The following is a 144,179-nucleotide window of genomic DNA, read 5'->3' on the forward strand; positions in this document are numbered from 1 at the left end:
AGTTGAGGTCTACCTATGATGTAAATTACAGGCGCCTCTCATCTTTTTAAGTGGTGGAACTTGCACTATTGCTGACTGACTAAATACTTTTTTGCCCCACTGTATATATATGGGGGAGTCAAAATGGTTATATATGGGGGAGCCAAGATGGATATATATGAGGGAGCAAGGATGGATATGTATGGGGGAGCAAGGATGCATATATATGGAGGGTCAAGATAGATATATGGGGGGCATGATGGATATATGGGGGAGCCAAGATGGATATATATGGGGGACCAAAATAGATATATGGGGGCTCAGTCACTGGTGATCACTGTATTAACTGTACACTGACACTGTATGCAGAGCTTATGTGTATAATGTCACTAGTGATCACTGTATTACCTGCACACTGACATTATATACAGAGCTCATGTGTATAAAGACACTGGTGATCACTGTATATTACCTGTACGCCGACACTATACAGAGCTCCTGTGTATAATGCCACTGGTGATCGCTGTATTACAAGTACACTGACACTATATACAGATCTCCTGTGTATAATGTCACTGGTTGTATTACCTGTAGACTTACATTATATTCAGAACTCCTGTGTATAATGTCACTGGTGATCACTGTATTACTTATACACTATATACTGAGCTCTTGTGTATAATGTCACTGGTGGTCACTGTATTCCCTGTACACTGACACTATATACAGAGCTCCTGTGTATAATGTCACTGGTGATAACTGTATTACCTGTACACTGACACTATATACTAACAACCTGGGTATAATTTCACTGGTGATCACTGTATTACCTGTACACTATATACTGAGCTCCTGCATATAATGTCACTAGTGGTCACTGTATTACCTGTACACTGACACTATATACAGAGCTCCTGTTTATAATGTCACTGCTGATCACTGTATTACCTGTACACTGACACTATATACAGAGCTCTTGTGTATAATGTCACTGGTGGTAATAACAGTGTTGTTAGTATTGTGGTTTGTATTCATGATCAGTATTGTAGTATTCGGTCACTGTGTGGCGGTATTTAGTCCCTGTATGTTTTATTATTAGGCCACTATGCGGTGGAATATGTAGTCTAGTTATGGTGTAGCGGTATTTCACCTTGTATGTGGTATTATTTAGTCCCTATATGCTGGTAATATGTTGTATTGTTTGGTCACTATGTGGTCTGTTCATGGTGTGGCGTATTTGTTCCTTGTATGTGGTATTATTCGGTCACTAAGTGGTGGTAATATGTGGTCTGGTCATGGTGTGGCAGTATTGGTTCCTTGTTTGTGGTATTATTTGGTCACTATTTGGTCTGATCATGGTGCAGTGGTATTTCTCCCTTGTATGTGGTATTAATGGTCTTGGTATAGTGGATTGTGCTGAGTATTGCGGTCATCTGTTCTCTCTGATATTAATTTGGAGAAGATTCTTTGTTTCCATTAGTGATTAAATACTTGGAACATAGCGGCAGAGATGCACTTACAGGGGTTTTCCTGTAGGACAAAAATAATCACCTCTCCACAGGATAAGTGGGGGTCTGAAGGCTTGGACCCAGTCGTCAGAATGTGGAAGTTTTATCCCCATTACATTGGAATGGCATGTCCGACTTGATCACTGATCCATTCATTCACTCTGTGGCTGTGAGCGCTGCACTTGTTTTTTTTTTTGGAAGCCCCAAAGAGAATGAATGGAGCTGCGGTTAAACATCCCACCTGCTGCTGAATTTTAAAATGGGGATAAGTTTCCTGTCAGGGACAAAACTTCCCCATTCTTCCGATCGGTGCAGTTTCTCATGGTCAGACCTCAGTGATCACCTATCCTGTGGAGCCAGTGGATCGGTGATAACTTGTTTAACCAAAGAACCTTTCATTTAAACTACCGTATTGTACATCCTGGTTATGGTGATCGCACAGTAGATGTGCAGGAGCTGCCTGTGTTTTACAGTTTATGCCTATAATGGGGATAACGACTTACAGATATTTGCATATAGCTGTAGGGTGGGCTTCTAGGATCCATATCCCCTGTGAGCCCCAGACACCCCAGTCCGACCCATGTTCTGTACCAAGCTCCTTGATTCACGGGCCCCATAGCAGTTGCGTCCTCAGCCGCTATGGACGATATGCCCCTGTATGGATGAACTCTTCTACCCTTTAGACAGCTAACATTACTTTTACCTTTGGCTTTGCCCATTGCATGTTGACATATGTGACCATGGCAGCCTATGACTGACTGCCTAGGTGAGGATTTTTTATTTTATCTTGCCCAATTTGAACAATTCTGGCAGAATCTGTATGCATGTATATGAAATCTGAGTGTTTAAGGGGGAATATTTCTTCTTGTGTGGCGTGGAAATCCAGAGTATGGAGATTTTAAGCCTCTTTCTAGAAAAAAAAAGACTGAATCTCTATTATCACCTATTGAATGTAGTAATTGTAAAAATCGATAATAAGCCAATCCAGGCACTCCGTATGCAGACACGTTGCATATTTAAGTTTCCAGTATAGCAGTGCATGGCCTATAAGTCTCCTTACATCAGCTTGGAGTGGAAATTTTACTCCTGTCAGAGACCTCTCACCCAGGCAAATCAGATCTCCTTATTTGCACTAGTGAGGGGCAAGAATGTCTGAAATAGAGTGTCTGGTTTGGCTTTTTATGTTAAGTCATGCGGCAAGGCACATTAAACGGTTGATAATTGACTTTTAAGATTTCTATATCTTATAGATGGCACTAGATTTCACGTCTTTTGTCTCTTCTCTCTGTATAGGCTATTTGTATATGAAATCTGAGGCGTTCAGAAGTATTGTAAGGTCCCATGCAGTTTCTGAACATTATATCTACAGTATATTACGACCGTGTGCATGATTACATTACAGGTAAATATAGTAAAAATTGTATTATGTAGGAAATTAGGCGTAGGTTCATATGTGGCATTTTCAATGTAATCAACCACACGTGATTACATGCTAAAGGGTTGAAAAAATTTCTAAAGAGGACCTGTCACCACAAAAGTGCCAGCTGCTCTACATAAATACCCTATAAGCAGTGTGCCCTTGATAGACACCATAAAAATTAGCACTAAATAAGAAGACCCAAACCTCTGAACCCGTATGGTGGATATAAAAAAACAAACAAAACAACAACAACCAAAAATGGAATATGCAGAAGGACAGCAACAGAAATAAAATAAGAGCGAAACGGGCACTTTTGACCTAATAACAGGTTTACTGTGTACCGGGGCTACTCAGCGATGTGTGTCCCTTTACACTGAAATCGCAGGCTCGTGGGCAATTTATCTGTGATTTGACATTTTTCTTATAGCAAAATCACAGCTTTAAAATAGTTGCGCGAAAGCAACTCACAGACAAGTTGCACTGATGTTTTTGGTCATCATGTAGCCCCAAACACTTGTTCATTGGTAAATGAGACTTATTAAATCCCTTCATGTTTGATTTTAGGATTATGATCAAATAAAATGGCTACAAATAACAGGATGGTGATGAATTAGCGCTGACGTTCTATTTTATTCTTGATCCAGTTTATATATTCCTCAGTTAGTCGAGTATACACAGCTGCTCCGTTTCGCATTCCACAAGGATGTGTCCCAAAAGAAAGGATTCCTCTGAAGATGCCATTACATATCAAGGGACCGCCTGAATCACCCTGTGAAAGAGAAATTTGCACAATGTTCATTGTGATTTTTGTCTCTATGGCATGTCTGTTATAGGTCAAGTTTTCATTTTAGTACTCAGCTAATTTCACAATTCCACAGTCTTCAGGGCTGACATTTCTTTATATTCTTTCCTGCCAGGAAAGTGGTGCAGAGGTTGTGGTTCCAGGTCCAATAAGACCCTCTGCCGCATTGTACAAATGTTGCATGAATATGTTAGCAATCCCCATTTTGGACAGTCCTGACTCCTGAGAACTAGGGAGCAAATAGCATGTGACTCTGTAAAACCGCACCCTAAATTAGGTATTTGATTTGTGTTCCTAAGCTGTCCGATGCAGCAGTGGGTGTGTGTCACGCACAGTGTAGGACAGACTAAGCGCAACACAAAAGGAGAAGGGGGGGTCCAACACTAGGGAAGCGGGCACCCTGTCTGCCCTAAGAGACCCTAAATAGGTTCCTCACCTATCGCTGAGCAGGATACCTAATCCTTGCCAGACCCTAGCGGTAAGCCCTGCTTAGGGAAGCTAGGGGTAAACACTTCTCGAACCCCACTAACACTAAAGAAAACTAAGATAAAGGAAACAAGGGAGACACTTAACTTGAGTAGCCTCAGATAGAAACACCGACACCCTCCAAACTCCAAAGAGGACTCTAGCAGACTGCTACAGCTCCAAGCCTCAACAGGGAAGTGCAAATAGAAAATATCACCCGCAACTCCCAACAGCAAGTTGGGAGTTATAAACACCTAGATCCAGGTGTCACCATTAGAGCCGGGGGAGGTGGCCACTGGGTCCTAGCCTCAGAAGGACCAGGCAGAAGTCTGCAAAGCAAACTGCTGAGACATTCTGAAGACAGATGCAGTGCAACGTTCTGCAGCCTCTGACACATCCGTGACATTGTGGGGCCGAATTCTGAATTTTTCAATGTAGTTGTTGATACGTATTCATGAGAACAGGCAGGATCTGTTTTGCATTTGGATTCCAATTTTTGCACCGAGCTTCCACTCGTGATTTGCATTGAGGGAATTGTTACCTTGACACCCTGCACTGTACAATAATCTATATAACTAATACAAATAAGGTGTCATTGCATTATTATACGAACCTTTATCTGTCACCAGGTAGGGGCAGAGACTCCGATTCCAGTGATCTGTCACTTACTGAGCTGAGTTCTCTTATTTTTCAGCTGTGCATAACGCCGCCCACACCACTGATTGGCAACTTTCTGTGAACACTCTGCATAGGCAGAAAGCTGCCAATCAGTGGTGGGGCGTGGATAAAGAGAGCTCATGAATATGAAGGACTACCTGGCAGCAAATTTACTAGTTATCTAGTGATAATTTCCTGCTGATAAAACTGTTAGTTTATTAATATTACAGCAAGCAGCCCAATGAGTGGTTGCTGGAATCAGCGTCTCTGCCCCTACATTATGCTGCTCACAGGTTAAATGACTAGATGGGAAAAACCTGGTGACAGATTCCTGTGTATTTCTCGACAATTGCGAATGCAGCCCTAGAATACATTTCAGTACAAGTAATAAAATGTAAAACAAATTGCATCATATTAATGCAGATTTTCATGCTGAATTTTTTTAAATCGTAATTTAGTTTGCAGAATTTCTGGGCAGAATTCCTCTGTGTTTGTGACTATGGAGATGACTATGTGGCGTGACCCTGACTACTTATTTGGTGTCTGTCTGTCATTGCTTTCTATTATTGATGGGTAATATTTATATCTTTACACAATTATTTTTTTTACGTATTTTCTTCCATTCCTTTATCTAACAGGGAATACTTGGATTTTGTGGCCAGTTTTCTACTCCTGCCTTACTTTGGATTGCAGACGTACAGGTGTATGTTCCACATGTGGCTCCCCTTTTTGAATGGCATACCTGGACTAGACCTACCTACCCCCTCGCCCTACCTAATCAAATGGAACTTATATGTATATCATTTTTATGTATTTGCAAAATTATGTAATTGCAAAAAACCAAAAACCATATCTCCGAAACTTACAAAACAGGTGTCCTGTCCTTCGGGCCCCACGTTGGTGCACATCATGTTCATGGTCACGGGCACTGCATTTTTCAAATGTCTCTGACATAATTTTCTGTTTAGAATTGTGACATTTACTTCCATGAGACAGTTAGCAAATTTTCTTCCAGTCCATCCCCATCCGGCTGTCTCACAAACTGTCCCTTCTTCAAGATCTTCAAAGGTCTCTGGTAGAGAAATGTTTTGGACAAATTCTCCAAAGTTTGCTGTATTGTTCAACTGCAATAGAGGTTAGTAATTAACAACATCAGCATGACATTCTTTTTTAGGGTGTTTTTACCAGATGAGCAATAGTTGGCCTAAGCGTCTACAAGGAAAAAAATCTCTACATGTTAGTTTTTTTTGGAGTGTTGGATGAGAGGAAATTTTAAAATGCGCCTTAAAGGGAATCTGTCAGCAGGATTTCACCCCCAAACTATTTATTTGTAGATCTGAAGCCTCTGTCACTCCAGCTCATTTTTCCTCTTAGCTCCACCTCCTACAGCTTGACTGATAGCCTCTATACTGTGCAACTTCAGGCAAAGGACTTGTCAGTCAAGTAGGAGAATAGAGTGACTGATATGGCACCCCAGGAGTCCGGTTGCCTCAATGGCATTGCCTCCCTCACAGGGGGAGATATCATGCCTGGAAGCAAGGAGGGGTCCCCTTACCAGGTAACACCAGCATCCAACACAGTTTCCTTACTCCTGACCAGAAGGGGGAGCTCTAACACCTGATTTCAGGGGAGCTTCCCTAAGTTCTGGCCTGGAGGCAGAGTTAGTTAGTCTTAGTCTGAGAGAGTGAGAGGAGAGGAGAGAAGTCTAGGAGAACCTGGGGAGTTGATCTATAAACAAGCTCACCTCAAAGCTGAGCGCTAGAAACTGGACACTGGAGCCCGTGGTTGCGCGGGTACTAAAGTCCCAACAGCTAAATCAGGATGGCAGGAGACTGCAGGTCTCCTGGACCATCTAACACCCTGCGACACAGCAGCACTCCAGAGCCAAGAGCCACCACGAAGGAGCGACACCTGTAATAGGCTCAAGCGGCCTGCCATGCAGGTACTATTTTATATTAACTGCCAGAGAATGAGAGGAACTTGAGCAGAGCTTATAGCAGCAATGGCTTAGCAGGACAGTGCAGTAGGAAGACCTCTGAACCCACCTGGCTAGGTGGATCCTAAATTGCTTCCAGGCTGCCTGAATCTCCATTACCATCTGGTACCCATGCCCTGGACTGCACCTTCAGCCATCAAGTAAAGGTAAAGAAAACTACAGCTTTTGTGTCCTCCAGTCATTTCTCGCATCCTCAGTCCTGCCCCCCAACGTCCACGATCCCCTTACCACAATATCGGTAGCCCTGGGGCCCCGCTCCACCGGTGGGGAGCAGAACCATCCCAGCTGCATCACCATCTGCCCCAGCGGTCTCCTTAAGCAGCGTCAGCCATATCCATTGCCGAACACCACAGGTGGCTTCACGTTAAGTCTCCTATAAACTTTCCCTCATAATTTTTATTGTGCGCCCAGGGCCACATACCGGGTCACTGCTTCCGTGGAAACCCCTTAAAGAACTGTCCGACCCGGGCCCCGAGTACCCCACGGTCCTGGTGGGCTTTGCAACTGAGGCTTCAGACCTGCCATAGTTCTTCAGCCTCATTTGTATATCAATTCAAACACTGATTTCTTAGTAACAGATGAACAGACTGGACATGCAAAGGTATTGTCGGACTTACTGTATCTTTAAAAGGGCTACAGTCCCATATAAGTAGCCTGGTGTGTGAAATCCAGCTGACAAATTTCCTTTCATGGGTTGGACTTCAAAATTCTGTTAACTAAGTACCCTATATTATTTTTAGGCACAATTGCAATTTATTTATTTACTATAGGGTACTTGCCTGTTAAGTTTTTTTCTTAGGTTTCGTCTATTTAGTGATCAGTCTGAACATGCTCCTACATGCTGCATCCACACTAACTTATAATCCAGTTCATCTCTTTAGGTTTTTGCTTCAATTTTTTGGCTCTCTGTGCATATAAAGGTGTGGGCTTCCTTTCCTTTGAGCTGGACATTACATTCATATAGTTCCCCATGGCGGGGTGTCCATTAGCAGGGTCACAGTCCTTCTCAGCCCTTATTCACATTTACGTCAATTGATATATAATATGGTTTTAATGCTAGAGGTTAGGACTGTCCCAAATAGGGTCACCTTGACATGGTGAGATCGCTTTTACCTTTTTTTGATCAAAATTATGTTAACAAAGTATGCTATGTTATTTTCATGCACTATTGTCATTTGTACATTTATTTACTGTACAGTATTTGTTTATATCTTGGGTTTTGTCTGTTTAGTGGCCAGTGTGAACATGCTCCTACACACGCATGCACACCAACATATATACCAGTTCATCTCTTTAGGTTTCTGCTTCAGCTGTCCTCATTGTAGCTTCATTGAAGCACTCCGTGGTAACAGTATCTCATTTAAAGGGGTTTTCCCACAAGCAATGCAAATTTTAGTTAATACTCTTGGAATAAAATAAAGTTCCACAATTGGATGTGTTTAAAAGATGTTCCTGTGCTGAGATTATAGATATATACACATAGAATACATAGATATATAGAAGTCACTGACACACACATATATACATGTATTTATGTTACATAGATCGATACAGTGGGTACGGAAAGTATTCAGACCCCTTTAAATTTTTCACTCTTTGATTCATTGCAGCCATTTGGTAAATTTAAAAAAGTTCATTTTTTTCTCATTAATGTGTACTCTGCACCCCATCTTGACTGAAAAAAACAGAAATGTAGTAATTTTTGCAAATTTATTAAAAAATAAAAACTGAAATATTACATGGTCATAAGTATTCAGACCCTTTGCTCAGTATTGAGTAGAAGCACCTTTTCAGCTAGTACAGTCTTCATGGGAATGATGCAACAAGTTTTTCACACCTGGATTTGGGGATCCTCTATCATTCTTCCTTGCAGATCCTCTCCAGTTCCGTCAGGTTGGATGGTGAACGTTGGTGGACGCCATTTTGGGGTCTCTCAAGAGATGCTCAATTGGGTTCAGGTCAGGGCTCTGGCTGGGCCAGTCAAGAATGGTCACAGAGTAGTTCTGAAGCCACTCTTTTGTTATTTTAGCTGTGTGATTAGGGTCATTGTCTTGTTGGATGGTGAACCTTCAGCCAAGTCTGAGGTCCAGAGCACTCTGGAAGAGGTTTTCATCCAGGATATCTGTGTACTTCGCCGCATTCATGTTTCCTTCAACTGCAACCAGTCGTCCTGTCCCTGCAGCTGAAAACACATAGCATGATGCTGCCACCACCATGTTTCACTGTTGGGACTATATTGGCCAGGTGATGAGCAGTGCCTGGTTTTCTCCACACATACCGCTTAGAATTATCTTACAAAATGTGCTCCTGCTGTGTACTGTGCAATGGCTGTGTCTGACTGTGCAGGAACATGGTCTGATCATACCACATCTCCTGGGAAGGGGAGAAAGCAAAAAAAGTGTACATACATTATTGCACGGGATCACAGCTGATTCCTTTTGTGAGGCAAAACATTTCACTGCCTGTTTTAGCTCAAAGAAAGATTCAGCTGCGACCCCATGCTGTCCTGTCTGTATCCTGTATTTTGCCTGCTCCTGCACTGTCAGACTCAGCCATTATGAGAGTTGACCAGGGTGGTAGTCATGGTGAGGGGCTGTTGTGTTCCCACACCCTGGCACCCCGCAAAGAAAATAGAATGTTCTGTCGTGTGTGTGTTTCAGGTAGTAAATAGTACACTCACTTTAGCCACAGAGTTTCTTTCTGATCCTGCTTCTTTAGTTCTTGATACGGAGTCGGCATAAACGATTCCAGACACAAAGTTCAACCTCAACAATTCAACTTTACTAAGGAACAACGATGTTGGTTCCAGTCTCGAAGACGTTTCTGCTACCCCTGCAGCTCCCGTGCACTTAAGTCCACTAGTTTCAGTCAATCTCCCATCTGGCTTCCTTTGGAAGAAGAAATAGGCACCCATAGTTCTGCCTAATTCAGGCTGTAGGCCCCGGATATCTCCTGACGCATCACTGAACTTGATAGCGACCACCGCACGCTGCTTCTCTGGGGAGGTCCCGTCTCTTCTCCAGCCCCATGTCTTATCTTCTATATCCTGCTGCTATATCCCCAACTCTGATCTTAATCTGGAAGCTCCTACCCTCAGATACACCAAACCACATACTAACTCCTCCCAAGCTGGAAAGTTCCATGTCATGTAGACATAACCTAACCTATTAGAACCATACTACAGTGCCCTCCCCCCACTAAAACTGTAACTCCCCTATTTTAATTATTCTTATGCTGGCACTCTAGTTTCCCAACTCTATTGTGCCCCACTAAACTACACCCAATCCTAGTCTTTACATCTTCCCCTAATCTTATCACAATAACAAAACATACAAAGTAGATGTAAAAACCCATACACAATATAATAACCATATCATTACACATAAACATCATTTACATTACCACGTCTTACCGGCACACACAAGGACATTAGGGGGAGATGCGCATGACAGCTTCTGTCACACCCTTAGGTAACGTTCACACTAGCGTTATGCTAGTGTGCGTCGGGTTAGCGTCGGGCGACGCAGCGGCGACGCACGCGTCATGCGCCCCTATACTTAACATGGGGGACGCATGCGTTTTTGTTAGTTGCGTTGTGCGACACATGCGTCTTTTTTGCCGCAAGCGTCGGACCAAGAAAACGCAACAAGTTGCATTTTTCTTGCGTCCGATTTTCGGCAAAAAACAACGCATGCGTCGCAAAACGCAGCGTTTTTGCGTGCGTTTTGCCGCGTTTTTGCGTGTGTTGTGCGTTGCGTTGCCGGCGCACAACGCTAGTGTGAACGTAGCCTTACAATTGCACAGTACACAGCAGGGACACATTTTTAAGATGATCTCAGCACAGGAACATTTATTTTTAATACATTCAGTTATGAAACTTATTTTTATTCCAAGATCTACTGTTAGGTAGGGGACCAGTTAGGGTGAATCTAGGGCCAAATAGATCTAATAGTAACCCCACTGGTTCAACTTGAGGATACAGACCAGCAACTGACTTTTTAGTTATTTTTTCACTTTGGGTGTTTTTTCTATATTTATTTATTTTTTATTTTTTTTTGGTCTGTCTGTGTTTTCACACATTTTTTTGTTTTTTTTTATCGTTTTAAAAAAATATATACTTAATAAAGAATTTTTTAAGGAATTAGTCTTCTTTGATGAGCCGAATAGGGCATCATACTCAGTAATAAGTGGAAGCTCTGGAAAAGGAACTGGCACCTATAATCCTATCATTCATTTATGGCAAACATTATCAATATTCCATAATAGTTTCATTTTGATCTTGGGATTGGTTCAGCCTGAGAGTTTTCTTTGGACCAGAAGATGTTGTGCATCCTTGATCTTTATGGACTCCAAGGCAGTGTGCCTGATTTTTCAATGCAATATTTAGCATTGTGTTAAGAGCACAATGAAATTATTTTACACGTTTCACTGGTAAAAACAAATCCTTCCTTCACCCCCCCCCATCTAGTTATTTTCTGATTTCGAAAAGCTGCTTGAAAGGGAACCAGTTTGGAGGAATTTCTTCCTATAACTAAAAATATGACTGTATTGGCACTGTTATCTGGAATAAATCTATACCTTTAGTTTAGAAATCCACTACATTGGATTGACTTTACTTGCCGAGTTCTCACATACTGACACTGATCCCAGGCACTGACTTCAGTTGTGCAAGTTTTTGGTGAAGGGTGGCAGATGATGAGACTGGAGTGGCCTGTCAATCAAACGCATGAACCAGGTGCTGAGCAGGGAAGAAGGAAAGAGGGCGGAGAGCAGGAAGTGCTTTGACACACCCCAAAGCACTGGCAGAAAATTTGCTTATGGCATTATTCTACAGATTTCTCAGCAGCGGCAGGGCAGTTTTCTACAAGGTATGGTTTTACTCAGGGTAACAGCACCTATGCAGCCATACCTTTATTTTAATGTGGAAATTCATCCTTATAGGCTCCCATTAATAAAAGAAAAAAAATGCAAATTAGTCTAAATATCACTTCTAATAAAAAATATTGTAAAATTTATACATAAAATCTAAAAAATATTTCTCAGAAACAAGTATTATCATTACTTCCATCAGCAGAATGTCATTCTTCAGAGTATTAATGTCGTAATACGGATGCTTCAATAACTTCACAACATGAAATGTCTGCCTCCCTTCTTCTTTAGCATTTTCATTACTTGAATGGGCTCCAAGAATAATCATAATTTCATCTGCAGGACTGAATATAAAGAAGGAAAAGATGGAATAACAATTTTCGAGACAGTCAAATTTATATGATCCAGAATGTCCACCGTATATAGGTTTGTTCACTTGTTTGTAATTCTTGTTTCTTAAAAGGGTCGTTGAAAAATAAGGTGATCATTGGTCGCTTCAATGCTGAAGTCCTCGGGGATTAGTTCAAATGTGCTAGAGAATTTAAGTGTAAAAAAAACAAAAATGTATTTACCAGCAGCCACAGAGGTAATCTACAGGTGGCAGTCTAACTGGAAGTGCAGCTACAGGGAGAATATTAAGTTATATTCTCCCTGTGTTTGCTTGTTTTCAGTCAATGGTGTGGTGCCAGGGCAATGAACAGTCAACGCTTTTTACTCAGTGAGCGCACTGTAACCACTACTCTTGCTACTTGACTGACATCCTGCTCTGTTTCAACTATGCTATCCGTCAAGGAGCATAGGGAGCAATTGTTGAATGTTTACTGCCCTGGCATCACCCAATGGCTGGAAATGAGCAGATGAAGAGAGAATATAGCATCATTTTCTCCCAGCAGCTGCACAGACATGTTTAAATCTGTTATTACCTGAAAACTATCACTATAGCTTTTTTTTTGCTGACAGGTGCCTTTTAAGTACAATGTTCACTCACTGTACATCTTCCCATCTGGAGAAATAAAAATGTAAGTCATAGGCCGTCTGTGTAATGCATGGATGTATATCTATCTTTTTGCTTAGAACGCCCTGATCAAATATTTAGAAATAGATTTTTCTAAACCAAACAATCCTTGTTTCTTTTAGGTCCAGTATTCTGCGTTGTGCTCTTCTCTGACTCTTATAAAACCAGAAATGTCAATCAAAGAAGTCTCTGATTCCAGGGTTGTCTCACTTACCAATCTGCTTAGTGTAGTTTTTATAAAATTATCATTAGAGGAATACTTAGTCTGCAGCCAGTTAGTCCAACCGTGCCCCCCAAAACTGATTGGCAGCTTTCTGCTTATGCACAGTGAATACAAAAAGTTGCTACTCAGGGGTTATACGGAGCTCAGCATTCAGAGAACTGGTTGATCTACAGCAGATAAAACAGTTTTTAATCAAAATTACAGCACTCAGTAAAGTAAATAAAACTTTGCTGTAATCAGGCTCTCCGATCCCACATCATGCTGCTCTCAGATGGTGTAGCAAAAACTTGCTAATAGATTCCCTTTAACCCCTTCACAACTTTCCATTTTTAAGTTTCCATTTTCAGCTCCCCTTCCTCCCAGAGCCATAACCTTTTTATTTTTCAGTTAATATGGCCATGTGATGGCTTTTTTTTTTTTTTGCGGGACGAGTTGTACTTTTGAACGATATCATTAATTTTACCACATAATGTCCTGGAAAACATAGGAAAAAAATTAAAAGTGTGGTAAAATGGCAAGAAAAGTCCAATTCCACAATTGTTTTCTGTATAGCCACTTTCTGACATCGGACGTACTATCCCGTCGAGGTGGGGTGGTGTCATGATTCCAATGGCAGGGAATCACAAAAGGACAAGCACCAACGAGCTCTAGGGTGATGGAACCCGAGCTGACCGCGACCCTAAACCTGAACACACAAATAACAATAGCCGGGGAACGTGCCTACGTTGATCCTAGACGTCTCGCACCAGCCGAAGATCTAACTTCCCCTATTAGAAGAAACACAGACCTCTCTTGCCTCCAGAGAAATACCCCACAGAAATAGCAGCCCCCCACATATAATGACGGTGAAATGAGAGGAAGGCACATACACAGTATGAAAACAGATTCAGCAAAACGAGGCCCGCTAAAACTAGATAGCAGAGGATACAAAAGTAAACTGCGCGGTCAGCAAAAAACCCTTCAAAAAACCATCCTGTAATTACTTGAACTCATGTTCCAACTCATGGAACATGAGGAGCAATTACAGCCCACTAGAGCAACCAGCAGCAAAGAAACAATTATATGCAAGCTGGACAAGACAAAAATAAAGCAAAACGTGGAACAAGAAAATCAAAAACTTAGCTTGTCCTGAAGATTACTGAAGCCAGAAGCTGAGGTAACAAAACACTCTGATAACCTTGATAGCCGGCGGGGAAATGACAAGAAAGCCCGGTTAAATAGGAAACTCCCAAATCCTAATAGAACAGGTGGACACCAGAGACAGCAGAACACAAATCACCCAGTACCATCAGTAACCACCAGAGGGAGCCCAAAAACAGAACTCACAACAGTACCCCCCCCTTGAGGACGGGGCACCGAACCCTCACGAGAACCACCAGGGCGACCAGGATGAGCCCTATGAAAAGCGCGGACCAAATCATCAGCATGAACATCAGAGGCAACCACCCAAGAATTATCCTCCTGACCATAACCCTTCCACTTGACCAAATATTGGAGTTTCCGTCTGGAAACACGAGAATCCAAGATCTTCTCTACAACATACTCCAATTCTCCCTCCACCAGCACCGAAGCAGGAGGCTCAAGCGAAGGAACAACAGGTACCTCATACCTCCGCAACAACGACCGATGGAACAGATTATGAATAGCAAACGATGCCGGGAGATCCAAACGAAACGACACAGGGTTAAGAATTTCCAAGATCCTATAAGGACCGATGAACCGAGGCTTGAACTTAGGAGAAGAGACCTTCATAGGAACAAAACGAGAAGACAACCACACCAAGTCCTCAACACGAAGTCGAGGACCCACGCGGCGACGGCGATTAGCAAACTGCTGAGCCTTCTCCTGGGACAACTTCAAATTGTCCACCACATGACTCCAAATCCGATGCAACCCATCCACCACCATGTCCACTCCAGGACAATCAGAAGGCTCCACCTGACCAGAGGAAAAACGAGGATGAAACCCCGAATTACAAAAGAAAGGAGAAACCAAGGTAGCAGAACTAGCCCGATTATTAAGGGCAAACTCGGCCAGCGGCAAAAAGGTGACCCAGTCATCCTGATCAGCAGAAACAAAACACCTCAAATAAGTTTCCAAGGTCTGATTAGTTCGCTCCGTCTGGCCATTCGTCTGAGGATGGAATGCAGACGAAAAGGACAAATCAATGCCCATCTTAGCACAGAACGTCCGCCAAAATCTAGACACAAACTGGGATCCCCTGTCAGAAACGATGTTCTCCGGAATCCCATGCAAACGAACCACGTTCTGGAAAAACAGAGGGACCAACTCAGAGGAGGAAGGCAACTTAGGCAAGGGTACAAGATGAACCATTTTAGAAAAGCGGTCACACACAACCCAGATGACAGACATTTTTTTGAGAGACAGGGAGATCCGAAATAAAGTCCATGGAAATGTGCGTCCAAGGCCTCTTCGGGATAGGCAAAGGTGACAACAATCCACTGGCTCGAGAACAGCAAGGCTTAGCCCGAGCACAAACCTCACAAGACTGCACAAAAGAACGCACATCCCTCGACAAGGAAGGCCACCAAAAAGACCTGGCCACCAAGTCTCTAGTACCAAATATTCCAGGATGACCTGCCAACGCAGAAGAATGGACCTCGGAGATGACTCTGCTGGTCCAACTATCCGGAACAAACAGTCTCTCAGGCGGACAACGATCAGGTTTACCCGCCTGAAACTCCTGCAAAGCACGTCGCAAGTCTGGGAAGACGGCCGACAAAATCACCCCATCCCTAAGGATACCAGTGGGCTCAGAATTTCCAGGGGAGTCAGGCACAAAACTCCTAGAAAGAGCATCCGCCTTCACATTCTTTGAACCTGGCAGGTATGAAACCACAAAATTGAAACGAGAGAAAAACAGTGACCAACGAGCCTGTCTAGGATTCAGACGCCTGGCAGACTCAAGGTAAATCAGATTTTTGTGATCAGTCAAGACAACCACACGATGTCTAGCACCCTCCAGCCAATGACGCCACTCCTCAAATGCCCACTTCATGGCCAAAAGTTCCCGATTACCCACATCATAATTCCGCTCAGCGGGCGAACATTTTCTAGAAAAGAACGCACATGGCTTCATCACCGAGCAATCGGAGCTTCTCTGTGACAAAACCGCCCCCGCTCCAATCTCGGAAGCATCAACCTCAACTTGGAAAGGAAGCGAAACATCAGGCTGACGCAACACAGGAGCAGAAGAAAACCGGCGTTTAAGTTCCTGAAAGGCTTCCACAGCCGCAGGAGACCAATCAGCAACATCAGCACCCTTCTTAGTCAAATCCGTCAAAGGCTTAACAACACTAGAAAAATTAATTATAAAACAACGATAGAAATTAGCAAAGCCCAAGAACTTCTGCAGACTCTTAAGAGATGCAGGCTGCGTCCAGTCACAAATAGCCCGAACCTTGACGGGATCCATCTCAATAGTAGAAGGGGAAAAAATATACCCCAAGAAAGAAATCTTCTGGACTCCAAAGAGACACTTTGAGCCCTTTACAAACAAGGAATTAGCCCGCAGGACCTGAAACACCTTCCTGACCTGCTGAACATGAGACTCCCAGTCATCAGAAAAAACCAAAATATCATCCAAATACACAATCATAAATTTATCCAGATATTCACGGAAAATATCGTGCATAAAGGACTGGAAGACTGAAGGAGCATTAGAAAGTCCGAAAGGCATTACCAAATACTCAAAATGGCCCTCAGGCGTATTAAATGCGGTTTTCCACTCATCACCTTGCTTTATTCGTATAAGATTATACGCACCCCGAAGATCAATCTTAGTGAATCATTTAGCCCCCTTAATGCGAGCAAACAAATCAGTCAACAAAGGCAAAGGATACTGATATTTTACGGTAATCTTATTCAAAAGACGATAATCTATACAAGGCCTCAAGGACCCATCTTTTTTGGCCACGAAAAAAAAACCTGCTCCCAAAGGGGACGAAGATGGACGGATATGTCCCTTTTCCAAGGACTCCTTAACATAATCCCGCATAGCAGTATGCTCTGGCACTGACAGATTGAACAAACGACCTTTAGGAAATTTACTACCAGGAATTAAATCTATAGCACAATCGCAATCCCTGTGAGGAGGAAGCGAACTGAGCTTAGGCTCCTCAAAAACATCCCGATAATCAGACAAAAATACAGGAACCTCAGAAGGAGTAGATGAAGCAATAGAAATCGGAGGTGCATCATCATGAACCCCCTGACATCCCCAGCTTAACACAGACATTGTTTTCCAGTCAAGGACTGGATTATGAGTTTGTAACCATGGCAGACCAAGTACTAGAACATCATGTAAATTATACAATACCAGGAAGCGAATCACCTCCTGATGAACGGGAGTCATACGCATGGTCACTTGTGTCCAGTACTGAGGTTTATTCATAGCTAAAGGTGTAGAGTCAATTCCCTTCAAAGGAATAGGGACTTCCAGAGGCTCAAGACTAAACCCACATCGCTTGGCAAATGACCAATCCATAAGACTCAGGGCAGCGCCTGAATCTACATAGGCATCGACGGAAATGGATGATAATGAGCAAATCAGAGTCACAGACAGAATGAACTTAGACTGTAACGTACTAATGGCAACAGACTTATCAACCTTTTTTGTGCGTTTAGAGCATGCAGATATAACATGAGCTGAATCGCCACAATAAAAGCACAACCCATTTTTCCGCCTATAGTTTTGCCGTTCACTTCTAGACTGAACTCTATCACATTGCATTGTCTCAAGTGCCTGTTCAGAAGACACCGCCAAATGGTGCACAGGTTTGCGCTCCCGTAAACGCCGATCAATCTGAATAGCCATAGTCATAGACTCATTCAGACCCGTAGGCGCAGGGAACCCCACCATAACATCTCTAATGGCCTCAGAAAGGCCATCTCTGAACTTTGCAGCCAGGGCGCACTCATTCCACTGAGTAAGCACTGACCATTTCCGAAATTTTTGACAATATATTTCTGCTTCATCTTGCCCCTGAGAGAGAGCTAAAAAAGCTTTTTCAGCCTGAATCTCCTGGTTAGGTTCCTCATAGAGCAAACCCAATGCCAGAAAAAACGCATCCACATTAAGCAACGCAGGATCCCCTGGTGCCAATGCAAATGCCCAATTTTGAGGGTCACCCCGCAGGAAAGATATAATAATCTTAACCTGCTGAGCAGGGTCTCCAGAAGAGCGAGATTTCAAAGAAAGGAACAGCTTGCAATTGTTCCTAAAATTCAGAAAACTAGATCTATCTCCAGCAAAGAACTCTGGAATAGGAATTCTAGGTTCAGACATAGGAGCATGTACAACAAAATCTTGTATATTTTGAACCTTAGCAGCAAGATTATTCAAGCTGGAAGCTAAACTCTGGACGTCCATGATAAACAGCTAAGGTCAGAGCCATTCAAGGATTAAGAGGAGGAAAAAAAAAAAAAATCAGCCAGGCTGCAATTAAGGCTAGGCAGCAACCTCAGAGGAGAGAAAAAAAAAAAAAAAAAAACTTCCTCAGACTACTTTTCCTCCTACTTCAGCCCAAACATTTAGGCCGGCTATACTGTCATGATTCCAATGGCAGGGAATCACAAAAGGACAAGCACCAACGAGCTCTAGGGTGATGGAACCCGAGCTGACCGCGACCCTAAACCTGAACACACAAATAACAATAGCCGGGGAACATGCCTACGTTGATCCTAGACGTCTCGCACCAGCCGAAGATCTAACTTCCCCTATTAGAAGAAACACAGACCTCTCTTGCCTCCAGAGAAATACCCCACAGACATAGCAGCCCCCCACATATAATGACGGTGAAATGAGAGGAAGGCACATACACAGTATGAAAACAGATTCAGCAAAATGAGGCCCGCTAAAACTAGATAGCAGAGGATACAAAAGTAAACTGCGCGGTCAGCAAAAAACCCTTCAAAAAACCATCCTGTAATTACTTGAACTCATGTTCCAACTCATGGAACATGAGGAGCAATTACAGCCCACTAGAGCAACCAGCAGCAAAGAAACAATTATATGCAAGCTGGACAAGACAAAAATAAAGCAAAACGTGGAACAAGAAAATCAAAAACTTAGCTTGTCCTGAAGATTACTGAAGCCAGAAGCTGAGGTAACAAAACACTCTGATAACCTTGATAGCCGGCGGGGAAATGACAAGAAAGCCCGGTTAAATAGGAAACTCCCAAATCCTAATAGAACAGGTGGACACCAGAGACAGCAGATCACAAATCACCCAGTACCATCAGTAACCACCAGAGGGAGCCCAAAAACAGAACTCACAACAGGGTGGGCCCCCATGACCACGGCCGGGATAGTACGTCCAGCGCGATCGGCGGCGCTCACGGGGGAAGCGCCGCCGATCGCGGCCGGGTGTCAGCTGTTTATCGCAGCTGACATCCGGCACTATGTGCCAGGAGCGGTCACGGACCGCTCCCGGCACATTAACCCCTGGCACACCGCGATCAAAGATGATCGCGATGTGCCGGCGGTATAGGGAAGCTTCCTGCAGGGAGGGGGCTCCCTGCGGGCTTCCCTGAGCCCCCCGCAGCAACGCGATGTGATCGCGTTGCTGCGAGGGTCTTACCTCCCTCCCTGCTTGTTCCAGGCCCAGATCCAAGATGGCCGCGGATCCGGGTCCTGCAGGTAGGGAGGTGGCTTCACAGTGCCTGCTCAGAGCAGGCACTGTGAAGGCTGCAGCGCAGCATGTCAGATCAGTGATCTGACAGAGTGCTGTGCACACTGTCAGATCACTGATCTGTGATGTCCCCCCCTGGGACAATGAAAAAAAGTAAAAAAAAAATTTTCAAAATGTGTAAAAAAAAATAAAAAAAATATTCCTAAATAATGAAAAAAAAAAAAAAATATTATTCCCCTAAATACATTTCTTTATCTAAATTAAAAAAAAAACAATAAAAGTACACATATTTAGTATCGCCGCGTCCGTAACGGCCCGACCTATAAAACTGGCCCACTAGTTAACCCCTTCAGTAAACACCGTAAGAAAAAAAAAAAACGAGGCAAAAAACAACGCTTTATTATCATACCGCCGAACAAAAACTGGAATAACACGCGATCAAAAAGACAGATATAAATAACCATGATACCGCTGAAAGCATCATCTTGTCCCGCAAAAAACAAGCCGCCATACAGCATCATCAGCTAAAAAAAAAAAAAGTTATAGTCCTGAGAATAAAGCGATGCAAAAATAATTATTTTTTCTATAAAATAGTTTTTATCGTATAAAAGCGCCAAAACATAAAAAAATGATATAAATGAGGTGTCGCTGTAATCGTACTGACCCGAAGAATAAAACTGATTTATTAATTTTACCAAACGCGGAACGGTATAAACGCCTCCCCCAAAAGAAATTCATGAATAGCTGGCTTTTGGTCATTCTGCCTCACAAAAATCGGAATAAAAAGCGATCAAAAAATGTAACGTGCCCGAAAATGTTACCAATAAAAACGTCAACTCGTCCCGCAAAAAACAAGACCTCACATGACTCTGTGAACCAAAATATGGAAAAATTATAGCTCTCAAAATGTGGTAACGCAAAAAATATTTTTTGCAATAAAAAGCGTCTTTCAGTGTGTGACGGCTGCCAATCATAAAAATCCGCTAAAAAACCCGCTATAAAAGTAAATCAAACCCCCTTTCATCACCCCTTTAGTTAGGGAAAAATTAAAAAAATGTATTTATTTCCATTTTTCCATTAGGGCTAGGGTTAGGGCTAGGGTTAGGGTTAGGGTTAGGGCTAGGGCTAGGGTTAGAGTTTGGGCTAGGGCTAGGGTTAGGGCTAGGGTTAGGGCTGGGGTTAGGGCTAGGGTTAGGGCTAGGGCTAGGGCTAGGGTTAGGGCTAGGGTTAGGGTTAGGGCTAGGGTTAGGGCTAGGGTTAGGGCTAGGGTTAGGGTTAGGGCTAGGGTTAGGGCTAGGGTTAGGGCTAGGGTTAGGGCTACAGTTACGGTTAGGGTTTAGATTACATTTACAGTTGGGAATAGGGTTGGGATTAGGGTTAGGGGTGTGTCAGGGTTAGAGGTGTGGTTAGGGTTACTGTTGGGATTAGGGTTAGGGGTGTGTTTGGATTAGGGTTTCAGTTATAATTGGGGGGTTTCCACTGTTTAGGCACATCAGGGGCTCTCCAAACGTGACATGGCGTCCGATCTCAATTCCTGTCAATTTTGCATTGAAAAGTCAAACGGCGCTCCTTCCCTTCCGAGCTCTCCCATCCGCCCAAACAGTGGTTTACCCCCACATATGGGGTATCAGCGTACTCAGGACAAATTGTACAACAACGTTTGGGGTCCAATTTCTTCTCTTACCCTTGGGAAAATAAAAAATTGGGGGCGGAAAGTTAATTTTTGTGAAAAAATATGATTTTTTATTTTTACGGTTCTACATTATAAACTTCTGTGAAGCACTTGGTGGGTCAAAGTGCTCACCACTCCTCTAGATAAGTTCCTTAGGGGGTCTACTTTCCAAAATGGTGTCACTTGTGGGGGGTTTCAATGTTTAGGCACATCAGGGGCTCTCCAAACGAAACATGGCGTCCCATCTCAATTCCAGTCAATTTCGCATTGAAAAGTCAAATGGCGCTCCTTCGCTTCCGAGCTCTGCCATGCGCCCAAACAGTGGTTTTCTCCCACTTGTGGGGTATTGTCGTACTCAGGACAAATTGTACAACAATGTTTGGGGTCTAATTTCTCCTGTTACCCTTGGTAAAATTAAACAAATTGGAGCTGAATTAAATTTTTTGTGAAAAAAAGTTAAATGTTCATTTTTATTTAAACATTCAAAAAATTCCTGTGAAGCACCAGAAGGGTTAATAAACTTCTTGAATATGGTTTTGAGCACCTTGAGGGGTGTAGTTTTTAGAATGGTGTCACACTTGGGTATTTTCTATCATATAGACCCCTCAAAATGACTTCAAATAAGATGTGGTCCCTAAAAAAAAATGGTGTTGTAGAAATGAGAAATTGCTGGTCAACTTTTAACCCTTATAACTCCCTAACAAAAAAAAATTTGGGTTCCAAAATTGTGCTGATGTAAAGTAGACATGTGGGAAATGTTACTTATTAAGTATTTTGTGTGACATATCTCTGTGATTTAATTGCATAAAAATTCAAAGTTGTAAAATTGCGAAATTTTCATAATTTTCGCCAAATTTCCGTTTTTTTCACAAATAAACGCAGGTACTATCAAAGAATTTTTACCATTGTCATGAAGTACAATATGTCACGAGAAAACAATGTCAGAATCACTGGGATCCGTAGAAGCGTTCCAGAGTTATAACCTCACAAAGGGACAGTGGTCAGAATTGTAAAAATTGGCCCGGTCATTAACGTGCAAACCACCCTTGGGGGTAAAGGGGTTAGCTTTTCACCATGATGACTAAATGCTAAAACTGATTCTGATTCTCCAGGTCATTACGAGTTCATAGATACCAAACATGTCTAGGTTCTTGTTTATTTAAGGGGTGAAAAAAAAAGGTCTCACTTTTCAGGAAATCCGTAGCGTCTCCATTTTTTGTGATCTTGGGCTGGGTGAGAGCTTATTTTTGTATGCGGAGCTGACGGGTTTTTTTAAATATCATTTTGGTGTAAATACGATCTTTTGATCGCCCGTAATTTCATTTTAATACAATGTTGCGGTGACCAAAAAACATAATTCTCTGATTGTGCACTCGCACTGTCCCCGTACCCTGCCCCCACTCTATGCTGTACCTCCTCTTTACTATACTGTACTCCTCTTCTCTATACTGTGCTATACTCTATACTTCTTCATACTCCCCCCTTTCATAAAGTCCCCCATAGGCCGGGGACACACACAACGTATAAAAAAACGGTCAGTTTTTGACGGACGAGAATCGCACAAATGTTACCAAAACAATGATCCGTGTGCAGTGCGAGGATGCGATTTTCTCGCATTAAATGATCTGTGTGACATCCGTGTGACATCCATATGGCATCCGTATGGTGAGATTTTCTCACACACTTGCAAAATGAGCAAATAATGGCTGAGCCTTTCCTGTCACCTGCCCAATGCCTGAGAATTTCTCGCAAGTCACACTGCTGGTCCGTGTGCTGTGCGATTTTTTCTCACCCCCATAGACTTTCATTGGCGATTCTCGGCCGAGAAACGCTGACAATCGCAGCATGCTGCGATTTCACTCGGATCCTGAATACGGCCGAGAAAATATCGGATGATGGGAGCTGCCCCATTGATTAACATTGGGACGAGTGCTATGCGATTTTTTATCGCCTTGCACTCGTCCGTATTACGGTCTAGTGTGACCCCGGCCATACTAACAGTATTTATGTACTTTATCTTGTCCAAGTTGTCTAAGGCCGGGGTCACACTAGACCGTAATACGGACGAGTGCAAGGCGATAAAAAATCGCATAGCACTCGTCCCAATGTTAATCAATGGGGCAGCTCCCATCATCTGATATTTTCTCGGCCGTATTCAGGATCCGAGTGAAATCGCAGCATGCTGCGATTGTCAGCGTTTCTCGGCCGAGAATCGCCAATGAAAGTCTATGGGGGTGAGAAAAAAAATCGCACAGCACACGGACCAGCAGTGTGACTTGCGAGAAATTCTCAGGCATTGGGCAGGTGACAGGAAAGGCTCAGACATTATTTGCTCATTTTGCAAGTGTGTGAGAAAATCTCACCATACGGATGCCATACGGATGTCACACAGATGTCACACGGATCATTTAATGCGAGAAAATCGCATCCTCGCACTGCACACGGATCATTGTTTTGGTAACATTTGTGCGATTCTCGTCCGTCAAAAACTGACCGTTTTTTTATACGTTGTGTGTGTCCCCGGCCTAATGCATGTTTTCCAAGGGTGCTCAAAACTGACTCCCAAACCTAAAATTTGTAATAATTCCTTTTTTTTCTATTAAAAAATTGAAAATGTAAAAAATAAGCATATTTGGTATCATCAAGTCAATAAAAATCTAATTTCTCAAAATTTTTTAAAAAAAGGATAATAAAAATGTAATTAAAATATAATATAAAAAATCAAAATTGGGGTTTTACTTTCTCCTCTCCACAATTTTTTATTGATAAAAATCAAAAAGTAATTTTCTCTAAAAAATGCTACCTAAAAAAAATAGAGCTCGTCCTGCAAAAACAAGCCCTTTATTGAGCTCTATAGATGATTAAAAAAAAACCTTTTGGGTGTTAGGCTATGTTTAGACGACTGTATTTCATGATCTGCGTACAGACTACAATGCCCAGACTGACTGCGGCTCTCATAAGATGTAAGTTTGGGTCAGGTTTAAGTTTTGAATTTTTAAAAGCAGTAAAGTATAAAAAAAAACCCTACACACATTTTGCACTGCAGTATTCATAGTAACCTGCATAATGAAATTACAAGATCATCATTGCACAGCTGCAAAAACATAACTAAAAAAAAGGCACTTTTTTTTTATACCAATAATTCAATATAGATCTTTCCTATCTGCTTTTTCACTGCATTATTTGGTAACGTGAACGGTGTAACTCATACTTACAACTCGTTCCCAAAAACGGTTTTGAAAAAAAAAAAATTATGAATCTTGAAAGAAAAGTAGTAAAAAATGAAAACACAAAAAAAAAGAAAATTGGCCGTAAGAGCAAGGGAGGAAATATTTACAGGATTTTAAGGGTTCCAAATATATGATAATATGGCAATGTAGCCATTCCAGGCATGCTGGATGATTGGAATTTTACTGAGACTCTTAAACCATTTTATCTTTATTAATATATATCTGGACGTGGTATACTCACATTTCACAATGAGCAGCAGTTACCACCCATTTTGAGTCTATCAAAGTTCCTCCGCATATGGATTCTTCTGATCCTTTTCTTATTTTTATGTAAGCCATATAGGGTCTAGAATGTGGAGCAGCAATACGGCCATTTATAATATCTGCACCTGTGTGGGATAAGGAAGACGTGCATTATGGTGGGCATGGATTATAGCAGGAAACCTGTACAGAATTAGGGTATGTGCACACGTCAGGATTTTCTAGCAGAAATTTCCTGACAAAAAACGGATATTTCTGTCAGAAATCCGCATGCGTTTTTTTTCGGTTTTTATGCGTTTTTGACGCTTTTTTTGTGCGTTTTTTCTTGCGTTTTTTCCAAATGCATAGTATAGCGGGAAAAACGCGAAAAATCCACAAAATTAATGAACATGCTGCTTTTTTTACCGCAATGCGTTTTTTTGCAGAAAAAACGCATCATGTGCACAAAAATTGTAGAATGCATTCTAAATGATAGGATGCATATGTAGCCGTTTTATAATGTGTTTTTATCGCGTTTTTATCATGAAAAAACATGAAAAAAACTGAACGTGTGCACATACCCTCAGGGCCATGTCTCTAAAACCAATAGCCCTCTGCATCTGTGATCATGCACTATGGACTGTTCCTGTAAAAGCTTATCCAAATGTGAGATACCGCTAAGTGTGACATAACTGCCTGGAACAACCAAACCTGTTGGACAGTGCTTGTTGGTGTGATACTGCTAAGCTCTGTGCTTACTAGTAATGTAATAAGCTAGTTCAATGCCTCAATTTTGAACTGCATGAACTGCTATGTAACCAGGAAAATTCAAAAATTCACAAAATTATCTTATAATTTTGTATGTATATACCGTACATATATTGTGCCAATATAACTCATTTTTAAATATGCACCATTTTCCATATATCATCCCCTAATGACGCCCCTCCAGTCTTTATATACCCTCTAGTTCCCATGGATCTATCCTGATATACACTGCTCAAAAAAATAAAGGGAACACTTAAACAACAGAATATAACTCTAAGTAAATCAAACTTCTGTGAAATCAAACTGTCCACTTATCAAGCAACACTGTTTGACAATGAATTTCACATGCTGTTGTGCAAATGGAATAGACAACAGATGGAAATTAATGGCAATTATCAAGACACACTCAATAAAGGAGTGGTTCTGCAGGTGGGGACCACAGACCACATCTCAGTACCAATGCTTTCTGGCTGATGTCTTGGTCACTTTTGAATATTGGTTGTGCTTTCACACTCGTGGTAGCATGAGACGTACTCTACAACCCACACAAGTGGCTCAGGTAGTGCAGCTCATCCAGGATGGCACATCAATGCGAGTTGTGGCAAGAAGGTTTGTTGTGTCTGTCAGCGTAGTGTCCAGTGGCTGGAGGCGCTACCAGGAGACAGGCCAGTACACCAGGAAATGTGGACGGGGCCGTAGGAGGGCAACAATCCAGCAGCAGGACCGCTACCTCATTCTTTGTGCAAGGAGGAACAGGAGGAGCACTGCCAGAGCCCCGTAAAATGACCTCCAGATGGCAACAAATGTGGAACGCCCGGCCAGGGCCGTGGGGTACTCGGTACCGGGTCCGGTACTTAAGGGGATGTCACGGTGGCTGCGACACGGTCCATGGCTCAGGGCGCCTAAGTAAAAGGAAAACGTCTTTAAAGGGTTTTTGAATAAAGTTTGTGTTCGTGACTCCAATCTCCACCTGTGGTATTCGGTCAGTGGGGACCGACGCGGCTTAAAGGAGTCCTCTGGGGTGATGTTATGGCAGCTAGGATGGTATAACTTCCCACAGGTGAAGTAGGTCCCCAGGGCTCACGGTATGTAGATGAAGATGGTGAGTGGTGCAGTAAAGAACGGAGGACACAGGTTTGCAGTCTCGTTACCTGGTTTACTGGAGACTTCAGGTATCCACAGTCCAGGGCACCAGATCACAGGACAGGCAGGGTCCGGCCGGCTTGGAAATGAATTCAGATTCCCCTTTACCAGGTGGAGTTAAAAGCCATCCTCATAGTGCGGTAGTATGTAGTCCCTTTCTGCCTATGGCTTCTAGCAAGGTCCTCACAGTTCCTCTCTGTCCTCCATAAAGGTGGAACACAAACCCGTATGACAGGTGGCTTAAGCCTTTTTATATGGTCTCTATCACAACCCGGGCTTTATGCACCACTGTGTCTCCTGGGTATTAGGGCAGACAGGGGATGTGTAATCCAGCTGTCCTGATGGTTTTTGCTGTGCCTCCTAGAGTCCGACACAACCTCGCCCTGCCTGGGGCGCTGCAGGATCAGCCTGTAATTTGATTTTCCACTTTGATTTTGCGTATCGCTCCAAATCCAGGCCTCCATTGGTTACTAAATTTGATTTCCATTGATGATTTTTGTGTGATTTTGTTGTCGGCACATTCAACTTTGTACAGAACAAAGTATTCAATGAGAATATTTCATTCATTCAGATCTAGGATGTGTTATTTGAGTGTTCCCTTTATTTTTTTGAGCAGTGTAGTTCAACTGATCCTGGTCGACCATTAGCAGTGAGTGATTTCTCAGATGGCTTCCAGCAAAGCTCTGCTATGCCTCTACCACTGATATAGAGTGCATTCTATTCTCAAAATACGCTCCATTCTTCTGTGCACTGAATGAACCTGTCAGTAGTCAGTCCAATTTTATTTTTTGCCACCTTCATAAACATAGCTGTATGTGTTGTTGTTTTACATCATTGATTTGTTAGCAAAGATCAACATGCTTGCTTTCTGCACTGCTCTACCTGCACAACAAACAATCGAAAATGTGACACAAATAGTGGTTAATGCCTGCTGCTGACAGATGAGTGATATGAAACTTAAAATGTCCCTTTGTTGATGCATATGGCAAAAGATAATTCTTGGTTATATGCATCAACAGAGCAGCGTTTGCCGTTTTGCATCATTGCTCTGTCGACAGAAGGCAATAAATACAGCTCAACTCAGCTTGTGTCTCTGCTCTGCACTGCTTAGTAATTCTAAGATCAAATGTGCAGGTAAAGCAGAATGGAGTACAGTACAATTGAATTTTGCTGGAAACCAGCTAACAAATGAATGATGTAAAACACACATGCAGTAATCTTTAGTCTGTAGAAGATAAAAATTGGGCTCACAGACTAGTGTACAGGACAATATAATGCATGCAATAGAGTGCATTCTTAAAGTAGGCTAGCTTGTTGATGTGCTTGATAGCTGCAGCTGAGACACAACAGTATAACAGAGCTATGCTGGAATTCTTTGTTATTTTACTCATTAATCAGTCAGCCTAAACCTGTCAGAGGCTATTTGGATATTTATACCATCCTTCAGTGCCATACAACTGCTGTATATCACATGGATACACTGAGACTACTATTTATACATCACAAAGGAGACACCGAGACTGGTGAATACATCACATAGGAGATACTGAGGCTTTTACATGTACAGTGAGTACGGAAAGTATTCAGACCCCTTTAAATTTTTCACTCTTTGTCTCATTGCAGACATTTGGAAAATTCAAAAAAAGTTCATTTTTTTCTCATTAATGTACACATTGCACCACATCTTGACTGAAAAAAATGTAGAAATGTTTGCAAATTTATTAAAAAAGAAAAGCTAAAATATCACATTTAAAGGGGTCAGAATATTTTCTGTACCTACTGTGCATCACATAGAAGACACCAAGATTGCTGTATATACATAACACAGACTAGACTGAGGCTTCTCCTGTGTATATCACATAGAAAACTTTGAGATTGCTATTTATGTGGAAGTCTGTGTAGGAGGAGAACCTGTAATACTTATATATTAGTAGGTGCCTCAATATCATGCCCTTATCTTATTTGTTACAAAACACATAGCAACAAAAGATATGAAAGTTTAGTGGAGTGGTGGATATTTTCTCAGCAGTGATGATGCATGGAACAAGCGGGTGCTCCTGATAAAGGCTTTGGCACCACTAACTCTTTACTGACAACATCTGGGTCTTGGTTAACACAGCTTTGACCCAATATCTGCACAATGGATCATACTAATGGCAGATAGAGAATATTTCAACTACAAACAATACTCACCAACCTAGTGGACATCATGACAGCAACCTGGCAGCAGCATAGCGGGCATAACAAACAGTTCAGCCTGAAAGCCGACAGTCGCATCTATGACACACATTAGAGAGGGATACTCTTTTTCCTCCTGCTCTATGCCTCCAGGAGGTGCTAGTCCATAGAAACTAGTTTCCTAACGGGACTCTTGCTGCAGCTCTTGAAGCCACCTCTCTTCAAATTGTCTCCCACCTGTATGCTATCTGCCGCACACCTTTGTCTCTTAACATGTCTCTGCTGTCTCAGCACTTCAGGCTCCCCAGTGCTACTTCAGGGGTTTCTGATCCGTTATCTTGGCAGATGGCCTCCTCCACTCTCCCCATGCAGCAGTTATTTGACATTTCAACCAATGTCCGCAGAGAGATTCGTACCTGATGGAGCCAAATACCTAAACTCCTCAGAAGGCATCAAGTCCAGAGCTTACAGTGGCATGTAAAGGCTTGGGCACCCCTGGTTAAAATTACTGTTTTTGTGAACAGATAACAAGTTGAAGATTAAATGATCTCTTAAAGGTCTAAAGTTAAATATGACACATTTCCTTTGCATTTAAGGCAAAGCAAAATGTATATGGTAATTTTTCACATTTTAAAAATTACAAAAAGGAGAAAGACCGATACAAATTTGTGTGCTGAGATAACTTTGACCAAGGTTTCAGACCTTAATTAGCCTGATAGGGTTATGGCTTGTTCACTATCATTGTTAGGAAAGGTAAGTTGATGCAAATTTCCCAGCTTTATAAAAGCCCAGCCCAACTTAAAAAGTGTTTTCAAGTTGCTCTTTCCTCAGTTTGAAATGTAATTAAGAAATGGCAATTAGCAGGAACAGTGGAGGTCAAGATAAGCTCTGGAAGATAATAATAATAATTTTTATTTATATAGCGCCAACATATTCCGCAGCGCTTTACAAATTATGGAGGGGACTTGTACAGACAATGTGCTGTTCCATGTATATTCCTCAGTTTCCATGTATGTTGTTATATTTTACTCTGCTGCCACTCAATGGCCTTTTTCTGTATGGCAGCTTGTTTTTCATGTATTTCTTGTGGGCATGTCTTACATCCGGTTCAGGGGTCAAATCTTCTCTTCCTCTGGCAGCCATTTCCAGTTTACTTTCGGTTGTGAGAGGACGTGCTTTTGAACTGGGCTTAGGAAGGCATCAGTCTTTCGACCACTCTCTCATGCTGCTCACACTTGCAGACACATTTGGTGCTACATCTTACTGTACCCTGTCTACCCTGCATTTCTGGAGAAGTTCTGTATTACCAGTTATACGCTGTATGTCCAGATCAACAAAATAAACAAGTCTGGATTACACAATCCCTGGAGTGCATCATCTCTCTGGACGCTGAGCAGCATTGGTCCTGTCTGCCTCATATCGAGGAAATGCGAAGGTACGATTATCTCTCTCACAACTCTTATTAGTCTGCGACACCTTCATTCGCCTCATGTGGGGACAGAACAGTCGAAAGACTGCCTTGAAGCCCGGCCAGAATCACCCTTATATCACTATTCACGTGCCCGCTCTCTGCCCGCTCACATACTGCAGCCCTGCTCTGCTAAGAAATCTCCTGCAGCATCACCTCAGACTGCATTGTACATAAAGACTCTCTGTGTATTATACCACATTGCTGCAGATTGTCGGACCGCAGAACCCCTCAATTCTCCAACAACACCTTGGGAATCTTATCAGGGGGTCGCAACTAAGCTGCACCGCAATTTCCAGCCCCCAATTTAAAGGTTCAGTTTCTTAAAGGGACAGCGCACCTTAAATCAAAATGGCCGAAAAGGACCTTCCACAGTTCCCCAATGCTGAAACAGAGCAAATACAACCTGATACTGTCCATTATGAAGACCAGGAAGCGGAGCCCGCTTCCACAGCAGACCCAGATGCACGACCAGTACATTCCATCAAGCCAACATTAAAGGTCCTCGAGAATTACTGTTCCACAAGGGATGAGTTCAATGACCACTTGGACGACCTATGGGAACGAGTCGCCTCCCTTATGTCAAGCGTCCAACGCCATAAAAATGATGCAGCGGGTTTACAGGACACTATAAGACAGCTAGACGTGGCCCACGGCAGATACAAGAGACTGTCCACAAAGTATGCTGCCTTCCTAAAAGAATCTAAAATCGACGAAGCCCTATCAGAGTTAAGCAAGGCAGATTCCACAGACAGAGAAAGGGACGCCGCCGTGCAAGACGCCAAAGATAAAGCGGAGCTTCGTATCACCCATCTGCAAGAAACTAGATCGCACAGGTCAGCCTCGTCTAAACACTCTGCTCGGTCATACAAATCATCCTGCTCAAGAACTTCAGCCCTCAGCGACAGAATCCTAGAGGCCCGTTTAAATGCAGAGCGGTCCAAACTAAGACGTTCATACACCGAAAAGAAAGCAGAAGCAGAGGCTCGAGCAAAGATTCTTCAAACAGAAGCAGAAGCGAAGAGAGCAGAAGCAGAGGCTCGAGCAAAGATTCTTCAAACAGAAGCAGAAGCGAAGAGAGCAGAAGCAGAGGCTCGAGCAAGGATTCTTCAAACAGAAATGGAGGAAGAAATTGCATTAGCCGAAGTAAAAATACTCGAGCAAGCATTGAAGCAAAACCTCGACCCAATTTGCCTGCCACCACAGGAAGAAGACGACCCAGCTGTTCGTACCAGAGACTACGTGCAGAAACAGATACCTGCAGCGCACACCTTCTCCAGTGACGTTCAACCCAACATTGCGGAAACGTCCAAGTCAGCCCAACCTATGGTGCCAGTATCGCCCACAGCCCCTATAGAGACCCAAGACCGACGCCGTGATGTACCCCCTCAGGAGCAATCATCATCGCAAGACGACCACAAGGCACACTCCAGCCCGCCTCCACAGTTCAAGCAGCAGTCATCGGAATCTCTAGAGGTTAAACCACAGCTCAACCCTGCAGCGACATCGTTCTACCCGGGAACAATTCACCTTTCCACGCCACACAGCTTATACGCCCGAGGGGCACCACAAGCTAATATGGTAACAAGGAGTGAAGGATCAGACATGTCCGAGTTTGCCAGGTTCATGGTGAGCAGGGAGCTAATCAGCACTAGCCTCTCAAAATTCGACGACCGTGCAGAGAACTACAGAGCCTGGAAAGCAACCTTCAAGGCCGCCATTGCTGATCTCAACCTATCCGCGGAGCAGGAGCTCGACCTCATGGTAAAATGGTTGGGTCCTGAATCCACAAACCGTATCAAGAGTCTTAGGACCGTCTATGTGGGGCAAGCTGAAGCAGGTCTCGCTGCGGCCTGGCAGAGACTTGAAAGAACCTACGGCAGCGCTGAAGCCATAGAAAAGTCCCTATTCAAGAGACTGCAGAACGTTCCAAGGATCAACCTTAAGGAAGCCCACAAGCTTCTGGATTTAAGTGACCTGCTTATGGAGCTGGAACTTGCTAAAAGAGACCCTCGTCTGTCTGGACTGTGCTACCTGGACACTGCCCACGGGGTGAACCCGATCATCTCAAAGCTGCCACACAGTCTGCAAGAGAAGTGGGCAGTGTGCGTCTCCAGGTATAAAAGGTCACATGACGTCACCTTTCCTCCGTTCATTCAGTTCTGCAAGTTTATTGACGAACAAGCCCAAATGAGGAACGACCCTAGCCTCGACTTCGTGGAGTCTAACACTGCAGCTCCAGCAACACCTTCATCAAGGTATGAAAGCGTCGCACATAGACGCAAGGACTCAAGGAACAGTGTAAGCGTCAGAAAGACTAACCTGCCATCACCTGCAGTACCTGCCGACAAGCAGTACACTATTCCGTCGAGGGATAAGTCTTTCAATCGTGAGTGTCCCATTCACAAAAAACCACACTCACTGAACAAATGTAGAGGCTTCAGGTCCAAAACCATGCAGGAGCGCAAGAAAATACTCAACGAACTTGGGGTATGTTTCAAGTGCTGCGCTTCATCAGAACACATGGCCAAGGACTGTAAATCTGCCATTAAGTGTGAAGAGTGTCATAGCGACAGACACCCATCAGCCTTGCACCCAGGCTCAGCCACCAGCGATCCAGCAGTTGCAGTTACCTCTGGTCCCGCTACAAACCATGGCGGGGAGCCACAGAATCACGCCAAGTCCACCACAGCTGTGTCCTGCTCATGCTCAGAGGTATGTGGGGAGAATCAAAGTGCTAAATGCTGTGCCAGGATATGCCTAATCAGAGTCTATCCAGAAGGGCAACCAGAGAAGGCTGTAAAAATGTATGCCATCATTGACGATCAGAGCAATCGATCCCTAGCTGGACCTAAGTTCTTTGAAGCCTTTAGAATCAAGGGACCAGCAACGCCCTACACTCTGAATACTTGCTCGGGGCGCATAGAGACTAGCGGCAGAAGAGCACAAGGTTTCATCGCTTATCCTGTCAATGAAGACGTAGAAATACCCCTACCTACGCTAATTGAATGCGATCAAATACCAGACCAAAGGGATGAGATCCCTACCCCGGAAGCTGCTTTCCACCAACCACACTTAAGGCACCTAGCCAGCGTTATCCCACCTTTGGACACAGATGCTGAAATCCTACTTCTGCTCGGCAGAGACAATTTGAGGATACATAAGGTCCGCCAACAGTGTAATGGTCCTGACTACGCCCCCTACGCCCAGAGACTTGACTTGGGGTGGGTAGTCATAGGAAATGTATGCTTGGACCAAACAGGAGTCCACTCCTTTAAGACGTACGTACGCCGAGACGGGCGCACTACCTTCTGCAAACCATGTCCTCATCACTATAAGGTGAAGGAAAAGCTTCCAGATTCCGTAGAGCTGCCTGATGTTATCCCTTCTCCCTATGCAGACGACTTGGGAAAATTGGTGTTTCATACCACTAAGGATGACAACAAAGTAGCCCCATCTATGGAAGACAAGGAATTTGTCAGGATAATGGACAATGAGTTCCTTAAGGACGAAACCAATCACTGGGTTTTCCCCTTACCCTTCCGAGCTACCAGGGTAAGGCTCCCGAACAATCGTGAACAAGCCTTGTCCAGATTTAACTCTCTCCAGCGCACGCTAAGCAATAAACCGGAGATGAAAGAACACATTGTCACCTTTATGGGCAAAATATTCCATAACAACCATGCGGAGCCAGCGTCTCCCTTAAAGGAAAATGAGGAGTGCTGGTACCTACCCTCATTTGGAGTATATCACCCGAAGAAACCTAAACAAATTAGAGTTGTCTTTGATTCAAGCGCCAAACATCAAGGCGTATCTCTCAATGATGTCCTCCTCACAGGTCCTAATCTGACAAACAACTTAGTAGGAGTGTTGATGAGGTTCAGGAAAGAGCCCATTGCCATCACCGCCGACATTGAACAGATGTTCCACTGTTTCATAGTCCGAGAGGACCACGGGAATTTCCTCAGGTTCCTGTGGTACAAGGACAATAACCCCAGCAAAGAGATGGTGGAGTATCGCATGCGGATGCACGTATTCGGGAACAGCCCTTCACCCGCTGTGGCAACATATGGCCTGCGGAGAACCGCACAAGAAGGAGAGTCCGAGTATGGAACAGACGCCAGAGACTTTGTAGAGAAAGACTTCTACGTAGATGATGGACTAAAATCTCTACCTACAGAAGAAGCTGCAATCGACCTACTCAAAAGGACCCAACATATGCTGTACCGAGCTAAGCTTAGACTGCACAAAATTGCTTCAAACAGCCCGGCTGTCATGAGAGCCTTTGAGTCAAGCGACCACGCACCTGGATTCAAGGACATAGACCTGGGACCAGACCGTCCGCCTGTGCAGAGAAGCTTAGGCCTGAGGTGGAACCTGTCAGCCGACACCTTCGGATTCCAAATCAACTGTGCAGACAAACCATTCACTAAACGTGGTGTCCTGTCAGTGGTAAATAGCCTGTATGACCCACTGGGATTCGTAGCACCAATTACCATACAAGGTAAATCCCTTCTGAGACAGCTGTCCGAAACTGTCAAGGACTGGGATACCCCTCTACCTCCTGATAAGGAACCAAAATGGGAAACCTGGAAGTAGTCTTTGTGTGCCTTGGATAAAATCCATATAACGAGATGCTACGCTGGAATCTCACTTGCTGCTAGCACTAGGACGGAACTCCATGTGTTCTCGGATGCATCCACGGAGGCCATTGCAGCTGTTGTCTACCTGAAGGTAACGGGATCTGACAATCAAGATCATGTTGGGTTTGTTTTCGGCAAAGCTAAGTTGGCTCCCAAGCCTGACCACACTATTCCCAGGCTGGAACTCTGTGGGACTGTGCTTGCAGTAGAACTCGCAGACTTTATTCAGCATGAGCTGGACACTCACATAGATGACGTACAATACTACAGTGACAGTAAAGTTGTCTTAGGTTACATCTACAACCAAACAAGGCGCTTCTACGTGTACGTCAGTAACCGCATTGAGAGAATAAGAAGGTCTTCCAAACCTGAACAGTGGCACTATATCCCATCTGAACTTAATCCAGCCGACCATGCCACTAGACCTATGTCTATAAATTCCTTTGCTAACTCTTCTTGGCTTTCAGGTCCAAAGTTTCTGCTGGAACAGAAGGGAAGTGAATGTGTTCAGGAAGTCTTCAGCATCCAGGATCCGGACGATGATCCAGAAGTCCGCTCCGAGGTCAGTGCTCTGGCCACGAACGCTAAACGAACCTCCACCCTCAGTGTCAGTGCTTCAAACGCTTCTCCAATTGGATGAAACTCATTAAGACTATTGCAAGGTTAGTCCACATTGCGAGATCTTATCACAAGCCACATGGAGACAAAGACTGTCATGGTTGGCACGTCTGCCAAAAAATACTACCAATCGAGGACATTCCGGTAGGATAAACTATGAACAGAACACTGCACTTCTATTTGTCCATTGGATTACAGTGGGTCAGAGATAGTTTGGCCTAGTGCGGCTTCTCTGATCCGAAGATGGGTTTTCCATTGGATTATCTCAGGAACTGACTTAATGTCTTGTTTAAAGTTATTATTGCATTACATGCATGTTTGGTTTCATTTTCTAGGTTGTTGGACTTTTTAAGGACATTGATATAGTGAAATCCCTTACGGAATTTCAGACGGGGAGTGTGCTGTTCCATGTATATTCCTCAGTTTCCATGTATGTTGTTATATTTTACTCTGCTGCCACCCAATGGCCTTTTTCTGTATGGCAGCTTGTTTTTCATGTATTTCTTGTGGGCATGTCTTACATCCGGTTCAGGGGTCAAATCTTCTCTTCCTCTGGCAGCCATTTCCAGTTTACTTTCGGTTGTGAGAGGACGTGCTTTTGAACTGGGCTTAGGAAGGCATCAGTCTTTCGACCACTCTCTCATGCTGCTCACACTTGCAGACACATTTGGTGCTAAATCTTACTGTACCCTGTCTACCCTGCATTTCTGGAGAAGTTCTGTATTACCAGTTATACGCTGTATGTCCAGATCAACAAAATAAACAAGTCTGGATTACACAATCCCTGGAGTGCAACATCTCTCTGGACGCTGAGCAGCATTGGTCCTGTCTGCCTCATATCGAGGAAATGCGAAGGTACGATTATCTCTCTCACAACTCTTATTAGTCTGCGACACCTTCATTCGCCTCATGTGGGGACAGAACAGACAATAGACATAACAGCATAACAGAAATCACAGTTCAAAACAGATACCAGGAGGCATGAGGGCCCTGCTCACAAGCTTACAAACTATGAGGAAAAGGGGAGACACGAGAGGTGGATGGTAACAATTGCTTTAGTTATTCGGACCGGCCATAGTGTAAGGCTCGGGTGTTCATGTAAAGCTGCATGAACCAGTTAACTGCCTAAGTATGTAACAGTACAGACACACAGGGCTATTAACTGCATAAAGTGAATGAGAACATAAAGCGAGGAACCTGATTATGTTGTTTGTTTTTTTTTGTTTGTTTTTTTTAAATAGGCCACACAGGGATCGTTAGGTTAACCCCTTAGTGACAGCCAATTTGGTACTTAATGACCAGGCCAATTTTTGCAATTCTGACCACTGTCACTTTATGAGGTTATAACTCTGGAACGCTTCAACGGATCCCGCTGATTTTGAGATTGTTTTTTCGTAACATATTGTACTTCATGTTAGTGGTAACATTTCTTCGATATTACTTGCGATTATTTATGAAAAAAACGGAAATATGGCGAAAATTTTTAAAATTTTGCAATTTTCAAACTTTGTATTTTTATGCCCTTAAATCAGAGAGATATGTCATGAAAAATAGTTAATAAATAACATTTCCCACATGTCTACTTTACATCAGCACAATTTTGGAAACAAAATTTTTTTTTGTTAGGGAGTTATAAGGGTTAAAAGTTCACCAGCAATTTCTCATTTTTACAACACCATTTTTTTTAGGGACCACATCACATTTGAAGTCATTTTGAGGGGTCTATATGATAGAAAATAATGAAGTGTGACACCATTCTAAAAACTACACCCCTCAAGGTTCTCAAAACCACATTCAACAAGTTTATTAACCCTTTACGTGCTTCACAGGAACTGAAACAATGTGGAAGGAAAAAATTAACATTTAACTTTTTTTTGCAAACATCTTAATTCAGAACCATTTTTTTATTTTCACAAGTGTAAAAACAGAAATGTAACCATAAATTTTGTTATGCAATTTCTCCTGAATACGCCAATACCCCATATGTGGGGGTAAACCACTGTTAGGGCGCACCGCAGAACTTAGAAGTGAAGGAGCGCCGTTTGACTTTTTCAATGCAGAATTGGCTGGAATTGAGATCGGACACCATGTCACATTTAGAGAGCCCCTGATGTACCTAAACAGTGGAAACTCCCCACAAGTGACACCATTTTGGAAACTAGACCCCTTAAGGAACTTATCTAGATGTGTGGTGAGCACTTTGAACCCCCAAGTGCTTCACAGAAGTTTATAACGTAGAGCCGTGAAAACAAAAAATCGCTTTTGTTTACACAAAAATGATCTTTTCGCCCACAAATTCTTATTTTCACAAGGGTAACAGGATGTGTGGCGAGCACTTTGAACCCCCATGTGCTTCACAGAAGTTTATAACGTAGAAACGTGAAAAAAAAAAATTGCATTTTTTCTACAAAAATGATCTTTTTGCCCACAAATTTTTATTTTCACAAGGGTAACAGGAGAAATTAGACCACTAAAGTTGTTGTGCAATTTCTCCTGAGTACGTCGATACCCAATATGTGGGGGTAAACCACTGTTTGGGCGCACCGCAGAGCTTGGAAGAGAAAGAGTGCCGTTTTACTTTTTCAATGTAGAATTGGCTGGAATTGAGATCGGACGCCATGTCGCGTTTGGAGAGCCCCTGATGTGCCTAAACAGTAGAAATCCCCCACAAGTGACCCCATTTTGGAAACTAGACCCCCCATGGAACTTATCTAGATGTGTGGTGAGAACCTTGAATGCCCAAGTGCTTCACAGAAGTTTATAATGCAGAGCCGTGAAAATAAAAAAAGATTTTTTAGCCACCAAATTTTTATTTTCACAAGGGTAACAAGAGAAATTGGACCCCAAAAGTTGTTGTCCAATTTGTCCTGAGTATGCTGGTACCCCATATGTGGGGGTAAACCACTGTTTGGGCGCACGGCAGAGCTCGGAAGGAAGGAGCGCCGTTTTGGAATGCAGACTTTGATAGAATGGTCTGCGGGTATTATGTTGCGTTTGCAGAGCCCCTGATGTACCTAACCAGTAGAAACCCTCCACAAGTGACCCCATTTTGGAAACTAGACCCCCCAAGGAACTTATCTAGATGTGTGGTGAGAACTTTGAATGCCCAAGTGCTTCACAGAAGTTTAGAATGCAGAGTCGTGAAAATAAAAAATATTTTTTTTTTCACAAAAAAGATATTGTAGCCCCCAAGGTTTTATTTTCACAAGGGTAACAGGAGAAATTGGACTGCAATAGTTGTTGTCCAATTTATCCCGAGTACGCTGATGCGCCATATGTGGGGGTAAACCACTGTTTGGGTGCACGGCAGAGCTCGGAAGGGAAGGAGCGCCTTTTTGGAATGCAGACTTTGATAGAATGGTCTGTGGGCATTATGTTGCGATTGCAGAGCCCCTGATGTACCTAAATTGTAGTAACCCCCCACAAGTGACCCCATTTTGGAAACTAGACCCCCCAAGGAGCTTATCTAGATGTGTGGTGAGAACTTTGAATGCCCAAGTGCTTCACAGAAGTTTAGAATGCAGAGTCGTGAAAATAAAAAATATTTTTTTTTTCACAAAAAAGATTTTGTAGCCCCCAAGTTTTTATTTTCACAAGGGTAACAAGAGAAATTGGACCCCAGAAGTTGTCCAATTTATCCCGAGTACGCTGATGCCCCATATGTGGGGGTAACCCACTGTTTGGGCGCACGGCAGAGCTCAGAAGGGAGGGAGCACCATTTGACTTTTTGAGCGCAAAATTGGCTGTCGTGTTTGGAGACCCCCTGATGTACCTAAACAGTGGAAACCCCCCAATTCTAGGTCCAACCCTAACCCCAACACACCCCTAACCCTAATCCCAACCTCATCCATAATCCTAATCACTAACCCTAACCTTAATCACAACCCTTACCCCAAAACAACCCTAATGCCAACCCTAACCATAACCCTAATCAAAACCCTAAATCCAACACACCCCTAATCCTAATCTCAACCCTAACCTCAAACCTAACCCTAATCCCAATACACCCCTAATCACAACCCTAACCTTAACCCTAATCCCAAACCTAACCCTAATCCCAAGCGTAACCCTAATGCCAACCCTAACCCTAATACCAACCCTAATCCAAACCCTAACCCTAATCCCAGCTCTAACCCTAACTTTAGCCCCAACCCTAGCCCTAACTTTAGCCCCAACCCTAACCCTAAGGCTACTTTCACACTTGCGTCGTTTGGCATTCCGTCGCAATCCGTCGTTTTGGACAAGAAACGGATCCTGCAAATGTGCCCGCAGGATGCGTTTTTTGCCCATAGACTTGTATTGCCGACGGATCGTGACGGATGGCCACACGTCGCGTCCGTCGTGCACTGGATCAGTTGTGTTTTGGCGGAGCGTCGGCACAAAAAAAGTTCAATGAAACATTTTTTTGTACGTCGCATCCGCCATTTCTGACCGCGCATGCGTGGCCGTAACTCTGCCCCCTCCTCCCCAGGACATAGATTGGGCAGCGGATGTGTTGAAAAACTACAGCTGCTGCCCACGTTGTGCACAATTTTCACAACGTGCGTCGGTATGTCGGGCCGACGCATTGCGACGGCCCCGTACTGACGTAAGTGTGAAAGAAGCCTAACCCTAAGTTTAGCCCCAACCCTAACCCTAAATTTAGCCCCAACCCTAGCCCTAACCCTAGCCCTACCCCTAACCCTACCCCTAACCCTACCCCTAACCCTAACCCTACTCCTAACCCTTCCCCTAACCCTACCCCTAACCCTACCCCTAACCCTAACCCTAACCCTACCCCTAACCCTACCCCTAACCCTACCCCTAACCCTAACCCTACCCCTAACCCTACCCCTAACCCTACCCCTAACCCTAATTTTAGCCCCAACTGCTGTTCTCCTGCCGGCCGGCAGATGGAGACAGATGGCGGGCGCACTGGGCATGCGTCCACCATGTTCTGCTGCCAGCGGCCAGGAGGAGCAGCAAGAGGATCCAGGGACCTAGGTGAGTATGCTAGGGTCCCCGAATCCCCCTATTTCTCTGTCCTCTGATGTGCGATCACATCAGAGGACAGAGAATTACACTTTACTTTTTTTTTTTTTTGCGGTCGCCGGTAAACAGTTAATTACCGGCGATCGCAAAACAGGGGTCGGTAATACCGACCCCGATCGTGCTCTTTGGGGTCTCAGCTACCCCCGGCAGCCGAGACCCCAAAGATTCTCCCGGTGCCGGCCGGCGGGCGCACTGCGCATGCGCCCGCCATTTTGAAGATGGCGGCGCCCACCGGGAGACACGAGGAGCATCGGGGGAGCTAGGTGAGTATTGGGGGGCCACCTGGGACCCCTTTTCTCTGTCCTCCGATGTGCGATCACATCGGAGGACAGAGAAATTAAAAAGAGATCGCTTTTTTTTTTTGCGATCGCCGGTAAACGGTTAATTACCAGCGATCGCAAATGCGGGGTGGGTTAAAAACCCCCCGAATCATGTTCTCTGGGGTCTCGGCTACCCTCGGCAGCCGAGACCCCGGAGAAAATCGGCCTCTGGGGGGCGCTATGGACTTTTTCCACAGCGCCGTTAATTAACGGCGCTGTAGTTTAAGTACCCTTAGCGGCCGCCGTTAAAAGGCGTATCAGCGGTCGCTAAGGGGTTAATGCATTGAGGCAGTAGGCCAGTCTGAACAAATGAGTTTTTAGGGCACGCTTAAAACTGTGGGGATTAGGGATTAATCGTATTAACCTAGGTAGTGCATTCCAAAGAATCGGCGCAGCACGTGTAAAGTCTTGGAGACGGGAGTGGGAGGTTCTGATTATTGAGGATGCTAACCTGAGGTCATTAGCGGAGCGGAGGGCACGGGTAGGGTGGTAGACTGAGACCAGAGAGGAGATGTAGGGTGGTGCTGAGCCATGGAGTGCTTTGTGGATGAGGGTAATAGTTTTGTACTGGATTCTGGAGTGGATGGGTAGCCAGTGTAATGACTGGCACAAGGTAGAGGCATCAGTGTAACGGTTGGTGAGGAATATGATCCTGGCAGCAGCATTCAGGACAGATTGGAGCGGGGAGAGTTTGGTAAGAGGAAGGCCGATTAGTAGAGAGTTACAATAGTCCAGACGAGAATGAATAAGTGAGACAGTAAGAGTTTTTGCAGAGTCGAAAGTAAGAAAAGGGCGAATTCTAGAAATGTTTTTGAGATGCAGATAAGAAGAGCGAGCCAGTGATCGGATGTGGGGGTGAATGAAAGGTCGGAATCAAGGATGACCCCAAGGCAGCGGGCATGTTGCTTTGGAGTAATGGTGGAACCGCACACGGAAATAGCAATGTCAGGCAAAGGTAGGTTAGTAGAGGGAGAGAACACGAGTTCAGTTTTTGACAGGTTTAGTTTCAGATAGAGGGAGGACATGATGTTAGAGACAGCGGTAAGACAATCACTGGTGTTTTCTAAAAAGGTCGGCGTGATAACAGGAGAAGAAGTGTATAATTGGGTGTCGTCAGCATAGAGATGGTACTGGAAACCAAATCTACTGATTGTTTGTCCAATAGGGGCAGTATACAACGAGAAGAGGAGGGGGCCTAGGACTGATCCTTGAGGAACCCAAACAGTAAGGGGAAGGTGAGAGGAGGAGGAACCAGCAAAACATACAGTGAAGGATCGGTCAGAGATAGGAGGAGAACCAAGATAGAACGGTGTCCTTGAGGCCGATGGAGCGGAGCATAGTGAGGAGGAGCTGATGATCCACAGTATCGAATGCTGCAGAGAGATCCAAGAGAATTAGCATGGAGTAGTGACCATTAGATTTAGCTGTTAGTAGGTCATTAGAGACTTTAGTGAGGGCAGTTTCAGTAGAGTGTAAAGAGCGGAAACCAGATTGAAGAGGGTCGAGAAGAGAGTTATCTGAGAGCGGGTAAGACAGGAGTGGACCAGGCGTTCGAGGAGTTTAGAGATGAAGGGAAGATTAGAGACAGGTCTATAATTAGCGGCACAGTTTTGATCGAGGGATGGTTTTTTAAGTAATGGATGTATGATGGCATGCTTAAATGAGGAGGGAAAAATACCGGAAGTGAGGGAAAGGTTAAATATTTTTGTTAGGTGAGAGGTGGCAGCCGGGGAAAGGGACTGGAGGAGATGTGATGGAATGGGGTCACTGGTGCAAGTTGTCGGGCGAGAAGATGCAAGGAGCCTGCTTACTTCTTCTGTAACTGGTTCAAAGTCAGAGAGTGAACTAGATGCAGTGGGGGAGGGAGGACAGTGCATGGTATGAAGAGATTGGGAGATGATTTCCTGTCGAATGTGGTCAATTTTTTCTTTGATGTAATTGGCCAGATCGTCAGCACAGAGATCCGTGGTTGGGGCCTGCTCTCTTGGGTTGAGTAGGGACTGGAACGTGTCAAAGAGACGTTTAGGGTTATTGGACAGGGAGGTGATGAGGGTGTTGAAATAGGTTTGTTTGGAGAGGTGAAGGGCAGAATTGTATGTTTTTAGCATGAACTTATAATGGATGAAATCTTCGGGTAGATTAGATTTTCTCCACAGACGTTCTGCGCACCTGGAGCACCGCTGCAGGAAACGTGTTTGCAGCGTGTGCCACGGTTGTCGCCGGAAGATCAAGCAAAATTTCAATGAGAGCTGCTTGTAGGATTGCTAGAGAGGCAAATCAGAACCCCCTTGACTGCAAAAGAGCTTCAGAAACATTAGCAGACTCTGGAGTTGTGGTACATTGTTCTACTGTTCAGAGACACCAGCACAAATATGGCCTTCATGGAAAAGTCATCAGAAGAAAATCTCTCTTGCATCCTCACCATAAAATTCAGTGTCAACAAGTCATGAATTTTGGAAACAGGTCCTGCGGACCAATGAGGTTAAAGCAGAACTGTTTGGCCATAATGATCAAAGGTATATATGGAGAAAGAAAGACACAGAATTTCAGGAAAAGAACATCTCACCAAGCATTAAGCATGGGGGATAGTTCAATCCTGCTTTGGGGTTGTGCTTCAGCCAATGGCATGAAGAGCATTTCACGGGTAAATTTCAATGAAATTTCAACAAATTCTTGATGCAAACCAATAGATGAAAATACTACCAGAAAATGCTACCTGAAGTGGAAAATAGTATGGTTTCTACAAATGAATAATGATCCTAAACACACGACAAAATCCGCAAAAGACCCTCACAGTCCCTTGATAAGAATATCATTGAAAATCTGTGGCTAGACCTCAAAATAGCAGTGCATGCAAGATGACCCAGAAATTTCACAGAACTGAAAGAATTCTCCAAGGAAGAATGGCTGATCTCCCAAACAAGAGTTAAAAGACTCTTGGCTGGCTACAAAAAAGCGTTTACAAGATGTGACACTTGCAAAAAGGGTGCTACTAGGTACTAACCATGTGGGGTGCCCAAACATTTGAATCAGCCCATTTTCCTTTATGTAATTTTTTAAAATGTAAAAGATAAATATATATATACTAGATGGTGGCCCGGTTCTAAAGCATCGGGTATTCAAGAATATGTATGTAGTTTATTTATGAAGAATTCAGAATAATGCAATGAATACACAGGATTCGGCCGGCCGGGCGCGTCCAATTAGCGAAGCGTGATTCAAATCCTACATCAATTCGCGGCCAGACTGCGCCTATCGCTGATTGTTCGCGGCTGGCTGCTACCAATCAGTGAAGCCAGGGCCAGCTGCAGGTTTTTAAGGGCCCCAGGCGAAAGAGTCTCACAGCCCACATAGCATATAAAACAGCCCATGTAGTATATAGCACAGCCACATAGTGTATAGCACGAGCACATAGTATATAGCACAGCTACATAGTATATAACACAGCCACATAGTATATAGCACAACCACGTAGTATATAGCAGCCACGTAGTATATAGCACAGCCACGTAGTATATAGCACAGGCACATAGTATATAGCACAGTCCACGCAGTATATAACACAGCCACGTAGTATATTGCACAGCCACGTAGTATATAGCACAGCTACGTAGTATATAACAGCCACGTAGTATATAGCACAGCCACATAGTATATTGCAGAGCCACATAGTATATAGCACAGCCCACGCAGTATATAACACAGCCCATGTAGTATATAGCACAAGCCACTTAGTATATAGCACAGCCCACGCAGTATATAACAGCCCACGTAGTATATAGTACAGTATATAGTACAGCCCACGTAGTATATAGTACAGCCCACGTAGTGTATAACACAGCCACATAGTATATAGCACAGCCACGTAGTATATTGCACTGCCATGTAGCATATAGCACAGCCCACGCAGTGTAGAGCACAGCGATGTAGTATATAACACAGCCCACGCAGTATATAACACAGCCCACACAGTATATAACACAGCCCACGCAGTATGTAAGACAGCCCATGTAGTATATAACACAGCCCACGTAGTATATAACACAACCCACGTAGTATATAACACAACTCACGTAGTATATACTGTAGTAATGTGGGCACCATATCCCTCTTAAAAAAAAGGATTAAAATAAAAAATAGTCATATACTCACCTTCTGGCGGATCCAGCCCAGGCCTTTAGCGATGCTCCTCGCGATGCTCCGTTCCCAGTAATGCCTTGCGGCAATAACCCGTGATCATGTAGAGGTCTCGTGAGACCGCTACGTCATCTCCGGTCATTGCTGCAATGCATTCTTGGGACCAGAGCGTCGCGAGGAGCAGGAAAGGCTGGCGCGGACGGCGAGAATATAATGATTTTATATTTTATTATTATTTTTAACATTATATGTTTTACTATTGATGCTGCATCGGCAGCATCAATAGTAAAAAGTTGGTCACACTTACAGGGTTAATGGCAGCGTTAACGGACTGCGTTACACCGCGTTATGCCGCAGTGTAACACTGTCTGTTTAACGGACTGCTAAAACACTATGTGGGCGCCAACTGGAAGGGAGAATGGGGGGCCAATTCACGGCCGGACTGTGCCTGTCGCTGATTGGTCGCGCCCACCGGCCACGACCAATCAGGGACGCGGGATTTCCGCTACAAACAAACAGACAGACAAACAGACGGAAGTGGACCTTAGACAATTATCTAATATATAATTGCCTAGAATACTACTTCCTGCAATTTGTGCCAACTTCCGTGGCTTTGTCCGGAGCTAATGTCCGGAGCTAATGTCCGGAGCTAATGTCCGGAGCTAATGTGCGGAGATAATGTCCGGAGCTAATGTCCGGAGATTAATTGCCTAGAATACTACTTCCTGCAATTTGTGCCAACTTCTGTGGCTTTGTCCGGAGCTAATGTCCGGAGCTAATGTCCGGAGCTAATGTCCGGAGCTAATGTCCAGAGCTAATGTCCGGAGATTAATTGCCTAGAATACTACTTCCTGCAATTTGTGCCAACTTCCGTGGCTTTGTCCGGAGCTAATGTCCGGAGCTAATGTCCGGAGCTAATGTGCGGAGATAATGTCCGGAGCTAATGTCCGGAGCTAAGTGACGTCAACAGTGTCCAGTGTCTGATTGGTTGCCGCCTGCTGCGAGCGACCAATCAGAAACGTGCCGTACTGTGACACACTCCGCCCGCCATTTTGGTGTGATTTTTGAATTTTTACCTCACAGCACGTTTCTACTGCGTGGAGGCGGGCCCAGTGACGTTGCTCTTCAAGCTCCTGCCGAATTTCGTCAAAAAAATGATAATACCATTTACCAAAACTATATATATTTAGTTGTGAAGTGGTTCAGTGACATTTTCACACCAATTTTGAACTTTTGTTTGGTGTTTTCTCCATATACTGCCTATTATTTTTGTTCTTTCTTACTATTATTTATTAATTGTATTATTCTTACATTTGAATAAATAAAGTATATATGGATTCTAGACTCCCGATTCTTTAGAATCGGGCTGCCATCTAGTATATATATATATTTTTTTCCCTAAAATACAAACAAAATGTGTCATCTTTAACTTTAAGCTTTTTAGAGATCATTTCATCTTCTGCTTGCTTAATTGTTCACAATAACAGTAATTTTGACCAGGGGTGCCCAAACTTCCACTGTGTATGGTTGATAAAGAAGATTTTGTTTTATTATAGCCAACTTCATAGTTTCATATTCAAGGATTTTATACTTCTTATTTTTGTAAATGTCATTATCCTCCAACTTTTGGAGCGTTCTTAAAAATGATTGTAGAGAGAGATGTGTGCCTCTCTATTAATAATGGTGTATAACGTGTCCCCATTATCAAGATGGATGTAGGTTCTAGAGGTGGGACCTGCCTCTGTGAGACATTTATGGAATATTCTATCAATATGCCATAAATATACTGTATAAGATGAGACCACCCCATTGAATGATAATTCTTCATGTCTTACCAATAAAAATCCCGACCTTTGGATGCCATACAGAGAGTGAATATCAATTTAGAAAAATTCTAAATGCTTCATAGATCATTGATACCAAATTCATTTTAAAAAAACATAAACAAATTAAAGACTGTCTTTATAATAGAAGACATATTGGTCCTAAAATCACGTTTGATTTTGCTAGATTTGTAAAAGTCAGATCCATCAAAATATAAAATAAATTAATCTGATCGGTAAACAGCATAATGATATAAAAAAAATCAAAACACCAGAATTGCAGTTTTTTTCAACAACACAAAAAAATGTAATAAGAGGCGATCAAAATATCATATCTAACCCAGAATAATATCAATAAAATCGGCGTCTCGGAGCTCAAAAAATTCTCAAAATTTTTTTCATCATTTAAATAACACAAAAATTATGCATGTCTGTAATCTCCCTAGCCATACTGATGTGGAGAATCATATTGCCAGGCCATTTTTAAGGCACAATCAATGGTGTAAATAAAAACAAACAAAAGCAAAACTATTGCGCTTTTTTTGAAACTTCGCCTCACTTGGAATTTTTTTTCCTGCTTTTCAGTACATCACATGATAAAGCGGATAGTGTCATTCAAGAGTCCAATTCGTCCTGCAAAAAAAAATAAGACCTCACACGGCAATGACAAGATAAATATAACGAAAAGTTATGGCTCTTGGAATAAAGGGAGGAAAAAACGGAAGCGCAAAAACTAAAAATCGCCCCATCCTTGAGAGGTTAAATATTATCCAAACCAAACGCACATCCCCTCCATTTTCTTTAGTTGTTTATCAGAATGTCTTTGACATTGGCTTCCATGGTGACACCATGATAGCAGAATCATGTATTGATTTGCTGATAGCTGCAGATGTACAGGATGTCTTCTTGTTGCTCATATGACGAATTTCACTACTAACCGGTTTGCCCTTTATGATAGGCGGTTCCTAATTGAAAAATCATGTCTGAATACTGCCGATGTAGAAATGTTCTTACCTTCAGAGATAAGCAGACAAGCTGCGGAGAGCAGCAGGATCTGGAAAGTTTTCATGACTCTTACAGTATGTGGATGCCTCAGACTGTACATCTTAAATACTCTAAGTTCTGGAAACCGGTATCTAACAATCTACCGCAGATGCACTGATTTAGCAAGAAATGGAAACTCCTCTCGATAGCAATGTGATTTCAACAGCACAAGACGGTTTGTTTTGGACACTTTCCTTTTAATTTTTAGACTTCCAGACTACAGTATAGCTCTTTTTTGTATGACTTTAAAAGTTCATTAACCCCTTTACCCCCAAGGGTGGTTTGCACGTCAATGACCAGGCCAATTTTTACAATTCTGACCACTATCCCTTTATGAGGTTATAACTCCGAAACGCTTCAACGGATCCTGGTGATTCTGACATTGTTTTCTCGTGACATATTGTACTTCATGATAGTGGTAAAATTTCTTTGATAGTACCTGCGTTTATTTGTGAAAAAAACGGAAATTTGGCGAAAATTTTGAAAATTTCGCAATTTTCAAACTTTGAATTTTTATGCAATTAAATCACAGAGATATGTCACACAAAATACTTAATAAGTAACATTTCCCACATGTCTCCTTTACATCAGCATAATTTTGGAACCAATTTTTTTTTTTGTTAGGGAGTTATAAGGGTTAAAAGTTGACCAGCAATTTCTCATTTTTACAACACCATTTTTTTTTAGGGACCACGTCTCATTTGAAGTCATTTTGAGGGGTCTATGTGATAGAAAATGCCCAAGTGTGACACCATTCTAAAAACTGCACCCCTCAAGGTGCTCAAAACCACATTCAAGAAGTTTATTAACCCTTCAGGTGTTTAATAGGAATTTTTGGAATGTTTAAATAAAAATGAACATTTAACTTTTTTACCCAAAAAATTTACTTCAGCTCCAATTTGTTTTATTTTACCAAGGGTAACAGGAGAAATTGGACCCAAAAAGTTGTTGTCCAATTTGTCCTGAGTACGCTGATACCCCATATCTGGCAGTAAACCACTGTTTGGGCGCATGGGAGAGCTCGGAAGGGAAGGAGCGCTATTTGACTTTTCAATGCAAAATTGACAGGAATTGAGATGGGACGCCATGTTGCGTTTGGAGAGCCACTGATGTGCCTAAACATTGAAACCCCCCACAAGTGACACCATTTTGGAAAGTAGACCCCCTAAGGAACTTATCTGGATGTGTGGTGAGCACTTTGACCCACCAAGTGCTTCACAGAAGTTTATAATGCAGAACCGTAAAAATAAAAAATCATATTTTTTCACAAAAATTATATTTTTGCCCCCAATTTTTTATTTTTCCAAGGGTAAGAGAAGAAATTGGACCTCAAAAGTTGTTGTCCAATTTGTCCTGAGTACGCTGATACCCCATATGTGGCAGTAAACCACTGTTTGGGCGCATGGGAGAGCTCGGAAGGGAAGGAGCGCAGTTTGACTTTTCAATGCAAAATTGACAGAAATTTAGATGGGACGCCATGTTGCGTTTGGAGAGCCACTGATGTGCCTAAACATTGAAACCCCCCACAAGTGACACCATTTTGGAAAGTAGACCCCCTAAGGAACTTATCTAGAGGTGTGGTGAGCACTTTGACCCACCAAGTGCTTCACAGAAGTTTATAATGCAGAACCGTAAAAATAAAAAATCATATTTTTTCACAAAAATTATATTTTTGCCCCCAATTTTTTATTTTTCCAAGGGTAAGAGAAGAAATTGGACCTCAAAAGTTGTTGTCCAATTTGTCCTGAGTACGCTGATACCCCATATGTGGCAGTAAACCACTGTTTGGGCGCATGGGAGAGCTCGGAAGGGAAGGAGCGCAGTTTGACTTTTCAATGCAAAATTGACAGAAATTGAGATGGGACGCCATGTTGCGTTTGGAGAGCCACTGATGTGCCTAAACATTGAAACCCCCCACAAGTGACACCATTTTGGAAAGAAGACCCCCTAAGGAACTTATCTAGAGGTGTGGTGAGCACTTTGACCCACCAAGTGCTTCACAGAAGTTTATAATGCAGAACCGTAAAAATAAAAAATCATATTTTTTCACAAAAATTATATTTTTGCCCCCAATTTTTTATTTTTCCAAGGGTAAGAGAAGAAATTGGACCTCAAAAGTTGTTGTACAATTTGTCCTGAGTACGCTGATACCCCATATGTGGGGGTAAACCACTGTTTGGGCGCATGGGAGAGCTCGGAAGGGAAGGAGCGCCGTTTGACTTTTCAATGCAAAATTGACAGGAATTGAGATGGGACGCCATGTTGCGTTTGGAGAGCCACTGATGTGCCTAAACATTGAAACCCCCCACAAGTGACACCATTTTGGAAAGTAGACCCCCTAAGGAACTTATCTGGATGTGTGGTGAGCACTTTGACCCACCAAGGGCTTCACAGAAGTTTATAATGCAGAGCCATAAAAATAAAACAAAATTTTTTTCCCACAAAAATTATTTTTTAGCCCCCAGTTTTGTATTTTCCCTAGGGTAACAGGAGAAATTGGACCCCAAAAGTTGTTGTCCAATTTGTCCTGAGTACGCTGATACCCCATATGTGGGGGGAACCACCGTTTGGGCGCATGGGAGGGCTCGGAAGGGAAGGAGCGCCATTTGGAATGCAGACTTAGATGGAATGGTCTGCAGGCGTCACATTGCGTTTGCAGAGCCCCTAATGTACCTAAACAGTAGAAACCCCCCACAAGTGACACCATTTTGGAAAGTAGACCCCCTAAGGAACTCATCTTGATGTGTTGTGAGAGCTTTGAACCCCCAAGTATTTCACTACAGTTTATAACGCAGAGCCATGCAAATAAAAAATATTTTTTTTTCCACAAAAATTATATTTTAGCCCCCAGTTTTGTATTTTTCCAAGGTTAGCAGGAGAAATTGGACCCTAAATGTTGTTGTCCAATTTGTCCTGAGTACGCTGATACCCGATATGTGGGGGGGAACCACCGTTTGGGCGCATGGGAGGGCTCGGAAGGGAAGGAGCATCATTTGGAATGCAGACTTAGATGGATTGGTCTGCAGGCGTCACATTGCGTTTGCAGAGCCCCTAATGTACCTAAACAGTAGAAACCCCCCACAAGTGACCCCATATTGGAAACTAGACCCCTCAATGAACTTATCTAGATGTGTTGTGAGAACTTTGAACCCCCAAGTGTTTCACTACAGTTTATAACGCAGAGCCGTGAAAATAAAAAATCTTTTTGTTTTCCCACAAAAATTATTTTTTAGCCCCCAGTTTTGTATTTTCCCAAGGGTAACAGGAGAAATTGGTCCACAAAAGTTGTTGTCCAATTTGTCCTGAGTACGCTGATACCCCATATGTTGGGGTAAACCCCTGTTTGGGCACACAGGAGAGCTCGGAAGGGAAGGAGCACTGTTTTACTTTTTCAACGCAGAATTGGCTGGAATTGAGATCGGACGCCATATCGTGTTTGGAGAGCCCCTGATGTGCCGAAACAGTGGAAACCCCCCAATTATAACTGAAACCCTAATCTAAACACACCCCTAACCCTAATTCCAACGGTAACCCTAACCACACCTCTAACCCTGACACACCCCTAACCCTAATCCCAACCCTATTCCCAACTGTAAATGTAATCTAAACCCTAACCCTAACTTTAGCCCCAACCCTAACTGTAGCCCCAACCCTAACCCTAACCCTAGCCCTAACCCTAGCCCTAACCCTAGCCCTAACCCTAACCCTAGCCCTAACCCTAGCCCTAACCCTAGCCCTAACCCTAACCCTAGCCCTAACCCTAGCCCTAACCCTAGCCCTAGCCCTAACCCTAGCCCTAACCCTAGCCCTAACCCTAACCCTAGCCCTAGCCCTAACCCTAGCCCTAACCCTAGCCCTAACCCTAGCCCTAACCCTAGCCCTAGCCCTAACCCTAGCCCTAACCCTAGCCCTAATGGGAAAATGGAAATAAATACATTTTTTTTAATTTTTCCCTAACTAAGGGGGTGATGAAGGGGGGTTTGATTTACTTTTATAGCGAGTTTTTTAGCGGATTTTTATGATTGGCAGCCGTCACACACTGAAAGACCCTTTTTATTGCAAAAAATATTTTTTGCAATACCACATTTTGAGAGCTATAATTTTTCCATATTTTGGTCCACAGAGTCATGTGAGGTCTTGTTTCTTGCGGGACGAGTTGACGTTTTTATTGAAAACATTTTTGGGCACGTGACATTTTTTGATCGCTTTTTATTCCGATTTTTGTGAGGAAGAATGACCAAAAGCCAGCTATTCATGAATTTCTATTGGGGGAGGCGTTTATACCGTTCCGCGTTTGGTAAAATTGATAAATCAGTTTTATTCTTCGGGTCAGTACGATTACAGCGATACCTCATTTATATCATTTTTTTATGGTTTGGCGCTTTTATACGATAAAAACTATTTTACAGAAAAAATAATTATTTTTGCATCGCTTTATTCTCAGGACTATAACTTTTTTATTTTTTTGCTGATGATGCTGTATGGCGGCTCTTTTTTTGCGGGACAATATGACGCTTTCAGCGGTACCATGGTTATTTATATCTGTCCTTTTGATCGCGTGTTATTCCACTTTTTGTTCGGCGGTATGATAATAAAGCGTTGTTTTTTGCCTCGTTTTTTATTTTTTTTTTCTTACGGTGTTTACTGAAGGGGTTAACTAGTGGGACAGTTTTATAGGTCGGGTCGTTACGGACGCGGCGATACTAAATATGTGTACTTTTATTGTTTTTTTTTTTATTTAGATGAAGAAATGTATTTATGGGAATAATATTTTTTTTTTTTTTTCATTATTTTGGAATATTTTTTTTTATTTTTTTTACACATTTGGAAAATTTTTTTTTTACTTTGTCCCAGGGGGGGACATCACAGATCAGTGATCTGACAGTTTGCACAGCACTCTGTCAGATCACTGATCTGACATGCAGCGCTGCAGGCTTCACAGTGCCTGCTCTGAGCAGGCTCTGTGAAGCCACCTCCCTCCCTGCAGGACCCGGATCCGCGGCCATCTTGGATCCGGGGCTGGAGGGAGCAGGGAGGGAGGTGAGACCCTCGCAGCAACGCGATCACATCGCGTTGCTCCGGGGGTCTCAGGGAAGCCCGCAGGGAGCCCCCTCCCTGCGCGGTGCTTCCCTGCACCGCCGGCACATCGCGATCATCTTTGATCGCGGTGTGCCAGGGGTTAATGTGCCGGGGGCGGTCCGTGACCGCTCCTGGCACATAGTGCCGGATGTCAGCTGCGATAAGCAGCTGACACCCGGCCGCGATCGGCCGCGCTCCCCCCGTGAGCGCGGCCGATCGGCTATGACGTACTATCCCGTCCAGGGTCAGATAAGCCCAGGGCACCTCGACGGGATAGTACGTCTAAGGTCACAGAGGGGTTAATGTATAATGGTATGGCTGGTGCACAGTGAATTATGCATGACAATCCCAAGGAGCTAAGACACTATCAGGTCCTTTCTTAAAATATGTCCACCCATTTTCAAGGGTTTTTTGAACGCATCAGAAGACTCAATTCTTGTTGCAGATTTCAGCCTTCAGCAGAGTCATCGGCACTCAGACATTGGGGGAGAATTGTTTTACTTGGGACATACAGCCACCATTATATCCATCATCATTAACATCATTAGCATGCAGCATTACTGTAAGAAAATCCATAAGACAAACTAAACCAGAAAGATCAAACAAAATAGTGTAGAAAACAGCACAGGAGACAAGGTAGTCTCTCCGTAAACAGGTCAGGAGTTAAAGGGAAGGTGCCATCAAAAAAAAATTTTTTTCAGAAATTGTAAAAATGTAAAGAATTAATGATTACATTTTCTTAAAAAATATTATCATTTGTTTATAATTTAGTAAAATATGAAAAATTATTTGAAAAGTTTTGGAATTTCCACTTTTCAACACTAGGGGGAGCAGCTGCTGAAATTTCAGAAAAACCTAGTGTACAACTAGCTCACATTACTGCACTGCAGTAATTATGGGCGGAGTCTGCTGATGTGTGTGATGTCTCCTCTCCTCCCCTTCTGGGTGTTTGCTAAGGGATTAGAGAGGATGATATTCAGGAACCCAGTGAGCAGCCATTTTGTTGGTGACTGCAGAGTATGGCTGCCGTCACACTATCAGTATTTGGTCAGTATTTTACCTCAGTATTTGTAAGCCAAAACCAGGAGTGGAACACATAGAGGAAAAGTATAATAGAAACACGTCACCATTTCTGCATTTATCACCCACTCCTGGTTTTGGCTTATAAATACTGATGTAAAATACTGACCAAATAATGATAGTGTGAAGGCAGCCTTATACTGACAAGTAGACAGTCACCGAGGATGGCAGGCAGCAAGGATTCTGGGAGATATGTGGTGGAGGAAGCAGGGTGACAGCAGCACAGAGTATTTCAGGAGAGCAGTGTGCAGGTCTATGGGGGGGCCCCTGTTTGGTGTGCGGAGCAGCCAGGGATTGTACATAGAGCGCTGTCTTTTATACACATGGATGGACCGTCTGCTCCACAGAAATCCAGGAAACATTTCTGCGGATTGATGGCCTGGTCTGATCCAGACTTTGCATACAGACCCCATTCCCCTCCTCAGATCCTGTCTTCTCCATCCTGTCCTAGCAATGTGTGAAAGCGAGGTGACAGGCGAAGTACGGGGTGACGCTGGGAAGGAAATGTAGCCATATAGTAACGATAAAAATGAGACCCCTCTCTTCAGCCGCCTCACCAGCCTTCCCCTGACTGCACCTAACTGGAGGTCATGCTGCCCCCTCTATTACCCCAGACCCGCGTGCAGGTGCTCAGCCAGAACCACCATAGAATGGGTCCGCTTTCTGAAGATAATACTGCCATAGTGTTCTCACATAATACCGCCATATAGATCACACACAATACTATCAAATAGATCACACAATACTGTCATACAGTTCTCACATAATACCACCATATAGATCACACATAATACCGCCAGTGTTCTCACATACCGCCATATAGATCACACATAATACCGCCAGTGTTCTCACATACCGCAATATAGATCACACATAATACCGCTAGTGTTCTCACATACCGCCATATAGATCACACATAATACCGCCAGTGTTCTCACATACCGCCATATAGATCACACATAATACCGCCAGTGTTCTCACATACCGCCATATAGATCACACATAATACCGCCAGTGTTCTCACATACCGCCATATAGATCACACATAATACCGCCAGTGTTCTCACATACCGCCATATAGATCACACATAATACCGCCAGTGTTCTCACATACCGCCATATAGATCACACATAATACCGCCAGTGTTCTCACATACCGCCATATGGATCACACATAATACCGCCAGTGTTGTCACATACCGCCATATAGATCACACATAATACCGCCAGTGTTCTCACATACCGCCATATAGATCACACATAATACCGCCAGTGTTCTCACATACCGCCATATAGATCACACATAATACCGCCAGTGTTCTCACATACCACCATATGCTTCTCACATAATACCGCCATATAGATCACCCATAATGCCGCCACATAGATCTCACATGTATTGTAAATAAAGAATTGGCCAGAATAAAGTCCTTTATTAATCTTTTTTATACCATACCGAACGCATAATCCTTGACTCCCTCATCTCCCACAACAAAAATAATAAACCACAATGGGGAAAGACACGCAGGGGGGAGAGGAGTGCATAGGAGAGGATTAGATACTGACTGCTGAGCCGTGTATCTAATCCTGTCCTGTGTGATACTGTGCTACGCCGTGTATCTAATCCTATCTTGTGTGATACTGTACACAGGACAGGATTAGCTACACAAGACTAGATTAGCTACACAGGACAGAGGTAGCAGTGGTAGATGGTATATAGAGGCAGGCAGCAGTGGTAGATGGTATATAGAGACAGGCAGCAGTGGTAGATGGTATATAGAGGCAGGCAGCAGTGGTAGATGGTATATAGAGACAGGCAGCAGTGGTAGATGGTATATAGAGGCAGGCAGCAGTGGTAGATGGTATATAGAGGCAGGCAGCAGTGGTAGATGGTATATAGAGGCAGGCAGCAGTGGTAGATGGTATATAGAGGCAGGCAGCAGTGGTAGGTGGTATACAGAGGCAGGTAGCGGTGCTATACAGAGGCAGGTAGCGGTGCTATACAGAGGCAGGCAGCAGTGGTAGATGGTATATAGAGGCAGGCAGCACTGTTAGGTGGTATACAGAGGCAGGTAGCGGTGGTATACAGAGGCAGGCAGCAGTAGTAGATGGTATATAGAGGCAGGCAGCAGTGGTAGGTGGTATACAGAGGCAGGTAGCGGTGGTATACAGAGGCAGGTAGCGGTGGTATATAGAGGCAGGTAGCGGTGGTATACAGAGGCAGGTAGCGGTGGTATGCAGAGGCAGGTAGCGGTGGTATGCAGAGGCAGGTAGCGGTGGTATACAGAGGCAGGTAGCGGTGGTATACAGAGGCAGGTAGCGGTGGTATACAGAGGCAGGTAGCGGTGGTATACAGAGGCAGGTAGCGGTGGTATACAGGGGCTGGTAGCGGTGGTATATAGGGGCAGGTAGCAGTGGTATATAGGGGCAGGTAGCGGTGGTATATAGGGGCAGGTAGCAGTGGTATATAGGGGCAGGTAGCAGTGGTATATAGGAGCAGGTAGCAGTGGTATATAGGAGCAGGTAGCAGTGGTATATAGGGGCAGGTAGCAGTGGTATATAGGAGCAGGTAGCAGTGGTATATAGGGGCAGGTAGCAGTGGTATATAGGGGCAGGTAGCAGTGGTATATAGGAGCAGGTAGCAGTGGTATATAGGAGCAGGTAGCAGTGGTATATAGGGGCAGGTAGCAGTGGTATATAGGGGCAGGTAGCAGTGGTATATAGGAGCAGGTAGCAGTGGTATATAGGAGCAGGTAGCAGTGGTATATAGGGGCAGGTAGCAGTGGTATATAGGAGCAGGTAGCAGTGGTATATAGGAGCAGGTAGCAGTGGTATATAGGGGCAGGTAGCAGTGGTATATAGGAGCAGGTAGCAGTGGTATATAGGAGCAGGTAGCAGTGGTATATAGGGGCAGGTAGCAGTGGTATATAAGGGCTGGTAGCAGTGGTATATAGGGACAGGTAGCAGTGGTATATAAGGGCTGGTAGCAGTGGTATATATGAGCAGGTAGCAGTGGTATATAGGAGCAGGTAGCAGTGGTATATAGGGGCAGGTAGCAGTGGTATATAGGAGCAGGTAGCAGTGGTATATAGGGGCAGGTAGCAGTGGTATATAGGGGCAGGTAGCAGTGGTATATAGGAGCAGGTAGCAGTGGTATATAGGAGCAGGTAGCAGTGGTATATAGGGGCAGGTAGCAGTGGTATATAGGAGCAGTGGTATATAGGAGCAGGTAGCAGTGGTATATAGGGGCAGGTAGCAGTGGTATATAAGGGCTGGTAGCAGTGGTATATAGGGACAGGTAGCAGTGGTATATAAGGGCTGGTAGCAGTGGTATATAGGGGCTGGTAACAGTGGTATATAGGGACAGGTAGCAGTGGTATATAGGAGCAGGTAGCAGTGGTATATAGGAGCAGGTAGCAGTGGTATATAGGGGCAGGTAGCAGTGGTATATAGGAGCAGGTAGCAGTGGTATATAGGTGCAGGTAGCAGTGGTATATAGGAGCAGGTAGCAGTGGTATATAGGGGCAGGTAGCAGTGGTATATAGGAGCAGGTAGCAGTGGTATATAGGGGCAGGTAGCAGTGGTATATAGGAGCAGGTAGCAGTGGTATATAGGGGCAGGTAGCAGTGGTATATAGGGGCAGGTAGCAGTGGTATATAGGAGCAGGTAGCAGTGGTATATAGGGGCAGGTAGCAGTGGTATATAGGGGCAGGTAGCAGTGGTATATAGGAGCAGGTAGCAGTGGTATATAGGAGCAGGTAGCAGTGGTATATAGGGGCAGGTAGCAGTGGTATATAGGAGCAGGTAGCAGTGGTATATAGGAGCAGGTAGCAGTGGTATATAGGGGCAGGTAGCAGTGGTATATAAGGGCAGGTAGCAGTGGTATATAGGGGCAGGTAGCAGTGGTATATAGGAGCAGGTAGCAGTGGTATATAGGAGCAGGTAGCAGTGGTATATAGGGGCAGGTAGCAGTGGTATATAGGGGCAGGTAGCAGTGGTATATAGGAGCAGGTAGCAGTGGTATATAGGGGCAGGTAGCAGTGGTATATAGGAGCAGGTAGCAGTGGTATATAGGAGCAGGTAGCAGTGGTATATAGGGGCAGGTAGCAGTGGTATATAAGGGCTGGTAGCAGTGGTATATAGGGACAGGTAGCAGTGGTATATAAGGGCTGGTAGCAGTGGTATATAGGGGCTGGTAGCAGTGGTATATAGGGACAGGTAGCAGTGGTATATAAGGGCTGGTAGCAGTGGTAGATGCATAAGAAAATAAAAACTCTGTACTTACCTTCAGTCCTCTTCCAGGAAGTGCTGAGTCATGTTCAGGGCAGAGCAGTGTGACGATCTCCCTGCTCTGCTCTGAACAGGTCGGCAGTGATTGCAGCCTGTGCTGTAATACTAAGTACAGGCTGCAATCACAGCTCCTGGCTGCAGATACTCACCCCGGACCTCGCTCCCAGCAGCAGCTTCTCCCTGGCAGCTCCTGCTATCAGGGCTGCCACTAGAAATTTCGGGGCCCCATACTGGCAAAATTTTCGGGGCCCCCTTGAAACTCCGCCCAGGCTCCACCCCAGCCCCGCCTCCAGGCTCCACCCCTCGAACTGTCCGCAGTCCCACCTCTCTTGGAAAATCTCCACTTCTCACCTATCACACATTGACAGTTCCCATCACCAGATCACACATATAGCCGGCAGCTTTTGTTTTGGCCAAAAGATTTTTTAAGCCGCCACCATAACACGGTAGACACTTTTGGCTGGGCCCTACTCTGCTGTAACCTATTAAATATTTGTTAAAATATGCAATACAATTTAGGTATAATTTTATTTATTTTTCAATTTTTAAAATGACCTATAATACTACATACAAGGAACAAATACCACAGCACTATGACCAGACCACATATTACCACCACAGTGATCGAATAATATAAAATACAAGGAACAAATACCGCTACACCATGACCAGACTGCATATTACCACCAATGACTGAATACTACAATACTGATCAGTAATAAAAAAAACCCCCACAATACTATCACCATCAGTGCCATTATACACAGGAGATCTGTACTTAGTATGCAGTGTCTGTGTACAGGTAATACATTGATCACCGGTGACATTGTACACAGGACCTCTGTATATAGTATACAGTGTATAGTGTCAGTGTATAGGTAACACTGACTCACCAGTGACGTCTCTAGGTGAAGTCCTTCATCTTTCATCCAGCACAAACCGCCATCACTTCATCCAGCCAGGACTCGTCTCTGCAGGAAATAACACAGTTATCTCGAGTTCTGCTTGTAGAACACATTACTTAATTTTCCCAGCCTCTACATTACACCACATGAAGAAGGCGACATAGTATCACTCTACACAGTAACAGGACCGACCCCATTTAAAACAGTATACTCAAAAAATAAAATAAATGCATCACTGCAATAATAATATCCCTTAATTAGCCCCTATGGTAATATTCGCCATCCTAGCCCCCGTGTGTCTCATTCCTGGCGTCAGCCATATGTTCTCCCATCCTGCCCCATATGATCTCCCCATCCTGCCCCATCTGTCTCCAATCCTGCCCCATCTGTCTCCATTCTGCCCCATCTGTTTCCAATCCTGCCCCATCTGTGTCCAGCACTCTGCCCCATCTCTGTCCAGCACTCTGCCCCATCTGTGTCCAGCACTCTGCCCCATCTGTGTCCAGCACTCTGCCCCATCTGTGTCCAGCACTCTGCCCCATCTGTGTCCAGCACGCTGCCCCATCTGTGTCCAGCACGCTGCCCCATCTGTTTCCAGCACTCTGCCCCATCTGTGTCCAGCACTCTGCCCCATCTGTTTCCAGCACTCTGCCCCATCTGTTTCCAGCACTCTGCCCCATCTGTTTCCAGCACTCTGCCCCATCTGTGTCCAATCCTGCCCCATCTGTTTCCAGCACTCTGCCCCATCTGTGTCCAATCCTGCCCCATCTGTTTCCAGCACTCTGCCCCATGTTTCCAGCACTCTGCCCCATCTGTGTCCAGCACTCTGCCCCATCTGTGTCCAGCACTCTGCCCCATCTGTGTCCAGCACTCTGCCCCATCTGTTTCCAATCCTGCCCCATCTCTGTCCAGCACTCTGCCCCATCTCTGTCCAGCACTCTGCCCCATCTCTGTCCAGCACTCTGCCCCATCTCTGTCCAGCACTCTGCCCCATCTCTGTCCAGCATTCTTCCCTGGGCCCCCCGGATCTCCGCTCTCAAGGAAAAAAAAAAGTTCTTCTTACCTGGCCGTGCTCCTGCGGCGGGCGAAGTCTCCACGCAGCTGCAGCGTGCACTCGCCGGTGACTGACAATGATGTCAGACGCCGGCGACATGCACGCACACTGCGGCTGACGTCAGATGCCAGCCTCAGATTGGCTGGCGGCTGTTAACTATTGACGTGCGGGCCCGCACCCGCACGTCAATAGCTTTGAACAGCTGCAGCGTCGGCGCTAAGGGCCCGGTTCAGCCTGCGGCTGCCGGTAGGGCCCGGTGAGCAGATGAGACGGGGCCCGATGCGGGCCCCCTCTGCCCACCGGGCCCCATACGCCAGTCACGGCCGTCATGCCCTGATGGCGGCCCTGTAAAATGCTCACATATATACATACAGTATACCAGTATATGACGTCTTCTCACGCATTATAGGTGAGGTGTGTTATTAAAGATAATTCATAAAAATACACACATGCATTGTGTGCTGGCATTAGGGTACTGAGTGCAGCACTCTTCTGCAGACATGGCATCTCTACACTGATAGAACTATAATATATATACATACATACACATATACACACACACACTGTACACTATACATTACGTACAATATATACTACAGATACAAGGATCATATATATATATGGCTGACCTGTTGAAGCGCAAGCACAGCGCGAAACGATCGTCGTCCTGACCCCCCCTGCTCACACGAGCTACGGCTCATTCAACTCCGGCCATGGATTTTTAACAAGTTGTATCTATTAATAAAGTACGAATCACGGTGAAGACTGGTGAGTGCCCTCATTTCTTGTATTGGATCGTATTGAACACTGTTTTTTCTGAGGAGCACCCGAAGTCAGGATTCGTTGGAGTTGTGCTTCTATTTGTCGGATCTGTTGACACAGCCTGTCAGATGTTTTAAGCCATCGAGGATAGTGCCGCTCGGCATGTTGTTTCTCCAGCTCTTGTTGTATTTTGATATATATATATATATACACACACACACTGTACGCTATACATTAACTACACTATATACTGCAGATACACTATTACATATACAAGGATCATCTCCAGTATATCCATACACTTATTTACATACAAGAAAATACATATACTGCACACTATATATTACATACACTACAGGTCCTTCTCAAAAAATTAGCATATAGTGTTAAATTTCATTATTTACCATAATGTAATGATTACAATTAAACTTTCATATATTATAGATTCATTATCCACCAACTGAAATTTGTCAGGTCTTTTATTGTTTTAATACTGATGATTTTGGCATACAACTCCTGATAACCCAAAAAACCTGTCTCAATAAATTAGCATATCAAGAAAAGGTTCTCTAAACGACCTATTACCCTAATCTTCTGAATCAACTAATTAACTCTAAACACATGCAAAAGATACCTGAGGCTTTTATAAACTCCCTGCCTGGTTCATTACTCAAAACCCCCATCATGGGTAAGACTAGCGACCTGACAGATGTCAAGAAGGCCATCATTGACACCCTCAAGCAAGAGGGTAAGACCCAGAAAGAAATTTCTCAACAAATAGGCTGTTCCCAGAGTGCTGTATCAAGGCACCTCAATGGTAAGTCTGTTGGAAGGAAACAATGTGGCAGAAAACGCTGTACAGCGAGAAGAGGAGACCGGACCCTGAGGAAGATTGTGGAGAAGGACCGATTCCAGACCTTGGGGAACCTGAGGAAGCAGTGGACTGAGTCTGGTGTGGAAACATCCAGAGCCACCGTGCACAGGCGTGTGCAGGAAATGGGCTACAGGTGCCGCATTCCCCAGGTAAAGCCACTTTTGAACCATAAACAGCGGCAGAGGCGCCTGACCTGGGCTACAGAGAAGCAGCACTGGACTGTTGCTAAGTGGTCCCAAGTACTTTTTTCTGATGAAAGCAAATTTTGCATGTCATTCGGAAATCAAGGTGCCAGAGTCTGGAGGAAGACTGGGGAGAAGGAAATGCCAAAATGCCTGAAGTCCAGTGTCAAGTACCCACAGTCAGTGATGGTGTGGGGTGCCATGTCAGCTGCTGGTGTTGGTCCACTGTGTTTCATCAAGGGCAGGGTCAATGCAGCTAGCTATCAGGAGATTTTGGAGCACTTCATGCTTCCATCGGCTGAAATGCTTTATGGAGATGAAGATTTCATTTTTCAGCACGACCTGGCACCTGCTCACAGTGCCAAAACCACTGGTAAATGGTTTACTGACCATGGTATTACTGTGCTCAATTGGCCTGCCAACTCTCCTGACCTGAACCCCATAGAGAATCTGTGGGATATTGTGAAGAGAAAGTTGAGAAACGCAAGACCCAACACTCTGGATGAGCTTAAGGCCGCTATTGAAGCATCCTGGGCCTCCATAACATCTCAGCAGTGTCACAGGCTGATTGCCTCCATGCCACGCCGCATTGAAGCAGTCATTTCTGCCAAAGGATTCCCGACCAAGTATTGAGTGCATAACTGAACATTATTATTTGATGGTTTTTTTGTTTGTTATTAAAAAACACTTTTATTTGATTGGATGGGTGAAATATGCTAATTTATTGAGACAGGTTTTTTGGGTTATCAGGAGTTGTATGCCAAAATCATCAGTATTAAAACAATAAAAGACCTGACAAATTTCAGTTGGTGGATAATGAATCTATAATATATGAAAGTTTAATTGTAATCATTACATTATGGTAAATAATGAAATTTAACACTATATGCTAATTTTTTGAGAAGGACCTGTATATACACATAGTATTATATATACTTACCTATGCTGCAGGGCCTTCACCACCTGCACCATTATCCCAGGACAGCAGACAGCCAGGGCAGCAGCCAGTAGGAGCCCGCAGCAGAGCAGGAGACTATAATAAGAGCGGCTGCTTCCTCTTCCAGTGCAGACTCTTGGTCACCCCCTCCCCCGGTCCCGACTGCAAGTGATGAGTACAGGGAGACTTCCTACACAGCAGTTTCCTAGCACTGGTGTTATGGAGGGACAGAAGTGTAGCCTAGTGCCGGCAGCTTGATCCCACAGGAATAGTAGGGTCCCTCCTGCAGCCCAGTGAGAAGCCCTAGTTCTGGAGCCACTAGGAGGCAGCAGCACAGGATTACTGACCTTTCCTGGCTTCAATCTCTTCCTGCAGAGCTCCGGTCACTGCTGCTGTTCTGTTCTGGACTAGGTGAGGGTGAGAGATGATGGAGGCGGAGCCTCTGCTGGAGGCGGCACCGAGCTCTGCACAGAGCAAAAGCCCAGGTCCTTGTGCAGCGTCTGCTGCAGTGAGTGCGGCCACATCAGACAGGAGCGATGATCACCTCATAATGCCTCCAGCCCAGCAGGAAAAGAGGTGGGGCCCAAAGTGTATGAGACATGCTGACTGTCTGTCAGTGTCTGGTCAGTCCGGGCCCTCCCTCCTTGCCTCTCCTCACCGGGCCCCTTACACATGTAATGGCTGTAATGCCCTGATGGCGGCCCTGCCTGCTATGATTGCACACACTGAGCTGTGTGTGCGATGACAGAGGAAAAAAACAAAATGGCCGCGATCTCCTCTCACAGCTGTGACGTAGCAGCCCAGGGGGCGTGCCCAAGTCACAGCTGAGAGGCAGGAGAAGCGGTTGGAGCCCGACCGTTGGCTCCTATGCCCATGGCTGCCGTAAGTGAGGTGTGCAAGTGTCGTGCCCAGACACTTACACCCACACTAATGAAAATGGCGGCCTCCAGTGGCAAAAGTAAAAATGAATAAATAAAAAAGTATTAACCCCTCTGTGACCTTAGACGTACTATCCCGTCGAGGTGCCCTGGGCTTATCTGACCCTGGACGGGATAGTACGTCATAGCCGATCGGCCGCGCTCACGGGGGGAGCGCGGCCGATCGCGGCCGGGTGTCAGCTGCTTATCGCAGCTGACATCCGGCACTATGTGCCAGGAGCGGTCACGGACCGCCCCCGGCACATTAACCCCTGGCACACCGCGATCAAAGATGATCGCGATGTGCCGGCGGTGCAGGGAAGCACCGCGCAGGGAGGGGGCTCCCTGCGGGCTTCCCTGAGCCCCCCGCAGCAACGCGATGTGATCGCGTTGCTGCGAGGGTCTCCTCACCTCCCTCCCTGCTCGAGCCCCGGATCCAAGATGGCCGCGGATCCGGGTCCTGCAGGGAGGGAGGTGGCTTCACAGAGCCTGCTCAGAGCAGGCACTGTGAAGCAGCCTGCACTCCTATCAGATCAGTGATCTGACAGAGTGCTGTGCAAACTGTCAGATCACTGATCTGTGATGTCCCCCCCTGGGACAAAGTAAAAAAAAAATTTTCCAAATGTGTAAAAAAAATAAAAAAAAATATTCCAAAATAATGAAAAAAAAAAAAAATATTATTCCCATAAATACATTTCTTCATCTAAATAAAAAAAAAAAACAATAAAAGTACACATATTTAGTATCGCCACGTCCGTAACGACCCGACCTATAAAACTGTCCCACTAGTTAACCCCTTCAGTAAACACCGTAAGAAAAAAAAAAAAAAACGAGGCAAAAAACAACGCTTTATTATCATACCGCCGAACAAAAAGTGGAATAACACGCGATCAAAAGGACAGATATAAATAACCATGGTACCGCTGAAAGCGTCATATTGTCCCGCAAAAAAAGAGCCGCCATACAGCATCATCAGCAAAAAAATAAAAAAGTTATATAAATGAGGTATCGCTGTAATCGTACTGACCCGAAGAATAAAACTGATTTATCAATTTTACCAAACGCGGAACGGTATAAACGCCTCCCCCAATAGAAATTCATGAATAGCTGGCTTTTGGTCATTCTTCCTCACAAAAATCGGAATAAAAAGCGATCAAAAAATGTCACGTGCCCAAAAATGTTTTCAATAAAAACGTCAACTCGTCCCGCAAAAAACAAGACCTCACATGACTCTGTGGACCAAAATATGGAAAAATTATAGCTCTCAAAATGTGGTATTGCAAAAAATATTTTTTGCAATAAAAAGGGTCTTTCAGTGTGTGACGGCTGCCAATCATAAAAATCCGCTAAAAAACTCGCTATAAAAGTAAATCAAACCCCCCTTCATCACCCCCTTAGTTAGGGAAAAATAAAAAAAATGTATTTATTTCCATTTTCCCATTAGGGCTAGGGTTAGGGCTAGGGTTAGGGCTAGGGCTAGGGTTAGGGCTAGGGTTAGGGCTAGGGTTAGGGCTAGGGCTAGGGTTAGGGCTAGGGTTAGGGCTAGGGCTAGGGTTAGGGTTAGGGCTAGGGTTAGGGCTAGGGTTAGGGCTAGGGCTAGGGTTAGGGCTAGGGTTAGGGCTAGGGTTAGGGTTAGGGCTAGGGTTAGGGCTAGGGTTAGGGCTAGGGTTAGGGTTAGGGTTAGGGCTAGGGTTAGGGCTAGGGTTAGGGCTAGGGTTAGGGCTAGGGTTAGGGTTAGGGTTGGGGCTACAGTTAGGGTTGGGGCTAAAGTTAGGGTTAGGGTTTAGATTACATTTACAGTTGGGAATAGGGTTGGGATTAGGGTTAGGGGTGTGTCAGGGTTAGAGGTGTGGTTAGGGTTACCGTTGGAATTAGGGTTAGGGGTGTGTTTAGATTAGGGTTTCAGTTATAATTGGGGGGTTTCCACTGTTTCGGCACATCAGGGGCTCTCCAAACACGACATGGCGTCCGATCTCAATTCCAGCCAATTCTGCGTTGAAAAAGTAAAACAGTGCTCCTTCCCTTCCGAGCTCTCCTGTGTGCCCAAACAGGGGTTTACCCCAACATATGGGGTATCAGCGTACTCAGGACAAATTGGACAACAACTTTTGTGGACCAATTTCTCCTGTTACCCTTGGGAAAATACAAAACTGGGGGCTAAAAAATAATTTTTGTGGGAAAACAAAAAGATTTTTTATTTTCACGGCTCTGCGTTATAAACTGTAGTGAAACACTTGGGGGTTCAAAGTTCTCACAACACATCTAGATAAGTTCATTGAGGGGTCTAGTTTCCAATATGGGGTCACTTGTGGGGGGTTTCTACTGTTTAGGTACATTAGGGGCTCTGCAAACGCAATGTGACGCCTGCAGACCAATCCATCTAAGTCTGCATTCCAAATGATGCTCCTTCCCTTCCGAGCCCTCCCATGCGCCCAAACGGTGGTTCCCCCCCACATATCGGGTATCAGCGTACTCAGGACAAATTGGACAACAACATTTAGGGTCCAATTTCTCCTGCTAACCTTGGAAAAATACAAAACTGGGGGTTAAAATATAATTTTTGTGGAAAAAAAAATATTTTTTATTTGCATGGCTCTGCGTTATAAACTGTAGTGAAATACTTGGGGGTTCAAAGCTCTCACAACACATCAAGATGAGTTCCTTAGGGGGTCTACTTTCCAAAATGGTGTCACTTGTGGGGGGTTTCTACTGTTTAGGTACATTAGGGGCTCTGCAAACGCAATGTGACGCCTGCAGACCATTCCATCTAAGTCTGCATTCCAAATGGCGCTCCTTCCCTTCCGAACCCTCCCATGCGCCCAAACGGTGGTTCCCCCCCACATATGGGGTATCAGCGTACTCAGGACAAATTGGACAACAACTTTTGGGGTCCAATTTCTCCTGTTACCCTAGGGAAAATACAAAACTGGGGGCTAAAAAATAATTTTTGTGGGAAAACAAAAAGATTTTTTATTTTCACAGCTCTGCGTTATAAACTGTAGTGAAACACTTGGGGGTTCAAAGTTCTCACAACACATCTAGATAAGTTCATTGAGGGGTCTAGTTTCCAATATGGGGTCACTTGTGGGGGGTTTCTACTGTTTAGGTACATTAGGGCCTCTGCAAACGCAATGTGACGCCTGCAGACCAATCCATCTAAGTCTGCATTCCAAATGATGCTCCTTCCCTTCCGAGCCCTCCCATGCGCCCAAACGGTGGTTCCCCCCCACATATCGGGTATCAGCGTACTCAGGACAAATTGGACAACAACATTTAGGGTCCAATTTCTCCTGCTAACCTTGGAAAAATACAAAACTGGGGGCTAAAATATAATTTTTGTGGAAAAAAAAATATTTTTTATTTGCATGGCTCTGCGTTATAAACTGTAGTGAAATACTTGGGGGTTCAAAGCTCTCACAACACATCAAGATGAGTTCCTTAGGGGGTCTACTTTCCAAAATGGTGTCACTTGTGGGGGGTTTCTACTGTTTAGGTACATTAGGGGCTCTGCAAACGCAATGTGACGCCTGCAGACCAATCCATCTAAGTCTGCATTCCAAATGATGCTCCTTCCCTTCCGAGCCCTCCCATGCGCCCAAACGGTGGTTCCCCCCCACATATCGGGTATCAGCGTACTCAGGACAAATTGGACAACAACATTTAGGGTCCAATTTCTCCTGCTAACCTTGGAAAAATACAAAACTGGGGGCTAAAATATAATTTTTGTGGAAAAAAAAATATTTTTTATTTGCATGGCTCTGCGTTATAAACTGTAGTGAAATACTTGGGGGTTCAAAGCTCTCACAACACATCAAGATGAGTTCCTTAGGGGGTCTACTTTCCAAAATGGTGTCACTTGTGGGGGGTTTCTACTGTTTAGGTACATTAGGGGCTCTGCAAACGCAATGTGACGCCTGCAGACCATTCCATCTAAGTCTGCATTCAAAATGGCGCTCCTTCCCTTCCGAACCCTCCCATGCGCCCAAACGGTGGTTCCCCCCCACATATGGGGTATCAGCGTACTCAGGACAAATTGGACAACAACTTTTGGGGTCCAATTTCTCCTGTTACCCTAGGGAAAATACAAAACTGGGGGCTAAAAAATAATTTTTGTGGGAAAACAAAAAGATTTTTTATTTTCACGGCTCTGCGTTATAAACTGTAGTGAAACACTTGGGGGTTCAAAGTTCTCACAACACATCTAGATAAGTTCATTGAGGGGTCTAGTTTCCAATATGGGGTCACTTGTGGGGGGTTTCTACTGTTTAGGTACATTAGGGGCTCTGCAAACGCAATGTGACGCCTGCAGACCAATCCATCTAAGTCTGCATTCCAAATGATGCTCCTTCCCTTCCGAGCCCTCCCATGCGCCCAAACGGTGGTTCCCCCCCACATATCGGGTATCAGCGTACTCAGGACAAATTGGACAACAACATTTAGGGTCCAATTTCTCCTGCTAACCTTGGAAAAATACAAAACTGGGGGCTAAAATATAATTTTTGTGGAAAAAAAAATATTTTTTATTTGCATGGCTCTGCGTTATAAACTGTAGTGAAATACTTGGGGGTTCAAAGCTCTCACAACACATCAAGATGAGTTCCTTAGGGGGTCTACTTTCCAAAATGGTGTCACTTGTGGGGGGTTTCTACTGTTTAGGTACATTAGGGGCTCTGCAAACGCAATGTGACGCCTGCAGACCATTCCATCTAAGTCTGCATTCCAAATGGCGCTCCTTCCCTTCCGAACCCTCCCATGCGCCCAAACGGTGGTTCCCCCCCACATATGGGGTATCAGCGTACTCAGGACAAATTGGACAACAACTTTTGGGGTCCAATTTCTCCTGTTACCCTAGGGAAATACAAAACTGGGGGCTAAAAAATAATTTTTGTGGGAAAAAAATTTTGTTTTATTTTTATGGCTCTGCATTATAAACTTCTGTGAAGCCCTTGGTGGGTCAAAGTGCTCACCACACATCCAGATAAGTTCCTTAGGGGGTCTACTTTCCAGAATGGTGTCACTTGTGGGGGGTTTCAATGTTTAGGCACATCAGTGGCTCTCCAAACGCAACATGGCGTCCCATCTCAATTCCTGTCAATTTTGCATTGAAAAGTCAAATAGCGCTCCTTCCCTTCCGAGCTCTCCCATGCGCCCAAACAGTGGTTTACTGCCAGATATGGGGTATCAGCGTACTCAGGACAAATTGGACAACAACTTTTTGGGTCCAATTTCTCCTGATACCCTTGGTAAAATAAAACAAATTGGAGCTGAAGTAAATTTTTTGTGTAAAAAAGTTAAATGTTCATTTTTATTTAAACATTCCAAAAATTCCTATTAAACACCTGAAGGGTTAATAAACTTCTTGAATGTGGTTTTGAGCACCTTGAGGGGTGAAGTTTTTAGAATGGTGTCACACTTGGGCATTTTCTATCATATAGACCCCTCAAAATGACTTCAAATGAGACGTGGTCCCTAAAAAAAAATGGTGTTGTAAAAATGAGAAATTGCTGGTCAACTTTTAACCCTTATAACTCCCTAACAAAAAAAAAAATTGGTTCCAAAATTATGCTGATGTAAAGGAGACATGTGGGAAATGTTACTTATTAAGTATTTTGTGTGACATATCTCTGTGATTTAATTGCATAAAAATTCAAAGTTTGAAAATTGCGAAATTTTCAAAATTTTCGCCAAATTTCCGTTTTTTTCACAAATAAACGCAGGTACTATCAAAGAAATTTTACCACTATCATGAAGTACAATATGTCACGAGAAAACAATGTCAGAATCACCAGGATCCGTTGAAGCGTTTCGGAGTTATAACCTCATAAAGGGACAGTGGTCAGAATTGTAAAAATTGGCCTGGTCATTAACGTGCAAACCACCCTTGGGGGTAAAGGGGTTAAAGTACTACATTTACTTTTGTATTAAAAATAATTGATTATATAATCAATAATTATTAATACAAAAACTAAAATCACGGCACCCTCCCTTTAAAGATAAGAGCAAAGCGGAAGTGATCAACTTACCTGTTTATTCCACTGATGCGGTAATGCGAGGAATGGGTTTAACAGGAGGATATGATATATCAAATAGAGCAAATACAGTATTAAATATACTGTACAATGCTGTTAACAGCACACTGTGATTGTCATAGCATATTCTCTGTGTTATCTAACAATCTCTGATGCTGATAGTGTCCACAAATATATAATGTATTTTCACAATACTGACCTTTCCTTTTTTATATCCTAGTGGGGGGTCTCTGGCTTTTCCAACTAGGCCACAAATTTTTCTGACAAAGTCAAGCAATACTCTGTGAGCAGTTCTCACACTGACCGGTCTCTGACCCGCCTGCTGTACTATCCAGACTGCACCCTGTACTGTACGTCAGTGCTGGAAGTAACAGTCCAGTTCACTCGTGCCTCCAATACACTGCTATGGATGTTCACTTCTGGGTCATGGTCATTGCTGAATCTTCAGTGCTTGACCTGTGACGGTGGTCTATTGGGCCTGGAAGAACAATGGCTGGGTCCTGGGTCTTGACTGGCTCAGACTGGTTCTTTGACCTTTCCTGGTGCAAATCTGAACCTCAGGTCTTGACTAATGTTGTCTCGTTCATGGATCTTGACCGAGGTCATAAACACACCTGCTGGCACCAAATATTTTCCCGCCTTGCTGCTCTGGCCTTTTATATCAGGGAACAGTGTCATAAAGGCCACATGACCCGGAGCTCCCTCTAAAATTTTCCAGATTCTTTTCGATGATCTTCATGTATATTTCTATCTCTTTATCTTCAAGTAGAAGAAGTCCTTTAAGTCTCAAGACGTTTCTCTCTTCTTCATGAGTCTTGCTCTCTTTATCTACCATGCTGTGTCTTAGCTGTTTTATGAGAACATAGCATAAGCAGGAATTAAAACATAACTTTTAATGTATAACCAAATAAAGAAATATAATAAAAAAACTGCAAATACTAACTGCAGTTTAGAATAAAGGGTGGTAACTCTATTTGTAGCACTGAAGCACCTTATCTCCCATGCAAGCTAGTCCCCTGATGATCCTGCTTGCAAAGAAACGCGTTGGGACCTGGAAATAGGGAGAGTGCAGGGCATTTTATACTTTAAGGGTAGATGTGGACTGTTCTTGTAAGTAGGGTTGAGCGACTTTTCTTTTTATAGGATCGGGTCGGGTTTCACAAAACCCGACTTTTTCAAAAGTCGGGTCGAGTGAAATCGGCCCATCCTATAGAAAAGTGGGGGTCGGGGTTGGCCGAAACACGAAACCCAATGCAGTGCATTGGGTTTCTAATGGTTCCCAGGGTCTGAAGGAGAGGAAACTCTCCTTCAGGCCCTGGGATCCATATTTAAGTGTAAAATAAAGAATCAAAATAAAAAATATTGATATACTTACCCTCGGACGCGCCCTGGTTCTCACCGGCAGCCTTCCTTCCTAAGAAGGAGCGCCTGAAGGACCTTCGATGACGTCGCGGCTTGTGATTGGTCGCTTGAGCGGTCACATGGGCGTCACGCGACCAATCACAAGCCGCGACGTCATCTAAGGTCCTTCAGGCGCTGATTCTTAGGAAGGAAGGCTGCGGGTTAGAACCAGGGCGCGTCCAAGGGTGAGTATATACCTATTAGGAATATACTCACCCTCGGACGCGCCCTCGGACGCTTCCTTCCTAAGAATCAGCACCTGAAGGACCTTAGATGAAGTCACGGCTTGTGATTGGTCGCGTGACCGCCCATGTGACCGCTCACGCGACCAATCACAAGCCGCGACGTCATCGAAGGCCCTTCAGGCGCTCATTCTTAGGAAGGAAGGCTGCCGGTGAGAACCAGGGCGCGTCCAAGGGTGAGTATATCAATATTTTTTTTTTTTTATTCTTTATTTTACACTTAAATATGAATTCCGATACCGATTCCCGATATCTTAAACATATCGGAACTCAGTATCGGAATTCCGATTCCAGATCAGAAGATCGCCGACCTCAAGGCCGACCCCACACAGGGGTCGGGTCGGGTTTCATGAAACCCGACTTTGCCAAAAGTCGGCGACTTCTGAATCTGGCCGACCCGTTTCGCTCAACCCTACTTGTAAGGGCAGGAGCTCGGGGATTGAGATTTATTGATAGCCCCCCAGGGACTGACAGGGAATTGTCTCCTTTTGTTGTGGCTTGAAGGATTTCTCCACCTAAGCGAATTGGGGCTGCATCTTGCCTATCCTCAGCAATTGGTGAGATTGTTCCAATATTTTGTTTGTGTACATATCTTTTCCAATTGATCTTACCCCTCCCTTTATTTTGTGATAACTGCTAATATTAATGCAACCAAGGTTACCTGTTTATCTGTATTGGCTTCTTTGCATTATCACCATATATTCAGGTACCTTGGGTTGATTGATAGGACACTGGACCACTGCCAGCGTCTGCACAAAAATCTTGAATAAGTACTAAATTTTGTACGGCACGTCCCCTGACAGGGTATACCCAGTAGTACTTTTTTATCGATACAATTTTTTTGGGTGACAGTTTATTTAATATATTTCTTTATTTGATTATACATTAAAAGTTATGTTTTAATTCCTGCTTATGCTATGTTCTCAAGATTTTGGTAGGATCATGTGATACATTTAAACTATTATATATTGCTGTTTTTGTGTTGTGTGCTTAGCTGTTTTATCAATTTCTCATTTGCTTTTCAATGCCTTTCAATAGTTCAATGTCTTTATTTTTCATGGTATTCTTTTCTTCCGCATCGACCATTTTCCATTTATTGTTTACCCCTCCTAAAAGCTGACATATATTTTCCCAATATTGCTGACTGTGCGTGTTTTATACAGTAAGGAAAATAAGTATTTCACTCACTGCCTATTTTACAAGTTTTCCCACATACAAAGAATAGAGAGGTCTGTAATTTTTATCGTAGGTACTAGGGATTTGAGATGAGCGAACCTTTTAAGGTTCGATTCAGCTATATTCGCAGCTGCAACCCTCAGCTGTCAGAGTTAGTAAGGCTTGTTATCAAGAATAGATGGGGCCCTACTCTGTTTTCTTAATCATTTAAAATAAATAATTTTAAAACGGCATGGGGTCCCCCACATTTTTTACAACCAGCCAAGCTAAAGCTGGCAGCTGCAGGATGGTATTTTCAGGCTGCTAAGGGGCCATGGATATTGCTGAAAAATAGCAGCCCAATTCTGGTGCTTTGCCTGGCGTTTCCAAGTTGCCCTGAGGTCTCGTTTCTCACACAGCAGTGCCATAAGTGACATGATGAACTCTGGTGAACTTTCTCACTGCAGCTCAGTGCTACACACTGCATGAGTGATTACTTGCTCCAGTCAGTGTGTAGCCGGCTGCCAGATAGAGCAATCACATCAGCTGAAGTGAACCGAATCTTTGCAGGACAAAAGACAAGAGGCTTCAGGGATTAGGTGTAAGTTGAGTATATATATGTTGTTTTTTATTTCTATGTGTATTTATTTATTTCAACTTTTTTTCTTTACTTTGAGCAGAGGTGCCGGTTGATGACCACGCCCATCAGCTGCCACCTGCTCCTGCTGCTATCCGCAATAGCCGGCGTAGGTTGATGGGAGTAGTAGGCTCTCATCAACCGAAGCCTGCTGTGACCTGCGGTACGCTTTTTACCACAAATCACATTTGCAGGGTCATGCTGACATCTGATGGCATGACCCCGCAGGGCTTTGATCGACATTAATGATCTTACAGGTCATAACGTTACCACCGATCAGAGCCACCGTGTGCAGACAGCCTTAGTGAAAACAATCATTTACTGAACTTTTGCCTAATTTTGCCAATTTTGAGGAAAATTTTCTGCAATCCGAATCTGAATGTGCAATGTTCATGACGACTTTGAGATGGGCGTACATTTTCAGAACAAGTTCGCTCATCTCTACTAGGCAAGTCTTTATTGTCCGACCACCACAACCCCTTTTTATACCAGACCAATGCCCTAACCTCATAACTTCCCTCTCCAAAATCATTGATAGAGAGCTTACCCATCTCCTCTCCAAGTCACACCTCACCACTTGTGCACTTGACCCTATCCTATCCCACCTCCTCCCCACCACACTTATCGCATCCCTAACCCATCTCATCAACCTATCACTAAATTTTGGTACCTTCCCCTCTGCTTTCAAACATGCCACAATCATACCTATCCTCAAAAAGCCATCCCTCAACCCGATCCCTATGTCCAGCTATTGCCCCATATTGCTGCTGCCATTTGCTTCCAAACTCTACAACCTACAATCTGGATTCCGTTCCCACTTTTCCACTGAGACTGCCCTGACCAAACTTCTAATGACTTACTTACAGCCAAAGCTAACAGATAATTCTCTATACTCCTCCTTCTAGACCTGTCTTTTGCCTTCGACAGAGTTGACCACCGCCTCCTACTACAGATCCTCTCTTCCTTTGGCATCAAAGAGTTTCCCCTAGCCTTGATCTACTCATACCTTACCAACTGCACATTTAGTGTTTCCTACTCCCACACTACCTCCTCATCTCGCCATCTCTCTGTTGGTGTCCCTCAAGGTTCTGTACTAGGACCCCTTCTCTTCTCCATCTATACCCTTGGCCTGGGACAACTCATAAAGTCCTATGGCTTCCATTACTATCTATATGCTGATGACACTCAGCTGTACCTCTCTGGCCTAGATGTCACCTCTATATTGTCCAGAATCCCAGAGTATCTATCAGTCAAATCCTCCTTTTTCTCCTCTCGCTGCCTCAAGCTCAATGTGTACAAATCTGAACTAATTATCTTGCCTCCATCTCGCATATCTTCCCTACCTGATCTATCTATTACAATAAATGACATCACACTTTCCGCTGTCCAAGAAATCCACTGCCTCGGAGTAACCCTTGACTCTGCCCTGTCCTTCAAACTGCACATCCAAGCTCTCGTCACCTCCAGATTTCATCCTTTTCTCAACCCCTAACTCTACCAAAATGCATGTGCATGCCCTAATCATTTCCCACCTCGACTACTGCAACATCCTCCTCTGTGGCCTACCTTATAACACACTAACACCTCCAGTCCATCCTCAACTCTGCTACCATACTAATAAATCTCTCTTCTCGATATAATGTGCTGGTGCACCATCTTGGGTGTCAGGTCTGAGCCTTCCTACATGAACAGTTTCCTGGAAAGTGGATTGGTCGTCGTGGGCCAGTTGAATGGCAACGAAGGTCTCCTGATCTGTCCCCCTTAGACTTTTATATTTGGTGTCATCTGCAATTGTCTATGCTGTGAAGATATGAGATGTGCAGTATCTGAAACAACGGATACTGGAAGCCCGTGCTAGCATTTCTTCTGCGGTGTTGCTATCAGTGTGTCAAGAGTGGGAGAAAAGGGTTGTATTGACAATCCCACACAATGTGCAGCACTTTGAGCACATTTTATAAGTGGTCATAAACTTGTAAATAACTCATGATAGAATAAAGTTCCGTTAAAACTAAGCACACCATTGTTTTTCTTGTGAAATTCTTAATAAGTTTGATTTGTCAAATGACCCTCTTCCCATTGGAAAAAATAAAGTTGGATCCAAAATGGCCGACTTCAAAATGGCCGCCATGGTCACCACCCATCTTGAAAAGTTTTACCCTTCCCATATACTAATGTGCCACAAACAGGAAGTTGATATCACCAACCATTCCTATTTTATTTATGTGTATCCATATAAAAGGCCCACCCTGTACTAACACTGACCTACAAAGCCATCCATATCCTTTCTCCTTTGTATATTTCCGAACTAATCTCCCAATATCTTCCCTAATCTTCGGTCCTCCCAAGACCTCCTTCTCTCCTCTACACTTATTCGCTCCTCACCCAATCACCTCCAAGACTTCTCCCGAATATCCCCCATCCTCTAAAATTCTGTGCCCCAACACATCCGATTATCCACCACATTTGGATCCTTCAGACAGAACCTTAAAACCCATCTCTTCAAAAAGCTTACAACTTGCAATGACCATGAGGCCACCTCAACACCATCGGAGCTACTGCAACCTCCAACCTACTGTCTACTTCCCCATAATCCTGTAGAATGCAAGCCCACAAGGGCAGGGTCCTCTTCACTCTCTAACAGTCTATTATTGTTAGTTTGTTTACTGTAAGTGATATTTGTATTTTGAAATAACCCCTTCTCATGTACAGCACCATGGAATCAATGGTGCTATATAAATAAATAATAATAATAAGGAATGTGCGAGCACTAAAATACTTGGATGCTTGTTACTCGAACCAAGCAATTCCTAATGCTTGGATACTTGTTTCGAGTTATGAGTATAATGGGAGTCAATGGGAAATCTGAGCATTTTTCCGGCAGACCCTACGAGTAGGTCTGGGAAGCAGTGAAAATGTTGAAGTGGATGGAAAAAGTGCTGAATGGAATGAGAACAGCATGGGAAAAACTCCTGGAAGCAACTCTGATTCCCAGAGTTTACAGGGAAGAAAATTTTAAGAAACATTTTTATCTGTATAATGACTTTTATATAAAGCAACATTTAAAAAGGATTAAATAAACCTTATTTAAGTAAACCAAAATTTAATTTTTATTACAAATTGGAAATTTCAGTGTAATTTATGAAGGAAGCAAGAAGTGCCAAAAATTAGGAACTCAGAGGGACTCAGATTTGCCTTGTATTAGACCTAAAGACTGGACTATCGCTTCATCATACTTATCTAACTATCCCTGTTTTGCCCCTACAAAATTTTATTCAAACCAGGACCCTCATATCATCTGTTTACACACCCTACATTCACTTAATAGCTCTCTGTGTCCGTACATTAATACTTACTTGTTATATTGATTGCTGGACCGTACAATGCAAGCAATTGTTACCATCCACCTTTCGTGTCTCCCCTATTTCCTCATAGATTGTAAGCTTGTGAGCAAGGCCCTCTCTCTTCTTGGTATCTGTTGATTTATGTGATTATTTTTATTCTGTAATGTCTTTTATTGTCTGTACAAGTCCCCTCTAAATTGTAAAGAGCTGCAGATCACGTTGAATAGAATAGAAATAAAATTATTATTATTATAAAGGAGGGCCTCATATACATTCTGTTCAAATTATCATGTAGTGGTACTCCTAGACTCATAAAGTCTATGCACTAAGTGCAAAGCCTGCCAAGGTTTACACGCAGGGTCATGCAAACACCCTTTTAGGAACCAACCGGAGTGCCTCATTCAAGTATTGTAAACAAAGTGTAGTTGTAGTACTTCTACACTTATAAAAGCTCTGCATACCGTTCAAAGCCTGCCAAAAATACAAGAATGGTTTTCCATACACCTTTCATAGCACCAACTGTAGTACCTCATTCAAATATTGAGAAAGTGTAGTTGTGGTACTTCTACACTCATAAAGGCTCTGCGCACAGGGCAAAGCCTGCCAAAAATTACAAGCAGGGTAACCATACACACTTCAAGGCACCAACTGGAGTGCCTCATAAAAAATAAGAAAGTGTACTTGTGGCAGTGCAAAGCCAGACAGAAATTATAAGGGGGGTCATCCATATACCCTTAAACAAAAAAGGCAGCACTCTGTGGTGCTATAGCATGCAAATATGAAATATGAAAATTAAATTGCATTACTGCATTAGAAATATGAAAGAATTGAGAAAGCTTGGCGCAACAATTGGCCAATTCATGTGTACCTGGAAGCCAAGTTAAGGCATTTCTCGTTTCCAGGACATAACAATGCCATTCCTCTCTTAGAATAAAGTGTTCATCTGTATGGGAATATGAATTAATGGAAACGAGAAACACCTTAACGTGGTTTCCAGGTACACATGAAAAAATTGAGAATCCTTAGCGCATAAATTGGCCAATTCATATTTCTTTTTTGAATCAGATATTTTTTATTAAAGTTTTCAGAACATAACAGAATTTTCTCCAAAATACCCCACAATCTTTTCCCAATTCATATTGCAATGCAATTCAATTTTCATATTTCAGATTTGCATGCTATGGCGCCACAGAGTGCTGTCTTTTTTGTTTGAATGTATACGAGTTGGTGACTCTAGGTTAGCATCTGTTCACACTTAGTTTATGTTTGGATGTGACGGTCAGTTTTTTAGAAATTTGTAGTAATTTGCCTTCTGACTGAGCACTCCGCCTTTTAGCCACAGGTGTTTTTAATCACAGCAGGATAACTGCCCCTCCACAGAGATATAGATTTTAGTCTCAGAGAAGATTCATACAGATGAAGACTTTATTCTAAGAGAGGAATGGCATTGTTAGGTCCTGGAAACGAGAAACGCCTTAACGTGGCTTCCAGGTACACATGAATTCGCCAATTTATTTACTAAGCATTCTCAATTTTTTATATTTCTAATGCAGTAATACAATGCAATTTTCATATTTCATATTTGCATGCTATGTTGCCACAAAGTGCTGCCTTTTTTGTTTGAGTGTATATGAGTTGGTGACTCTAGGTTAGCACCTAGGTTAGATAACACTCTCAGAGATCAAGAGCTACCAGCTTTTGTCAAGTTCCTTGCACACCATAAGTTACTCATAAAAGGTCTCTCAAAATTTAAAGTTACGGAGCATGACGAGCTTTCTTCAGGAAAACCACTTCTGGCCTAGAAGTCTCTGCCAGTGAAGACATCGACATTTTTGCTCAAATGGCTAGGAAATGAGTCCACAGAACACGCAAAATGCATCAGAGATGGCAATGTCAACTATCCGAGCAGAGGCTTGAACATGTTATGGGAGAGGCTCGACGAGTACTTTAAAAGCTTGGAGGACTTTCCCAAAAACCTCTAACAAAAGCTTTCACAAGTTAAGAGAATTGAGCCACCAAGTCGCCAAGACTGAAGGAGACCTGCTACCCATAACATCCCTAGACACAGCCAGGACTATGAAACCTATGAAACCTATAGGGCAGAAGATATCTTACAGTTTGCATGAGACGTGGGTCAATCCAGACTCAGATTTCAAAGTGCTAAGGATCAGGAATGATCCCAGCTTCGATTGGTCCAGATCCTGCCAACCCAAGAATAGGTAAGACTTCTTCAGTCCGTAATGTCAGAGGCACACCTATCTATGTGCACAAAACAAATGTGTTTTCTACAGATTTATCATACAAGACCTGCAGTACTACAGAAGCAAAGGATCATTAACTAAAAACGCAAACAGAGAGTGCCCCTACATGAAAGGCCTCACCACTGCAAAAGTGCAGGAGTTTTATGGAAAAATCGCTCTTGAAGAAGAATTTTTCTCAGAGAGAACAACAAATGCTACAGGTGTTGTACATGTCCTTCTCACTAAGGTTAGGTTCACATAGCGTTAATGCAGCCCGTTCAACACATGCGTTAAACGGGCTACATTAACGCAAGTGCCGAAATTCGATTGCACTAGCGCAGATAGAGCTAGCAGATGCTCTATCTGCACTAGCAGTGACCGACCCGGAAACGCTGCAGCCCGCGTCCCAGGGTCTGTCACTCAATGACGGCACATCACTGGGGCACGCCCATTTTTGGCATGTGCTAGCGATGCGCCCGAAATAGAGTTTAATGGCAGTATTAACGGACTGCATTACACCACGTTATGCCGCGGTGTAACACAGTCCGTCTAATGGACTGCATTAAACATAATGTGAACCTGGCCTTAGCTAGAGACAGCAAAGTCAATATTATAGCTCCACACACAGGGCCATCACCACAGACTCCCTTACCTGTAGACTGACCTACAGAGCACAGTAAAGAGGGGAAAGACAGTGCACCTCCTAAAGTATGGCCTGCAATTACTTTCAGTCAACTACTTGTGTTACTACCTTAACATTTCTACTAAGTATTTTCTTCTTTTCTACACAAGATGTCCCTCAATTATTGGCATTTATATTATGCTGATCTCTGTTGAGATATTATGTGATACTAAGGAGTTCCTCTCGCCCACTCTTATATGTGCATGACAATTATTTATACACTTTCTATGCTCCCATGATTGCCATCTGTTTGTCTGTCTTTTGCATTAATTTTAATGATTTTTGCAACTGTATATTCAATAAAATATACTAATTTTAGGAACATTTTTACTCTATATTCTCCTGTTTTTCAATGTTTCTCTGGAGTAGTTTCCTTTCTTTAGGTTATTGATGACGCCAGGGTGTTTTTCACAAGTAAACATGTTACTGTTTTTTTTCTGTTAATTAATGTAGTTGTAGTGAGGCGTGGGCGGTAGCCGGGGGCGATGAACTCATTTTGCCGTAATACACCTCATTTCTACTCTCTAGCTATGTACACTCCTTCTGGAGCGCCCCATGGGACCGTGGAGTACTCGGTACTGGGTATTTCGGTTCACAGGGGGATGTCACGGTGGCTGACCCGGTCCGTGTAAAAGGGAAAGGTCTTTAGAGGGATAAAGTTTGTGTTCGTGACGCCACCTGTGGTATTCGGTCAGGGTGACCGACGTTGCTTTAAGGGGTCCGCTGGGGTGATGTTATGGCAGCTAGAAGGTATACCTTCCCACAGGTGAAGTATGTCCCTAGGGCTTCCCAGTGTGTAGATGGTGGATGGTGAGAGGCGCAGAGAAGAATGAGGACACAAGGTTGCAGTCTCTTTACCTTTACTGAAGACTTCCACAGTTCAGGGCACCAGATCACAGGGCAGGCAGAGTACGGCCAGTTGGGAGGCAAGTCCAGAGTCCCCTTTGTCCAGGTGGAAATCAGTAGCCTTCCCTTGTGCTGCAGTGTTGTAGTTCCTTACTGCCTAAGGCTTCATATAAGGTCCTCAAAGATGTAATGTTTTTCTCTCTGTCCCCCTTATAGGATAGGACAAACCCGTATGACTGGTGGCTTGAGGCTGTTAATAGGGACTCTAGCATGCCCCAGCCTCCATAGGTTGCCATCGTGCCTCCTGGGTGTAAGTGCGGACAGGTAACCTGCAATTAGCTGTCCTGCTGGTCTCTGAAGTAAACATAAAGGTCCTTACTCCCTCGGTGTGCCAGCTACCGGGATTCTGCGCCTCAGAAGGAGGCAGCCTGTGCAGGGCTGGTCCCCTTCTGGTATACTCTCCTTTGCTCTGACTTCCTTTGCACGCTCACTGCAATACAGTTCTGCCTTCTGAATGTCTATTTCCTAGGTGCTGCAGCACTTTAGGCTACAGGGCTCCTATGCTTCCTTTCCCTCTGTCTTCCCTCCAGATCAGGATGTTCTTATAGGGGAGTTCACCTTAAACAGGCTTAGAGCGCCCCCTTTCTGGTCTGGAGTGTGAACATGTTGCATGCGTTGTGTTACCTAACAAAGAGTTCTCCTTTATTGCCTCCAAACGTAGCATCACTCTCCCGGAGAGGAAAGCAATACCACTGCGACGAGCAGGACCCTGGGGCGCTGCACTTCCCTATACTTCTATATATACATATACACACTCTGCCTGCAGGTAAACAAATAAGGCAGCATTGCTGATCCTCCTCCATAGCACAATGCCCATTGTCTGCCTGGCAGATCCTTTCTTGTCATTATTGCCCTGAGCTGGTGTCACTCAGTGATGCAGGAGGAGGCAGTGAAGTGACCATATCCCATCACTGCTGTTGCTGTTGTATTTACAATTTCTTATCCAACTTGACATATAAACAGAGAAGTATTGGAAATCCTGTCGCGACATAAGGGATGGCGATATTGGGAGTTGTGGTAGGAGGCAGAAGGTTAGGCAGGTAACTAGGGGGAATCTAGAAGTCACAGTGTGTAGAGAGGAGGACATTGTACAGCAGGAACATGGGGAGGTCATTGTGCCTGGGGCAAATAGGAGCAAATAATGTATATATAGTAAAGAAAGTCCTATACAGGTCAGAGAGCAGCTGCTCTGCACACAGGTGATGGCATATATGTACAGTATATACAGTATATATACACTCGGGCAGGCCCTTACTGTTGGTAGTCTTGCTTGTAGAAGAGTTTTCGGTCCCGGAAGTAGCAGCTGGTGGTGAGAGGCTGCCTCTGACCACAACTCCCAATATCGCCTGCAAGATAATTTCTCAGCAACAAGGCATCTGATATGAGGCATACGTGTAGGACTGTTTTCAGCATTCTATTATCTGTATGTCCATATTAATTGTTTAGATAGGTGAAATGCGGTGACCGATTCCCTTTAAGTCAAATCACACTTAGAAAGAAATCACTTGCAAGTTCTTTCACACTTAGTATATCAGATTATTTAAAGAGAACCTGTCATGTTAAATAACAATATTTACCTGCAGATATGGGGTTTATCTACAGGATAATAGCATTCTGATACTATGAGTTGCTCACAATGACAGCTCGGCTATCAAGAGGAAATGAACAGACTGGCTCTTTCAGTCATAGGAGTGGCGCTGTTTCAGTCACCACTGTGTGCATAAAGAGCTGCAGCTGTAACTGCGCCCCCAGCACTAAAATGAGATGGGATTTCAGAGAAAATATGCTTTAAAAGGTCGACTTGGGACTAAGTGTCTCAAATGGCTAGTCTGAGGCACGTACCCAGGGGCTTTACCACACCCGGCTCCTCTAGATTAGGCTGGCAAGTCTCTACGTATGTGTATGAATAGGAAGAGACCTGTTAGTCAAGGAGATCTAGGCAGTGAGAAGCCAAAACGGACCAACCTTGGAGTAGTAATATGAGATACGCAGCCTCCAGCCACATAGTGGCAGTGTTAAAGTAAAACCTACCTGGAAGAAATGATGATCTACTGTCAGGTTCCCTTTAACAGGTGTATACAGATCCCCACCCTCATGGCCAATCACTTCTGTGACAGATTCTCTTTCTCATGTTTTCTAGACCACCGCACCTTCACGTGCTAGTAAAATATCCCATTCTAAAAACAAGGTCATAACAATGGAGTTGGGCCTCTTGTGGCACACACAGCAGGTGAAAACAACTTGATAAAAAACATTTTATTTTATTTTGAACATTTACTTTTATTTCTGCTGATGAGATTGCACATTGAGCAAAATGAAAAATGTAAGATGCCGGAAATCACTTTGGATCAGGGTCATTGATTGTACTATGGATCCAGGAGAGGATGCTGTTACTCAGACGAGTGTAGACGTTTGTGGTGTGCGGAGTTCCACATGGCCTGTGCCCAAAAGAATTGATTCCTCTGAAAACTCCTTCACATATTAAGGGACTTCCGGAATCACCCTAAAAGAATCATACAATATATAAGTAAATAATTTTACAAGAGAAAAAAATTATTTTTGGTCTGAAATGTAATTTTTATCCAAGTAAGGCCCCATGCACATTGCCTTATGACTCTTACAATAGAAATCAATGGCCCATTATGTCGCTCTGTATATGGCAAAATCATACAGAATACATGTTTTGCACAAAGCATTGGAACCCCCCACCCTCTATTCTCACTACAAAATCTCCTTTTCGACCTCCTGTCCTTATTAAATTTGCCTTTCCCCCTATATATTCATACATGTATGTGATGCATGGAGTGGAAATAAATGGCATAGATAAAAAAAAAAAAAAAAATACGTGTTTCATATATTTTGCATAGCTAAGACACCTGTTCTCAGGATCATTGGGGCTCCCAGTAATCAGACACCACCATTCCGAATGTTTGGCCTATCTACTGGATATGAAGGGACAACGGGTTTAACCCCTTCACCCCAAAGCCTGTTTTCACCTAAGTGACAGGGCCAATTTTTACAATACTGACCGCTGTCACTTTATGAGGTCATAACTCTGAAACGCTTCAATGTATCTTGGTGATTCTGACAATGTTTTCTCATGACATATTGTACTTCATGAAAGTGGTAAAACTTCTTCGATATGACTTGCATTTATTTGTGAAAAAAACAAAAATTTGTCGGAAATTATGAAATATTAGCAATTTTCAAACTTTTAGTTTTTATGCCCTTAAATTAGAGAGTTATATCACACAATATAGTTAATAAACAACATTTTCCACATGTCTGCTGTACATCAGCACAATTTTGGAAACATAATTTTTTTTGTTAGGGAGTTATAAGGGTTAAAAGTTGACCAGCGATTTCTCATTTCTGCAACAAAATTTGCAAAACCATTTTTTTTACGGACCACCTCACACTTGAAGTGACTTTGAGGGGTCTATATGACAGAAAATGCCCAAAAGTGACACCATTCTAAAAACTGCACCCTTCAAGGTACTCAAAAGCACATTCAAAAAGTTTATTAACCCTTCAGGTGCTTCACAGGAATTTTTTGAATGTTTAAAAAAAATTTAACATTTAACTTTTTTTTCACAAAATTTTTACTTCAGGTCCAATTTGTTTCATTTTACCAAGGGTAACAGGAGAAATTGGACCACAAAAGTCGTTGTACAATTTGTCCTGAGTACGCCGATACCCCATATGTGGGGGTAAACCACTGTTTGGGCACATGGCAGAGCTCGGAAGGGAAGGAGCGCCATTTGACTTTCCAATGCAAGATTTGCTGGAACTGAGATCGGAGCCCATGTCACAATTGGAGAGCCCCTGACGTGCCTAAACAGTGGAAACCCCCACAAGTGACACCATTTTGGAAAGTAGACCCTCTAAGGAACTAATCTAGATGTGTGGTGAGCACTTTGAACCTCCACGTGCTTCACAGAAGTTTATAATGTAGAGCCGTAAAAAAAATTTCTTATTAATTTTCACAAAAAATGATATTTTTGCCCCAAATTTTTTTTCCCAAGGGTAACAGGATAAATTGGACCACAAAAGTTGTTGTGCAATTTGTCCTGAGTACGCCGATACTTCATATATGGGGATAATCCACTGTTTGAGCGCATGGCAGAGCTCGGAAGGGAAGGAGCGCCATTTGACTTTTCAATGCAAAATTGGCTGGAATTCAGATCGGAACCCATGTCGCATTTGGAGAGCCCCTGACGTGCCTTAACAGTGGAAACCCCCCACAAGTGACCCCATTTTGGAAAGAAGACCCCCTAAGGAACTTCTCTAGAGGTGTGCTGAGCACTTTTAACCCCCAATTGTTTCACTAAAGTTTAGAATGTAGCGGTGTGAAAATTAAAAAATCATTTTTTCTTTCCACAAAATGATGTTTTAGCCCGCAATTTTTTTTTTCGCCAAGGGTAACAGGAGAAATTGGACCACAAAAGTTATTGTCCAATTTATCCTGAGTACGCTGATACCCCATATGTTGGGGGGAACCACCGTTTGAGTGCATGGCAGAGCTCGGAAGGGAAGGAGCGCCGTTTGAAATGCATACTTAGATGGATTGGTCTGCAGGTGTCATGTTGCATTTGCAGAGCCCCTGATGTACATAAACAGTAGAAACCCCCCACAAGTGACCCCATATTGGAAATTAGACCCCCCAAGGAACTTATCTAGATGTGTTGTGAGAGCTTTGAACCAACAAGTGTTTCACTATAGTTTATAACGCAGAGCCGTGAAAATAAAAAATATTTTTTTTCCACGAAAATGATATTTTAGCCCCCACGTTTTTATTTTCCCAAGGGTAACAGGACAAATTAGACACTAAAAGTTGTTGTCAAACTTGTCCTGAGAACGCTGATACCCCATATGTTGGGGGGAACCACTGTTTGGGTGCACGGCAGAGCTCGGAAGGGAAGGAGCGCCGTTTGAAATGCAGACTTAGATGGATTGGTCTGCAGGCATCATGTTGCATTTGCAGAGCCCCTGATGTACCTAAACAGTAGAAACCCCCCACAAGTGACCCCATATTGGAAACTAGACCCCCAAGGAACTTATCTAGATGTGTTGTGAGAACTTTGAACCAACAAGTGTTTCACTACAGTTTATAACGCAGAGCCGTGAAAATAAAAAATATATTTTTTTCCACGAAAATGATATTTTAGCCCCCAAGTTTTTTTTTCCCCAAGGGTAACAGGACAAATTGGACCCCAAAAGCTGTTGTCCAACTTGTCCTGAGAACGCTGATACCCCATATGTTGGGGGGAACCACTGTTTGGGCGCACAGGAGAACTCGGAAGGGAAGGAGCAGTGTTTTAGTTTTTCAAAGCAGAATTGGCTGGAATTGAGATCGGACGCCATGTCACGTTTGGAAAGCACCTGATGTGCCGAAACAGTGGAAACCCCCCAATTCTAACTGAAACCCTAATCCAAACACACCCCTAACCCTAATCCCAATGGTAACCCTAACCCTAGCCCCAACCTCAACCCCAACCTTAACCCTAGCCCTAACCCTAGTCCTAACCCTAGCCCTAACCCTAATGGAAAAATGGAAATAAATACATTTTTTTACATTTTATTATTTTTCCCTAACTAAGGGGGTGATGAAGGGGGGTTTGATTTACTTTTATAGCGTTTTTTTGGCGGATTTTTAGGGTTGGCAGCTGTCACACACTAAAAGACGCTTTTTATTGCAAAAAATAGTTTTTGCATCACCACATTTTGAGAGCTATAATTTATCCATATTTTGGCCCACAGAGTCATGTGAGATCTTGTTTTTTGCGGGATGAGTTGACGTTTTTATTGGTACCATTTTCGGGCAGATGACATTTTTTGATCGCTTTTTATTCCGATTTTTATGAGGCGGAATGAACAATAACCAGCAATTCCTAAAATTCTTTTGGGGGGGGGCGTTTATACCGTTCCATGTGTGGTAAAATTGATAAAGCAGCTTTATTCTTCAGGTCAGTACGATTACAGCGATACCTCATTTATATTTTTTTTATGTTTTGGCGCTTTTACACAATAAAAACTATTTTATATAAAAAAATATTTGTTTTTGCATCGCTTTATTCTGAGAGCTATAACTTTTTTATTTTTCTGCTGATGACGCTGTATGGCGGCTTTTTTTTTTGCGGGACAAGATGACATTTTCAGTGGTACCATGGTTATTTATATCCGTCGTTTTGATCGCGTGTTATTCCACTTTTTGTTCGCCTGTATGATAATAAAGCAATGTTTTTTGCCTTGTTTTTTTTTTTTTTTTTTTGCGGTGTTCACTGAAGGGGTTAACTAGTGGGATAGTTTTATAGAGCGGGTCGTTACGGACGCGGTGATACCAAATATGTGTACTTTTTTTTTTTCTTTATTTGGGGATTTTTTAAAATTTTTTTTATACATTCTATTTTTTTTTTTTTTTACTTTCTACCATTGTCCCAGGGTGGGACATCACTGTATTAGATCAGATCGTTGATCTGACAGTGTGCATAGCTCTCAGCAACTCTCAGCAGGCGCCAGCTAGCCAGGTCATTTCATGACCCGGAAGGAGTCCCACGGCCATCTTGGATCCGGGGACTCCTTCCGGATCACCGGAGCAACGCGATCTCATCGCGTTTCTCCGGTGAGAGAGCGCAGGGAGCCCCCGTCCCTGCGCGATCCCCCTCTATGCCACTGTCACTACTGACAGCGGCATCAGAGGGGTTAAATGCCCGCGATTGGCGCTACCGCCGATCGTGGGCATTGCTGCGGGGTGTCAGCTGTCATATACAGCTGACACCCGCACCCGATCACCGCGGCACTCAGCGCGAGACCGCGGTGATCGGTGCGCCGTACTAGTACTGCTGCTGGCACAAATGCAGTGCCGGCAGCGCAGTACTAGTACGGCATATGTCACGAAGGGGTTAAATAAAGAATAATCCACCCATAGGCTTGCCTCCATGGGAGCAGAGGGCTCATTCTACAAAAGTGCTAAGAATTTTGTAGGGGCCCAAGGCCAAATATACCAAGGTGCTATTGTAGCACCCCAGGATTCCAGTGGCCACAGTGGCATTGCCTCCCTCACAGGGGGTGATGTCACGACTGGAAGCAAGGAAGGGTCCCCTTACCAGGTAACACCAGAATCCAACATTTTTCCTACTCCAGGCCAGAAGGGGGAGCTCTAACACTCGGGTTCAGGGGAGCTTCCCTATAAGTTCTGGCCTGGAGGCAGAATTAGTCAGTGAGTAGTCTGAGAGGAGAGGAGGAAAGTTGAAGAGAACCTGGGGAGCGGAGCTGTGACTAAGCTCACCCCAGAACAGAGCGCTGACAAAAGGGACTCCAGAGTCCTTGGCTGTGTGGGTGCTGTACGACCCGACAGGCGAATCTGGAGGGCAGGGAACTGCATGCTCCCTGGCCACACCGAACACCTGGAGGCACCACAGCAAGCCAAGAGCCCGCTGCTTCAGTGAGAGGAACTTGTGCAGAGCTTTAAGCAGCAAGCACCTGAGAAAACAGGGCAGAAGGAAGGCCTCCACACCCACCTGGCTAGGTGGATCCTAAATTGCTTCCAGGCTGCCAGGACCCCCATCATCACCTGCTACCCGTGCCCCAGACTGCACCTTCTAACACCAAGTAAAGGTAAAGAAAACTTCAATCTTTGTGTCCTCCTGTCATTTACGCACCCTCAGTCCTGTACCACATCGTCTACAATCCCTTACCAACTGTACCGGTAGCCCTGGGGCCCCGCTCCACCTGCGGGGAGCAGAACCATCCCAGGTGCATCACCATCGGCCCCAGTGGTCCCCTTAAGTAGCGTCGGACGTCCATTAACAAAAACCACAAGTGGCGTCACAAACTAACTCCCTATAGACTTTATTTCCCCTTCATTTCATTAATTTCATTGGACGTCCAGGGCCACGGACTGGTCACTGCTGCCGTGACAACCCCCTGAAGACCTGTCTGACCCAGCTCGAGTACCCCACAGCCCTAGTGGGCGCTCCATTATGGGCTCTGTAGGGGTTTCAGCACAATGGCTTAGAACCTAGGTTTCTGTGGAGGGTGTTCAGTCTATTAGGGGCTAATGGCTCTGTAGGGAGAGGGTCTTTATTCTATTTAATATGGGCTAATGGCTCTATAGGGGAGGTGCCCCATTTTATTAAAGGCATGGGGTCTATGTGAGGACGGACAAACTCCTTTCTGTTGTTAAAATAGGAAGATGGAGAGAGATGCATGGCTTTGTTGGGGCCAAGCAGAAGATGAGCAGGGGCATCAGGCCTCTTTATTAAATTTTTCCTTCACGCTTGATGGAAGTACCTGCCCCAATGACCTGATGTCTTTCCAGTACTCTAAAATCAATAGTAGATACTATGTGTTGCCCGGACTAGATGATTACTGTGTCCACATAATATCTACCACCATTTGTCCATTTCACTTCCCTAATTCTCAGATTGCAAGATCTCATACACAGAAGATTTATTATGTTTCTATTAATAGAATAGAGTTTTTCCAATATATACCGTACTTTAAAGATCTCTGCTTGCTGATACTTAATAGAGACCTTTATTGTTTGCTTTCAGGCGTTAGTATCCCGAGCCGGATAGATTATATTTTATGTCTTTTACTCACTTATATAGCGCCATCATAGTACCCAGCGCTTTACAGACATTATCATCACTGTCCCCATTGGGACTCACTATGTAAATTCCTTATCAGTACGTCTTTGAGTTGTTTGAGGAAACTGGAGAATCTGGAGGAAACCCACGCAAACACGGGGAGAACATGCAAACTCCTTGCAGTTATTGTCCTTGGTGGGAATCCAGCTCTGCAAAGCAACAGTGCTACAGTGAGCCACCATGAAGTCCATTCTAAAACTCGTCTGATTCTACTGTTCCGAGTCCATAACACCATTTGTATCCAGTGGAAATAAACAGTGAAGGTTCCTTTTAATAGACAATAAGCAGAGGTCTTGGAAAGCACAATTGTAATTACATTGGACAAATCCATATTTTTTTAAGACTCTAACAGAGCATAGCTATGATCGATGGACCCATCCATTGGAAAACTTATCAATATTGTTGTAGATTTTACAGGACACTAGTATCTACCACCGAATGACTTAAAAGAGATCGGAGCAGTGAAACAATGGGTACTGCTGAGTTTTTGTCCTTGGTCTGCCCTGCACCCATCAGGAACCGTCACAATTTTCTATTAAAAACAGAACCTTACCCTGCACGTGTCTTTTTTGTCCGTTCCCACAGAAGTGCATATCATATTATCTGAAATTACATATTTGTGCCTCCAGATCTTCTTGCATTGCTCTCTATCAAAAATAGTGACATTGACCTCTTTCAGTGTGTCCGAAAACTTGTTGTTTTCAGTCTGCCCCCATCCTGCTACTTGGCAAACTGTGCCTGCCTTAACATCTTCATCATTGTCTGGTAGCGGCAAAATATCCACTGCTGGACCAAGCTGTGCATCCCGAGACAGCTGAAAAAAAAGAGTGAAAATCAATTCAATAATAATAATAATAATTATAATCAAAAATCACCAGTAAATTCATGGTAAATTGTATTTAAGAAATGTTCATCTACTCTTTTGATTGATTTCATAGTAACAACATACAAGAGTTTTTCACAAAGGCCCCGATTCATCAAGCAGTTTGCTTGTAAAACTGCATGAAATGTTGGCAAATTTTTGTGCAACTCATAGTTATATAACCATTTTGCAACTTAATATGGTTTTATGCCGATCACAGCCAGCTTCGCAAACTTTTTAAAAACCTCAGACAGAAAGTGGGCAAGGCGGAACATGCCCGACAAATTCATCATTATTTACACCACAAAAGTGGCCTAATTACAACAAAACTGGAGTACATTACTCATTATAGAAGCATAGAAGTTTGGTCGGAGTGGGCACGCCAGACTTTTACGCTCTTTTGATTAAGATAGTGTCACCTAAGTAGCCTATGGTATTTATATATATTACTACAAGTTATTTACTTACTGCAGGGTAGCTACACGTTGTTTGTATACTAGATTTTGTCTGTTAATGACCACAGTGTGAATATGCACCTACCCATTGTACTTATACTACTGGGTGTGCTGCCCATTATTTCGGTTTTGCGTTAGTGTTGGTGGGTTTCTACTCCTACTTTGGGCTATGCATCTTGTATATATGGCTGTCCACTGACAGGTGCAATCAGTGAGGTCTGGGTTCTGCTCTGCCCCCATCCATTTTGAGGTGAGATACTAAAGTTAGGAATAATTCTGATTGGGCACACCTTGTCGTGATGTGATGACTTTTACGCTCTTTTATTTACTTACACCAGGGTTTTTGTGCATTGTTTTTCATCTAGGTTTCGAGCTCAGTCAGAATAGCTAACTCCCAGAAGCCAGCCTCCATAAATTTACCTAACAGCCTCTGCACCTTTCCATTGGGAGCATTACATAGAAATATTCTAGAAGTAATACTTAGCATGCCACCTGTGAAATCAACGTCACAGGGAGGAAGAGTAGTGACCTTGTGCAACTCTAATAGGCTCCAAACAAAAAGGACTTATTGACTAATTTAATAATATAATGGTGACTAATCACTAAATAAGAAGCATCTCACCTGTAGCAGCTTTATATCAAACCGCTTTGCCGACCTGTGGTACTGTTTCGGATAGAAAGATGCAATAACCTCTATCATCTGATTTTCTGTTTCATTTGTTTTTAATGAATGGATCCCAAGAGAAACCTTTGTTTTATTCACTTCCCTGAAAAAAAAACAGACAGTGATTTCTCAATTGCTCATTTTGCTTTTCTATCCAGTAAATTCTTCTCTTTTCTCTGCCCTAAGTAGAAGCAGGAAGTCTCTTTTCCCTGCAAAAATCATTTCCCTCTTCAACTCCTGACCCAGCTGCTCCCTCCTTCCCCTGCCAGAGACTTTTACAGTCACTTATGATGCAGCGCCCCAGAGATCTGGTCGTTGCAGTAACGTCGCTCTGCCACTAAGGGGAGTGATGGTACGTCTGATGGCACTAAAGGAATTCTCCTGACCAGGTATCACCAAGCACACATTTCACTTCACACTCCGGCCACTAGGGGGAGCAAAAGGCTTATTTATTGGGCCACTTCTCACATTGGTAAAACTAGGGGTCGGACAGGAAGTTAGGCAGAACGAAGCCTGGGAGAGTTCCAGGGAGGACCTGTCAGACCTGGGAAATCTGGCAGGTACCTAGCGAAAAGGACAGATGGTTACGGGACCGCGCCTGCACTACCTTGCGGCGGTACCCTAAGAAAGAGACAAGAAAGGAAGGATATTGTGGAGCAGTGTAAACGAGATCAGCACAAAGGAGATCCAGTAGGAGTCGTGCCGAGAGAGAGAGGCAACATCTTACTGAGGCGCATAGTCGGTGGCCGGAGCACCGAAGATGTAACAGTCTCCACGCATTACTTCAAACAGCGGCAGTTAATTACAGGTTGGCTGTCTACCATACAACACCTAAGAAGGACATAGGAGGCAACGTGGGAGAGGGGCGACACTGGGGTTCCAGAATACCTCCAGGCCTACCTGTCCTAAAGGTGCGTCCTAGCCATAACATACCTGGGGGGGACGGAGAAGAGAAAGATCTAAAACGGACGAGAACAGCAGTTGTGAGGACTATCCTGAATGCTCAGCAGGGAAGCACTACAACACACAGGCGCTAGTGGGTAGACACTGATTTTCACCTGCAAAGGGAACTCTGGATGTGCCTTCGGACCGGCCGGTCACGACCGGGTCCAGCCACCGTGACAGCCACAGAACTGAAGGAGAAGAGACCGGTACCGAGTGACTGGTGGCCCTGTGTCTGGGGGCACTCAAATGACTCATGCAGGGAAAATTGACCTCCTGTTTCTACATAGAGCTTAGAAGGATTCAGCTAGTCAGTTATTAATCACGTGATGTCACAGACCTAATGGAAAAGAGAACAATCAGCTGGGTAGAAAGGCAAAATGAGCAATTGTAAGTACACAGTGCTTTATAATATGATGATTGCAATATACTAGGAAGATATAAACTTTGATGTAAGTACTTTTTTCAAGAACATCTGCCTTTAAAGGACATAAACCACCTTCAGTTACAGAAATGGGAATTTATACCTGCCATATAAATTGTGCGCATGCGCTTTTTTCTCTCAGCCAAGAGCATGTGCAGTACTCTAATTACTGTGGGCATAGACATTACTGACTGACTGTGTATGCCAGTTAGGCCATTGCCCAAAATAGGTAGAGTAGTGCACAGGTTCCAGAACTGGAAGACACGGCACATGTGCACGATTTCAGAGCAGATCACTGCACCGGTAAAAATGATACAAGATTGTACAGAGGGGGATAATATATGATTTCATGATTGTAAAGATCTGATAGAAGAATGTCTTATTCTTCACATACATAGATGATGTAGAAGAGATAGATAAATCAACATGTGGATACACACTGTACATAGAGAGAAGGTTTACTTACGTTCTACAGTGAGCTGCGGTTAGCACCCAGTTGGGTTTGATTAGACCTCCGGCACATATTGTAATATTTTCCAGGGCAGTAGCTATGAAGGCCATGTATGGCCTAGAATGTGGATACACTTCATCCCCATTTATTATTTTCATCCGGCCCCCTATAAAAATATAATCATCTGATAGGTAATGCTTGTAGTCTTCCTTTGATAAAGTTTTCCTCAGAATTCTCCCAACCAGTACGGGACGTGTTAATGCAGTGGTGGTGCATTAGTACAGCATCTGTCACAGGACTGGGACAGAAAAGCCTTGCCACACAAACCCTGGCAGCCCACAAAAGATATTGGCCCCTTCTGTATTCCATAAAAAGTCAAGGATACGTTTTTATAGAAATACCCAGAACCATACCCATTGGCATGTTCGACAGATTAAACCTTACATTTCTAATTCATGCAACTAGTTTGAGGAATAATAAGAAGTTAATCATTACCAGCTTCACCCCTCAAACATCTACACACATTCATGCCTCCCAACTTTTGAAGAACAAAAAAAGATAAATTATGCAGTGTGGATACTGCGCCCTGGCAAATTTTGATCACACCCATATCCACACCTCAATACACGCCCATTTACCATTTTTTTTATTACCTGGCAGGAAGGAGTGGTGGCAGTGAGGGACATTCAGCAGACACCCGAGACAGCAGGGCATAGACCTAAATCCGGTTCTGTCCGCTGTATTTGGGATAGCGGATCGATTCATGGAGCTCCGGTCCTGCATCTACATCAGTGATACCTGGAGGCTGGATGCGAGGCCTATGAATCTCTTACCTTCTGGCACCCCTGGTGGGACCTTTGATTAGCCAGGTCTGGTGGGATATCATCTGTGAGTCCTGCTCATCTCTAGTAGGGACCTATGGATTTATTTTTTGTTCATTCATTCACAGTCAGAGTCACCAGAACTTTCTCATCTTTATGTAGCTTCACTATATCACATCTGGCTTTTTTGTGTTTATAACGCCACGTTCACACGTTGCATAACTACTGTGTTTTCTGTTTTATGCAGATGTCCGCACGAAACTACACAATAACAATCTTCTCTGATCATTTCAGCATTTTTACGCCTTTTCTTCCTTATTTAATGTTTTTTGGTGCAGATGGGAAACCACATTTATAATGTGCTTTTTATAGTACAGAAAAGCATTGATTCTTCATTTAATCAAAGTTTTTAACATGTGTTTTTTTTTAGGCTCCACACAAAAAACAAGAGAGAAAACAAAGCACCAAAACCGCACAGTTCAGCAGCGTCTTTAGATGACAGGGGGCTCATTTTTCATGAAATCACAATCCAGTTTGCTTGTACAGTTGAACACAACAAAATTTCGCCCTCGGTGTATTTAAAGACGCTACTGTACTCTGCGGTTTTTGTGAATTTTTTCTCTATAGGCTTGTTCTGAAAAAAACATGAATCAAAGGTTTTCTGTACTGTTTAAAAAGAGTTAAAAATTCTGCTTTATACTTGCACCAAAATCGTATCAAATAAGGTGGAAAACATAAATTAAAAGCAGCAAACACGCAATAATCAGAGAAGATTGTTATTGCATTGTCTGGTGGGGACACCTGCAGAAAAAAACAGCAGAAGGGACGCATAATTTAGGCTTCAGCATTACATTTTTATTGCATATATTATGGGTTTAATAAAGAAAAATATCAATCACACAATTTTTGTATGTCATTTACCGATCCCTGTTAATTATCTGATTGCTGTGTTGAGTGGGTCGTTATGATTACAGGGACGCCAAATATGTAAATAGGAAAGATTCAGCTTCACAGATAATCCAAAACTGGAGCTTTATTGGTGTGAATAGAGTACAATCCAACCCGTGAGTTAAAATGCCATGGTTGTAAACCTTAGATAAAATCAATGCATTTCAGGTAGTGAAACACTGAATCATGAAGATTGTTATTGCATCGTGCAGTGAGGACAGCTGCAAAAACTGTATGCTATTTACCGATCCCATAAATAATCTGATTGCTGTGTAGTGCAGGTTGTTACGATTACAGGGACACCAAATACTCCATGTTATGTGCTGATTTGTGATGTATATTATTTTAAAAAAATCATGTCAAAATGACATTTTTTTTCATTATCAAGTGTTTTTCATTATTTTTTCATAAGGTAAAACGTTTCTGGAGTTGTCTATTGGTCATGAGTGACTTGACACAAGGAATGTGACACTTGTAACCCATGCCATGGATACGTCTCTGTGTGGTGGCTCTTGAAGCAATGACTCCAGGAGCAGTCCACTCCTTGTGAATCTCCCCCAAATTTTTGAATGACCATTTCTTAACAATCCTTTCAAGGCTGTGGTTATCCTGGTTGCTTGTGCACCTTTTTCTACCACACTTTTTCCTTTCACTCAACTTTCCATTAATATGCTTGGACACAGCACTGTTTGAACAACTGTCTTCTTTAGCAATGACCTTTTGTGGCTTACCCTCCTTGTGGAGTGTGTCAATGACACAATTAATACATCTTAATCATCAATTAATAATTATCAATGATTAATACATCTCAATCATCAACATTAACAGAAATAAACACTTGAAACAGATCACTCTGTTTGTAATGACTCTATAGAATATATAACTTTCACTTTTAGTATTGAAGAACTGAAATCATTTAACTTTTTTGATGATATTCTAATTTTGTGAGAAGCACCTGTATCTGTACAATCTGCCTGTGGAGTCATAGTCTGCAATATAGATCAAGTACACAAAACTCTTCTCATTACATCACTAGAGTTTGTGGCGCAATTGCTTTAGCTTCTCCCTGTAATATGAAAAGTTGTTGGTTCAAATACTGAGGAGGCTCACAAAAAAATAAAAAAAATTACATTTTCGTAATTGCTTTTCATTACTTTTTGTTGTTTTATAGGAAAAAAAATCTGACTTTTCCTTCACCTTTAGAATACAGGAAACATGGAAATATATTGATATATACAATGCATATCTATGTATAATAGTGTGATCTGCCTCTGGGTTCACTGCTTGCAATACAGGTCAAGATTACCAAATTCTCTATTCTACATCATTGTGGTATGTGGCTCACAAGTAACTGCAGCCTGGGCACATGGAAATGTGAGTTTGAGTCCCAGGAGACATGATCACAGGAGAGGGGTGAATATTATAATTTAGTTTATGCACTGAACAGAGAGATGCCGCCCCTTGAGGAAAAAGAGCAAGGAAGTGATGAAGACGTTGAAGAGAAGAGAGGTGAATATCAGGATCCACAACAAAAGTGATCACGTAGTGGGACTGAGCCCTCAAATCGGGACAGTCCTGCTAAATTCGTGATGATTGAGAACAATGCACCTCAAACATTCTGTATACATGCTGTACACTCATTAAATACATGTTACAGTATATGCCTCAAATGTACCTAAAATTACACATTACAAACAATGCAAATTGTAGATTGTATTGACATTGGCTGTATGTTTGGGGGGGAAGGGGGAGGGTTGCCCTGCTGCAGAAGAAATTTAGAGCCAATCAGACACATTGATTGTATCTGCCTGTATTTCCATAGAGTAATGTTGTTAAGCTAGGTAGCATCCAGGAGGTCAAAGGCTTGGACAAAATCAGAAAACAGACACGTGGTCACGAGGTGCCAAGAACAGTAATCTTGTTCTTCTCTTAAGATCTGCCGTCTCATAGTTGGAAGGTTCACCAAGTCCTGCAGCAACACAGAAAGAATCGTCTGTACCCTAAATTTGAGAAATGCATTTGAACAATCTTCTCTACCTTTCCTAGGTTATATCATCTTGGACAAAGTCCTGGAGATGGATCCGGAGAAGGTATCTTCCATCCTCGAGTGGCCGTGTAGTGAAAATGTTAAAACTATCCAGCGATTCCTAGGATTCAAACACTACTACCAACAATTTATTCTACATTTTTCTTCCCAGGACGCTCTCATCTCCACCATGATCTGAAAGGATGCCAATCCAAATATATTGGTGTGTTTAAGATCTTATTTATTGAGTGAAGAAATTCCAGAAATAAATTAGACGTTTCTGTCAATACCTGACCTTCATCAGTCATCTGGATAGAGGAGATCTGTGTGGCAGCATGCTGTGTGGGAGTCTGCAGTGTCCACTGCACAGAAAAATGACTGATGAAGGTCAGGTATTGACCAAAACGTCTCATTTATTTCTGGAATTTCTTCACTCAATAAATAAGTTCTTAAACACACCTATACGAGTGCCAAGTATTTCTACATCACAGCTGATGGATTTGGGATTTGCACCACCAGAATTCCAGAAGTGCCGTGTTTTCCTAATTAAATCCGAATAGGTAGACTCCAGAGGCTAGAACGCTTTTATGTCCCTGAAACAGGCCTTCTCCCCCACTCTAGTATTACATTGACCAAGACCAGAAGTGAACAAACAATTTTCTCTAGAAGTAGACACTTCATCTTCTGGGGCTGGAACAGTTCTTACTCAGAAGTCTCCTTCTGGCCGTATAAGTGACCTGTGGTTTCTTCTCCAAGGTCTTCTCTGCCCCAGAGAGCAACTACTCGATTGGCGACCGAGAGTTGTTAGCAATCAAGATGGCTCTAGAGGAGTGATGGTACCTTCTCAAGGGAGCAGTCCATCCAGTTGCAAGCAGGTTGCGGGATGAAGTAACGGACCAGAGGCAGAGCTAGGGTTAACATGCTTAATAACAGGGAGGCAATAGGTTAAACAGGGGAATAAATGGTTCAGTTTGCAAAGGATATGCAGAGTTCAAAAAGACAGGATAAGTTAAAGGCAGTTCCTGTGAAGCACTTGTGTAAGGAGTTCCTCAGACTGTCACTCCTGCTGGGAACTCAATATTGCCGGCAACGGCTGGTGCTGTGTCTTTTCCAGGAAGCTCCTGTGGGCAACAATGCCCAGTCTTCTGGTGGCAGCGGTCAGTCTCCGGTACCTTCCGCTGAGCCTAGTCTGTATACAATTGTGGCTGGAGGAGCGTGGGCCACGGCACTGTCTGAGCCTGACGAGGCCCTTGCACAACTCTCCTAGCAGTCTCTGTCAGCGGTGGCGGTGGTTGGGCACGGGCCTACGTTGTATGGATACTCTGAGACTGAAGCACTCATTGGTCCCTGCTGCAGTATCTGGCAAGGGTATGGGCCACAGTCCTGTACGAGCCCAATGTGGCTCAGCAAACAAACTGGCCAACTCAGGGTGCAAGTGTCTGTTTCGGTACTGGTCACACTTGTGGGGCACGTGTGCTGTACTCACGGACACGGAACATTGGTGCCCTGTCCTCTATTAATAACCGGGGTCACACTGCACAACTCTTTCTCCCTGATTCCGGCTGTTGACAGTGGGGGTGCTGCACGGATGCTGGTCTGCATAATGCTGGTGCTCCCAGGACGGAGGACTTCTCTCCCCGGCTGCTGCTGCGCACACCTGGCTCCGCACTCTCTGCAGCTGACCCTCTTTCTCTGGATTGCTGCTGGGCACACTGCTCCCCTCAGCGTGGCGGTCCTCTTTAGATGGATGGGGCCCTGCTGCAGTGCCGGTATTCTGTGGTGGGGAGGGGAAGTGGAGCATGCCACTCACCGCTCTGCTCGCTGCACTCTGTTGGTGCCAAACTGACCTGCCACGAGCCCTTATGCCTTATATCTCCCTGCTGCTGCACGCAGTTTTCTACTGTCTCTCCCCACCTCCCCAGGTCAAGAGGTTCATTTGGCTCACTCAAGCTTCTCCCCGGGAACAGGGGATACAGCCTCAACAGTTCCAGCCCCGGCCTCGGCAAGCAGGTATCCACGGTGCGATAATTCCTTTTACACAGTCATCATTCATACTGACCACAAGAACATGGCCTATCTGCAGTCCATGCAAATACTGAACCTGCATCAATGTAGGTGGTTGCTATGTCTTGCCTGTTTTGATTTTGTTTAGCATTTTCTGCCAGCTAACAACAACATCAAAGTTGATGCACTTTCTCACTCCTTCCTGCCCACCAATCAAGAGGAGGAAATTCAACTCATCATTGAGCCATCCAAGATTGTCACTGTGGCTGCGGTAAACCTGTTCAAAATTCCGCCAAGACCTTGGCATCAGAATCAGACAAGAGGCAAGTTCTGCAACAGGAGCACTCCTCCAAGGTGGCCAGCCATGCCACGCAAAAAAAGACATTGCAGCTCACTTCACGCCACAACTGGTGGCCTACCATGTGTAAGGAAATCATGGAGTTTGTTGCCTCCTGCCTTTCCTGTGCCTGCAACAAAACTCCTAGGCAACTCCGGGTGACTCCTACCATTCCTTGTGTCCTTGGTGCCTTGGCAGCAAATTGCCATGGATTTTATTACAGATCTTCCTGTGTCTTCAAGCTGTTCCGACATCTTGGTAGTGGTGGGTTGCATCTCAAAGATGACACATTTCACCCCATTACCGGGCCTTCTGTCTGCTGTGGAGCTTGAAGAGAAATTCATCCAGCACATCTTCCGTCTTCATGTATTCCCTTGCCACATTGTATCCAATCGAGCTGTCCAGTTCACATCCACATTCTGGCGAGCTTTGTGGAAGCTTCTGAGAGTTGTCCTGGATTTTTGTCTGCATACCACCTTCAATCCAATGGACAGGTAGAGAGAATCAACCAGATTCTGGCCAACTTTCTGTTCTCCATTCATTATTGTTTTTGAGCAGCAGCTAGGAATCCCCCTTCTGGTGTCGGCCTATTCTGGTGTATCAGCAGTGGATGATCTTACTAAAGATTTCTCAAAGATATGTGAGGACACTAAAGCCACTCTGGAGAGATCATCTAAGTGTATGAAGGAGCATGCGGACAAGAGATGCTTGGATCCACCTTGTTTTCGTCAAGGAGATAATGTGTGATTATCTTCTAAGTACATCCGTCTTAAGATCCCATCCTACAAGTTAGCCCCTCGCTTCATCGGTCCCTTGGAGGTCATCAAGCAAATTAATGCTGTATTCTATAATTTGAAGTTGCCAGCCTCCTTACGGATACCAATTACTTGCACATGTCCCTCCTGAAGCCGGTCATCTTGAGCCCCTTCTTCTAGGATCCCGGTGTCACCGCTGCTCCCATCAGTTCCGAGGATGTTTTTGAAGTAAAGAATATGTTAGCCCTGAAGAGGGTGAGAGTAAAAAGTTTTCTTCGTCGTTTGGAAGGGATTTGGACCTGAAGAAAGGTCATGGAAGCCCAAAGAAAATATTCATGATCCACTTGTTCTACCAAAATTCCTAACAGGCTTAAAGAAGAGGGGGCGTAAAGGAGGGGGGATAGTTACAACAGTGCATGTTCACTTACCCTGACATCTCTCTCCTCCCAGAACCAGAGCACAGCACGTAGGTCTCCTGGGACAGTACTAGGTGTTATGACCTGGTGGTTAGGAGCACCCGGAATGACCTGATAGTTAAACCTCATACAGGACGAGCTCTGGGATGTGGGAGCTCTGCTGACCGCAAGCCCTAATCCTATCACACACACTAGAAATAGCCGTGGAGCGCTCCTGACCAGACCTAGGCGCCTCGTCACAGCCTAAGAACTATCTAGCCCTAGAGATAGAAAATAAAGCCTACCTTGCCTCAGAGAAATTCCCCAAAGGTAAAGGAAGCCCCCCACATATATTAACTGTGAGTAAAGATGAAAGTCACAAACGCAGAAATGAAACAGGTTTCAGCAAGGGGAGGCCAGACTTACTAAATAGACAGAGGATAGGAAAGGTAACTTTGCGATCAGCACAAAAACCTACAAAAGACCACGCAGAGTGTGCAAAAAAGATCTCCGCACCGACTCACGGTGCGGAGGGGCCACTCTGCATCCCAGAGCTTCCAGCTAGCAAGACAAAATCATGAAAACCAGCTGGACAAGAAAACAATGAACAAATAATGACTATAAGGAACTTAGCTTCTGCAGGAGAAGGCAGGTCACCAGAGAGATCCAGGAGCGAACTGAACCAATGCAAAAACATTGACAGCTGGCATGGAGTAACGATCTGAGAGGAGTTAAATAGAGCAGTCAACCAAAGGATAAACCACGTCACCTGTGTAAGGAACCTCAGAAGCAGCAGCTTCACTCACAGCCACCAGAGGGAGCCCATAGACAGAACTCGCCGAAGTACCATTCACGACCACAGGAGGGAGTTCGACAACAGAATTCACAACACTTAGGGCATGCTCTTCCTACTTCTTATAGGGGCTGTGGGCGCTTCTGAAAATGTCAGCCAATGGCTTGAAAACATTAGGTTTTACAGCACCTTCCCCATCAGGATTTTAAGGTGCCTTAGTAACTTCAATAATCAGTAAACATCCTGCTACCTAGTTTTAAGGTCCCTGTGCACTCAGAATTAAATCCTGTCTGTCCCGTTTACCTGACTGTCCTCTGTGTCTGCACTTGAACCTGCTGTACCTACACCCAAACCCGTCCTGCCTGAACCTAGTCCTGTTCCTGATCCATCTGAACAAGCAATGTGCCTGTATCTGAAATGCCATACCTGTGGCCATCCCATGTTCCTGTTCCTGTCCTGCCTATGCCTGATTCCGCATCTGCGATAGAGGAGGAACATTGAGAGTGAGCAGGGCCGACACTTCCAGTTATCAGCTATGGTATGGGGTCAGCTGGGACTAGTATTATAGATTAGGAAGGGGCCAATTAGTGTGTGGAAGGCTCAATGGGCTTTAATAGACTACGTCAGGAAGAGACTCGCGGCCTAGTGGGAAAACCAGGTGAGCCCCGCTAGGGCCGAAGCTTCGAGTGATAACTCACGTGGTGATTACCAAGACTGTGCGCACCACTAACCTTAAGTAGTAAAAGACTTTCTTGCTTACTCTAAACCTGTTGTGATTCCCTATACTGATAAATTGCATATCTACTAACACTAATTGTTTAAAAGTTACTGTTGTATATAAATACCATTATATGAAACCCTGGCTGTTTCCGCCTCGTGATCTCTGCTCGTTGCATCCAGACACCTGCATTACAGATAATGACACTGTGACACTCTTGGGGTGCAGATAAGGGCACTGAAAGTTTTAGGGTACAGATAATGGGACCCTGACAGTCTTGGCTTACAGATAGTGAAACTCTGACAATCTTGAGGTACAGATAATGACACCCTGACAGTCTTCAGTTAAAGATAATGGTACCCTGACAGTCATGGTTTACAGATAATGACATCCTGGCAGTCTTTGGGTGCAGATAATGATACTCTGACAGTCTTGGGGTGCAGATAATGACACCCTGATAGTCTTGGGGTGCAGATAATGACACCCTAACAGTCTTGGGGTGCAGATAATGAAACACTGACAGTCTTAGTGTGCAGATAATGACACCTTAACAGTCTTGGGGTGTAGATGATGAAACACAGAGAGTCTTCAGTTAAAGATAATGACACCCTGACAGTCTTGGGGTGCAGATAGGGTCGGACTGGCCCGGCGGGCCCAGGCACTGACACCTGTTGGTATACTGGCCAGCAGCTGCCTAGGGCCCCCAACAGCTCCAGGGTACCCCAGTCAGTGGCGTGTCACTTATAGCAGCACACACAGCAGCTATGGGGTCCCTGAGTCAAGGGGGCCTGCCCAGTGCCAGCGGAGCAGCAGCTGGAGACAAGAACCTTTCCCCGCTGCTAACGAGAAATGAATATTCACGTTTCCCCATGCCCCATGGGCATGGAGAGGAGTGAACATTCATTTCACTTTAATAGCGGGCAGTGTTAGCCGCAGGCTGAGGCTAACACTGCCTGCATGTAAAGCCGATGTGGCTGCATTGGCCCCTGCAGGGCAGCTAACCCTGAGGGCAATCGGCGGGCATCAACCACTGCATTTTGGCAGCGGAGTGGAGCGGAGCTGCAGGGATCCGATGCCATCCTGCCTCCTGCCCGCTGCCCGGCGCTTCCTCTCTGACACAGTGTGGCTGTATGACGCCATCATTCAGCGTGCGGCTGTTTCAGACAAAAAGCTGCCGGAGGTGGTGGAATAGGCAATGGTGGGGTGGTGGAGGAGAAGTCAATGATGGTCATGGGGGGAGGCAGTAATAGAAATGTTGAAATGGGCAATGATGTGAGTGGTGGAGATGAAAGCAATGATGGTTGTGGTGGAAAGGACAGTGATGGGGTGGTGGGGGTAGGCAATGATGGAGGTGCTGAAATGGGCAATGATGGAGGTGGTGGAATGGGCAATGATGGGGTGGTGGGGGAGAAGGCAATGATGGTTATGGGAAGGCAATGATGGAGATGTTGAAAAGGGCAATGACGGAGGTGTTGAAATGGGAATTGATGGAGGTGATATAATGAAATTATGGGGTGGTGGGGGAGAAAGCAATAATGGTTGTGGGGGGAGGCAATTATGGAGGTGTTGAAATGGGCAATGATGTAGTGGTGGGGGAGAAAGCAATGATGGTTGTGGTGGAAAGGACAATGATGGAGTGGTTGGGATAGTCAATGATGGAGGTGTTGAAATGGGCAATGAGGGAGGTGGTGGAATGGGCAATGATGGGGTGGTGGGGAAAAGGCAATGATGGTTATGGGGAAAGCAATAATGGACGCGTTGAAATGGGAAATGATGGAGGTGATGAAATGGGCAATAATGGGGGTAGGCAATGTTGGAGCTGTTGAAATGGGCAATGATGGGGTGATGGGGGAGAAAGCAATGATGGTTGTGGTATAAAGGACAATAGTAACATAGTTATTAAGGTTGAAGGAAGACTTTAAGTCCATCTAGTTCAACCCATAGTCTAACCTAACATGCCCTAACAATGATGGTAGTGGTGGAAAGGACAATGGTGGTGGTGGGGGAGGAGGCAATGATTGAGGTGGTGGAATTGGCAATGATGGGGGTTGTGGGGTAGAAATCAATGATGGAGGTGGTGGAAAGGTAATGATAGGGGTGATGGGTGGGACGGCAATGATAGGGGTGGTGATGAGGACAATGATGGGGTTGGGGGAGAGAACAACGATGGATGTGGAAGAGGGCTGCATTATACCCTATGAGGGGATTGCATTATACTTTGAGGGGGCTGCATTATATTCTGTGGGGTCTGCATTATATTCTGTATAGGGCTGCATTATTCTCTCAGGGGACGACATTATATTTTGGGGGGCTACATCATACTATATGAGCATTATGCCCTATGGGGACTGCATTACCTTATGAGGGGGTTGCATTATACTCTGAGGGGCTACATTATATCCTTGGGTGGGAACACGTAGAAAAAAGCGGCAACACTCACCAGTCATGTGTGGTCTGATTCATTTATTTGAAGGGTGCATACACCGCGTCTTCACGGCATCGGGATACAAACAAGGAAGGAGGTGAGCAGGATGTGACGACGGCCGTTTCGCGCCGACAATAGCGCTTCCACGGGTCTAAGGTGCAGGAGTATGACGCGGGTCTATAAAGGCAGGTGAGAGAAAGAAACTCCCTCCTCCCTTCACATCCCCGCCCCCCTCCTCCCGCACCTACAGACAAGGTAAACATGCGTGACAGTGAGGTTAAAAGGAACCGGGATCAACCCGGATCTATAACAATACAGCTCTTAATTAAAAACAAACAGTACAAACAATGCAGAACCTTCAAACGGCCAGACAGGTACCAGGACAGTAGTGTGGCTACAGACATACCCTCCTCCCACTAGAACACAATGAGTCTCCTACATAGTCCCAGACGTGAATGCATCCAGGTGGGCAGTTCCCTAATCCCACCATAAGGAGGGATTTGCCTGCCATTTCCACATAAATCTGAGCCCATGCCAATGTAGTACATAATAAAACCCAACAAACCCAGATACATGAAACGCAACGAACTTTACAGAAAGACAGCCATATCAATTCTATCGTTAAGGCCTGCTGGACCGACCGCGCGTGTGCGCATGATCCATTGCGCCTCTTTTCTTAGTAGAAGTTTATGCATATCGCCACCCTGTACTGGAGCAGCGACCCTCTCGATGCCCGCAAACGTGAGGACATCCGGGTCCCCTCGATGGGTGTCCTTCATATGTTCAATTAACCTGGGCGCACCTATATATCCTTGGGTGGGGCTGCATTATACTATATGAGGGGGGCTGTATTATACCCTATGAGAGTGCTAAATTATATTCTATGGGGGGCTGCCTTATACCTTATGAGGGGTTGCATTATATTTTGTGGGGTGCTGCATTATACCCTATGAGGGGGGCTGCATTATATTCTATGAGGGGAGATGCATTATATTCTATGAGGGGGCTACATTATATTCTATGAAGGGGGCTACTGTATATTCTATGAGGGGGCTACTTTATTTTCTATGAGGGGGCCAGGGCCAGACTGGCCATCGGGCACTTCTGGAAAATGCCTGAAGGGCCGGTGCCAGTAGTGGGCCGCTGCATGCCGACTCACCCCCCCACCAGCGCCGCCGCATTCAACTATACCGGCGTCTATGACGCCAGTACAGTTGAATGCAATGATGGAGGAGAGAGCGTCTGCTGACGCCACCTCTCCTATCATTCCCCACTCTGCCTCTGACACTGCGGGGGTGCGCGCACTCACTGTGTGCCAGGCAGTGCAGAGGCAGCCACCAAGAAAGGAGCAGGGAGCAATGCGGGCATGAGGAGAGGTGAGGAGTGTGTTTTTTTTACTCGACTGTGGGGCCATTCTCGGGGGGAGGAGAGATGCGGGCTGTGCTGTATACTGCTATGTGGGCTGTGCTGTACACTGCTATATGGGCTGTGCTGTATTCTGCTATGTGGGCTGTGCTGTATACTGCAACGTGGGCTTTGCTGTATACCTCTACGTGGGCTGTGCTGTATACTGCTATGTGGGCTGTGCTGTATACTGCTACGTGGGCTGTGCTGTATACTACTGTGTGGGCTGTTCTGTTTACTACTGTGTGGGCTGTGTTATCTGCTATGCGGGTTGTGCTTAATACTATGCAGGTTTTGCTATATACTATGCTGGCTTTGCTATATATTATGGGGGTATATTATATGCTATGGGGAGGCTGTGTTATATACTATGGGGGTATATTATATTCTATGGGGGAGGTTGTGTTATATACTATGGGGGGCTGCATTATATTCTATGGGGGCTATATTATATATTATGGGGAGGTGGGCTGTATTATATTCTATGGGGGCTGTATTAGAATTTATGAGGGATGATTGCATCATAGTCTTTGATGGGGCTGCATTATATTCTGTAGGGAGGTGGGCTGTATTATATTCTATTCGGGGCTACATTATATTCTATGGGGGGCTGCATTATATTTATATTCTTTGAGGGGTTATTGCATCATACTCTATGAGGGGGGCTGCATTATATTCTATGCTCTATGGGGTGGCTGCATTATACTTTGGGGTGGCTGCATATTCTGTAGTCCCAGTCCGACCCTGTAGGGAGCTACATTATATTCTAAGAGGGGGCTACCCCAACCCCTGCTACATAATTAAGACGTTGATATTAGCGTGTTTTACTGCACAATTTGCGGTCTTGTATTTATTTCTATGTGGCTACATTGTGGGCCTCAATAATGATTTTCTCTGGTGGGCTCAAGGTTCTCCAGTCCAATACTGGGTGCAGATAGTGACACACTGACAGTCTTGGGGTACAGATAATGACACACTAACAGCCTTGGGGTGAAAATAATGACACCATGACAGTCTTGTGGTTCAGATAATGACACCCTGACAGTCTTTGGGTGCTTATAATGACAGCCCTGTGTGCAGATAATGACATATTGTCAGTCTTTGATTACAGATAATGACACCCTGACAGTCTTGGGTTAGGCCTCTTTCACACTTCCGTCATTTGCAATCTGCCGCAATCCATCGTTTAGGGCAAAAAACGGATCCTGCAAATGTGCTCATAGGATGCGTTTTTTGTCCATAGACTTGTATTAGCGATGGATTGCCACACGTTGTGTCCGTGGTGCGACGGATCCGTCATGTTTTGGCGGACCGTCATCACAAAAAAGTTCAATGTAACTTTTTTTGTGCATCGCGTCCGCCATTTATGATCGCGCATGTGCGGCTGAAACTCCGCCCCGGACTGCAGAATGGGCAGCGGATGCGTTGAAAAACTGCATCCGCTGCCCACGTCTTGCAAAGAATTCACAACGTCCGTCGGTACGTCGGCCCGACGCATTGCGACGGGCCCGTACCGACGGAAATGTGAAAGAGGCCTAACAGATAATGACACACTGACAATTTAGGGGTACAGACAATGACAACCGGACAGTCTTGGGTTACAGATAATGACTCCCTGACAGTCTTGGGGTACAGGATAATTACACATTGATAGTCTTGGAGTACAAGATCATCACATACTAACACTTGGGGTAAAGGACTGTGATATGGTGACACTTGGAGGAAAGGATGGGTACACTGACATTTGGGGTACTGGACTTATACTTGAGGTACAGAAAAAAGACGCAACATTCATACTTGAAGTCCAGCATAAAGACAGACCTTTACTAGTTTCATAAAGATGATGCTTAGGGTACAAATATTGCATTTTTCAGGTTGTTATCTCTCTGCCAACTTCTGATGATCACATGGTCTTTGACACTGTAATTATAACAATTTGAGCCTCGTTCACTCTCATGAAAGGCAATGATTGTAGTGTTATAGAATCTAGACTAGTAGCAACTATCTACACACTGCTATATATTCTAGAATGGATAACTAGAATGGCTAACTCTGACTGGTTTCCGGGGTAAGATAGCAAAGTTAAAGTGTAATTTTTATTTTTATTTTAAAAAATCAATAGTACACATGAATGTAAGCAACATTGTGCAATATCTTAATCAGTGAATACTGTTTTTTCATCTCCTGTGTTGATCTTTTATTCACAATTCATGAGTAAAATCTGTATTCAGTGAAGAAAGATTTTCCGTTTACTGAGAAAGGAAATGACGGTTGGGGCACCTCAGATTCTATAGAGAGGGTAGAGGGGAAGGAAGAGTTGGATGCAGACACAGGTTTTCCGCTGTAAGTTCTCATAAAATGACAGTTACAGTTCTCCATAGAACTTTATGAGCACGAACTGTCATCTCAGTGATGGGAAAATCTGTATTCACTGCAGAGAATTTTCACTCAATTGAGAATTTTGAGAGTGAATGATCAGTTAGGAAAAAGAAAAAAGCAGATTTATTTGATAAGATATACTACAAAGTTTCACGTGTACTATTGATTCATGAAAAAAAAAATAAAACAATGGTTACTTGTTTCTGGATATCAGTGAATGTGACCCAAGTTAAGGTACTTGCTTCTAAGCTTAAATTAACTCATTTAGAAATTGATGGAAACATGTCTCAAAAAAGTTGGGAGAGGGCCATGTCTACCATCACGTAGCATCCCCTCTTTTTTTTACAGCAGGGAAGGGAGGAGACCAATTACTGGAGTTTCCGGAAAGGAACGTTGTCCCATTTTTGTCTGATGTAGGATTCTCGATGCTCCACAGTCTGGGGTGTTTGCAGAGTTTTTTATTTCATTGTGCACCAAATGTTTTCTATTGGTGAAAGGTCTGGACTGCATTGGCCCCGGGTATCATTTCTAGATTGTGTTGATATATGGATTCCTCTCTGCATATCAGAGCTTTAACTATAAGGGTACCGTCACACAGTGGCATTTTGATCGCTACGACGGCACGATCCGTGACGCTCCAGCAATGTAACAATATCGCTCCAGCGTCGTAGACTGCTGTCACACTTTGCAATGTACGACGCTGGAGCGATAATTTCATGACGTATGTGCGATGTAGAAGCCGTTGGTTACTATGCGCACATCGTATACAATATCGTGCACACCTTTGTTACACCATGCGATCATGCCGCCACAGCGGGACACTAGACGACGAAAGAAAGTTTCAAACGATCTGCTACGACGTACGATTCTCAGCGGGGTCCCTGATCGCAGGAGCGTGTCAGACACAGCGAGATCGCTGGAACGTCACGGATATATCGCTGGAACGTCACAAATCGTGCCGTCGTAGCGATCAAAATGCCACTGTGTGACGGTACCCTTACATCTCTTGATTCCATGACAAACTGTGTTCACAGACAATGATTTCTGGAAGTATTTGTAAATCAATAAAGGGATTTTCATGACTAAATCATGCCTGTTTCTAATACAGTGCCACCTGAGGGCCCGTAGAGCATGAAAATCCAATATTGACCGCTGGCCTTGTCTCTTTTGCACATGAATTTCCCCAGAATCATTAAATCTTTTGATGATATTATGCACTTTTGATGGTGAAATATTCAAAGTCTTTAATTTTAGAATAAGGAACATTTTTCTGGAATTGTTCCACAATTGTAATATGCAGTTGTTTACAAATGAAACTCTGACTATCTTTGTGTCTGAGAGACTCTGCCTCTCTAACATGCTCTTTTCATACACAGATATGTAACTTAGTTGAACACTTTTGATATGTACTGTTGCCATCAATTTCTAAATGAGTTAATTTTTTCTAATAAAATGGAAAAATATATTTTAACTTTTGATCTTTGTTCTGTGGTCTGTTGTGAATAAAATATAGCGATAGCGAAATTTCCAAATAATTGCATCCTTATTTATTTTATATTCTACACCGCGTCTCATCTTTTTGGGAATTTTGGATGTGTGACCTGCAATAAAATACCAGCCATTCAAATATATGCATATTTATTTGAGCCATTGCCTATAGTTTCCTTTCAGTGTAAAGTATCTGAAAAGTATTCAATTACTGTACATTTTATATTAGAACAGTGAAAAAGTAATTATTGACAATTATAAGAAAAATGGTTTACTTACCATCGCAGACCATAAAAGTAGCTGCAAGGAAAATGTAGCAAAAAAGCGCCATAACTTGTATTGTGTATTCCACCTGGTTAATAGACTTAGCATTTACTTGGAACAAAACTTTGTCCACTTTTATTCTTCAAATGTAAAATTGCAGTCCCTGTCCCCATATAAATACTGCAAAGTGTAGTCCCAGGGAAATACTTAAACAACGGTCACACATTGCTACATGTAACGGTGGCAGTTATCTGAGATTAAGATATGAAGCCACAAACAGTAAGAAATATACTACACAACGTATCAGCTGAGAAACTATTCACCTCTGAATTAAAATGCATGAAATTATTCCAAATAGTTTATGTAATCAAGTTGCTAAATTCAATACAACTATTTTCATATCCTCAACATTCAGAAATAAAAAATGTAAAGCCAAAGTGCCCTACTCAAGGAGCAAGAAAAAATAACTAAAGGAAATGTCAATATAAATATAGTCCTAAATACTTTATTAGCAAATCAAAATTGTATTGTCTAGATAGGTAATCACAATAGAATTACACTGACACAAATGTGTCCAATATTACTGTATATCAGAAGGGCCGGGTGGACAAAAATGTGAGCAGCCTCTTCTTACCTCAGCACCCATATCTAGTATTAGGACAGAAATACATGGTGGACAGCAGTGTGAGCTGCCTCTTCTTACATCAGCACCCTTTGTATCTTCAGTATTAGAATAGAAATACAGGGTAGACAGCAATGTGAGCAGCCTCTTCTTACATCAGCACCCTTTCTATCTCTAGTATTAGAACAGAAATACAGGGTGGACAGTAGTGTGAGCAGCCTCTTCTTACATCAGCACCCTTTGTATCTCTAGTATTAGAACAGAAATACAGGGTGGACAGCAGTGTGAGCAGCCTCTTCTTGCATCAGCACCCTTTGTATCTCTAGTATTAGAACAGAAATACAGGGTGGACAGCAGTGTGAGCAGCCTCTTCTTACATCAGCACCCTTTGTATCTCTAGTATTAGAACAGAAATACAGGGTGGACAGCAGTGTGAGCAGCCTCTTCTTACATCAGCACCCTTTGTATCTCTAGTATTAGAACAGAAATACAGGGTGGACAGCAGTGTGAGCAGCCTCTTCTTACATCAGCACCCTTTGTATCTCTAGTATTAGAACAGAAATACAGGGTGGACAGCAGTGTGAGCAGCCTCTTCTTACATCAACACCCTTTGTATCTTTAGTATTAGAACAGAAATTCAGGGTGGACAGCAGTGTGAGCAGCCTCTTCTTACATCAGCACTAGAGTTGAGCGACCTTGACCTTTTTAGAGTCGAGCCGGGTTTCGCGAAACCCTACTATCTCAAAAGTCGGGTCGAGTGAAATCGGCCGATTATGACGTAAAGTCGGGATCGACCGAAACACGAAACCCAATGCAAGTCAATGGGGCAGCATAGTCGGCAGTGAGTGGGGGCCAGGAAAACACCTAGAGTGCCCATTTTAATGTCAAAACCATCCATTCTTCTTAATGAAGCTTGTCAAGCGTAATTTACCTTATAATAATTGGAAGGCATTTGAAATTGGGGGTCATTTGGCTAAAGTTGTGGTGGGTAGGGCTGGTTCAAGTAATTAGTGGGCCCAGGAAATCTGGACCACGTCACGGCAGTGGAGCAGGGAGAGGTAAGTATTTCAACTTTGCAAGTGCTGTGAACCTGAGCAAGCAGGGGGGGCCCACTCGTTGGCATTGGCACTGGCACAGGGCCCCTCAAAGTACAGCGGTGTGTTTGCACGGCGGGGGCGCCTCCCACCGGCAGCAACACTTTTGCGTACTATGAGAGGCCCTGTGCCAGTGACGTCGCCAACTAGTATTCCTCCCCCCCACCTGATGAAGGAACCTGCACTTTCATCTGCACCTTCCTCTTTGTCCCCGTGTAAGGTGGTATGGTATGCGGGAAGAGCAACCTGACTTTCAGCAGGGTCACAATGTTGTTGTGTAGCGTGCACGGGGAATGTTGCGTTATGGGTCAATGTACCAGCAGACTCATCTATCACTGGCTGGGCAATGGGCAGGATGAGGAGGAAACACAGATATAGGCCCAAAGAATAAAGTTGGCTAAATGCAGTTCAAAATTGGTAACACAGGAATAACCAGGGGGCATTGCAGTGGAGGACAACTGGAATGAGAGGCTGACACAGAGAGTAGGCCCAAATCAGTAAGTAGTCGAAATGCAGTTCAAAATTGGCAACCGTAGTAAACAGGCGGCACAGCTTTGTTCAGTGGAGGAGAACAGCAAGGAGTGGCAGACACCGATAGTAGGCCCCAACCCAACTAGTAGGCAAAATGCAGTCTAACATTAACAACTACTTAACGAGCGCCTGAAAACGGAATTTCAGGACAGGAAACCAGGAGAACAGCAAGGAGTGGCAGACACCGATAGTAGGCCCCAAACCAACTAGTACGCCAAATGCAGTTGTTCCGTTTAACCACAATTTAATGAGAGCCTGAAGATAGAAGTTCAGGAAAGGCAACCTGGAGAACACCTTGGAGTGGAACACACCATCTCTCTACACCCCATACCCAATTTGTAGGCCTAATGCAGTGTAGTTTCCAAGAACTACTAAACGAGAGCCGGAAGATCGAAGCTCAGGAAAGGCAACCTGGAGAACACCTTGGAGTGGAACACACCATCTCTCTACACCCCATACCCAATTTGTAGGCCTAATGCAGTGTAGTTTCCAACAACTACTAAACGAGAGCATGAAGATCGAAGCATTGGCGAGGAAACCTGGGGAACACCTTGGAGTGGAACACACCATCTCTCTACACCCCATACCCAATTTGTAGGCCTTATGCAGTGTAGTTTCCAAGAACTACTAAACGAGAGCCGGAAGATCGAAGCTCAGGAAAGGCAACCTGGAAAACACCTTGGAGTGGAACACACCATCTCTCTACACCCCATACCCAATTTGTAGGCCTAATGCAGCGTAGTTTCCAACAACTACTAAACGAGAGCATGATGATCGAAGCATTGGCGAGGAAACCTGGGGAACACCTTGGAGTGGAACACACCATCTCTCTACAGTGGAACACACCATCTCTCTACACCCCATACCCAATTTGTAGGCCTAATGCAGCGTAGTTTCCAACAACTACTAAACGAGAGCTGGAAGATCGAAGCTCAGGAAAGGCAACCTGGGGAACACCTTGGAGTGGAACACACCATCTCTCTACACCCCATACCCAATTTGTAGGCCCAATGCAGCGTAGTTTCCAACAACTACTAAACGAGAGCCGGAAGATCGAAGCTCAGGAAAGGCAACCTGGGGAACACCTTGGAGTGTAACAAACCCTCTCTCTACACCACGGAAGGGCTGATTCTTAGGAAGGAAGGCTGTCGGAAAGAAGCAGGGCGCGTCCGAGGGTGATTATATTCTTATTAGGTATATACTCACCCTCGGACGCGCCCTGCTTCTTTATTTGTAATGAATGTTTATTTGCAATGTGGTTTTGACTTAGTCTATTTTTTTGGTAAATAATGATTTTATTATTTTCATTGTTTTGCATCTTCTTGGCAATAATATAAAGAAGACGCGACAGGACAACACTCGGTGGATGCCATATCTGTGTTTAAAATTGAAAACACCTTTCAGTTAACTACTTGCAGGAGAAAGTTATTGTAGCTGGTGGCCATTTTTAGTACTGTACCAGATTTTTGTTGTATGTGTTTGTTTTTAATGTTAAAATGTCTGCATTTGATATCTCTCCAGTATTTCTTTTTTATAAGCAAAATACTTATTTTTATATTTTCTGATGTTGGTTCCAGGGGTACACGGGCAGCAGTGGTGTGGTCAGTGGAGGCCTAGTGGAAGGAGTGACCGCAGACAGGCATCGAAGGCCTAAAATAATAACACATGGCTGTAGGCAATTTTAAATTGGTTCCAGGGGTACACGGGCAGCAGTGGTGTGGTCAGTGGAGGCCTAGTGGAAGGAGTGACCGCAGACAGGCATCGAAGGCCTAAAATAATAACACATGGCTGTAGGCAATTTTAAATTGGTTCCAGGGGTACACGGGCAGCAGTGCCCTGGTCAGTGTAGTAGTAGTTGAAAGAATGGACCGCAGACAGGCATCGAAGGCCTAAAATAAAAAAATTGGGCTGGCTGTAGGCAATTTTAAATTGGTTCCAGGGGTACACGGGCAGCAGTGGTGTGGTCAGTGGAGGCCTAGTGGAAGGAGTGACCGCAGACAGGCATCGAAGGCCTAAAATAATAACACATGGCTGTAGGCAATTTTAAATTGGTTCCAGGGGTACACGGGCAGCAGTGGTGTGGTCAGTGGAGGCCTAGTGGAAGGAGTGACCACAGACAGGCATCGAAGGCCTAAAATAATAACACATGGCTGTAGGCAATTTTAAATTGGTTCCAGGGGTACACGGGCAGCAGTGCCCTGGTCAGTGTAGTAGTAGTTGAAAGAATGGACCGCAGACAGGCATCGAAGGCCTAAAATAAAAAAATTGGGCTGGCTGTAGGCAATTTTAAATTGGTTCCAGGGGTACACGGGCAGTAGTGGTGTGGTCAGTGGAGGCCTAGTGGAAGGAGTGACCGCAGACAGGCATCGAAGGCCTAAAATAATAACACATGGCTGTAGGCAATTTTAAATTGGTTCCAGGGGTACACGGGCAGCAGTGCCCTGGTCAGTGTAGTAGTAGTTGAAAGAATGGACCGCAGACAGGCATCGAAGGCCTAAAATAAAAAAATTGGGCTGGCTGTAGGCAATTTTAAATTGGTTCCAGGGGTACACGGGCAGCAGTGGTGTGGTCAGTGGAGGCCTAGTGGAAGGAGTGACCGCAGACAGGCATCGAAGGCCTAAAATAATAACACATGGCTGTAGGCAATTTTAAATTGGTTCCAGGGGTACACGGGCAGCAGTGGTGTGGTCAGTGGAGGCCTAGTGGAAGGAGTGACCACAGACAGGCATCGAAGGCCTAAAATAATAACACATGGCTGTAGGCAATTTTAAATTAGTTCCAGGGGTACACGGGCAGCAGTGCCCTGGTCAGTGTAGTAGTAGTTGAAAGAATGGACCGCAGACAGGCATCGAAGGCCTAAAATAAAAAAATTGGGCTGGCTGTAGGCAATTTTAAATTGGTTCCAGGGGTACACGGGCAGCAGTGGTGTGGTCAGTGGAGGCCTAGTGGAAGGAGTGACCGCAGACAGGCATCGAAGGCCTAAAATAATAACACATGGCTGTAGGCAATTTTAAATTGGTTCCAGGGGTACACGGGCAGCAGTGGTGTGGTCAGTGGAGGCCTAGTGGAAGGAGTGACCGCAGACAGGCATCGAAGGCCTAAAATAATAACACATGGCTGTAGGCAATTTTAAATTGGTTCCAGGGGTACACGGGCAGCAGTGGTGTGGTCAGTGGAGGCCTAGTGGAAGGAGTGAACACAGACAGGCATCGAAGGCCTAAAATAATAACACATGGCTGTAGGCAATTTTAAATTGGTTCCAGGGGTACACGGGCAGCAGTGCCCTGGTCAGTGTAGTAGTAGTTGAAAGAATGGACCGCAGACAGGCATCGAAGGCCTAAAATAAAAAAATTGGGCTGGCTGTAGGCAATTTTAAATTGGTTCCAGGGGTACACGGGCAGCAGTGGTGTGGTCAGTGGCGGCCTAATGGAAGGAGTGACCGCAGACAGGCATCGAAGGCCTAAAATAATAACACATGGCTGTAGGCAATTTTAAATTGGTTCCAGGGGTACACGGGCAGCAGTGGTGTGGTCAGTGGAGGCCTAGTGGAAGGAGTGACCGCAGACAGGCATCGAAGGCCTAAAATAATAACACATGGCTGTAGGCAATTTTAAATTGGTTCCAGGGGTACACGGGCAGCAGTGCCCTGGTCAGTGTAGTAGTAGTTGAAAGAATGGACCGCAGACAGGCATCGAAGGCCTAAAATAAAAAAATTGGGCTGGCTGTAGGCAATTTTAAATTGGTTCCAGGGGTACACGGGCAGCAGTGGTGTGGTCAGTGGAGGCCTAGTGGAAGGAGTGACTGCAGACAGGCATCGAAGGCCTAAAATAATAACACATGGCTGTAGGCAATTTTAAATTGGTTCCAGGGGTACACGGGCAGCAGTGCCCTGGTCAGTGTAGTAGTAGTTGAAAGAATGGACCGCAGACAGGCATCGAAGGCCTAAAATAAAAAAATTGGGCTGGCTGTAGGCAATTTTAAATTGGTTCCAGGGGTACACGGGCAGCAGTGGTGTGGTCAGTGGAGGCCTAGTGGAAGGAGTGACCGCAGACAGGCATCGAAGGCCTAAAATAATAACACATGGCTGTAGGCAATTTTAAATTGGTTCCAGGGGTACACGGGCAGCAGTGGTGTGGTCAGTGGAGGCCTAGTGGAAGGAGTGACCACAGACAGGCATCGAAGGCCTAATATAATAACACATGGCTGTAGGCAATTTTAAATTGGTTCCAGGGGTACACGGGCAGCAGTGCCCTGGTCAGTGTAGTAGTAGTTGAAAGAATGGACCGCAGACAGGCATCGAAGGCCTAAAATAAAAAAATTGGGCTGGCTGTAGGCAATTTTAAATTGGTTCCAGGGGTACACGGGCAGCAGTGGTGTGGTCAGTGGAGGCCTAGTGGAAGGAGTGACCGCAGACAGGCATCGAAGGCCTAAAATAATAACACATGGCTGTAGGCAATTTTAAATTGGTTCCAGGGGTACACGGGCAGCAGTGCCCTGGTCAGTGTAGTAGTAGTTGAAAGAATGGACCGCAGACAGGCATCGAAGGCCTAAAATAAAAAAATGGGCTGGCTGTAGGCAATTTTAAATTGGTTCCAGGGGTACACGGGCAGCAGTGGTGTGGTCAGTGAAGGCCTAGTGGAAGGAGTGTCCGCAGACAGGCATCGAAGGCCTAAAATAATAACACATGGCTGTAGGCAATTTTAAATTGGCTCCAGGGGTACACGGGCAGCAGTGGTGTGGTCAGTGGAGGCCTAGTGGAAGGAGTGACCACAGACAGGCATCGAAGGCCTAAAATAATAACACATGGCTGTAGGCAATTTTAAATTGGTTCCAGGGGTACACGGGCAGCAGTGCCCTGGTCAGTGTAGTAGTAGTTGAAAGAATGGACCGCAGACAGGCATCGAAGGCCTAAAATAAAAAAATTGGGCTGGCTGTAGGCAATTTTAAATTGGTTCCAGGGGTACACGGGCAGCAGTGGTGTGGTCAGTGGAGGCCTAGTGGAAGGAGTGACCGCAGACAGGCATCGAAGGCCTAAAATAATAACACATGGCTGTAGGCAATTTTAAATTGGTTCCAGGGGTACACGGGCAGCAGTGGTGTGGTCAGTGGAGGCCTAGTGGAAGGAGTGACCGCAGACAGGCATCGAAGGCCTAAAATAATAACACATGGCTGTAGGCAATTTTAAATTGGTTCCAGGGGTACACGGGCAGCAGTGGTGTGGTCAGTGGAGGCCTAGTGGAAGGAGTGACCGCAGACAGGCATCGAAGGCCTAAAATAATAACACATGGCTGTAGGCAATTTTAAATTGGTTCCAGGGGTACACGGGCAGCAGTGCCCTGGTCAGTGTAGTAGTAGTTGAAAGAATGGACCGCAGACAGGCATCGAAGGCCTAAAATAAAAAAATTGGGCTGGCTGTAGGCAATTTTAAATTGGTTCCAGGGGTACACGGGCAGCAGTGGTGTGGTCAGTGGAGGCCTAGTGGAAGGAGTGACCGCAGACAGGCATCAAAGGCCTAAAATAATAACACATGTCTGTAGGCAATTTTAAATTGGTTCCAGGGGTACACGGGCAGCAGTGGTGTGGTCAGTGGAGGCCTAGTGGAAGGAGTGACCGCAGACAGGCATCGAAGGCCTAAAATAATAACACATGGCTGTAGGCAATTTTAAATTGGTTCCAGGGGTACACGGGAAGCAGTGGTGTGGTCAGTGGAGGCCTAGTGGAAGGAGTGACCGCAGACAGGCATCGAAGGCCTAAAATAATAACACATGGCTGTAGGCAATTTTAAATTGGTTCCAGGGGTACACGGGCAGCAGTGGTGTGGTCAGTGGAGGCCTAGTGGAAGGAGTGACCACAGACAGGCATCGAAGGCCTAAAATAATAACACATGGCTGTAGGCAATTTTAAATTGGTTCCAGGGGTACACGGGCAGCAGTGCCCTGGTCAGTGTAGTAGTAGTTGAAAGAATGGACCGCAGACAGGCATCGAAGGCCTAAAATAAAAAAATTGGGCTGGCTGTAGGCAATTTTAAATTGGTTCCAGGGGTACACGGGCAGCAGTGGTGTGGTCAGTGGAGGCCTAGTGGAAGGAGTGACCGCAGACAGGCATCGAAGGCCTAAAATAATAACACATGGCTGTAGGCAATTTTAAATTAGTTCCAGGGGTACACGGGCAGCAGTGGTGTGGTCAGTGGAGGCCTAGTGGAAGGAGTGACCACAGACAGGCATCGAAGGCCTAAAATAATAACACATGGCTGTAGGCAATTTTAAATTGGTTCCAGGGGTACACGGGCAGCAGTGCCCTGGTCAGTGTAGTAGTAGTTGAAAGAATGGACCGCAGACAGGCATCGAAGGCCTAAAATAAAAAAATTGGGCGGGCTGTAGGCAATTTTAAATTGGTTCCAGGGGTACACGGGCAGCAGTGGTGTGGTCAGTGGAGGCCTAGTGGAAGGAGTGACCGCAGACAGGCATCGAAGGCCTAAAATAATAACACATGGCTGTAGGCAATTTTAAATTGGTTCCAGGGGTACACGGGCAGCAGTGGTGTGGTCAGTGGAGGCCTAGTGGAAGGAGTGACCGCAGACAGGCATCGAAGGCCTAAAATAATAACACATGGCTGTAGGCAATTTTAAATTGGTTCCAGGGGTACACGGGCAGCAGTGCCCTGGTCAGTGTAGTAGTAGTTGAAAGAATGGACCGCAGACAGGCATCGAAGGCCTAAAATAAAAAAATTGGGCTGGCTGTAGGCAATTTTAAATTGGTTCCAGGGGTACACGGGCAGCAGTGGTGTGGTCAGTGGAGGCCTAGTGGAAGGAGTGACTGCAGACAGGCATCGAAGGCCTAAAATAATAACACATGGCTGTAGGCAATTTTAAATTGGTTCCAGGGGTACACGGGCAGCAGTGCCCTGGTCAGTGTAGTAGTAGTTGAAAGAATGGACCGCAGACAGGCATCGAAGGCCTAAAATAAAAAAATTGGGCTGGCTGTAGGCAATTTTAAATTGGTTCCAGGGGTACACGGGCAGCAGTGGTGTGGTCAGTGGAGGCCTAGTGGAAGGAGTGACCGCAGACAGGCATCGAAGGCCTAAAATAATAACACATGGCTGTAGGCAATTTTAAATTGGTTCCAGGGGTACACGGGCAGCAGTGGTGTGGTCAGTGGAGGCCTAGTGGAAGGAGTGACCACAGACAGGCATCGAAGGCCTAAAATAATAACACATGGCTGTAGGCAATTTTAAATTGGTTCCAGGGGTACACGGGCAGCAGTGCCCTGGTCAGTGTAGTAGTAGTTGAAAGAATGGACCGCAGACAGGCATCGAAGGCCTAAAATAAAAAAATTGGGCTGGCTGTAGGCAATTTTAAATTGGTTCCAGGGGTACACGGGCAGCAGTGGTGTGGTCAGTGGAGGCCTAGTGGAAGGAGTGACCGCAGACAGGCATCAAAGGCCTAAAATAATAACACATGGCTGTAGGCAATTTTAAATTGGTTCCAGGGGTACACGGGCAGCAGTGGTGTGGTCAGTGGAGGCCTAGTGGAAGGAGTGACCGCAGACAGGCATCGAAGGCCTAAAATAATAACACATGGCTGTAGGCAATTTTAAATTGGTTCCAGGGGTACACGGGCAGCAGTGCCCTGGTCAGTGTAGTAGTAGTTGAAAGAATGGACCGCAGACAGGCATCGAAGGCCTAAAATAAAAGAATTGGGCTGGCTGTAGGCAATTTTAAATTGGTTCCAGGGGTACACGGGCAGCAGTGGTGTGGTCAGTGGAGGCCTAGTGGAAGGAGTGACCGCAGACAGGCATCGAAGGCCTAAAATAATAACACATGGCTGTAGGCAATTTTAAATTGGTTCCAGGGGTACACGGGAAGCAGTGGTGTGGTCAGTGGAGGCCTAGTGGAAGGAGTGACCGCAGACAGGCATCAAAGGCCTAAAATAATAACACATGGCTGTAGGCAATTTTAAATTGGTTCCAGGGGTACACGGGCAGCAGTGGTGTGGTCAGTGGAGGCCTAGTGGAAGGAGTGACCGCAGACAGGCATCGAAGGCCTAAAATAATAACACATGGCTGTAGGCAATTTTAAATTGGTTCCAGGGGTACACGGGAAGCAGTGGTGTGGTCAGTGGAGGCCTAGTGGAAGGAGTGACCGCAGACAGGCATCGAAGGCCTAAAATAATAACACATGGCTGTAGGCAATTTTAAATTGGTTCCAGGGGTACACGGGCAGCAGTGGTGTGGTCAGTGGAGGCCTAGTGGAAGGAGTGACCACAGACAGGCATCGAAGGCCTAAAATAATAACACATGGCTGTAGGCAATTTTAAATTGGTTCCAGGGGTACACGGGCAGCAGTGCCCTGGTCAGTGTAGTAGTAGTTGAAAGAATGGACCGCAGACAGGCATCGAAGGCCTAAAATAAAAAAATTGGGCTGGCTGTAGGCAATTTTAAATTGGTTCCAGGGGTACACGGGCAGCAGTGGTGTGGTCAGTGGAGGCCTAGTGGAAGGAGTGACCGCAGACAGGCATCGAAGGCCTAAAATAATAACACATGGCTGTAGGCAATTTTAAATTAGTTCCAGGGGTACACGGGCAGCAGTGGTGTGGTCAGTGGAGGCCTAGTGGAAGGAGTGACCACAGACAGGCATCGAAGGCCTAAAATAATAACACATGGCTGTAGGCAATTTTAAATTGGTTCCAGGGGTACACGGGCAACAGTGCCCTGGTCAGTGTAGTAGTAGTTGAAAGAATGGACCGCAGACAGGCATCGAAGGCCTAAAATAAAAAAATTGGGCGGGCTGTAGGCAATTTTAAATTGGTTCCAGGGGTACACGGGCAGCAGTGGTGTGGTCAGTGGAGGCCTAGTGGAAGGAGTGACCGCAGACAGGCATCGAAGGCCTAAAATAATAACACATGGCTGTAGGCAATTTTAAATTGGTTCCAGGGGTACACGGGCAGCAGTGGTGTGGTCAGTGGAGGCCTAGTGGAAGGAGTGACCGCAGACAGGCATCGAAGGCCTAAAATAATAACACATGGCTGTAGGCAATTTTAAATTGGTTCCAGGGGTACACGGGCAGCAGTGCCCTGGTCAGTGTAGTAGTAGTTGAAAGAATGGACCGCAGACAGGCATCGAAGGCCTAAAATAAAAAAATTGGGCTGGCTGTAGGCAATTTTAAATTGGTTCCAGGGGTACACGGGCAGCAGTGGTGTGGTCAGTGGAGGCCTAGTGGAAGGAGTGACTGCAGACAGGCATCGAAGGCCTAAAATAATAACACATGGCTGTAGGCAATTTTAAATTGGTTCCAGGGGTACACGGGCAGCAGTGCCCTGGTCAGTGTAGTAGTAGTTGAAAGAATGGACCGCAGACAGGCATCGAAGGCCTAAAATAAAAAAATTGGGCTGGCTGTAGGCAATTTTAAATTGGTTCCAGGGGTACATGGGCAGCAGTGGTGTGGTCAGTGGAGGCCTAGTGGAAGGAGTGACCGCAGACAGGCATCGAAGGCCTAAAATAATAACACATGGCTGTAGGCAATTTTAAATTGGTTCCAGGGGTACACGGGCAGCAGTGGTGTGGTCAGTGGAGGCCTAGTGGAAGGAGTGACCACAGACAGGCATCGAAGGCCTAAAATAATAACACATGGCTGTAGGCAATTTTAAATTGGTTCCAGGGGTACACGGGCAGCAGTGCCCTGGTCAGTGTAGTAGTAGTTGAAAGAATGGACCGCAGACAGGCATCGAAGGCCTAAAATAAAAAAATTGGGCTGGCTGTAGGCAATTTTAAATTGGTTCCAGGGGTACACGGGCAGCAGTGGTGTGGTCAGTGGAGGCCTAGTGGAAGGAGTGACCGCAGACAGGCATCAAAGGCCTAAAATAATAACACATGGCTGTAGGCAATTTAAAATTGGTTCCAGGGGTACACGGGCAGCAGTGGTGTGGTCAGTGGAGGCCTAGTGGAAGGAGTGACCGCAGACAGGCATCGAAGGCCTAAAATAATAACACATGGCTGTAGGCAATTTTAAATTGGTTCCAGGGGTACACGGGCAGCAGTGCCCTGGTCAGTGTAGTAGTAGTTGAAAGAATGGACCGCAGACAGGCATCGAAGGCCTAAAATAAAAGAATTGGGCTGGCTGTAGGCAATTTTAAATTGGTTCCAGGGGTACACGGGCAGCAGTGGTGTGGTCAGTGGAGGCCTAGTGGAAGGAGTGACCGCAGACAGGCATCGAAGGCCTAAAATAATAACACATGGCTGTAGGCAATTTTAAATTGGTTCCAGGGGTACACGGGAAGCAGTGGTGTGGTCAGTGGAGGCCTAGTGGAAGGAGTGACCGCAGACAGGCATCGAAGGCCTAAAATAATAACACATGGCTGTAGGCAATTTTAAATTGGTTCCAGGGGTACACGGGCAGCAGTGGTGTGGTCAGTGGAGGCCTAGTGGAAGGAGTGACCACAGACAGGCATCGAAGGCCTAAAATAATAACACATGGCTGTAGGCAATTTTAAATTGGTTCCAGGGGTACACGGGCAGCAGTGCCCTGGTCAGTGTAGTAGTAGTTGAAAGAATGGACCGCAGACAGGCATCGAAGGCCTAAAATAAAAAAATTGGGCTGGCTGTAGGCAATTTTAAATTGGTTCCAGGGGTACACGGGCAGCAGTGGTGTGGTCAGTGGAGGCCTAGTGGAAGGAGTGACCGCAGACAGGCATCGAAGGCCTAAAATAATAACACATGGCTGTAGGCAATTTTAAATTGGTTCCAGGGGTACACGGGCAGCAGTGGTGTGGTCAGTGGAGGCCTAGTGGAAGGAGTGACCACAGACAGGCATCGAAGGCCTAAAATAATAACACATGGCTGTAGGCAATTTTAAATTGGTTCCAGGGGTACACGGGCAGCAGTGCCCTGGTCAGTGTAGTAGTAGTTGAAAGAATGGACCGCAGACAGGCATCGAAGGCCTAAAATAAAAAAATTGGGCGGGCTGTAGGCAATTTTAAATTGGTTCCAGGGGTACACGGGCAGCAGTGGTGTGGTCAGTGGAGGCCTAGTGGAAGGAGTGACCGCAGACAGGCATCGAAGGCCTAAAATAATAACACATGGCTGTAGGCAATTTTAAATTGGTTCCAGGGGTACACGGGCAGCAGTGGTGTGGTCAGTGGAGGCCTAGTGGAAGGAGTGACCGCAGACAGGCATCGAAGGCCTAAAATAATAACACATGGCTGTAGGCAATTTTAAATTGGTTCCAGGGGTACACGGGCAGCAGTGCCCTGGTCAGTGTAGTAGTAGTTGAAAGAATGGACCGCAGACAGGCATCGAAGGCCTAAAATAAAAAAATTGGGCTGGCTGTAGGCAATTTTAAATTGGTTCCAGGGGTACACGGGCAGCAGTGGTGTGGTCAGTGGAGGCCTAGTGGAAGGAGTGACTGCAGACAGGCATCGAAGGCCTAAAATAATAACACATGGCTGTAGGCAATTTTAAATTGGTTCCAGGGGTACACGGGCAGCAGTGCCCTGGTCAGTGTAGTAGTAGTTGAAAGAATGGACCGCAGACAGGCATCGAAGGCCTAAAATAAAAAAATTGGGCTGGCTGTAGGCAATTTTAAATTGGTTCCAGGGGTACACGGGCAGCAGTGGTGTGGTCAGTGGAGGCCTAGTGGAAGGAGTGACCGCAGACAGGCATCGAAGGCCTAAAATAATAACACATGGCTGTAGGCAATTTTAAATTGGTTCCAGGGGTACACGGGCAGCAGTGGTGTGGTCAGTGGAGGCCTAGTGGAAGGAGTGACCACAGACAGGCATCGAAGGCCTAAAATAATAACACATGGCTGTAGGCAATTTTAAATTGGTTCCAGGGGTACACGGGCAGCAGTGCCCTGGTCAGTGTAGTAGTAGTTGAAAGAATGGACCGCAGACAGGCATCGAAGGCCTAAAATAAAAAAAATTGGGCTGGCTGTAGGCAATTTTAAATTGGTTCCAGGGGTACACGGGCAGCAGTGGTGTGGTCAGTGGAGGCCTAGTGGAAGGAGTGACCGCAGACAGGCATCGAAGGCCTAAAATAATAACACATGGCTGTAGGCAATTTTAAATTGGTTCCAGGGGTACACGGGCAGCAGTGGTGTGGTCAGTGGAGGCCTAGTGGAAGGAGTGACCGCAGACAGGCATCGAAGGCCTAAAATAATAACACATGGCTGTAGGCAATTTTAAATTGGTTCCAGGGGTACACGGGCAGCAGTGCCCTGGTCAGTGTAGTAGTAGTTGAAAGAATGGACCGCAGACAGGCATCGAAGGCCTAAAATAAAAAAATTGGGCTGGCTGTAGGCAATTTTAAATTGGTTCCAGGGGTACACGGGCAGCAGTGGTGTGGTCAGTGGAGGCCTAGTGGAAGGAGTGACTGCAGACAGGCATCGAAGGCCTAAAATAATAACACATGGCTGTAGGCAATTTTAAATTGGTTCCAGGGGTACACGGGCAGCAGTGCCCTGGTCAGTGTAGTAGTAGTTGAAAGAATGGACCGCAGACAGGCATCGAAGGCCTAAAATAAAAAAATTGGGCTGGCTGTAGGCAATTTTAAATTGGTTCCAGGGGTACACGGGCAGCAGTGGTGTGGTCAGTGGAGGCCTAGTGGAAGGAGTGACCGCAGACAGGCATCGAAGGCCTAAAATAATAACACATGGCTGTAGGCAATTTTAAATTGGTTCCAGGGGTACACGGGCAGCAGTGGTGTGGTCAGTGGAGGCCTAGTGGAAGGAGTGACCGCAGACAGGCATCGAAGGCCTAAAATAATAACACATGGCTGTAGGCAATTTTAAATTGGTTCCAGGGGTACACGGGCAGCAGTGGTGTGGTCAGTGGAGGCCTAGTGGAAGGAGTGACCGCAGACAGGCATCGAAGGCCTAAAATAATAACACATGGCTGTAGGCAATTCTAAATTGGTTACAGGGGTACACGGGCAGCAGTGGTGTGGTCAGTGGAGGCCTAGTGGAAGGAGTGACCGCAGACAGGCATCGAAGGCCTAAAATAATAACACATGGCTGTAGGCAATTTTAAATTGGTTCCAGGGGTACACGGGCAGCAGTGGTGTGGTCAGTGGAGGCCTAGTGGAAGGAGTGAACACAGACAGGCATCGAAGGCCTAAAATAATAACACATGGCTGTAGGCAATTTTAAATTGGTTCCAGGGGTACACGGGCAGCAGTGCCCTGGTCAGTGTAGTAGTAGTTGAAAGAATGGACCGCAGACAGGCATCGAAGGCCTAAAATAAAAAAATTGGGCTGGCTGTAGGCAATTTTAAATTGGTTCCAGGGGTACACGGGCAGCAGTGGTGTGGTCAGTGGCGGCCTAATGGAAGGAGTGACCGCAGACAGGCATCGAAGGCCTAAAATAATAACACATGGCTGTAGGCAATTTTAAATTGGTTCCAGGGGTACACGGGCAGCAGTGGTGTGGTCAGTGGAGGCCTAGTGGAAGGAGTGACCGCAGACAGGCATCGAAGGCCTAAAATAATAACACATGGCTGTAGGCAATTTTAAATTGGTTCCAGGGGTACACGGGCAGCAGTGCCCTGGTCAGTGTAGTAGTAGTTGAAAGAATGGACCGCAGACAGGCATCGAAGGCCTAAAATAAAAAAATTGGGCTGGCTGTAGGCAATTTTAAATTGGTTCCAGGGGTACACGGGCAGCAGTGGTGTGGTCAGTGGAGGCCTAGTGGAAGGAGTGACTGCAGACAGGCATCGAAGGCCTAAAATAATAACACATGGCTGTAGGCAATTTTAAATTGGTTCCAGGGGTACACGGGCAGCAGTGCCCTGGTCAGTGTAGTAGTAGTTGAAAGAATGGACCGCAGACAGGCATCGAAGGCCTAAAATAAAAAAATTGGGCTGGCTGTAGGCAATTTTAAATTGGTTCCAGGGGTACACGGGCAGCAGTGGTGTGGTCAGTGGAGGCCTAGTGGAAGGAGTGACCGCAGACAGGCATCGAAGGCCTAAAATAATAACACATGGCTGTAGGCAATTTTAAATTGGTTCCAGGGGTACACGGGCAGCAGTGGTGTGGTCAGTGGAGGCCTAGTGGAAGGAGTGACCACAGACAGGCATCGAAGGCCTAATATAATAACACATGGCTGTAGGCAATTTTAAATTGGTTCCAGGGGTACACGGGCAGCAGTGCCCTGGTCAGTGTAGTAGTAGTTGAAAGAATGGACCGCAGACAGGCATCGAAGGCCTAAAATAAAAAAATTGGGCTGGCTGTAGGCAATTTTAAATTGGTTCCAGGGGTACACGGGCAGCAGTGGTGTGGTCAGTGGAGGCCTAGTGGAAGGAGTGACCGCAGACAGGCATCGAAGGCCTAAAATAATAACACATGGCTGTAGGCAATTTTAAATTGGTTCCAGGGGTACACGGGCAGCAGTGCCCTGGTCAGTGTAGTAGTAGTTGAAAGAATGGACCGCAGACAGGCATCGAAGGCCTAAAATAAAAAAATTGGGCTGGCTGTAGGCAATTTTAAATTGGTTCCAGGGGTACACGGGCAGCAGTGGTGTGGTCAGTGAAGGCCTAGTGGAAGGAGTGTCCGCAGACAGGCATCGAAGGCCTAAAATAATAACACATGGCTGTAGGCAATTTTAAATTGGCTCCAGGGGTACACGGGCAGCAGTGGTGTGGTCAGTGGAGGCCTAGTGGAAGGAGTGACCACAGACAGGCATCGAAGGCCTAAAATAATAACACATGGCTGTAGGCAATTTTAAATTGGTTCCAGGGGTACACGGGCAGCAGTGCCCTGGTCAGTGTAGTAGTAGTTGAAAGAATGGACCGCAGACAGGCATCGAAGGCCTAAAATAAAAAAATTGGGCTGGCTGTAGGCAATTTTAAATTGGTTCCAGGGGTACACGGGCAGCAGTGGTGTGGTCAGTGGAGGCCTAGTGGAAGGAGTGACCGCAGACAGGCATCGAAGGCCTAAAATAATAACACATGGCTGTAGGCAATTTTAAATTGGTTCCAGGGGTACACGGGCAGCAGTGGTGTGGTCAGTGGAGGCCTAGTGGAAGGAGTGACCGCAGACAGGCATCGAAGGCCTAAAATAATAACACATGGCTGTAGGCAATTTTAAATTGGTTCCAGGGGTACACGGGCAGCAGTGGTGTGGTCAGTGGAGGCCTAGTGGAAGGAGTGACCGCAGACAGGCATCGAAGGCCTAAAATAATAACACATGGCTGTAGGCAATTTTAAATTGGTTCCAGGGGTACACGGGCAGCAGTGCCCTGGTCAGTGTAGTAGTAGTTGAAAGAATGGACCGCAGACAGGCATCGAAGGCCTAAAATAAAAAAATTGGGCTGGCTGTAGGCAATTTTAAATTGGTTCCAGGGGTACACGGGCAGCAGTGGTGTGGTCAGTGGAGGCCTAGTGGAAGGAGTGACCGCAGACAGGCATCAAAGGCCTAAAATAATAACACATGGCTGTAGGCAATTTTAAATTGGTTCCAGGGGTACACGGGCAGCAGTGGTGTGGTCAGTGGAGGCCTAGTGGAAGGAGTGACCGCAGACAGGCATCGAAGGCCTAAAATAATAACACATGGCTGTAGGCAATTTTAAATTGGTTCCAGGGGTACACGGGAAGCAGTGGTGTGGTCAGTGGAGGCCTAGTGGAAGGAGTGACCGCAGACAGGCATCGAAGGCCTAAAATAATAACACATGGCTGTAGGCAATTTTAAATTGGTTCCAGGGGTACACGGGCAGCAGTGGTGTGGTCAGTGGAGGCCTAGTGGAAGGAGTGACCACAGACAGGCATCGAAGGCCTAAAATAATAACACATGGCTGTAGGCAATTTTAAATTGGTTCCAGGGGTACACGGGCAGCAGTGCCCTGGTCAGTGTAGTAGTAGTTGAAAGAATGGACCGCAGACAGGCATCGAAGGCCTAAAATAAAAAAATTGGGCTGGCTGTAGGCAATTTTAAATTGGTTCCAGGGGTACACGGGCAGCAGTGGTGTGGTCAGTGGAGGCCTAGTGGAAGGAGTGACCGCAGACAGGCATCGAAGGCCTAAAATAATAACACATGGCTGTAGGCAATTTTAAATTAGTTCCAGGGGTACACGGGCAGCAGTGGTGTGGTCAGTGGAGGCCTAGTGGAAGGAGTGACCACAGACAGGCATCGAAGGCCTAAAATAATAACACATGGCTGTAGGCAATTTTAAATTGGTTCCAGGGGTACACGGGCAGCAGTGCCCTGGTCAGTGTAGTAGTAGTTGAAAGAATGGACCGCAGACAGGCATCGAAGGCCTAAAATAAAAAAATTGGGCGGGCTGTAGGCAATTTTAAATTGGTTCCAGGGGTACACGGGCAGCAGTGGTGTGGTCAGTGGAGGCCTAGTGGAAGGAGTGACCGCAGACAGGCATCGAAGGCCTAAAATAATAACACATGGCTGTAGGCAATTTTAAATTGGTTCCAGGGGTACACGGGCAGCAGTGGTGTGGTCAGTGGAGGCCTAGTGGAAGGAGTGACCGCAGACAGGCATCGAAGGCCTAAAATAATAACACATGGCTGTAGGCAATTTTAAATTGGTTCCAGGGGTACACGGGCAGCAGTGCCCTGGTCAGTGTAGTAGTAGTTGAAAGAATGGACCGCAGACAGGCATCGAAGGCCTAAAATAAAAAAATTGGGCTGGCTGTAGGCAATTTTAAATTGGTTCCAGGGGTACACGGGCAGCAGTGGTGTGGTCAGTGGAGGCCTAGTGGAAGGAGTGACTGCAGACAGGCATCGAAGGCCTAAAATAATAACACATGGCTGTAGGCAATTTTAAATTGGTTCCAGGGGTACACGGGCAGCAGTGGTGTGGTCAGTGGAGGCCTAGTGGAAGGAGTGACCGCAGACAGGCATCGAAGGCCTAAAATAATAACACATGGCTGTAGGCAATTTTAAATTGGTTCCAGGGGTACACGGGCAGCAGTGCCCTGGTCAGTGTAGTAGTAGTTGAAAGAATGGACCGCAGACAGGCATCGAAGGCCTAAAATAAAAGAATTGGGCTGGCTGTAGGCAATTTTAAATTGGTTCCAGGGGTACACGGGCAGCAGTGGTGTGGTCAGTGGAGGCCTAGTGGAAGGAGTGACCGCAGACAGGCATCGAAGGCCTAAAATAATAACACATGGCTGTAGGCAATTTTAAATTGGTTCCAGGGGTACACGGGAAGCAGTGGTGTGGTCAGTGGAGGCCTAGTGGAAGGAGTGACCGCAGACAGGCATCGAAGGCCTAAAATAATAACACATGGCTGTAGGCATTTTTAAATTGGTTCCAGGGGTACACGGGCAGCAGTGGTGTGGTAAGTGGAGGCCTAGTGGAAGGAGTGACCACAGACAGGCATCGAAGGCCTAAAATAATAACACATGGCTGTAGGCAATTTTAAATTGGTTCCAGGGGTACACGGGCAGCAGTGCCCTGGTCAGTGTAGTAGTAGTTGAAAGAATGGACCGCAGACAGGCATCGAAGGCCTAAAATAAAAAAATTGGGCTGGCTGTAGGCAATTTTAAATTGGTTCCAGGGGTACACGGGCAGCAGTGGTGTGGTCAGTGGAGGCCTAGTGGAAGGAGTGACCGCAGACAGGCATCGAAGGCCTAAAATAATAACACATGGCTGTAGGCAATTTTAAATTGGTTCCAGGGGTACACGGGCAGCAGTGGTGTGGTCAGTGGAGGCCTAGTGGAAGGAGTGACCACAGACAGGCATCGAAGGCCTAAAATAATAACACATGGCTGTAGGCAATTTTAAATTGGTTCCAGGGGTACACGGGCAGCAGTGCCCTGGTCAGTGTAGTAGTAGTTGAAAGAATGGACCGCAGACAGGCATCGAAGGCCTAAAATAAAAAAATTGGGCGGGCTGTAGGCAATTTTAAATTGGTTCCAGGGGTACACGGGCAGCAGTGGTGTGGTCAGTAGAGGCCTAGTGGAAGGAGTGACCGCAGACAGGCATCGAAGGCCTAAAATAATAACACATGGCTGTAGGCAATTTTAAATTGGTTCCAGGGGTACACGGGCAGCAGTGGTGTGGTCAGTGGAGGCCTAGTGGAAGGAGTGACCGCAGACAGGCATCGAAGGCCTAAAATAATAACACATGGCTGTAGGCAATTTTAAATTGGTTCCAGGGGTACACGGGCAGCAGTGCCCTGGTCAGTGTAGTAGTAGTTGAAAGAATGGACCGCAGACAGGCATCGAAGGCCTAAAATAAAAAAATTGGGCTGGCTGTAGGCAATTTTAAATTGGTTCCAGGGGTACACGGGCAGCAGTGGTGTGGTCAGTGGAGGCCTAGTGGAAGGAGTGACTGCAGACAGGCATCGAAGGCCTAAAATAATAACACATGGCTGTAGGCAATTTTAAATTGGTTCCAGGGGTACACGGGCAGCAGTGCCCTGGTCAGTGTAGTAGTAGTTGAAAGAATGGACCGCAGACAGGCATCGAAGGCCTAAAATAAAAAAATTGGGCTGGCTATAGGCAATTTTAAATTGGTTCCAGGGGTACACGGGCAGCAGTGGTGTGGTCAGTGGAGGCCTAGTGGAAGGAGTGACCGCAGACAGGCATCGAAGGCCTAAAATAATAACACATGGCTGTAGGCAATTTTAAATTGGTTCCAGGGGTACACGGGCAGCAGTGGTGTGGTCAGTGGAGGCCTAGTGGAAGGAGTGACCACAGACAGGCATCGAAGGCCTAAAATAATAACACATGGCTGTAGGCAATTTTAAATTGGTTCCAGAGGTACACGGGCAGCAGTGCCCTGGTCAGTGTAGTAGTAGTTGAAAGAATGGACCGCAGACAGGCATCGAAGGCCTAAAATAAAAAAAATTGGGCTGGCTGTAGGCAATTTTAAATTGGTTCCAGGGGTACACGGGCAGCAGTGGTGTGGTCAGTGGAGGCCTAGTGGAAGGAGTGACCGCAGACAGGCATCGAAGGCCTAAAATAATAACACATGGCTGTAGGCAATTTTAAATTGGTTCCAGGGGTACACGGGCAGCAGTGGTGTGGTCAGTGGAGGCCTAGTGGAAGGAGTGACCGCAGACAGGCATCGAAGGCCTAAAATAATAACACATGGCTGTAGGCAATTTTAAATTGGTTCCAGGGGTACACGGGCAGCAGTGCCCTGGTCAGTGTAGTAGTAGTTGAAAGAATGGACCGCAGACAGGCATCGAAGGCCTAAAATAAAAAAATTGGGCTGGCTGTAGGCAATTTTAAATTGGTTCCAGGGGTACACGGGCAGCAGTGGTGTGGTCAGTGGAGGCCTAGTGGAAGGAGTGACTGCAGACAGGCATCGAAGGCCTAAAATAATAACACATGGCTGTAGGCAATTTTAAATTGGTTCCAGGGGTACACGGGCAGCAGTGCCCTGGTCAGTGTAGTAGTAGTTGAAAGAATGGACCGCAGACAGGCATCGAAGGCCTAAAATAAAAAAATTGGGCTGGCTGTAGGCAATTTTAAATTGGTTCCAGGGGTACACGGGCAGCAGTGGTGTGGTCAGTGGAGGCCTAGTGGAAGGAGTGACTGCAGACAGGCATCGAAGGCCTAAAATAATAACACATGGCTGTAGGCAATTTTAAATTGGTTCCAGGGGTACACGGGCAGCAGTGCCCTGGTCAGTGTAGTAGTAGTTGAAAGAATGGACCGCAGACAGGCATCGAAGGCCTAAAATAAAAAAATTGGGCTGGCTATAGGCAATTTTAAATTGGTTCCAGGGGTACACGGGCAGCAGTGGTGTGGTCAGTGGAGGCCTAGTGGAAGGAGTGACCGCAGACAGGCATCGAAGGCCTAAAATAATAACACATGGCTGTAGGCAATTTTAAATTGGTTCCAGGGGTACACGGGCAGCAGTGGTGTGGTCAGTGGAGGCCTAGTGGAAGGAGTGACCACAGACAGGCATCGAAGGCCTAAAATAATAACACATGGCTGTAGGCAATTTTAAATTGGTTCCAGAGGTACACGGGCAGCAGTGCCCTGGTCAGTGTAGTAGTAGTTGAAAGAATGGACCGCAGACAGGCATCGAAGGCCTAAAATAAAAAAAATTGGGCTGGCTGTAGGCAATTTTAAATTGGTTCCAGGGGTACACGGGCAGCAGTGGTGTGGTCAGTGGAGGCCTAGTTGAAGGAGTGACCGCAGACAGGCATCGAAGGCCTAAAATAATAACACATGGCTGTAGGCAATTTTAAATTGGTTCCAGGGGTACACGGGCAGCAGTGGTGTGGTCAGTGGAGGCCTAGTGGAAGGAGTGACCGCAGACAGGCATCGAAGGCCTAAAATAATAACACATGGCTGTAGGCAATTTTAAATTGGTTCCAGGGGTACACGGGCAGCAGTGCCCTGGTCAGTGTAGTAGTAGTTGAAAGAATGGACCGCAGACAGGCATCGAAGGCCTAAAATAAAAAAATTGGGCTGGCTGTAGGCAATTTTAAATTGGTTCCAGGGGTACACGGGCAGCAGTGGTGTGGTCAGTGGAGGCCTAGTGGAAGGAGTGACTGCAGACAGGCATCGAAGGCCTAAAATAATAACACATGGCTGTAGGCAATTTTAAATTGGTTCCAGGGGTACACGGGCAGCAGTGCCCTGGTCAGTGTAGTAGTAGTTGAAAGAATGGACCGCAGACAGGCATCGAAGGCCTAAAATAAAAAAATTGGGCTGGCTGTAGGCAATTTTAAATTGGTTCCAGGGGTACACGGGCAGCAGTGGTGTGGTCAGTGGAGGCCTAGTGGAAGGAGTGACCGCAGACAGGCATCGAAGGCCTAAAATAATAACACATGGCTGTAGGCAATTTTAAATTGGTTCCAGGGGTACACGGGCAGCAGTGGTGTGGTCAGTGGAGGCCTAGTGGAAGGAGTGACCGCAGACAGGCATCGAAGGCCTAAAATAATAACACATGGCTGTAGGCAATTTTAAATTGGTTCCAGGGGTACACGGGCAGCAGTGGTGTGGTCAGTGGAGGCCTAGTGGAAGGAGTGACCGCAGACAGGCATCGAAGGCCTAAAATAATAACACATGGCTGTAGGCAATTCTAAATTGGTTACAGGGGTACACGGGCAGCAGTGGTGTGGTCAGTGGAGGCCTAGTGGAAGGAGTGACCGCAGACAGGCATCGAAGGCCTAAAATAATAACACATGGCTGTAGGCAATTTTAAATTGGTTCCAGGGGTACACGGGCAGCAGTGGTGTGGTCAGTGGAGGCCTAGTGGAAGGAGTGACCACAGACAGGCATCGAAGGCCTAACATAACAAAAATGTCAATACAATGGTATTGTCAGTGGCAGGCATTGAAGGATGTCAGCGCATAGACTAAACATTGGTGGAGCTGTGAGATAATTTTGCAAGTGGTAGAGCACTGTTTGAGCTGGGGTGGGGGGAAACTGTCTTGTGGCCGGCGGTACAGGCCCAGGGCCCCTCATATTACAATGGTGTGTCTGACGTTGGGTGCGCACCACCACCGCCAGAGACACTTTATTGTACTAGGAGGGACCCAGTGGCAGTGCCGTCGACCAAAAGCGGGCTCACCCACCTCTTCAGACAAACTGCACTCTCATGGGTGCTGTCGCCAAGTGTCGATACCACGGCCCCGTGTGGGGAGTTTGGCCATTTAGTGAGGTGTAAACATGTCGTATGCTGGACAATCAGGTGCAGAAAATTACGAGATTGGAAAAGGCATTCAGAATAGTCCACAGGCAAGTACCTTTTCATAGGAAAGCTAGGTGTCAGCCGGGCAAGGTGGGGCAAAAGATTTCGAAATCCAGTTGTGGTTCATTTTAATGAAGGTTAGATCATCTACATTTTGGGTAGCCAGACGAGTCCTTTTTTCTGTTAGTATTGAACCTGCAGCACTGAATACTCTTTCTGATAGGACACTAGCTGCCGGGCAAGCAAGCTCCTGCAATGCATATTCTGCCAATTCTGGCCAGGTGTCTAATTTTGATGCCCAGTAATCAAATGGGAATGACGGTTGAGGGAGAACATCGATAAGGGATGAAAAATAGTTTGTAACCATACTGGACAAATGTTGTCTCCTGTCACTTTGAATTGATGCTGCAGTACCTGTCCTGTCTGCGGTCATAGCAAAATCACTCCACAACCTGGTCAGAAAACCCCTCTGGCCAACGCCACTTCTGATTTCTGCCCCTCTAACTCCTCTGGTCTGCTGGCCCCTGCAGCTCGTGTGAGAACGATCACGGGCGCTGTGTGCAGGGAATGCCAGAAGCAAACGGTCAACAAGAGTTGATTGTTTGGTTGCTAATATTAGTTCCAAGTTCTCATGTGGCATTATATTTTGCAATTTGCCTTTATAGCGAGGATCAAGGAGGCAGGCCAACCAGTAATCGTCATCATTCATCATTAAAGTTATGCGTGTGTCCCTTTTGAGGATACGTAAGGCATAATCCGCCATGTGGGCCAAAGTTCCAGTTCTCAAATCTGCGGTTGTGCTTGGTTGAGGGGCAGTTTCAGGCAAATCCACGTCACTTGTGTCCCTCAAAAAACCAGAACCCGGCCTTGCCGCGCCACCAATTTCCAGTGGCCCCGGAAAAGCTTCCTCATTAAAAATATAATCATCCCCATCATCCTCCTCGTCCTCCTCCTCCTCTTCGCCCGCTACCTCGTCCTGTACACTGCCCTGGCCAGACAATGGCTGACTGTCATCAAGGCTTTCCTCTTCCTCAGCTGCAGACGCCTGATCCTTTATGTGCGTCAAACTTTGCATCAGCAGACGCATTAGGGGGATGCTCATGCTTATTATGGCGTTGTCTACACTAACCAGCCGTGTGCATTCCTCAAAACACTGAAGGACTTGACACATGTCTTGAATCTTCGACCACTGCACACCTGACAACTCCATGTCTGCCATCCTACTGCCTGCCCGTGTATGTGTATCCTCCCACAAAAACATAACAGCCCGCCTCTGTTCACACAGTCTCTGAAGCATGTGCAGTGTTGAGTTCCACCTTGTTGCAACGTCTATGATTAGGCGATGCTGGGGAAGGTTCAAAGAACGCTGATAGGTCTGCATACGGCTGGAGTGTACGGGCGAACGGCGGATATGTGAGCAAAGTCCACGCACTTTGAGGAGCAGGTCGGATAACCTCGGATAACTTTTCAGGAAGCACTGCACCACCAGGTTTAAGGTGTGAGCCAGGCAAGGAATGTGTTTCAGTTGGGAAAGGGAGATGGCAGCCATGAAATTCCTTCCGTTATCACTCACTACCTTGCCTGCCTCAAGATCTACAGTGCCCAGCCACGACTGCGTTTCTTTCTGCAAGAACTCGGACAGAACTTCCGCGGTGTGTCTGTTGTCGCCCAAACACTTCATAGCCAATACAGCCTGCTGACGTTTGCCAGTAGCTGCCCCATAATGGGAGACCTGGTGTGCAACAGTGGCAGCTGCGGATGGAGTGGTTGTGCGACTGCGGTCTGTGGACGAGCTCTCGCTTCTGCAGGAGGACGAAGAGGAGGAGGAGGGGGTGCGAACGGCTACAGCCAATTGTTTCCTAGACCGTGGGCTAGGCAGAACTGTCCCAAACTTGCTGTCCCCTGTGGACCCTGCATCCACCACATTTACCCAGTGTGCCGTGATGGACACGTAACGTCCCTGGCCATGCCTACTGGTCCATGCATCTGTTGTCAGGTGCACCTTTGTGCTCACAGATTGCCTGAGTGCATGGACGATGCGCTCTTTAACATGCTGGTGGAGGGCTGGGATGGCTTTTCTGGAAAAAAAGTGTCGACTGGGTAGCTCGTAGCGTGGTACAGCGTAGTCCATCAGGGCTTTGAAAGCTTCGCTTTCAACTAACCGGTAGGGCATCATCTCTAACGAGATTAGTCTAGCTATGTGTGCGTTCAAACCCTGTGTACGCGGATGCGAGGCTAAGTACTTCCTTTTTCTAACCATAGTCTCATGTAGGGTGAGCTGGACTGGAGAGCTGGAGATCGTGGAACTAGCGGGGGTGCCGGTGGACATGGCAGACTGAGAGACGGTGGGAGATGGTATTGTTGCCACCGGTGCCCTAGATGCAGTGTTTCCTACTACGAAACTGGTGATTCCCTGACCCTGACGGCTTTGGCCTGGCAAAGAAACCTGCACAGATACTGCAGGTGGTGCGGAAAATGGTGGCCCTACACTGCCGGAAGAGATGTTGCGTTGCTGACTAGCTTCATTGGCCGAGGGTGCTACAACCTTAAGGGACGTTTGGTAGTTAGTCCAGGCTTGCAAATGCATGGTGGTTAAATGTCTATGCATGCAACTTGTATTGAGACTTTTCAGATTCTGTCCTCTGCTTAAGGTAGTTGAACATTTTTGACAGATGACTTTGCGCTGATCAATTGGATGTTGTTTAAAAAAATGCCAGACTGCACTCTTTCTAGCATCGGATACCTTTTCAGGCATTGCAGACTGAGCTTTAACCGGATGGCCACGCTGTCCTCCAACAGGTTTTAGCTTTGCCACGCGTTTTGGGCAAGATACGGGCCCGGCAGATGGAACCTGTTGCGATGTTGATGCCTGCTGCGGCCCCTCCTCCTCCGCTTCAGAACTGCTGCCGCCTGCACCCTGTTCCCCCAATGGCTGCCAATCGGGGTCAAGAACTGGGTCATCTATTACCTCTTCTTGTAGCTCGTGTGCAACTTCGTCTGTGTCACCGTGTCGGTCGGTGGTATAGCGTTCGTGATGGGGCAACATAGTCTCATCAGGGTCTGATTCTTGATCAGCACCCTGCGAGGGCAATGTTGTGGTCTGAGTCAAAGGACCAGCATAGTAGTCTGGCTGTGGCTGTGCATCAGTGCACTCCATGTCAGATTCAACTTGTAATGGGCATGGACTGTTAACTGCTTCAATTTCTAAGCCAGGGACGGTATGTGTAAAGAGCTCCATGGAGTAACCCGTTGTGTCGCCTGCTGCATTCTTCTCTGTTGTTGTTTTTGCTGAAGAGGACAAGGAAGCGACTTGTCCCTGACCGTGAACATCCACTAACGACGCACTGCTTTGACATTTACCAGTTTCACGAGAGGAGGCAAAAGAGCTAGAGGCTGAGTCAGCAAGATAAGCCAAAACTTGCTCTTGCTGCTCCGGCTTTAAAAGCGGTTTTCCTACTCCCAGAAAAGGGAGCGTTCGAGGCCTTGTGTAGCCAGACGACGAACCTGGCTCCACAGCTCCAGACTTAGGTGCAATATTTTTTTTCCCACGACCAGCTGATGCTCCACCACTACCACTACCCTCATTACCAGCTGACAATGAACGCCCCCGGCCACGACCTCTTCCACCATACTTCCTCATTGTTTTAAAAACGTAAACAAACTAACGGTATTTGTTGCTGTCACACAAATTACACGGTGAGCTATAACTTCAGTATGATTTAGCTACCCCTTTACAGGTGAGTGAGACCACAACGAAAATCAGGCACAATGTTACACACTCTGTTGTTTGTGGCAACAAATGAGAGAGATGCCACACACGCAGGACTGTCACTGAAGCACAAATGTAAATATTAATCTCCCACTGATTTGATTTTTTTTTTTCAGGGAGACTTTAGGAAAAAAAAAAAATAGAATAAAATGATTTTTTCAGGAAGAATTTAGAAACCAAAGAAAATAAAATGATTTTTTCAGGGAGAATTTAGAAAACAAATAAAACAAAAAAAGGCTTTCTATGGCCCACTGAGTGAGAGATGACGCACACAGGAGTCAGGAGTGGCACACAAGCCCAGAGGCCAATATTTTTCTCCCACTGATTGATGTAGTGATTTTTTCAGGTAGATTTTGGAACCCAAATCAAGCTAAAAAAAATAATAGGCTTTCTATGGCCCACAATTGGAGAGAGAGAGAGAGAGAGAGAGAGAGAGAGATGGCACACCCAGGAGTCAAGACTGGCACACAAGCAGAAAGGGCAATATTAATCTCCCACTGATTTGTTTTTTTTTTTTGTTTTTTTTTCAGGGAGACTTTAGGAAAAAAAAAATAGAATAAAATGATTTTTTCAGGAAGAATTTAGAAACCAAATAAAATAAAATGATTTTTTCAGGGAGAATTTAGAAAACAAATAAAACAAAAAAAGGCTTTCTATGGCCCACTGAGTGAGAGATGACGCACACAGGAGTCAGGAGTGGCACACAAGCCCAGAGGCCAATATTTATCTCCCACTGATTGATGTAGTGATTTTTTCAGGTAGATTTTGGAACCCAAATCAAGCTAAAAAAATAATAGGCTTTCTATGGCCCACAATTGGAGAGAGAGAGAGAGAGAGAGAGATGGCACACCCAGGAGTCAAGACTGGCACACAAGCAGAAAGGGCAATATTAATCTCCCACTGATTTGTTTTTTTTTTTTGTTTTTTTCAGTGAGACTTTAGGAAAAAAAAAATAGAATAAAATGATTTTTTCAGGAAGAATTTAGAAACCAAATAAAATAAAATGATTTTTTCAGGGAGAATTTAGAAAACAAATAAAACAAAAAAGGCTTTCTATGGCCCACTGAGTGAGAGATGACGCACACAGGAGTCAGGAGTGGCACACAAGCCCAGAGGCCAATATTTATCTCCCACTGATTGATGTAGTGATTTTTTCAGGTAGATTTTGGAACCCAAATCAAGCTTAAAAAATAATAGGCTTTCTATGGCCCACAATTGGAGAGAGAGAGAGAGATGGCACACCCAGGAGTCAAGACTGGCACACAAGCAGAAAGGGCAATATTAATCTCCCACTGATTTGTTTTTTTTTTTTTTTTTTTTCAGGGAGACTTTAGAAAAAAAAAATAGAATAAAATGATTTTTTCAGGAAGAATTTAGAAACCAAATAAAATAAAATGATTTTTTCAGGGAGAATTTAGAAAACAAATAAAACAAAAAAAGGCTTTCTATGGCCCACTGAGTGAGAGATGACGCACACAGGAGTCAGGAGTGGCACACAAGCCCAGAGGCCAATATTTATCTCCCACTGATTGATGTAGTGATTTTTTCAGGTAGATTTTGGAACCCAAATCAAGCTAAAAAAATAATAGGCTTTCTATGGCCCACAATTGGAGAGAGAGAGAGAGATGGCACACCCAGGAGTCAAGACTGGCACACAAGCAGAAAGGGCAATATTAATCTCCCACTGATTAGTTTTTTTTTTTTTTTTTTCAGGGAGACTTTAGGAAAAAAAAAATAGAATAAAATGATTTTTTCAGGAAGAATTTAGAAACCAAATAAAATAAAATGATTTTTTCAGGGAGAATTTAGAAAACAAATAAAACAAAAAAAGGCTTTCTATGGCCCACTGAGTGAGAGATGACGCACACAGGAGTCAGGAGTGGCACACAAGCCCAGAGGCCAATATTTATCTCCCACTGATTGATGTAGTGATTTTTTCAGGTAGATTTTGGAACCCAAATCAAGCTAAAAAAATAATAGGCTTTCTATGGCCCACAATTGGAGAGAGAGAGAGATGGCACACCCAGGAGTCAAGACTGGCACACAAGCAGAAAGGGCAATATTAATCTCCCACTGATTTGTTTTTTTTTTTTTGTTTTTTTCAGGGAGACTTTAGGAAAAAAAAAAAAAAGAATAAAATGATTTTTTCAGGAAGAATTTAGAAACCAAAGAAAATAAAATGATTTTTTCAGGGAGAATTTAGAAAACAAATAAAACAAAAAAAGGCTTTCTATGGCCCACTGAGTGAGAGATGACGCACACAGGAGTCAGGAGTGGCACACAAGCCCAGAGGCCAATATTTATCTCCCACTTTTTTTTTTTTGTTCCAGGGAAAATTTATAAACCCAATAAAAAAAATAATAAATAGGCTTTCTATGGCCCACTATCTGAGAGACAGAGAGAGATGGCACGCTTAGGACTGGCACACAAGCCCAAAGGCCAATATTAATCTCCCTTTTTTTTTGTAAGGGAGAATTTATAAAACCAAAAAAAAAAAAATAAATAGGCTTTCTATGGCCCACTATTTGTGAGAGAGATGGCACGCTCAGGACTGGCACACAAGCCCAGAGGCCAATATTAATCTCCCACTTTTTTTTTTTTTCCCACGGAAAATTTATAAACCCAATAAAAAAAAAAAAAAATAAATAGGCTTTCTATGGCCCACTATCTGAGAGAGAGAGATGGCACGCTTAGGACTGGCACACAAGCCCAAAGGCCAATATTAATCTCCCACTGATTGATTTATTGATTTTTTCAGGTAGAATTTAGAACCCAAATAAAGCAAAAAAAAAAAAAAAAAGGGCTTTCTATGGCCCACTGAGTGAGTGATGATGCACACAGGAGTCAGGAGTGGCACACAAGCCCTGAGGCCAATATTTTTCTCCCACTGATTGATGTAGTGATTTTTTCAGGTAGATTTTAGAACCAAAATCAAGCAAAAAAATAAATAGGCTTTCTATGGCCCACTGAGTGAGTGATGATGCACACAGGAGTCAAGAGTGGCACACAAGCCCTGAGGCCAATATTTTTCTCCCACTGATTGATGTAGTGATTTTTTCAGGTAGATTTTATAACCCAAATCAAGCAAAAAAATAAATAGGCTTTCTATGGCCCACTGAGTGAGAGATGACACAGACAGGGATGGCACTCTAGCAGAAATGTCAATCTTAATCTCCCACAAAAAAAAAAAAAAAAACAGGGAGTGTCCTTCAATTACTATCTCCCTGCAGTAATCTCAGCCAGGTATGGCAGGCAGCAATAAGGAGTGGACTGATGCACAAATTAAATAAAAAGTGTGTACAAACCAAAAAGATAGCTGTGCAGAAAGGAAGGAACAAGAGGATTTGTGCTTTGAAAAAAGCAGTTGGTTTGCACAGCGGCGTACACACAGCAATGCAGCTATCAGGGAGCCTTCTAGGGCAGCCCAATGAGCTACAGCGCTGAGGGGGAAAAAAAAAAAATGTAGCTTCCACTGTCCCTGCACACCGAAGGTGGTGTTGGGCAGTGGAAATCGCTACAGCACAAGCGGTTTGGTGGTTAATGGACCCTGCCTAACGCTATCCCTGCTTCTGACGAAGCGGCAGCAACCTCTCCCTAAGCTCAGATCAGCAGCAGTAACATGGCGGTCGGCGGGAACTCCCCTTTATAGCCCCTGTGACGCCGCAGACAGCAAGCCAATCACTGCAATGCCCTTCTCTAAGATGGTGGGGACCAGGACCTATGTCATCACGCTGCCCACACTCTGCGTTTACCTTCATTGGCTGAGAAATGGCGCTTTTCGCGTCATTGAAACGCGACTTTGGCGCGAAAGTCGCGTACCGCGTGGCCGACCCCGCACAGGGGTCGGATCGGGATTCATGACTTTGCCAAAAGTCGGCGACTTTTGAAAATGAACGACCCGTTTCGCTCAACCCTAATCAGCACCCTTTGTATCTCTAGTATTAGAACAGAAATACAGGGTGGACAGCAGTGTGAGCAGCCTCTTCTTACATCAGCACCCTTTGTATCTCTAGTATTAGAACAGAAATACAGGGTGGACAGCAGTGTGAGCAGCCTCTTCTTACATCAGCACCCTTTGTATCTCTAGTATTAGAACAGAAATACAGGGTGGACAGCAGTGTGAGCAGCCTCTTCTTACATCAGCTCCCTTTGTATCTCTAGTATTAGAACAGAAATACAGGGTGGACAGCAGTGTGAGCAGCCTCTTCTCACATCAGCACCCTTTGTATCTTTATTATTAGAACAGAAATACAGGGTGGACAGCAGTGTGAGCAGCCTCTTCTTACATCAGCACCCTTTGTATCTCTAGTATTAGAACAGAAATACAGGGTGGACAGTAGTGTGAGCAGCCTCTTCTTACATCAGCACCCTTTGTATCTTTAGTATTAGAACAGAAATTCAGGGTGGAAAGTGTTGTGAATTCTGTGGCAGAGCTCCCTCCTGTGGTCACAAGTGGTACTTCGGCTTATTCTCTCTATGAGCTTCCGTTGGTGGAGGAGAGTGGTACTGCGGCTTCTGAGTTTCCTTCCTCAGGTGATGTGGTGAAGTCGTTAGGTGCTGCTCTATTTAACTCCACCTAGTGCTTTGATCCTGGCCTCCAGTCAATGTTCTAGTATTGGACTTGCTTCCTCCTGGATCGTTCCTGTGGCCTGCTGCTCTGCATAGATAAGTTTCGCTTGTGTTATTTTTGTTTGCTGTTTTTTCTGTCCAGCTTGTTTATTTGGTTTTTCTTGCTTGCTGGAAGCTCTGAGACGCAGAAGGTGTACCTCCGTGCCGTTAGTCGGTACAGAGGGTCTTTTTGCCCCCTTTGCGTGGTTGTTTGTAGGGTTTTGTGTTGACCGCAAAGTTACCTTTCCTATCCTCGCTCTGTTCAGAAAGTCGAGCCTCACTTTGCTAAATCTATTTCATCTCTACGTTTGTCTTTTCATCTTAACTCACAGTCATTATATGTGGGGGGCTGCCTTTTCCTTTGGGGTATTTCTCTGAGGCAAGGTAGGCTTATTTTCTATCTTCAGGCTAGCTAGTTTCTCAGGCTGTGCCGAGTTGCATAGGGAGCGTTAGGCGCAATCCACGGCTGCCTCTAGTGTGGTTGGAGAGGATTAGGGATTGCGGTCAGCAGAGTTCCCACGTCTCAGAGCTCGTTCTATGTTTTTGGGTTATTGTCAGATCACTGTATGTGCTCTGACTTCTATGTCCATTGTGGTACTGAATTACCTAATCATAACAGTACTGGAGGCCAAAGTACTAATGATTCTCAATAGAGGGAAAAAAGAAGTTGAGACCATTTTTTTTCCTCTGCACTGTGTTTTGCCTTTTTTTTCCCCTAGACATTTGGGTGGTTCAGGACACAGGTGTAGCGATGGACATAAAAGGTCTGTCTTCATGTGTGGATCAGCTCACGGCAAGAGTACAAAAGATTCAAGACACTATTGATCAGAAATCTATGTTAGAACCTAGAATACCTATTCCTGATTTGTTTTTTGGAGATAGAACTAAATTTCTGAGTTTCAAAAATAATTGTAAACTATTTCTGGCTTTGAAACCTCGCTCCTCTGGTGACCCAGTTCAAGAAGTTAGGATCATTATTTCTTTTTTACGTGGCGACCCTCAGGACTGGGCATTTTCTCTTGCGCCAGGAGATCCTGCATTATGTAATATTGATGCGTTTTTCCTGGCGCTCGGATTGCTGTACGATGAACCTAATTCGGTGGATCAGGCGGAGAAAAATTTGCAGGCTCTGTGTCAGGGTCAGGATGAGATAGAGGTATATTGTCAGAAATTTAGAAAGTGGTCCATACTCACTCAATGGAATGAAGGTGCGCTGCAGCTATTTTCAGAAAGGGTCTCTCTGAAGCCCTTAAGGATGTCATGGTGGGATTTCCTATGCCTGCTGGTCTGAATGAGCCTATGTCTTTGGCCATTCAGATCGGTCGACGCTTGCGTGAGCGTAAATCTGTGCACCATTTGGCGGTATTATCTGAGCATAAACCTGAGCCTATGCAGTGCGATAGGACTTTGACCAGAGTTGAACGGCAAGAACACAGACGTCAGAATGGGCTGTGTTTCTACTGTGGTGATTCCACTCATGCTATCTCTGATTGTCCTAAGCGCACTAAGCGGTTCGCTAGGTCTGCCACCATTGGTACGGTACAGTCAAAATTTCTTTTGTCCGTTACCTTGATCTGCTCTTTGTCATCTTATTCTGTCATGGCATTTGTGGATTCAGGCGCTGCCCTGAATTTGATGGACTTGGAGTATGCTAGGCTTTGTGGGTTTTTCTTGGAGCCCTTGCAGTGTCCTATTCCATTGAGAGGAATTGATGCTACGCCTTTGGCCAAGAATAAGCCTCAGTACTGGACCCAGCTGACCATGTGCATGGCTCCTGCACATCAGGAGGTTATTCGCTTTCTGGTGTTGCATAATCTGCATGATGTGGTCGTGTTGGGGTTGCCATGGCTACAAGTACATAATCCAGTATTAGATTGGAAATCCATGTCTGTGTCCAGCTGGTGTTGTCAGGGGGTACATGGTGATGTCCCATTTCTGTCTATTTCGTCATCCACCCCTTCTGAGGTTCCAGAGTTCTTGTCTGATTACCGGGATGTATTTAATGAGCCCAAGTCCGATACCCTACCTCCGCATAGGGATTGTGATTGTGCTATCGATTTGATTCCTGGTAGTAAATTCCCAATAGGTCGACTGTTTAATTATCTGTGCCTGAGTACGCCGCTATGCGGAGTTACGTGA

General features: G+C 44.8%; 2 protein-coding genes across 3 annotated transcripts; both read right to left on the reverse strand.

The window, feature by feature from the left end:
* Nucleotides 1-3,507: 3,507 nt before the first annotated feature.
* LOC138662591 (granzyme A-like) lies at nt 3,508-61,116 on the reverse strand. Of its 2 annotated transcripts, none has more exons than XM_069748414.1 (5): nt 60,940-61,116; nt 24,731-24,878; nt 11,890-12,040; nt 5,698-5,955; nt 3,508-3,676 (listed from the first exon to the last, which is right to left on the reverse strand). In XM_069748414.1, the coding sequence occupies exons 2-5, from the start codon at nt 24,826-24,828 to the stop codon at nt 3,518-3,520; spliced, it is 666 nt and encodes a 221-aa protein (XP_069604515.1). In that variant the 5' UTR covers nt 24,829-24,878; nt 60,940-61,116; the 3' UTR covers nt 3,508-3,517. The 2 variants fall into 2 exon arrangements, with proteins under 2 accessions (XP_069604515.1, XP_069604507.1); XM_069748406.1 differs by lacking the exon at nt 60,940-61,116 and adding an exon at nt 47,873-47,935.
* A 21,740-nt stretch (nt 61,117-82,856) lies between these two features.
* Nucleotides 82,857-110,006, reverse strand: LOC138657620 (granzyme A-like). The gene is made up of 5 exons (XM_069745358.1): nt 109,837-110,006; nt 93,080-93,230; nt 91,206-91,350; nt 89,820-90,080; nt 82,857-83,118 (listed from the first exon to the last, which is right to left on the reverse strand). The coding sequence occupies exons 1-5, from the start codon at nt 109,886-109,888 to the stop codon at nt 82,954-82,956; spliced, it is 774 nt and encodes a 257-aa protein (XP_069601459.1). The 5' UTR covers nt 109,889-110,006; the 3' UTR covers nt 82,857-82,953.
* Nucleotides 110,007-144,179: the final 34,173 nt, after the last annotated feature.

This window comes from Ranitomeya imitator, chromosome 1, assembly GCF_032444005.1.
Source record: "Ranitomeya imitator isolate aRanImi1 chromosome 1, aRanImi1.pri, whole genome shotgun sequence".
NCBI classification, from domain to species: Eukaryota; Metazoa; Chordata; class Amphibia; order Anura; family Dendrobatidae; genus Ranitomeya; species Ranitomeya imitator.

Bases quoted from the DNA above. Each gene is read 5' to 3' on its own strand.
- LOC138657620 (XM_069745358.1), bottom strand. From the start codon at position 109,888: ATGGCGCTTTTTTGCTACATTTTCCTTGCAGCTACTTTTATGGTCTGC. The intron at 93,231-109,836 runs GTAAGTAAACCA...ATATTTTTATAG, and splicing joins TACTTTTATGGTCTGCGATG to GGGGCCGGATGAAAATAATA. The intron at 90,081-91,205 runs GTGAGATGCTTC...CTTTTTTTTCAG, and splicing joins TTGATATAAAGCTGCTACAG to CTGTCTCGGGATGCACAGCT.
- LOC138662591 (XM_069748406.1), bottom strand. From the start codon at position 47,927: ATGAAAACTTTCCAGATCCTGCTGCTCTCCGCAGCTTGTCTGCTTATC. The intron at 5,956-11,889 runs GTAATGATAATA...CCTCTATTGCAG, and splicing joins ATGACATTCTGCTGATGGAA to TTGAACAATACAGCAAACTT. The intron at 3,677-5,697 runs GTAAGTTTCGGA...TCTCTTTCACAG, and splicing joins AAGGACAGGACACCTGTTTT to GGTGATTCAGGCGGTCCCTT.